The 115,000-nt window shown below is 40.0% G+C and overlaps 2 protein-coding genes and 1 long non-coding RNA gene across 3 annotated transcripts in view; 1 reads left to right on the top strand and 2 right to left on the bottom strand.

Moving 5' to 3' along the window:
* Positions 1-13,981: 13,981 nt before the first annotated feature.
* LOC148352437 (uncharacterized) lies at positions 13,982-23,284 on the top strand. The gene is made up of 3 exons (XR_015852652.1): positions 13,982-14,028; positions 18,090-18,232; positions 22,534-23,284. It is a non-coding gene; the product is annotated as an uncharacterized LOC148352437 (long non-coding RNA).
* A 141-nt stretch (positions 23,285-23,425) lies between these two features.
* Positions 23,426-70,185, bottom strand: wnt10a (wingless-type MMTV integration site family, member 10a). The gene is made up of 4 exons (XM_088353489.1): positions 70,124-70,185; positions 66,702-66,967; positions 57,970-58,343; positions 23,426-24,021 (listed from the first exon to the last, which is right to left on the bottom strand). Exons 1-4 carry the CDS (start codon positions 70,183-70,185, stop codon positions 23,473-23,475), a joined length of 1,251 nt encoding a protein of 416 aa, XP_088209615.1. The 3' UTR covers positions 23,426-23,472.
* A 39,926-nt stretch (positions 70,186-110,111) lies between these two features.
* wnt6b (wingless-type MMTV integration site family, member 6b) overlaps positions 110,112-115,000 on the bottom strand; it is a 64,328-nt gene continuing 59,439 nt past the window's right edge. Inside the window, exon 4 of the mRNA XM_088352831.1 lies at positions 110,112-112,284. Within this exon, the coding sequence (XP_088208957.1) occupies positions 111,823-112,284 (462 nt within the window). The 3' untranslated portion in view covers positions 110,112-111,822. The remainder of the gene's footprint in view (positions 112,285-115,000) is intronic.

Here is a 115,000-nt window from a genome sequence, read left to right as displayed (position 1 = left end):
ATTTAGAGTGCAGTTGCAGCTGTCTACTTGACCATTTGTCTCAGTTTGTGAGTGGTGGATTTCTTTAGTTTACTCCGCAGTGTTAAACACTCTTTTATAAGGGATCTGTAACTCCTGCCAGAGGGCAGCCAGTCAAAGTGGAGTCCAGCAATGTCCTCCAAACCAGCCGATGATTTCCTGGGCTGTGTTGATGACTCTCACACATCGACGCCAGCAGCTACTGTTCCAGTTGAATCTCCCTTTGAAACAGCGCCCATAACCTCTTTAAAGTTGCAATTATTTGGAACAATTCCCGCTCCAAAAGTCAAGTTAAATCAAGTCAAACGAGTGTCGCATATCATAAAACAAAATCTTTTCAGGGCACGCAGCAGCATAACAAGTCCGGGCTTTACCTTCATGTAACAATTTCCCCCCCGAGAGAACGTTTTTTTTTTTTTTCGACATGTTTGGAAACATTAGCAGGAACGCAAAGTGGGCGGTTGTTTGTCTCAGCCGGTGCAAATAAGAGTAAGGTGAAAATTATCATGGTGTCGAACCGTAACGGCAATAATTATCATGATGGAAAATAATGACGGCAATTGAGGGTGTCGGAGTGGGGGGGGGGCTTGCAGGGATCTTCTGAGAGAAAAATAACAATGGCCGATCGTCTCCATGTAAGCTGGGTAGAGTAGTCAAAAATGTAACTCAAAAGTACTGTTACTTTAGAATAATTGTCAAGTCAAGTCATGTTTATTTGTGACACCCTTAATCACAAAGAGTCTCAAAGGGCTGCTCAGATCAAAGACTATTGCAAACTACAGACTATTATGACACCATTCCCTGATCTGAAACCTACATGAGGGTAAGGAAAACTCAAAGACCTTAAGTCAAGTCATTTTTATTTGTTTGGCCCTTAATCACAAAGAGTCTCAAAGGGCTCCACGGATCAAAGACTATTGCAAACTACAGACTATTATGACTGCATCCCCTGATCTAAAACCTAGATGAGGGCAAGGGAAAACTCAAAAACCTCAGACCAAGTCATGTTTATTTATTTGGCCCTTAATCACAAAGAGTCTCAAAGGGCTGCACAGACCACAGACTATCATGGCACCATCCCCTGATCTAAAACCTACATGAGGGTAAGGGAAAACTCAAAAACCTCAAACCAAGTCATGTTTATTTGTTTGTCCCTTAATCACAAAGAGTCTCAAAGGGCTGCACAGACCACAGACTATTGTAAACTACAGACTATTATGACACCATCCCCTGATCTAAAACCTACATGAGGGCAAGGAAAACTTAAAAACCTCAAGTCAAGTCAAGTCATGTTTGTTTGTATGGGGGTTAATCACAAGGAGTCTCAAAGGGCTGCACAGACCGCAGATTATTGCGAACTACAGGCTATTATGACACCATCCCCTGATCTAAAACCTACATGAGGGCAAGGAAAAACTCAAAAACCTCAAGTCAAGTCATGTTTATTTGTTTGGCCCTTAATCACAAAGAGTCTCAAAGGGCTGCACAGACCACAGACTATTGCAAACTACAGACTATTATGACACCATCCCCTGATCTAAAACCTACATGAGGGCAAGGAAAACTCAAAAACCTCAAGTCAAGTCATGTTTATCTGTTCGGCCCTTTATCACAAAGAGTCTCAAAGGGCTGCACAGACCACAGACTATTGCAAACTACAGACTAATATGACACCATCCCCTGATCTGAAACCTACATGAGGGCAAGGGAAAACTTAAAAACCTCAAGTCAAGTCAAGTCATGTTTGTTTGTATGGGGGTTAATCACAAGGAGTCTCAAAGGGCTGCACAGACCGCAGATTATTGCGAACTACAGGCTATTATGACACCATCCCCTGATCTAAAACCTACATGAGGGCAAGGAAAAACTCAAAAACCTCAAGTCAAGTCATGTTTATTTGTTTGGCCCTTAATCACAAAGAGTCTCAAAGGGCTGCACAGACCACAGACTATTGCAAACTACAGACTATTATGACACCATCCCCTGATCTAAAACCTACATGAGGGCAAGGAAAACTCAAAAACCTCGAGTCAAGTATATTTGTTTGGCCCTTAATCACAAAGAGTCTCAAAGGGCTGCACAGACCAAAGATTATTGCAAACCACAGACTATGATGACACCATCACCTGATCTAAAACCTACATGAGGGCAAATGATACACAGATATTGACAACATAAAATATAGGTTATTCATAAGCTATAGAGTGTGTTTCAAGCCTAGATTTAAACAGTTCCACTGAGTTTGCAGATGGAATCTCAGGGGGAAGAGCATTCCACACCACCCAGGCAGGAATGGGGAATGCTCTCGGACCTGCGGATTTCTTCTCGGCTCTTGGGATCACTAGTTGACCGGAAGTGGATCTTCCATAGCGAGCAATGGCGGTGTCATTAGGTCGATAGCCGGGACAGGAGAGCAAAAACGTTTTTGGGGTCAGAAACCGGTCGTAAGTCGAGACAGGGGAGCAGATGTGGTCAGGATCAAAAACGGGTCGTAGCCAGAGACAGATGGTTGCAAAAACAGAACGGGTGGGAGTCATGGTCGAAAAAGGCTTGCATAGTATTCACTGAGGTTCGCAGGCGGACTGACAACAGGGGACAGACAGGACTGAGTTTAAATAGGGACAGGGAGCCAATCAGATTCCGAGGCGGTTGGCTCCAAAGGACTGGGCACAGGTGCTTCACATCAGTAATCATGACACCGTTAAAACATTTTCAGGCCCCTTGTTACACCATTGACCTCACGCGAAGACTTCAACTAAAAATATATCGCATGCCCTAAAACGTTCATTTCGAGCTTATCGGTGTTAGCGCATATGATTGTACTAGTTACGTCTAAGATCCTCGTTTGCTATTGGTTGACATCATATAAGATGCTAGTCTACTATTGGTCTGTGTCACGGTATCATAAAGACGCCAATATGCTCCGGGCTGAACTCATTCCCACTGACAACAGGGGACAGACAGGACTGAGTTTAAAAAGGACAGGGAGAAAATCAGACAAACAGCGGGCACAGGTGATTCACATTGGTAATCATGACACAGACAGATTTAGGTAACGGCTTCAATGTAGCCTAATGTAGTGGAACAAGAGTACAGCTTCTTCTCCACAAATCTACTCAAGTAAAAGTAAAAAGTGTAGTGATTTAAAAATACTCGTACGTGGAACGGAGTAAATGTAACCGATTACTTGGTCTTTATGATGCTGTGATGGAAAGGTAATGAACGGTCTGACAAATGTGGTTTTCTGACTGAGTGATTCCGATGACAGAAATGAGAAGAACCTCACCACAATGTGAATGCGTGCGGTCGACGCACATACCAGAGAATATATTGCATGCTCGTACGATGCATTTTTCTGGGATGGCGTCAACATATTTTTCTCTTTGTTTTTTCATTTAAATGTCATTTACATTTTCGATTTTATTTTTGTTTATTTCTTGTTTTTTTCTCTCTATTTTTTCCAATTTAGTTTTTAAAATACATTTATCTTATTTTTTTCTTTTTCTTTTTTAATATATTTTGTTAGTTTTTTATGTATGTTAGATATGTTCGGATGTCATTGTTTAAAAATGATGTATTCACCTGTTTGTTTGTCAATATATTTTTGTTTGTTTTTTATTTGAAATATATATTTTTTTACCTATTATTTTAAGACATTTTTATTTACTTATCTATTTTTGTTTTGAATTTTCTTTATTTGAATATGTTTATATTCGTATTTTATTTTTCTAAATATATCTGTATTTATATGTTCTTTTATTTAGTTTAAATATATTTAAATGTAATTGATTTTCTTTTTTCATATATTCTTATTTTTTTGATATTTCATGGATTTAGTTTTCAGTTCTATTTGTTTATTATATTCTAACATACATTTGCAAATATTCTCTTGATATATTTGTTTTCATTCATTTTTATAAAATATATAATTACTTATTTGTTTTTGTTTTTAATTTTTTTTTTCCTTTGTCTGATTCAAATGTATTTTCATTTCTTTGTATTTAGCAAAAAACAAGAAGGAAACATAAACAAAAAAATGTGTGATTTAAATCAGTAAGTTGAGAGTTTTATTTGTATATTTATTGTTCAGTAAATATCTCTCTCTGTCTCTCTCTCTCTCTCTCTCTCTATATATATATATATAGAGAGAGAGAGAGAGAGAGAGAGAGAGGGAGAGAGAGAGAGAAAATGTATGTATATATGTATTTATATAAATGTATTTATTTATATATATTTATAAATATATATATATATATATATATATATATATATATATATATATATATATATATATATATATATATATAAACCTCATCTCATCTCATCTCATCAGCTGCACCGCTTATCCTCAGTAGGGTCGCGGGGATGCTGGAGCCCATCCCAGCAATCATCGGGCAGCGGGCAGGGGGCACCCTGGACTGGTTGTCAGCCAATCGCAGGGCATACAGGGACAGACAACTCACTCGCTCAGTCACACTTAGGGACAATTTGGACCGGCCAATTCACCTGAAATGAATGTTTTTGGAATGTGGGAGGAAACCGGAGTGCCCGGAGGAAACCCACGCAAGCACGTGGAGAACATACAAACTCCACACAGCAAGGCCGGTAGCTGGATTTGAACCCACTCAGGAGGTTCCCACGACCTCAGAACTGTGCCGCACACGCGCTAACCACTGCGCCGCCGTGCTGCCCATATATAAACCTATATATATATATATATATATATATATATATATATATATATATATATATATATATATATATATATATATATATATATATATATATATATATATATATATATATATATATATATATATATATATATATATATATATATATATATATATATATATATATATATATATATATGTATGTGTATGTATGTATGTATGCATATAATCTTATGTATAAAATCATATGTGATTCTCCAGAAGACTTACACTATATACAGACGGGTACAACGGTGGCATTTTTGCTTAGGGTGCAGGTAATAAAATGTATCGCGTGATTGCGTGTATCATTCATCAATGTACAACAAATGCCAGAGTACTTTGTGACATAAATAATCCTGGATGGGCAAAACGGCAATAATTGCCCAAAAATATGCTATAGTATATATATTTTCTTCATACTTTGCAGAAATGTATCGAAATTGGGTCTTTTTGGAACGGATTCCCAGTGAATATCGAGGGAATACTCCATTAGAAGTCCTTCTTGGAAAGAGCTCAGCGCCCCGATTCCATTTATAGCTTTGACCTACGCCGATCAATATTTCACAGGAGCGTTTTCTGCACGCCTGCCCAGCCGGGAAAAAAGTCGGAACGAGCGGAGCAAATGTCGTCTTAGGCCAAGCAGAACATGTCGCAAATGGTGTTAAAAGCATGTACTTGTTGGCCTCTCTCCTCCATTATTCATCGGAGGAGTCGCAGAAAAAACCGATTCCTCTTCGATCCTTCCCTGGCGGGAGGGCCCATGAATTAGTAAGACGGATCAAACTGTAGCTTTAGCGCGGATCAAGTATTTGTAAAGAAGCTGAAAGCACTCGGCCGAGGGGCCCTATGAGATAATGCCGACCCGCTTTGCATGTTCCGGCTGCCCCGCTGCATTGAATTTTAATAGGACGGTCCGGCAACTGGCCACAAGGTATAACGCTGATGAATTAGTCATCCAGGCATCAGGACTATCTTTAGAAGGAGAGTCTTAGCGGCGAGTTTCAACCGTGTTTCTCTCCCACGTGAAAGAGATGATACGCGGTGATTTCTTTTTTACTTTGGTTAATAGGTGGACTCGCTATCTACGTGGACATGAGGCGGTGTAACCCTGGGCACAAAGATTTCCATCTGCTGCAGGGACGTCGAACTTTTGGACTAGCGTGTGACGTCATCCACTCCGCTGTTGCTAAACTACAACATCCTGTTAATCTGTTAGTAAACAGCAAAAAGATACTGATGGAAGTGTGAATTTCCCTACGGGGATGAATAAAGTATCTATCTATCTATCTATCTATCTATCTATCTATCTATCTATCTATCTATCTATCTATCTATCTATCTATCTATCTATCTATCTATCTATCTATCTATCTATCTATCTATCTAGACATCTATCTAGACATCTATCTATCTATCTAGACATCTATCTATCTATCTATCTAGACATCTATCTAGACATCTATCTAGACATCTATCTATCTATCTTGACATTTATCTATCTATGTATCTTGACATCTATCTATCTTGACATTTATCTATCTATGTATCTTGACATCTATCTATCTAGACATCTATCTATCTATCTATCTATCTAGACATCTATCTAGACATCTATCTATCTATCTAGACATCTATCTATCCATCTATCTATCCATCTAGACATCTATCTTTTTATCTATCTGGACATCTATCTATCTAGACATCTATCTAGACATCTATCCATCTAGACATCTATCTATCCATCTATCTTGACATTTATCTAGCTATCTATCTTGACATCTATCTCTATCTATCCATCTATCTATCTATCTATCCATCTAGACATCTATCTTTCTATCTATCTAGACATCTATTTAGACATCTATCTATCTAGACATCTATCTAGACATCTATCTAGACATCTATCTCTCTATCTTTCTATCTATCTATCTATCTATCTATCTATCTATCTATCTATCTATCTATCTATCTATCTATCTAGACATCTATCTAGACATCTATCTAGACATCTATCTAGACATCTATCTATCTATCTATCTATCTATCTATCTATCTAGACATCTATCTAGACATCTATCTAGACATCTATCTATCTAGACATCTATCTATCCATCTATCTAGACATCTAGACATATATCTATCTAGACATCTATCCATCCATCTATCTAGACATCTATCTATCTAGACATCTATCTATCCATCTATCTAGACATCTATCTATCTAGACATCTATCTAGACATCTATCTATCTATCTAATAGGGACCAAAACCCCCACGATGTGCAAAATTCCGCAACGTGGCCCTTCCCACTTTTTTAACATGACGTATAAATGTAGGATTCTACCCTGCAAGAAATACAATTGGCCCCGCCCGTGTGGCACCAGCTGAGGCTTGTAGAAAGATTGGCTTCCTGTCAGTATTTAAACTCTGTCCTGTCAGTCCCTTTTGGTCGGTCCGTCTGTGAATCTGAATGTTTTTACAGGGCAAGCCCTTTTTCACCTGCCCTGTTTTTTGCTCCGGTTTGTCTCCCGTTACGATCAGTTTTGATCTCGACCACATCTGCTCTCCCGTCCCGAATTACGAGCTGTTTTGATCTCGACCACATCTGCTCTCCTGTCCCGAATAACGATCCGTTTTTGATCCCGACCACGTCTACTCTTTTCTCCTGGCTTTCGACTTGTTTCCGATCCCGACCACGTTTTTGCTCTTCTATCCCGGCTACTGACCTGTTTTTTCCGTTCCCGACATCGCCATCGCTCGCCACGGAAGTGCCACTTTCGCGTTCAGAGCGACCCTCTCCCCGCGACCAGTAATCAACGGATCGTGTGTGCAATCCTTTCTTCCCAATAAATGTCGTGATTACTGATGCGGGGCGCCTGAGGCTGCCCCGTTGGTGCCAACAGCCACGGACCCTTATTGGCTGTTGAACTCCTTCCTAAACACACTCTTCTGATCGTCTGCGAACCTATGCTCCCAGCTAGGCAAGCCCTTTTGTGACTCTCCGACTCCATCCTGCCCTGTTTCCTGCCTGTTGCCGACCTCTTTTCTGGACCCGTTTCTGTTTTTGCTCCTCTGCCCTGGCCATCGACCCGTTTTTCTGGCTGTCTACGACGACCCTCGCTCGACATTAAAGTGCCACTTCCACGTTCCTGCTATCTGCCACCCGTGACCGATAATCATCGGATCGTGGATGCAAGTGCTGTTCTCCTTCTAAATAAAACTGGGTAAAACGAATGCAATTGGGTCCTGTCTCCGTTCCTTGTCTCTGACAATAAAACTTGTGAGAAACGCTACGCGAGTGGGTTCTGTTTCCGTTCTGGTCTTGACAGTTAGGGACTTATTGATATAAGAAAATAACAGCATAGCCATAACAATTGAGATAGCAATTATGAATATACTTTGACATAATATAGCATAAGGCAGCGCGTTTGCGGCGCAGTTCTGAGATTATGGGTTCAAATCCAGCTACTGAACTTCCTGTGCGGAGTTTGTATGTTCTCCCCGTGCTTGCGTGGGTTTCCTCCGGGCACTCCAGGTTCCTCCCGCATTCCAAAAACATGCATTTCGGGTGAATTGGCCGGTCCAAATTGTCCCTAGGTCTGAATGAGCGAGCGAGTTGTCTGTCCCTGTGTGCCCTGCGATTGGCTGGCAACCAGTTCAGGGTGTCCCCTGCCCGAAGATAGCTGGGATGGGCTCCCGCACCCCCGCGACCCTACTGAGGATAAACGGTGCAGATAATGGATGGATGGATAATATAGTATAATGAGTTGAAATCCGTTTTTTTTGTTTTCATTTTATATAATATGTTACGATATAATATACTTCCTAAGTACATAATCTTACTTTTCCTGTATAGTGCGGAGCGAGAACATTTCCAAAAGTTTTCCAGATGATGCAGATTTGCGGCTTCATGCCAAGGGATTATAAAACGCGAAAAGGGGAAAAAAAAAAGAAAGTAATTCGCCGGCATAATGTTGTTACAGCTTAAGTGAGTGGTCTCTTTGGGAGTCGCTGCTGAAATAAATTCGACACGCAAGCCCGGGCCTGGTTCTCTCCCAGTCACGGGCAAGAAGCCATTCTCGTGAGGACGAACAATTACTTTTGGAAAAAGAAAACTACAGCCGCTCCCCATGCAAACGGGATCATCAGACGACCGGGACATTTTATTTGACAGTTTGTGGGATGTATTTGAAACTACAGATTCAAATTCAGATAAACTTTATTGTCATTCTTGTACACGTGTATACCAAACGAAATGTCGATACATCTCACCCGCACAGTTTCCTTGAATGTACAGATATCAATAAAATGTGTTGCGTTGGAGTATTGAAGTACTAATAAAATACTAAATAGTTATAGCTATGTATAGTATTATACAGTAGTGCAAAGAGTGCAAGAGGAGCAGCTAACCAGATGTGCAAATGGGCAGTCAGGTAAACAAGTCACTGTACAATAACAATAACACTGGAGTACGGTAGTGCAGAGGAGAACAGATGTGCAAAGGAGTGGCTAGGTATAAGAGAACTGCCAGTAGTGCAAAAAACAAAACAAAACAAACAGATTTACAAATTAGCAGCTGTGTATGCTTACTATGAGTGTGATTGAACATTTAACTGTCTAATGGCCAGGGGGACTACGCTGTTGCAGAACCTGGTGGTCCTGACCGCACACTACAGTACCTCTTCCCAGAGGCTAGCAGAGTGAACAGTCCATGATTGGGGTTGTTCCATCCATCCATCCATCCATTATCTGCACCGCTTATCCTCAGTAGGGTCGCGGGGGTGCTGGAGCCCATCCCAGCTAACTTCGGCAGTGGGCAGTGGTTTTCTGATGGATTGTTAAAAGTTGGCAAACGTCATTGGATCAGTTTTCAAACGAGAAGAAAAAATAAAATATATTCATTATTTTCTTTATTCTTTTATTTACATTACAAATCTCTCATTTTATGTTTATTGTGCTGTGACTATTTTTAACATGTATTTTCTTTCATGTTCTGATGCCTTTTTTATGATTTATTTAAGAATATATATCGTACTGTTCTTCACGGGCCTTGGAACGGATTAGATAGATAGATGTCTAGATGTCTAGATAGATAGATGTCAAGATAGATAGATATACAGATAGATGTCAAGATAGATAGATGGATAGATGTCTAGATGGATAGATAGATAGATTTCTAGATGGATAGATGTCTAGATGGATAGATGTCTAGATAGATGTCTAGATAGATAGATGTTTAGATAGATAGATGTCTAGATAGATGGAAAGATAGATGTCTAAATAGATAGAAAGATAGATGTCTAGATAGATGTCTAGATGGATGTCTAGATAGATAGATGTCTAGATAGATAGATGTCTAGATGGATAGATAGAAGTCTAGATGGATAGATAGAAGTCTAGATGGATAGATGTCTAGATGGATGTCTAGATAGATAGATGTCTAGATAGATGGAAAGATAGATGTCTAAATAGATAGAAAGATAGATGTCTAGATAGATGTCTAGATGGATGTCTAGATAGATAGATGTCTAGATAGATAGATGTCTATATGGATAGATAGAAGTCTAGATGGATAGATAGAAGTCTAGATGGATAGATGTCTAGATGGATGTCTAGATAGATAGATGTCTAGATAGATAGAAAGATAGATTTCTAGATGGATAGATTTCTAGATGGATAGATGTCTAGATAGATAGATGTCAAGATAGATAGATAGATAGATAGATAGATAGATAGATAGATAGATAGATAGATAGATAGATAGATAGATAGATAGATAGATAGATAGATAGATAGATAGATAGATAGATAGATAGATAGATAGATAGATAGATAGATAGATAGATAGGTGTCTAGATAGATAGATGTCTAGATAGATGTCTAGATGGATAGATGTCTAGATAGATGTCTAGATGGATGTCTGGATAGATAAATGTCTAGATAGATAGATGTCAAGATAGATAGATAGATAGATAGATAGATAGATAGATAGATAGATAGATAGATAGATAGATAGATAGATAGATAGATAGATAGATAGATAGATAGATAGATAGATAGATAGATAGATAGATAGATAGATAGATAGATAGATAGATAGATAGATAGATAGATAGATAGATAGATAGATAGATAGATAGATAGATAGATAGATAGATAGATAGATAGATGGATAGATGTCTAGGTGGATAGATGTCTAGATAGATGGATGTCTAGATAGATAGAAAGATAGATGTCTAGATAGATAGATAGATGTCTAGATAGATAGATGTCTAGATAGATAGATAGATGTCTAGATAGATGTCTAGATAGATAGATGTCTAGATAGATAAATAGATGTCTAGATGTCTAGATGTCTAGATAGATGTCTAGATGTCTAGATAGATGTCTAGATAGATGTCTAGATATATGTCTAGATAGATAGATAGATAGATAGATAGATAGATAGATAGATAGATAGATAGATAGATAGATAGATAGATAGATAGATAGATAGATAGATAGATAGATAGATAGATAGATAGATAGATAGATAGATAGATAGATAGATAGATAGATAGATAGATAGATAGATAGATAGATAGATAGATAGATAGATAGATAGATAGATAGATAGATAGATAGATAGATAGATAGATAGATAGATAGATAGATAGATAGATAGATAGATAGATAGATAGATAGATAGATGGATAGATGTCTAGGTGGATAGATGTCTAGATAGATGGATGTCTAGATAGATAGAAAGATAGATGTCTAGATAGATAGATAGATGTCTAGATAGATAGATGTCTAGATAGATAGATAGATGTCTAGATAGATGTCTAGATAGATAGATGTCTAGATAGATAAATAGATGTCTAGATGTCTAGATGTCTAGATAGATGTCTAGATGTCTAGATAGATGTCTAGATAGATGTCTAGATATATGTCTAGATAGATAGATAGATAGATAGATAGATAGATAGATAGATAGATAGATAGATAGATAGATAGATAGATAGATAGATAGATAGATAGATAGATAGATAGATAGATAGATAGATAGATAGATAGATAGATAGATAGATAGATAGATAGATAGATAGATAGATACTTTATTCATCCCGGTAGTATCCCTGTCTTGAAAAATGAAATAATAAAATAAAAGATATATAAGACAAAAATAGAATAGAATTAGAATTTACTTTTATTGTCATTCTTTGCAACAATGCACACAGAACAAAATGTCAATACACCTGACCCGTACAGTTAAACTGTAGCGAGCCGCTGCAGCCGCAGCCATTTTAGTCTTTAGGTGACCAAAACCCCCCAATTCCAACCCTTAATGCTGAGCGCCGAGCAGCGAGGCAAAATACACAATATAACGTATTGATACAGAGTATTTAAATAGTGCTACGGAAAATACACACTGTCATAAAAATAGGGTGATATGCCAATGTAGGGGTGGGGTTCAATGTGGGCTTTTACTACCCCGGGTGGAGTTAAAGAGTCTCATGGCATGAGGAAGAAATGATCTCCTGAGTCTTAGTCTCAGTCAAGATTAGCGGATTTATATACAAAATGGGTCTCTACTTACAAAGATTTCAGGGTACAAAGCGACACCTAGGACAAAATCTACGGCTGTAACTGCCATGCGTGTACTCTACTTGAGTTTTTCGACTCCTAATGCGTTTAAAATCACGTTCCCGTAAGGAAACACAAATTCTTGTACAAACAATCACGCACTGGGTTGTCAGCACACCTCCATCCTCAAATAAACTATTCAGCGGGACGAGATGAGGAGCGTCTTGGCTTCTATCAAACTTTCATGGCACTGAAAGATGCACGACGCATGCTACACTCGATGTACAGATGCTCCTGCAGAAGAAGTTTTTTCCACGTTTTTTTTTCCCCGTCCTCGCTCTCCGACAGCACGTTCGGACCAGAATAGAATCGCCTGACTAGAAAGTACCTTTTTTTTTTTTTTCTTTTTAAAACCTGTTTGCTTTGAAAGGGTGTCTGGAGAGTACACTTGATTCAGTGACTTGCCAGCTTCCCTGGAGGCACACCAGTATAAATGCAAGAGGAAAGGAGTACATGCACGCAAGAGGAAAGTAGTACACGGGAGGTGATATTTGAGCAAATTGTCATGCCATCGATGTCCTTAAAGAAAAGTCAGGCCGGTTAAAAGAGTTGCTGACGGATTTTGGTCTTTTACTTTGCCTTTGAATGAATGAAGGACGTTAAGAAAAAAACAGCATCAACTGCTCATTAACAAAAGGGAACAACAACAATTTTTACACACAAAAAAAAATAGAAAACAACTGATCAATAAAAAACAATCACTTTGTACTGTCTGAGCTCTGTTTTGTGCTGTTAACAGTTAATTGGTAGAACATGGTCACATGACACGATCGATGAGTAAGTGCTCAAAAGAAAACTAAAGATGACTAGTATCTTGTCAGTGTTCAAGGCCTGGAAATGGCTTTGGTTGTAAGTTTACAGTTTTATTTGGTGTTTAGGACCTGTACCATTTTTATTGTGTTGTTTTCTAATGATTTAAAGTCCTTAATGAAAATCGAACGTCTGTTGCCAACAGTCTATTGGTTCAGCTTGGTCACATGGCATTGGATATGAGGAAGTACTAGTTAAAAGATTAAACAGGCTGGTATCTTGTCATCGTTGAAGCCCTGGAAACGGCTTTGGTTGTAAGTTTACAGTTTTATTTGCTGTTTAGGAGCTGTACAATTTTTATTTGGTTGTTTTCTAATGATTTAATGTCCTTAATGAAAATATTTTTTTCCCCCAACAGTCTATTGGTTCAGCTTGGTCACATGGCACTGGATATGAGGAAGTACTAGCAAGAATGCTAAAAGGGGCTGGTACTTTGTCATCGTTGAAGCCCTGGAAAAGGCTTCGGTTGTAAGTTTACGGTTATATTTGGCGTTTAAGAGCTATACAATCTTGATTTGGTCATATTTCTAATGATTTGATATCCAGAAAAACGAACTTTTAAAAGATATCTGTTTTCTGTTGCTAATCGTTCTCAGTCACGTGACAAGGGCAATGAGGAAGTGCTAGCATGAAAACGAAAGCTAACTGCTGTTTTCTCACTGTTCTAGCCCTGGGAACGGCATTTGTTGTACGTTTACAATACTATTTTGTATTTAAAAGCTACACAATTTGTATTTGGTCATATTTCTAATGATTTAATGTCCAGAAGAACAAACTTTTAAAAGATATGTTTTCTGTTGCTAATCGTTCTCAGTCACGTGACAAGGGCAATGAGGAAGTGCTAGCATGAAAACTAAAGGTAACTGAAATGAAGGTAACTGCTGTTTTCTCACTGGGTTCAAGACTTTTACAATATTATTTTGTGTTTAAGAGCTGTACAATGGTTATTATGTCATCTTTTGAATTAATTGGTGTCCTAAATAACGAACTTTTCAGAGATACTTGGTTTGTGTTAGCTCGCGTGCTAATGTAGCCAAAAACCGACCCAATTTCCTTAATTTTTTAATTTTACAAAGGCGAATGGCGATTTCTTCTCATTATCACAAATTTCCTATCTATTTTTTTAGAGTTGTGCGGGCTTTGAGAAAAGAGGGAAGTCAGAGTATTCCAAAGGAAATCTTTACGGTAACATGCTTTTAAATACGTGTTTGTGAATTGGAAGTAAAAATTAACTTAGTTGGCATCCTGCATTAATCAGCAAAACAAGGAGAATCAGCCATCTTTGTAGTCCATCTTTCTTATAATGCTCTAAAATCGGATCTGGGACAAATAGAAGTGGAATGATACTGAATTCCCACTGTCCTTAAATGCAACAGGTCCAAAATCCTGCTTAACTTTTCTAACCTTGTTGTTCCTCCCAATACTCCTCAGATCCTATCTTGGCCAAATCTTTCATATCCTAGCAATGCCTAATACAGAACTAAAACAATAAAATAATTAAGTTATACATTTCTTCCGGCTTACAACCAAACTCACCTCTAAATCGCGCAAATCGAACCTGGACCATCCTTAATTAGATTTTGTCGTTTTGCTTTTAGAAGCTAAGAATCATGGGATGTGCAGTCCGTGTGGTCGCCACTCGCTGTTCAGCTAGCTAACCTTTGAGTAGTTTAGCGCTCGTGAACTGATAGTTTAGTATTTGCCATTAGCACATATCTGTCAGGACCAGAATGGAAACAGGACCCAATCGCTTAACGTTTCTCACAAGTTTATTGAGATAGAGGGAGGGCAGCGCCCACGATTCGGTGCACGGTAGATTTGGGAAGAAAGTCCCTCTCTCAATCGGATTGTGATCTGAATACGGAAGTGGATCTTCGGTCGCGGTGGGTGTCAGGGGCGGAAAAACAGGTCGATAGCCGGGACAGGAGAGCAAAAATGTGGTCGGGATCGGAAACGAGTCGTAAGCCAGGACTGGAGGATAGACGTCGTCGGGATCAAAAATGCGTCGTAAGCTGGGACAGGAGAGCAGGCGAGGTCGGGATCATAACAGGTCGTAGCCGGAGACAAACAGGAGCAAAAAACGGGACAGGTAGGAGTCAGGGTCGAAAAAGGCTAGCCCTGTATACACAGAGGTTCGCAGACGGACTGACAACAGGGGACAGACAGGACTGGGTTAAATAGTGACAGGGAGCCAATCAGAACCTGCGGCGGTTGGCCCAAATGAGCGTCAAAAGCTGATTCCAATCGGTAATCATGACAATATCAACCAAATTGGTGTGCTCTGGAGAGTTGTGGTGGCAAATCCTTTGACAGGATTTCCATTCCTACGAGTAAATAGTAAAGTTAGGTCTTATTTATTTGTAAAGCCCTTTATCACTAAAAGTCTCAAAGGGCTGTACAGAGCACAGAAACAAGAACAAAAAAACTAGTAAAATATAACATCAGCCATTTTAATTTTTTGGGGAACGGGAATATTTTAGGCTAAATATGGAACATAGTATTGAAATGCCAAATATGTTAATCAATATTGCTTATAATCAATAATCTGGATATCCATTGGATTAGAAAACGTTTAATAGCTCAGAACGTTATACTTTTGATGTGTGAACATACTTAAAGTACAGTAGCATTTGTCTACTTGAGCAGTTGTATTTAAAAAAAAAAAAAACAACAGACAAAGGTTACGTTCTGTTTGGTCAGCAAGAAATGCTTCCGTACTTCTCGGAAGTCATCATAGCACAAATAACAATTCTCGTCTTCATGTTTAACAGCAGATTTGACATTTATTAACTCAGCTTTCAGAGAGGCACAATATACATCATTACATACAGTATGTTGCCATTATCTGGGGCCTAACGAACATGATAAAGGTGTGTCCAGAAAAAAAAAAAATGTTTTCACCATTTCAAATTTCTATCTACATACTGAAATTCAAAAGTAGGAAAATAAAAATATCTTAAATACTTCATAGACAAAAATATACACAGCATACACAGAAAGCCCGCGGACATTTTTCAACAAAGCCATTTTGTCACAGTAGGAAAAATAGTGGCATACTTACAATGGATTATGGCTGGATTGATCTTTTTGGTGTAAAGTGAGGGAAAACTCTTCCATAAAATGTGCACACCCTATATTTCTGAAAATGCTATCTTGTTCAATTATGATGTGAAAGTAGGGCTGGGCAATCAATTTGATTATTTAAAGAAAATATCAAAAAGTTTCACAAGTGCTTGTTGACTTAGGTTTACTTGTTCTTTCTAAAACGGGTAAAACTCAAGATATGAATTTCTGGCCATATCACCCAGCCCTTTAAGAAAATAATCAAAAATCTGACTTAGCTCTCTACAGGCAGCAGCTAACTTGCGACAAAAAGAACCATTTTATTTTTTTCTTGTCGTTCAATAGTGACCTGACAATCTTTATTGTTTAACAAAAATATTTAAGTTATCCACAAAAATAAAATAACTTAAGTAACACACAAACTGTACATTTATGACAAAATACATTTTACTCCCAGAGTTGCAGTCGTGCTTGTGCAAAAGGACCTCAAATCAATAAAGCACAGGATTCCTGATTTTTCTTTTTGTTCTTGGCTTTCGACGCAGGCACAAAAGCATAACTTTATTTATATCAGGAGCCGGTCAATACGTACACATTTTCTCAAAAATCCGCTTGAAACCACGTCCGTGTCAACGTAGCTGCATGGAACTTAAATTGGGAACATCCATTTTGACGACGCTTACAATGTGAGTGTGTCAACAACCAAAACGTTTTACAAAAAACAAAAAACGCTCCATGTTATTTTTTAACACGTGATACCGAAGTGTGTTAGTGTGGTGATTATACTTGCACAGCATAAGAACCGTCTGGAACAGGGGTCAGGAACATTTTGGACCCAAAGAGCCATAAAAGAAAAACATTGATAGAGCCACATCATATATCTTCAGACAAAATTAAAAAAACTGCCAAACACGCTCTCTAGACAAAAGCTAATTCTTCAGCACATTTGATTTCACGGTGTGTCATTTGATGATTTCATCAACTGTATGAAATGATAATAATGCCAAATCCTGTGTCCCAAATCAATGTAAATATACAATTTGTCTTCCACCTTCAGTTAAGAGTGTTGAGGCCATTTTTTTCCATGAAATTTGTCCTTAATAACGGTTTCAAAACAATGTGCATGCAAAGTTCTTTTGTAAAAATGTCACAGATTACTGCAAACGATAAGCATAGAGAGAGAGAAGGAAGTGCCTTGCGCTGTGTGCAGGGATCCGCCCACCTGTACTGCTCACCCAATCAAAGTCCTTTGCCAGCGTTTTTATTTATCAGTTTAAATGGTTTCTTATGGAACTTCTGCTTTAAGTTGCTTCGGCTTTATATGGACCAAAATCGGGATGAAATCACTTGACTTTGGAACGCCACAAAGAGATGTGCAATAGTTACATTTTATTTCGGAGCCATATGTACTCATGAAAGGAGCCATATATGGCTCCCGAGCCATAGGTTCCCTACCCCTGGTCTGGAAGAATCAAACCCACAAGCATGACTATGCAAAGTTTCTAAAGCTGCGGTTGATTAGTCCAAATTTGATGTCGGCATCATCCATCAAAAGAGAAGGAAATGATTCTTGTGGCTGGAGCGATCCCAAGAAGCAGCAGCGGCAGTCAGATGATCAGATCAGGCACTCTTAAAGACCCTAAATTTAGGGATTTGTGATCAAATACGTTGTTAATGTAAAAAAAAAAAAGAAACGTGTAGCGTATAATATACCATGCAGTTTATCGGGTCATTATTATCAGACCACTTCGGGGACCGTTGCGGGAAATAAAAGCAATTGCTTTCATTCTTAGATATTTGGGAATTTGACAGATATCGGTATCAGCTTTTTTTTAATTCGATGGGCCGATTTTACAGGCTCAGAGCAGCGCAGCCAATGCATGGCTACGACTCCTTCCCTCCCCTCGTCCTCTCTGCCTGCTACCCGCCCTTCTGTTTGGATAAGTGACTGTCCGCTGTCACAAACTGCAGACCGGAACGAGAGTACAGACGTGGCAAAGGTAAACACGGCAAACTCCCCCGAAAATGTCATAAACATTCCAGTGCTCGACATCTCAGGGCTATTACTAACTTCACCATGAGCAGTAGAATAACGTTAGAGTGGATTAAACGGCGGCAGTTATGCTAACTACTGCGTCCGAATATGCCTGTGAATCAAGCTGCTGAAATTATTGATAGTTTAAAAGTCAGTGCCGTGGTAGAAAAGTGTGTGTGCGTTAATCAGTAGTTAACTTGTTTAAGAGAAGCAGGTTCAGATGGAGACGGGTATATTAGCAGTTATCGTAATATTTGTTTGTTCGTCAAACATGTGTGTTTGTGATTGAGAGAGAGTACAAAAAGTACGCTAAGGTGCAAGGCTGAGTGATTAGCTGTTACCGTAACATTAGTTTGTCAATCCGGCTCTAAAACAGCAGTGCCCAGCCTTTTCATTTTGCTAGTTCCGTCGAAATTGTTTGAAGTTAAGTCATGTTTGTTTTATAGACATTTTTATTTATTTATAGTAAAAAAAAAAAGCAATTTAAGTTTTAATATACCTTCTTATGAGTTGCTGCCAAGCCTAATTGTATTTCTGCACTGATAGTTTTTGGTTTAAGTTAAAGATTATCGTAATTTCCGGAAAAAACGCGACTTTCAACCCTGCGGCTTATGCAATAAGTCCAATTCATCCAATTTTTTTAATGCCCGCCAATGTTTAAGCTTTTACAGCAAATTAATATCGGCTGCAAATAATGGTTATCGGCCTCTTGATACTAATGATTGGTATCGGTCCTAAAAAACCCATATTGGTCTATCCCTACTCACAATAAACTTGCTGGTCCTATCTAGAAATAGTCTCATCCGTACAAGAAATGTCTTCATCTTGAAGAGCAATTTTTGCATTCTTACAAGAATCACTCTCGACCTAAGGAGAACATTTCTTGTCCTGAATAGCAATTTATTAATTTTTAACAAGAAATGTGTTCCTTCTAACGAGAAACCCTTTGGTCCCCCCCAAAAACGTTCCCGTCCTGTGTAGCAATTTTTTTATGAAGTACTTACGTGTCTGTCATTTGAAAAAAAATAATCTCCATTGTCTTATAATTGTGTGGTTTTTGCATTTATGGAATGTTTACAACGTAGATAGGGGAGCGGGGTCGCTTTAGAGTGCCTCGTTGTCACTTGCATAGACAAATACAGATACTGTATAGATACTGTCTGGGGAATATAACAATTCAATTGAATTTCCTTTTAATATTCAGCGATTTCTGACGTCTACTCTGATGGTATTTCTAAGAGCAGACACATTTTTGTTGAATAAATGGAAGTACCTTGTTGGTGATAGGAATGAGTAGAGAGGTGTTGTGAAAGGATAGTAGGATGTTTGGACGCATTCTAAGGGATGGGCAGGGCACCCGTATGATGCGGTAGGGGTAAACCAGCAAAAGCTGCTGTTGAACAGAAGAGTGTGTTGTGTCACCCTGACCTGAGTGACATGGGCGCTTTCTTGTGTCTTGTGTCTTTCTTGTGGAGGGACGAAAGCTTGACCAACTTGGGTGCCGAGATGCTTCACTTGTTTGGGTGTTTGGGCATTTGGGTTGGCCATAGTCCCCAAAATTTTTGTGAGTGTTTTTTTGCTACTTTTTCCCTTTTTTATTTTCTTTGTTTTTGTGTATGTGTTTGTCTTGCTGTCGGTCACCCCTCTCCAGGGATATGACCAGGGTAGATAGATAGATACTTACGGGGTAAATGGGAAATGGGGTGGGCGTCAAACTCCGAAGCTAGTGTATTGTGCATTGTTGTCACACCAGCTGTAGTTTCATTTCTCGAACGTGTCAATCGTTTAAAGGCATATTCAACTAGCGATTGAATTGACATTTCACACTTTTGAGAGTCTTGTTTACCATTTTTAGAAATCCTCATTATATGTACCGTATTTTCCGCACCATAAGGCGCACCTAAAAGCCTTTATTTTTTTCAAAAGCTGACCATGCGCCTTATAATACAGTGCGCCTTATTTATGGATCAATATTAAGTCACAAAGTCTTGCAACTAACTTGCAGCCGCCGACTCGATTTTCCCCCGAACGCCAAGTAGTCCGCGGTGTATGCTGGGATTTATTTACCGGCGTTTCATTGGCTAACCAATGTGTCAATCATCATTTAAATCGATCACTATTGGCTAAAGTTATTCGGTGGTAAAGGGGGCGGATCCTTTTTATCATTTACAGGCTGGCATAGGCTAAAGCGGCAAAACAGAGCCTGCAATTGGCCGAAAAAGATGAATGTGAATAGCATGTTGGGTTGACGGCATGGAGAAAGCATGTTTTACTATTCTGTATTTGTAAATATTTTATTCTCCCTGATTTACTACACTCACGGATATAAGAGGACCATGGTTGCACATTATTATTGAACACAACGACTTCGGTGAGCTACTCTGGCTATATATTTTCCCTGTATCTTGTTTCAGACTGAACTCTATGTTTCTGTGATAAGCGGTGCAGATAATGGATGGAATGGAGTGTCTATTTTTAAATTCAACTCAATTCCAAGTGTTTATTGTCATATGCACAGTAAAGTTGCGAGCGAAAAAGAAAATAGAAACTAAGGAATGGTTGGCATTTCTTGAATCCCAAGACTTTGACCTTCCGAATGATATTTGGAACGATGCATTTGAGTGACATCGTACGGACACCGCATCCGCACGTGTTCTCGACACGTTTTTGCTTCTTTGCAAGCTTTGGGAATGTTAATAAGTTGGACTGAACCATCTGACTGTTTTGTCCACGTTCCCATTGTAGCGCCTTATAATCCGGTGCGTCTTATGTATGTCAAATATAGGACCAAAAACCATTTTTTTCGGGGTGCGCCCTATAACCCGGTGCGCCTTATAGTGCGGAAAATACGGTACTTGCTTATATGTTTTTACTATTCAAATTTGTCATCAGGATAAATATTATTACATCACGTTTCGCGGAGCTTCAAATGTCGACCGTCTAATCTTGTATTATTAAGACTCTTCTTAACTGTTCTCAAAGTTCTCAAACAGTGAGCTTAGGTAGCTACTATCGCTCAAAGGACCAAATCCCGTCTAATCCACAAACACACTTAAAGGTGACATTGATGTCTGAAGTGCCCTCAAACTCGCCCGGCATCTTCGTGCCTCGGCTCCGACATGCTCCGACAAATTCCTGTCCCTGCATGTGCGGTATGGAAATAGCAGAAATATTATGTAACATAGTGCCTAGGTTGCGAATAGAGGGGCAATGGATCGTCACTGATCTTTGATGTGTCTATGTGTGTCTGCACAGAAAAGGTATATTACGGTGACAAATCAGACCCATTATCACCCGGTGTTGAAACTGTGCTCGCGGCACACTAGTGTGCCGTGAGAAATGATCCAATGTCACTTTTTGAAATGTAGAATTTTATAAAACATTTATGAATCATTTTCTGCAAATATGTGTCTGTGCTGTAAAAACAGGGGGGTATTATAAATTATATTGTAATTAAACATACTGTTCAGTGTCATTTTATAACATTTTTGGTTAGTGGTGTGCCGCGAAATTTTTCAAATGTGAAAAAAACGTGCCCTGGCTTAAAAAAGGTTGGAAAAACACTGCTTTAACTGATCAGAACTACCGTAAATTCCGGACTATAAGCCGCTCCTTTTTTCCCAAACGTTCAACCCTGCGGCTTATTCAGTGATGCGGCCAATTTATGTCATTTTTCTAACAGCCTCCAGCGGCGCTCGAGTACAAAAGGTAAGATTTAGACCGGTGGAATATATGCGCCGAGGAAGACTGCAACTTCTTAACTTGTGCACAAATTAAATTAGCGTAGACATATCTTCATCATGCATATTGCGAAAAGAAAGGCACATGACGCAGATTTCAAGCTAAACGCAATCGAGCAGTCCGATAAAGAAGGAAACAGAGCTACAGCACGTAAACTTTACTTTGCGAGCGTGTTGCTAGCGCGTTTTTGGATAAGGGAGCGTGGGACGACGTCTATATGACAGTCTCTTTCCCATACTGAAGGAAGACAACTTTGATGACGTCAGTTATAAGGAGGAAGATGAGGACAGTTTACCGTGATTTCTACATGTACGGTATGTTTTTTATTAACAGACCCGTTTACTGTGTTGCAAGCGTGTTGCTAGTAGCGTTTTGCTACCCTTCACAGGCACGGTTTGGGATGAAAATTATAATATTATTAAAGCTTTGAAAACTCTCTCGGTGTACCGTCTTTTTTTGTAAATATGTGTGACCATGTATAATATGTATTTGCAACTGTATATTTTTGTAATTTATTTATTTTAGGTGACTTATTCTGATGTTTTCCACGGGCGAATCAAAAAGAAGGGGCGAAAACAACAGGGGCTGACGGGAAGTGGAGTAAAGGTGAGACGTGTTTGTGGACGCAGCGGACAATAGTGGATATATATTTTTCCCACCCTTACCTTTGAAAATATAAAAACATTTTCTTGGATTATTTTCAACGGGACCCGGACTCTGCAGGTCTGCATCAAACCTTAAGTTCGGTATCATTTTCCGTTCATTTTGTCGGCTGTGGTTTTTGGTCTGTGAACTTTATATTCAGTTACAATCGCGGGTCGGGCTTGGGTTAATTTTGTGATTGTGGTATATGTTTTAATGTGGGCTCATGCGGCTTATGTACAGGTGCGGCTTGTGTAAGTACAAATGCGGTTATCCTCTTAAAATGTGGTGGGTGCGGCTTATAATCAGGTGTGCTCTATAGTCCGGAATTTACGGTACTAGTTTTCACCCAAAAATGTAATTAAAAAGTGTTTAACACCACGAACTATTTTTTTTTTGTAGACCTGAAAAATGATCTGATCGCTGATTCCGATTTGTCAAACCACATGTTTTTAGCGTTGTTGCACCCCAACATAATGTAGTTTTACGGCTAGCTTGGTGATTTTTTTTCCCCGCTTTGCATTGATTGGCTTCAGATTGGGTCGTAACTGAAAAAAAAATGCAAAAACCGACACTCTGGTGCGTTGTGTTGTGACAGCTTTGTAGTAGTGCGCGTTCTGGTTCCATGCCGACATGCGACCCGAGTGTTCATCTCTCGGCGCTCCTCGCTCGTTTCTGCTCCCGGGACAAAGCCCGACAGAAAACGGCGGTGAAAGGGAAGAGGGGTTGTGTAAAATCAGGTCCCGGCCCCGCTCTGGTTCCCGATCGGCTTCCTCGAACCGTTTTTTTTTTTTTTTTTCTATCGGTCCGGGCTGCGCTTCTTCATTTGCACACGCTGACCCACTCGGTAATCCGGCACTCTTCGCAGACCACGTAGCAGCACCAGTGGAACTTGCAGTTGCAGCGTTCGCTCCGCGTCTGCTGCAGGATGTTGTGGCCGCGGCCGCAGCAGAGACTCTCGCAACTGTCCATGCCCGGGCTGGTCTTGTTGCAGATGCGGCCCTGCGTCCCCGCCGAGTCCGACCTCAAGTCCCGCTCGCAGAAATCGGGCGACTTTTCGAAGTAGACCAGGTCGTTGACGCCCGGCCTTCGGCGGTGGGCGTGGTGGTGGTGGTGATGATGGTGATGATGGTGGTGGTGATAGTGGTGGTTGTTGTGATGGTTGTGATGGTGGTTGTTGTTGTGCTGCGAGTGATCCAACTGGCCGGTGTTGCGGTTGTGGGCCTTGATGAGGGTGGCGACGTGGAAGCGCTCTTTCAGGATGGAGCCCACTACTCGGAATTCGGGGGTGACCTGCCAACAGGTTTTGAGCTGGCAGCTCCCGGAGGTGCCGTGGCACTTGCATTTTCGTCTCATGTGGTCCAGCACCACCTAGGCGGAAAGAAATACAAATTCGTCATGAATGCAAACCACTTCATATTCTCCTGAGTAGCCTGTTCTGGAAATAGCTCACCAGTGATGGTTTATTGTGATTTTCCGGGAAGTTTTATTTGTAACTGGCATGAGAAATCATTGGCATTATTGGAGTCTTTAAATCACAGTTGTCAAACAGGCGGCCCGCGAGCCAGGTCAGGCCCGCTAAGGGATTAAATCCGGCCGGCGAGACCACACTCAGAGAAGCGCAAGAGAAAAACAAGCTGCAGGTTGAAATATGTCCACTTGATGTTGCCAAAGCCAGGTGCCTCTCACAAACACACTGTACTTGTATTTATTTCTCTCTTTCTTTTCCACCCCTTTTCTCCCACTCTCTGTCTCTGTCTCTTTCACTCTCTGTCTCTCTTTTTCTCTTCCTTTGTTGCTCTTTGTCTCTTTCTCTCTCTGTGTCTTTTAACCTCTTTTGCTCTAACTTCCTTTTTTCCTTTTCTCTCTTCATACCCTTCGCGCTTTTTTTTTCTCTTTTCTCTTCTTCTGTCTTTCTATTTCTCTTTGGATTTCTTTCTTCCTTTCCCTTTCTTTTCCCCCTCTCTCACGACTTTTTATCTTTTGTTTCTCACGCCCTGTCCCTCTCTCTCTTTTTCTTTCTTTGTCCCGCCCTCTCCCCTTTTCCCTCCCTCTTTCTCTTATTTTTGTATCTCTCTTTTTCTTTCTCTTGAATCTACTAGTCCGGCCCCCGACAGAATGTTTGTTCTATCGTGTGGTCCCCTAGTTAAAATGAGTTTGATACCCTTGCTTTAAATACACGTTCAATTCTTCCGAAACAAAACTATTTTTAGCTAACCTGCATTGGCCCCCTGTTAGCTTAAGATGCGTACCGTACTCCATTGTTATTGTTATTGCACTTGTTTACCTGACTGCCCATTTTGCACATCTGTTCAGCTGCTCCCCTTGCAATCTTTGCACTACTGTATAGTACTCATAGCTATAATGATTTAGTATATTATTTAGTATTTCAATACTCCAACTCAATACTACATATTTATATCTGTACATTCAAGGAAACTGTGCGGGTCAGATGTATCGACATTTCGTTCTGTATACATGTGTACAATAATGACAATAAAGTATATCTGATTCTGATTTTAAGATTCTGTTGGTAGTATACAAACTCATGCATGGACTTGCTCCCTCAGATCTTTCAGATTTAATTTCGCCCTACGTTCCGGTCCCGAGCCTTCGCTCTGAAAGCGCTGGTCTACTCGTGATCCCAAGAGCCAAGAAGAAATCAGTAGATTCGAGAGCGTTCTCCATTCGGGCCCTGGTTCTGTGGAATTCTCTTCCCCCTGAGGTTCGATCTGCAACCTGGGTGGAAATGTTTAAATCTAAGCTTAAAACACATATCTATTCTATAGCATATGAATAACCTGTATTTTATGTTGACAATATCTGTTTATCTGTGTATTGTTTTTTTTCCTTTTCTTCTCCCCAATAAATTGTGAGTAACGTTACGCTTGTGGGTTCTGCTTCCTGCCCTGGTACCTGGCACCCACGTCTTTCTGTCACCTGTTTTTAGTCCGTCTGCGAACCCCAGTGTACTCTAGGCAAGCTTTTTTGACCCTGACTCCCGTCTGTTCCCCGGCTTCGACCCGTTTTTTAATCATGACCACGTCTACTCTCCTCTCCTGGCTTTCGACCCGTTTTTTGCTCTTCTGTCCCAGCTACTGACCCGTTTTTCTCCGTTCCCGACACCGCTCGCCACGGAAGCCACTTCCGCGTTCAGAGCGACCTGCTTCCCGTGACCTGCAACCCTTTCCTTTTCTTCCAATAAAACTGAGAGAAACGTAACGCAAGTGGGTTCTGTCTCCGTTCTGGTCCTGACAGCTAGTATTGTGGATACGGCTGTTGTCTTCTGTTTAGAGTGTCTTTTTTTCTGTTGAAGCATTTCTTTTTTATTAAAATTTTTTAATTAGAATAGAATAGAATAGAATAGAATATACCTTTATTGTCATTGTTAAAACATGGGATATATTGTGACAACGAAATTAACACTGAGTAGATTCATTTCTTGAATCAAATATTTTTCTTCTTAGACATGAAAGGAAGGCGTCAGAAATGCGCTAACTAGTCACAATCTTCCTAAAGAATCGTGATAGAATAGAAAAGATCCATATCTCCAGCCCCAGTGTAGTACACTTTCAGATTGTTCCCACTGTGTTCCACAACTGAAGAAAAATGAGCCTAGCATTTGATTTTATTATGTCCAAACATGCAGTGGTTAGCGCATGTGCGGCACAGTTCTGAGGTCATGAGATCGAACCTCCTGTCTGGAGTTTGCATGTTCTCCCCATGCTTTTGTGGGTTTTCTCCGGGCACTCCGGTTTCCTCCCACATTCCAAAAACATGCATGTCGGGTCCAAATTGTCCCTAGTTTTGCATGAACGAGTGAATTGTCTGTCTCTGTGTGCCCTGCGACTGGCTGGCACCCGGCTTAGGTGTCCCCTGCCCACTGTCCGAAGATAGCTGGGATGGGCTCCAGCACACCCAGGACCCTACTGAGGATAAAGCGGTGCAGATAATGGATGGATGGATGGGTTCAAATCAAGCTACCAGACTCCCTGAGCCGAGTTTGCATGTTCTCCCCGTTAATTTGCCAGTCCAAATTGTCCTTAGGTGTGAATGAGCGAGTGAGTTGTCTGTCTCCGTGTGCCCTGCTACTGGCTGGCAACCCGTTGAGGGTGTCCCCTGCCCACTGCCGGAAGATAGCTGGGATGTGCTCCAGCACCCCCGCGGCCCTACTGAGGATAAAGTGGTGCAGATAATGCATGGATGGATGGGTTCAAATCAAGCTACCAGACTCCCTGAGCCGAGTTTGCATGTTCTCCCCGGTAATTGGCCGGTCTAAATTGTCCCGAGGTGGGAATGAGCGAGTGAGTTGTCTGTCTCTGTGTGCCATGCTACTGGCAGGCAACCATTTGAGGGTGTCCCCTGCCCACTGCCCGAAGATAGCTGGGATGGGCTCCAGCACCCCCGCGACCCTACTGTGGATAAGCGGTGCAGATGATGTACGTATGGATGTTTTCAGAAACAGGGGAAAAAAAATGAAGCCCGGCTTCGGGTTCTATTTTTGCCGCTATCACTCATCAAAGTGGTGGAAAACACGACACTCGAGACAAAACCACTCACAAAGAACCTTCTAGTTATAACCGCAAAATGTAAATCCCATCAAATGTTTGTCGCGACGTGACCACGGCGGCCTTTTCCAATAAACATCCTTCAGCGCAAGTGTTGAAAAGACATTGTGATCGTCCGCCTGGTAACGACTTTAGCAGTAGCGCCGTCTGCTTCAAATTGCTGTATTTACTCTACTTTTTCGGTCGGTAGATTCAAACCCAGAATCACAAACACGCTGGATTTAAACACACGGCAAAGTCTGTAATCATAAAAAAAAAAATAAAAAAAAATAAAAAAAAATCGGCAGCCCGCTTCGACTTAAAAGAGTGACCTGACGTCGCACTGGTAATTGCATGCACATTTTTCATGGCGGGCTGGTAGCGCCCATCCAGCCTGTAAAAGAAAAGAACGCGGAAGCGTTGTTGTTTTTCGGGGGGGTTTACGCAAACAAGACCGGATTAGAAATGGTGGCGAGCAGTAAAGATCAATGACATCTCTCTTAAACAGAAGTTGAGTTGAGTTGAGCTGTTTATCACGTAACAGATTGACAGCATACACTCAATTAGAATGAAAGGAAATTTCATTCCAGTTCAAGAACCTACAGCCGGAGAAAAGACGGCACCTGTGTGGCCGGAGAAGCCAAATCAGGCCCGCTAAGGGATTGATTCCGGCCCGCAAGACAACACTCAGAGAAGCGCAAGATAAAAACAAGCAGCAGGTTGAAATATGTCCACATGATGTTGCCAAAGCCAGGTGCCTCAAACAAAGACACTGTACTTGTATTTATTTCTCTCTCTCTCTCTTTTCTCCCACTCTCTGTCTCTGTCTCTTTCACTCTCTGTGTCTCTCTTTTTCTCTTCCTTTGTTACTCTTTGTCTCTTTCTCTCTCTGTCTATTTAACTTTTTTTGCTCTAACTTCCTTTTTTCCTTTTCTCTCTTTTCTGTTTCTCTCTTCCTACCCTTCGCGCTTTCTTTTCTCTTTTCTCTCCTTCTGTCTTTCTGTTTCTCTTTTTGATTTCTTTCTTTTCCCTCTCTCTCACAACTTTTTATCATTCGTTTCACACGCTCTCTCTCTCTCTCTTTTTCTTTTTTGTCCCGCCCTCTCTCCTTTTCCCTCCCTCTTTCTCTTATTTCTTTATCCCTCTTTTTCTTTCTCTTTAATCCACTAGTCCGGCCCCGGACAAAATGTTTGTTCTATCGTGTGGCCCCCGAGTTAAAATGAGTTTGACACCCCTGCTCTACAGCGATGTTGTGTATCTTTCTGATATTTTCTTCTCGGGTTTCCTCTGTCAGGACCAGAACAGAGACAGGGACCCACTTGCGTTACGTTTGTCTCAGTTTTATTGGAAGAAAGGAAAGGATTGCACGCACGATCCGGTGGTCGCGGGAAGGAGGTCACTCTGAACGCAAATGTGGGACTTCCATGGCGAGCGATGGAACGGAAAAAACGAGTCAGTAGCCGGGACAGGAGAGCAAAAACGTGGTCGGGATCGGGAACGAGTCGAAAGCCAGGAGAGGAGAGTAGACGTCAAAGATGGGAAACAGACGGGAGCAAAAACAGGTGGGAGTCGGGGTCGAAAAAGTTTGTCTGGAGATATGGATCATATCAAAATGATCTTTTCTATTCAATCTATTCAATCACAATTCTAAGATTGTGACTAGTTAGCACATTTCTGACGCCTTCCTTTCATGTCTAAGAATAAATCTGATTCAAGAAATGAATCTACTCAGTGTTTTAATTTATTTTTTGAATAAAAAAGAAATGCTTTAACATAAAGACACTCTAAATAGAAGACAATGGCTGTATCCACAATACTAGCTGTCAGGACCTGAACGATGACAGAACCCGTGTTTCTCTCAGTCTTATTGAAAGGAAAGGAAAGGGTTGCACCCACGATCCGGTGATCGCTGGACGCGGGAAGCAGGTCGCTCTGAACGCAAATTTGGGACTTCCGTGGCGTGCGATGGCGGTGTCGGGAACGGAAAAAACGGGTCAGTACCCGGGAAAGGAGAACAAAAAACGTGGTCAGGATCGGAAACGAGTCGAAAGCCAGGAGAGGAAAGTAGACATGGTCAGGATCAAAAACAGGTCAAAGCTGGGGGACAGACTTTTTCGGATTGTTTAACAATGAATTTTAATTTTGTCAAAATAATTGATATTTTTCTCCTATTTTTCACGTGATTTAAGTTGAACACGGTTCTGTGGATTTTTTAAAATATAAAAATAGCTTTTTTCTCTATTTACTTCATGGGAACATCAGTGAACTCAAATAATAATCTGCGAGAGTGAATACATATAGAATGAACACCAGGGAATAGCGGAGGAAGGATTTTTGATAAGTTACTTTGTATTAGCAGAAAAAAAATCCAGAAATCCATTCTGAAAGGACTTTTACCCAAAATTACACTTCTTGCATGATGGTAAAGACGTCTTTATGAATTGTTTGAATGTGTCAAAATTCTCACAAGTAGGTCCCATCTCAAAAATATCACTATTTTTTCTATATATGGTATGAAAACAATTTTCTTCTTATTCTGCGATTGCAACTCTCTTACTCAACAATTTTGATTGTCGGTCTTAAAAGGGGGCGTGGCTAGAAATAGAAGAAGACAAGCTAATTTTAGGGTTCCAGTCTTTCCCATGGAATTTTGCAAGACACTGGTGGGAGGACAGTATAGGGGAGTAGAACCCATTTACATTTTATATTTAAACACATTGATCTGGTGCATTTCTAGAGCAAAATCAAGAAGGTAGATCTATGATTAATGTGTGCTCATGTAAACTATTAAATCATATATACACCAGTTATGAGAGGCAATGACACAGTAAACGGGCACAGAAGTCAGAAGTTTCATGCAAAAAATATGCTCGTCATCTAACGAGTCTAAAAATAACTAGTGGTTTGCCGATGATGTACTATTTTAATGTCACGGTTGCCATGGCGCCCAAATGGCCCCGCCCGTGTGGCTGCAGATTGCCTCCCTGTCAGTATTTAAACTCGGTCCTGTCAGTCCCCTTTTGTCGGTCCGTATGCGAATCTCTGTTTTTACACCGCAAACCCTTTTTCGCCTGTCCCGTTTTTGCTCCTGTTTTGATCTTGACCACGCCTGCTCTCTCGTCCCGAATGACGACCTGTTTTAATCTCGACCGCGTCTGTTCTCCCGCCCCGAATAATGATCCGTTTTTTATCTCGACCACGTCTTCTCTCCTCCCGTGGCTTTCGACTTGTTTCCGATCCTTACCACGTTTTTGCTCTTCTATCTGACCCGTTTTTTTTCCTTTCCCGACACCGCCATCGCTCGCCACGGAAGTGCCACTTCCGCGTTCGGAGCGACCTGCTTCCTGCGTCCAGCAATCCCCAGATCGTGGGCGCAACCCTTTCCCTTTCTTCTAACAAAACTGGTAAGAAACGTCCTGTCTCTGTTCTGGTCCTAACATTTAAGATATCGTACCGGCGAGTTGACCGACCAAATCACCGATATGAGTTTTAAATATAGTTAAATGTAATACTCATATCGGTGATTTATTAAATTACAATAGAATAGAATAGAATAGAATATACCTTTATTGTCATTGTTACAAAATGGGTTGAACATATTGTGACAACGAAATTGGGCGTGGCACTCCAGGTTCACATTTAACAGTGAGGATAAAAGAAAACAAAGAAGATAAAGGAACAAAGAAGATAAGGTTATAATTTACACAATAATAATGTGATGGCTGCTATCACAAGATGCTGGTTCTTCTTCAATGGTTTCAGGAGGTTATTGTATTCTGGCAATTTATAAATTCACACGTTTGGAATCATTTATATGATGAAACATTTACAAGTCATTTTAATTAGCTCTGCACTCATATATATTTAAATGTATGAATTTTTTTTTTTACTAATATAAGTGTTTGAGCCAATCTTTTCCGAATGGTTTCTCATAGCTAGCCGGAGACAAACATCTGGCACGTTTTAATTGGCCGTCGGAGTGAGACGGAGGCGTCTATAAAATAACCCCAAACGGAGATCAAACGCGACATGCTGGCAACAGATTCCCACTTCAGGATGCGGGATGCGTCGGGCCGGCCCCCGGCTGCCGGCGTCGGGGGCCCCGCTACCGATAAAGTTAGCAAAATAGCGTCCGGTTAGTCTGATGAGCTGGAAACGTTTCCTGTTATCGTCTTATTGCCATTTTTGGGGGGTTTTATGATGTAGACAAACACCACTTGCTACTTTTTTTGTTTGGTAACACATTTGAAAAGAATTTATCAGTGTTGCGCGTCAATAACATATGGGTTGCGTAGGGTTACTTTAGTTTGATTACTTTCAATGACTTTTGGATGACACAAATAGCAAATATGCTAATAAAAGACAAAAGAAACTAAATAGGAATACAATGACTACATTTTGTGCAGGCTTAGGGAGTAACGGAATACATGGAACGGCAAAAATGATGTTGGCAAGCTGTTTGGTTCTATTTTCATTTTGTTTCTGTTGCATTTTATGTTCGTTTTGCCGGAGATCAAAGAGATCAAAACCAGGAGAGAAAGCTTACCACGTGTTGTGAGTCATCATTGTATTCCTATTTAGTTTCTTTTGTCTTTTATTAGCGTATTTGGTATTGGAGTAATCCAAAAGTCATTGAAAGTAATCCAGTTAAAGTAACCCTACCCAACCCTGGCTTTGCCGGAGATCAAAGAGATCAAAGCCAGGAGAGAAAGCTTACCACGTGTTGTGAGTCAACATTTTATTCATATTTAGTTTCTTTTGTCTTTTATTAGCATATCTGGTATTGGAGTAATCCAAAAGTCATTGAAAGTAATCCAGTTAAAGTAACCCTACCCAACACTGATTTTGCCAGAGATCAAAGCCAGGAGAGAAAGCTTACCACGTGTTGTGAGTCAACTTTTTATTCATATTTAGTTTCTTTTGTCTTTTATTAGCATATCTGGTATTGGAGTAATCCAAAAGTCATTGAAAGTAATCAAGTTAAAGTAACCCTACCCAACACTGATTTTGCCAGAGATCAAAGCCAGGAGAGAAAGCTGACCACGTGTTGCGAGTCATCATTTTATTCATATTTAGTTTCTTTTGTCTTTTATTAGCGTATTTGGTATTGGAGTCATCAAAAAGTCATTGAAAGTAATCCAGTTAAAGTAACCCTACCCAACCCTGAATAACTTACGCCCGTTAGCAGCGTTGAGTAATTGCCGTGATTATTCGCCTCACCGGCAAACGAAATGAGGCGATTTTCAGCATGTGGGTGCCTGTCAGCAGCCTTCGCCATATCGGCATATTTCCGCCCGGAGCCCGCCGCGCCTTCAATTTGATCTTCTCCAAATAGCTACAAGCAGAGATTAAACTTTGATTGAGGGTATGAAAACGTTTTAGAGCAAATTATGCTGACAAACATGATGGCTTTATCAGTAGGATGATACAATTGCTAAAGTCATTTTATATAAACCTTCATTGATGAAGAAAGTGGCGTGAAGATGGGTTGTTCGGGTACTAAAATCCGTACGCTTAACAGTCATTTTACGTGCTAAACTGTCGTCTGAGCCCTGAATTGGGAAAAAGTCCTGGATTATCCAGTGTTCTGGTTTGCCCGCGCATTATTTTTGCTGTGGACGCATCGTGTCACATCAATGTGCGTCCCCGGGACGCAACTTTTTGGACACGAAATTGCCATTGTCATTTTTTAACAAAGATTTACCGCACTCCAAACTTTTCGTCAGGCAGATCCGCCATTGTTGTTTTGGTCTCGCGGTTCCAGTTTTCGTCTGCACGCCGATCTCCAGTTCGAGTTGTGTTGTAAAAGTTCGTCTCTTTTTAGAGAACCGGCTTTTTCGGCTCAACTCGTTAAAGAGCCGGCTCTCCAACGGCTCACTTGCTTTGATGCATTATATTACGAATGATGATGTTGTATAAAGAAGTGAAGAAAAAAAGGAAGTATAAAAGGAGAACATGAAAAAAGACAGGTTTGTGGTGATCCCTTTCAATCAGTATATTACCAACAATATTTGAATGCAGAAAACACTAAATTTTGGGGAGCCATAGATCTGTTGGGACCCATAGATTTTTGAGCATGCGAGTCCCAATGAGTCAAATGAACACTGATTATCGGCTAATGCAGATTCTGAAACTCATTAAAAAAGTTAGCGGACACCAGGGCAGCCCAGCCATAAAGTTGAAACACAATAAGACAACTCATCGCAAAAAAAGCCATTATTGTAAAGTATTAAGGATTCATAATCAGAATATATAACAGAACAACACTTTAAAAATTACGTCAGAACCAGAACAGATACAGGACCCAATCGCATGACGTTCTCACACTATCCCTTATTTTACGGGAAATTGGGAGTCATGCACGTTAGGTAGCCTGTCTGGCGTGGAAAGATCGGAAGCCAGAGACCGACGAGACCGATTCCAGTGGCCCGAGTTGATATCGGACAGATGGGGTCGATAACGGACAGGAAGTGACAGACAGGATAGATAACGGATCAGGATATCGTAAATTAACAGGAGAGACTAGACGGGAACGAAAACTGGAGAAAATAATAAACAGGACAAAAACAGACGGAAACTAAACTGGAACCTGAAATTAAACAGGACAACAATAAACGGGAACAATACCAGACTGGAGATATCACAGGACCGAGTCATAACCCAAGCAAAAGTTCGTTTGACAGGCTGACGGCAAAGCAAGAGAGCTCTGAGTTTTATACAAACAGAAAGTCAATCTCTCAACCAGCCGCAGCTGGCACTACACACACACGGGGTGGGCCAATTGGGCACCACGGCAACAGTGACAAATTAAGTTTGTTCTATATCTACTTATAGCATTCATTGCATGTATACGACATCGCTGTTTTCCATCTGCCATCAGTATGTCCCTGTATTGACTCATCTTCATTCATGCAATGTTTGCGTTGCGTCGTCCGCTACAAGCCACGTGAACTCCTCTTTCAACCATGCTCTTAATGTAGGTTTACGTTTTGTAGCTTCATCCATTTTGTTCGCTTCTTTTGAATATTCCTCACCACTTATCCATTATTCTTGTGTTCTCAGTGCGTCTACTTTGGAAAAATGCAAACGCATGACCTTATAATGCTCGGGAAAGTCCGGAAGCACGGAGTTATTCGATGCGGGCTTCTGATTGGCTGCCGAGAATGCAAATTGCCAAACGAAACCAAATTCCTGAATTTCCAAACCGAACGAAGATTTCTAAATCGTAATAAAGCAAACGTTAGATTTGAAAAAGAATCTTTCTTTTTTTTTTCTCTTTTTTTCTTGAAAAAGTCGTCGGCCACCTGGGCGGAGACGTTTTGTAGGTTGGACGCCCGATGTTGGACGAGACGTCGTTTGATCTATCTTTCAATTTATTCGGCTCCGATTTTGGAACTAGTCGTATCACAAGGTCCGGCTCATCTGTTAAGAGCGGGATTGAAGCTTTACACCAGGGGTCGGTAACCTACGGCCCGCAAGCCATATATGGCTCTTTTCATGAGTGCATATGGACCTGAGTTACAATAGAACTTTTGCAATTATTAGATTTCCTGTTATATACACAGCCTATTGTCGCCTGTGCAAAGCCAAGTTAATTCTGAGGGTTTTAGATAGATAGATCTTCAGTTAGTTCTAGATCTAGATAGGTAGATATTTAGTTAGATCTAGATAGATAGATAGACCTTTAGTTAGATCTAGATTGTAGATAGATAGATAGATAGATCTTCAATTAGATCTAGATCTAGATAGATACATATTTAGTTAGATCTAGGTAGATAGATAGATAGACCTTTAGTTAGATCTAGATGGATAGACCTTTAGTTAGATCTAGATAGTAGATAGATAGATACTTTTCCATCCCCGTAGGGAAATTCACACTTTCAGCAGTATCCTTGTGTTAAAAGATAAAATAATAAAATAAAAGATATAGAATACAAACATACCCAATGTAACATGATGATATAGAGTATTTAAATAGTGCTACGGAAAATACACACTGTCATAGAAATAGGGTATTATGCAAATGTGGGGGTGGGGTTTAATTTTATATTCTTTTAATACAGACAGAGTCTCTTGGTAAATTAAGCAGACGCAGTTGTTTCCGATTTTGGTTAAAAAAAATGTGTCGGAAGCGGCGGCCCTCGCAGTCAATTTTCCTTTTTTCAATCATAGTCATCAAATCTGAAACAGGGTGGTCTAATATTCTCAGCGCTTTTTTGTCATGATTACAGATTTGAATCAGCTGTGCCCGCTCCTTTGGCGCAAACCGCCGCGGGTTATGATTGGCTCCTTGTCACTATTTGAACCCAGTCCTGTCCGTCCCCTGTTGTCAGTCCGTCTGCGAACCTTTGTGTATACAAGGCTAGCCTTTTTCGACCCTGACTTATACCTGTCCTGTTTTTGCTCCGGTTTTGTTTCTGGCTACAACCTGTTTTGCTCCCGACCACGCCTGCTATCCCGTCCCGGCTTACGACCCATTTTTGATCCCGACTACGTCTATTCTCCCGTCCCGGCTCACGACTCGTTTCCGATCCCGACCACCTTTTTGCTCTCGTGTCCCGACTATTGACCTGTTTTTCCGTCCCCGACACCGCCATCGCCCGCTACGGAAGATCCAATTTCTTCCCGAGCCCAGCGAGCACCGGATCGTGGGCGCGGCCCTTTCTCTTCCTTCCGATAAAAACTTGTGAGAAACGTTACGCAATTGGGTCCTGTTTCCGCTCCGGTGCTGACATTTTTGGGGTACAAATATATTTTACTGGCAGGCCAGTAAAAAACCGATCGAGTTTAATATCTCCACTCGGTATTGCTATTTGAGTTTCATGCATAGTAGCGTGTTCAGAAAGCGATCGCAAGTGAATCCCCGTGTCGTCGTGACAAAGTAGTCGAGGGAAAACTCTTACACAAAGGATCGAGCGCACGAAGACAAACGGGGGGACAAAAAATAGCAAGCGACACAGACGGGAGCGAGCGTGCTCCTGCAAGCATACGTAGCCCGAGCAGTCACGCGATTGGCCTGCGCGTCTTTGAGTGCAGCGAGTTCGCCTGCGCTGTCTGTCTTCACGTGTCGTATTTGCCCACTCGGTGTCCACCGCCGCTCTCGTTTAGAGAGCGTCGTAAAATGCGATTACCCGCCTAAGCGCTTCCACCTGTGGAGAGTTTACCATGAAGAGCTCGCGACGACGCAGCAGCGTGAGTAAGAAGTCCCGAAGGTGGAGCGTGCGCGCTGAGTCACGTCCGACGCTCCGCCGATAAAGAAAAGAAACTCCGGCACGCACTGATTTCTTTTTAATAGCTTTTGGGGTTGGCGGCTGACTCACTTTGGGAGTCCATTAACAATGCTTCCAAGCAGCTACTGTAGCTGCCATTGCTTTAAGATTTGTTCCCGCTTCGTCTTTCTGAGAACGGGCAAGTCATGGTTTGCATATGTCATGATTACTGATGCCAGGCACCTGAGCAATGTTCCCGGTCATTTTCCTTACGGGTCTGAGCGTTCACACAAAGTCGGTGAGCAACGCTTGAAACGACAGTGAGCAACGGCAATCCCAAGTGTGGCAACTAAGTCATTATCAAACATGTCCAAAACTTGACATCAACTTACATTTTGCTGAGTTTCCGGCAATGCGATATTATTTTTCACTTTTGAATGAATTGACTCATGTACGATTGTAAAGGTTGCAGGGCCTACAAACGTCAATTGTTTTTACAACATTTCTTTCACAAGATATCCATTTCTTTTTATTTCCTGACATAATATTAACATTTTTGGGGGCTTATTGAGTCGGTTGCACGATTCAGAACTGTACTTAATCACATTTTTTAGTGGAAGTAAGATGTTTGCAACAAGATTCACTTGATATGATTGGAAATTATTTAAATGCAACACAAACTTTTTCTTCTTTTTCCCTGTGTTTTTCTACTTTTTTTAAATTCCTTTCAAAAAAATCTCATTGTGTTTATTTTTTTCCGAGCTGTTACTTTTTTCTTTTTGTTCTCTATTTACTTTTTTCCTACATTTCTTTCTTTTCTTTTTTTCTGGCCTTTTTTCTAAATTGTTCCTTCTTTTTTTCTCATGCTTATGTTTCTTTTTTTCTTTCATTTTGGTATTTTTTTCTTTTTTGTTCTATTCCCCCCTTCCTTTAAGTCATTTTGTGCATAATTTTACTTAATATTTGGTCATGTTGGAATTAAAGAAGCAAAAACAACCCAATAAGCCGTTTAGGACCCGAAACTTTTAGCGAGCCGAGCCGAAGAAGCCGGTTCTCTACTAACTTTACTCAACTTCTTTCTACTTCGACTCGACATCGCATTTTCGCATTTAGGACACAATGTCAGGGGAACCCGTGTATTTTGACCTTCATGCACTGCAACTTTGACTTAAGTCGCTTCTTAATTAGTAATTTTGAGCCCTGATTTTTGTGCGCTGGCTAGATTTTCTTGTGCGCTGAGAATGTGAGAGCAGTGCGCAATTGCTTATGCGCGCAGCTTAGAGGGAACACTGCACCTGAGTCTGCTCCTTTGGCGCAAACTGCCTCGGACGCTGATTGGCTGCTCGTCTCTTTTTAAACCCCCGTCTTCCTGTCACCCGTTGTTAGTCTGTCTGCGAACCTCAGCTCACGCTAGGCAAGCCTTTCAACCCTGACACTCTCCTGTCCTGATTCCTGTTTGATTCTCGGCTCCGACCCCGTTTCTGAACCTGACTACGTTTTTGCTCCCCCGTCCTGGCCATCGATCTGTTTTTCCCCGCTCTCGACCACGCTATCGCTCGCCATGAAAATACCACTTCCGCGTCTGAGTAACTTGCTCCCCACGATCAACGATCTACGGATCGTGCATACTACTCTTTCCCTTCTTCCTAATAAAAGGGAAACACACGCAAGTGGGTCCTGTCTTTGTTCTGGTCCTGACAGGCCTGCTGTTAAGGGGTTCATCACACACTTTGCTTTTCTAACACCGACTTTCAAAACTCAATATTTTTAGCAATCTCGATTTACTGGCATGTCAGAACTTAGGTGTTAGCAGAGCTGCTCTAACATTTGGTAAATGGTCTGCATTACTATAGCACTTTTCAAGTCAATGAAGACCTCCCTAAGCGCTTTACAATGTGCTTCACACTTACCCATTCACACACACACACTCACACACCGATAGGGAGTCAGCCTCCAAACGTTTTGAGGAAAATCAAAATGCTAAATGGTAAATGGTCTGCATTTTTATAGCGCTTTTCAAGTCAATGAAGAGCTCCCAAAGCGCTTTACAATGTGCTTCACACTTACCCCTTCACACACACACTCACACACCGATAGGGAGTCAGCCTCCAAACGTTTGAGGATAATCAAGATGCTAAATGGTCTGCATTTCTACAGCGCTTTTCAAGCCAATGAGGAGCTCCCAAAGCGCTTTACAATGTGCTTCACACTTACCCATTCACACACACACTCACACACCAATAGGGAGTCAGCCTCCAAACGTTTTGAGGATCATCAAGATCGTAATTGGTCTGCATTTCTATTGCGCTTTTCAAGTCAATGAAGACCTCCCAAAGCGCTTTACAATGTGCTTCACACTTACCCATTCACACACACACTCACACACTGATAGCAGCGTCAGCCATGCAAGGCAACTACCTGCTATCGGGGGCATTAGGGATTCAGTGTCACAGGACACTTCGACATATAACATGGAGGAGCCGGGAATCGAACCTGCGACTTCTTGACCCCAAGACGAGCGTTTTACCTCCTAACATTATTCCTCCTGCCACTATTCCTCGCTTATCCAATCGGAAGACACGGGGCCAGTAGCGTCCGTGGCAGAGGGAGAAAAGAGAAGGAGAGAGAGGCTCTGCTGCATCTGAGCCAAAATAATAGGCCTGTCGAGTAATTAAAAATGCAGATAGTCAAGTCAAGTCATATTTATTTGTATAGCCCTTTATCACAAAAAGTCTCAAAGGGTTGCACAGCTTTAACAGTTTGAAATCACTTTTCATTTGAATCTACCGTCTCCTCCCCCTCCTGCATCCCTCCGCTACTCCGCCGTACCAGATAAATCAATTAAAAAAAGAAAATCTCTAAAATAGTCGGAATTTCGATCCCTTCAAATGAACACCGGTCAAAGACATCACCACGGTATTTCGTATTCCCGCAGGAAAATTCTAATTCTTTGACATACTTTTTAAAGTGAGGGAAAAATTAACTTTCCCCGGTAACTATTTTCTTTCACTTTGGAGTAATTCACTTACTTTTTGCAAGAAGTATTGAGTAACTATAACCAACTATTTTATTAAAGAAACGTGCCCAAAAGTGGTCAGATATCCTTCAAATTCCCAAATATGGGTGCCCATAATCTGTCTATCACTAATCAGGATTAACCGTTTGACGGACAAACGCGTCCCCATACCTGTCGCGCTCCATGCCCTTAAAAAATGTCGTATTTTCCCTTACAAAATACAAAATTATCTTTTTATTTATTGTTTTTTTTTCCAAATGTGTTTATTTATGTAATTTAACATGTTATATTGTACATGTGTTTCCTTATATCATATATATTGTTCATTAACATTTTGTTGTGAGATACTGAGTTGCTCGACATGAATGAGGTTTATTATCAAAAATCTTCAAAAATGAAGTAGCTTGGACGTTCACTGTAGAAGGAAAAAATACATGCAAATAGAATTAGGTAGAATAAGCCAACATCCATCCATTATCTGCACTGCTTATCCTCAGTAGGGTCGCGGGGGTGCTGGAGCCTATCCCAGCCATCTCCGGGCAGTGGGCAGGGGACACCCTGAACTGGTTGCCAGCCAATCGCAGGGCACACGGGGACAGACAATTCGCTGCCTCATTCACACCTAGGGACAAATTTGACCGGCCAATTCACCTGAAATGCATGTTTTTGGAACGTGGGAGGAAACCGGAGTGCCCGGAGGAAACCCATGCAAGCACGGGGAGAACATGCAAACTCCACACAGGAAGGTTGGTAGCTGGATTTGAACCCATGACCTCAGAACTGTGCGGCACACGCGCTAACCACCGCGCTGCCGTGCCGCCCTAAGTAGAATTATACATTTTCTTCTTCAAAATATGAATTCATTTTCTGCATTCAATTATTGTTGGTAATATACTGATTCAAGGGCTAACCCCAAATCTGTCTTTTTTCATTTTCCCCTTTTATACTTCCTTTTTTTCTTAACTTTTTTATACAACATCATCATTCGTCATATAATGCATCAAAACAAGTGAGCCGTTTGAGCGCCGGCTCTCTCGAATGAGTTGAGCCGAAAAAGCCGGTTCTCTAAAAAGAGACGGACTTCCGTTCACTACACAACTACCACATGAAATCCGATGTTGAATGATGCATGATGGGAAATCCCCAGGCGGCAGACGCATGCGCACAGTAGCATCAAAGCGCTCGCTTCGTTTGCAACGGAAAAAAACGATACCGAGATAGAGGCTACCGCGGCGAACTGACTTGATTGATTTGCCGTTTCGTGATCGTCGGTGTGTACCGGATGGTACCCATCCTTGACAAATTTGCGTTGTTCCGTACAGATTTTCTCGTACGTGGTACACGTCTTAAAACGCATCATAAGCGTACTTTGTACGGCAAAAACCTACAGGTTGACAGGTATGCGTCCCATTGACCTTTTCCGCACACGTGTCGCGAAACGCGAAGGCGTTGCATAAGTCAAGTCAAGTCATTTTTATTTGTCTAGCCGTACTTGCGAATAATATCACCTAATGGAAGCATGTAAATGCTGAAAAGAAGGGGGCCAAGCACTGAACCCTGCGGAACACCGCAGGTAACATTAAAGGGCTCAGATGTCATTTCGCCATATTTAACACAGTGCGTCCTATCTGAGAGGTAGTATCTGAACCACGAGAGGACGGTTCCTGAGAGACCAATCCATTTTTCCAACCGTTCTAGTAGGAAATTGTGGTGCACTGTGTCAAAAGCAGCACTAAGATCCAGCAGCAGCAAAAGTGATGAAGCGCCAGAATCCATTGCCAGTAGGAGATCATTTGTTACCTTGATCAGAGCTGTCTCAGTAGAGTGGTTAGCCCTGAATCCCGATTGCATGGATTCAAAAAGGTTATTCTCGGATATGAAATCAGCTGCTGTGCCGCTACTTTTTCAAGTACTAAGAAAGCCGGGTGGCTTCCTGCGAACCATCTCTTTGCTCTTCGCCTGCAGTCAAGCGCCGATGATGAAGGGTAATTAGCGCTTGCCGGTAACAAAGCGCGCCCTTCCACTGTCACCACCTGCTTAATGAGCAGACAGGACTCGACAAAACACTGGCCACGCATCAAATAGTTAGCTTAGCCAGCGTTTTTACTCGGGAGGCGTGTTAAGGTGGGCCTGTGACATAAGAAATATTTGGCTGGGATGCAGTTTATGGATTTGCATCCGCATCCAGTTGAAAAAAAGTCCGAGGTATTGTTTGTTTGGCATGGATACGAATTCAAGGTAAGGTGCAGTGCTGCCTGAGGCCAGGAGTGGCATCAGTGAGTTTGGAACCAGTTCGAGATGGAATGTTACATACTTGTCAAGCTGTACGTTTTTGCCGTACAAAGTACGTTTATTATGCGTTTTAAGAAAATATGTACGGAAAAAGGCAAATTTGTCAACGATGGGTACCATCCGGTATACAGCGACGATCACCAAACGGCAAATCAATCGAGTCAAATGAGTTCGCCGCGGTAGCCTCTATCTCGGTATCGTTTTTTTCGTTGCAAACAAAGCGAGCATATCCTGAATTAAAACGCCGTAAGTCATTCTGATCTAAAAACAACAGGCGGGGTTTGAAATACATGAGGTCTTGAAAAACATCGGATTTCATGTGGTAGTCGTGTAGTGAAAGGAAGTCCGTCTCTTTTTAGGCTTTTTCGGCTCAACTCATTCAAGAGAGCCGGCTCTCCAACGGCTCACTTGCTTTGATGCATTCTATTACGAATAATGATGTTGTATAAAGAAGTTAAGAAAAAAAGGAAGTATAAAAGGAGAAAATGAAAAAAGACAGGTTTGTGGTGATCCCTTTAATCTGTGTATTACCAACAATTCTTTTATGCAGAAAATAAGAAAATGTATTATTCTACTTCATTCTATTTGCATGTATTTTTTCCTTCTACAGTGAACGTCCAAGCGACTTCATTTTTGAACTTTTTTCAATAATAACAAAATAATACTATATAACTGTTTCAAATAATGATGGATTATTGAGTTATCTTTTTTTTTACATTTTAACTGCCTGGAATCCAGCTTCTGGAGTCAAATTTATTTTGAACCCCCTCCAAAAATACGTTTTAATATATACACACACACACACACACACATTATATATATATATATATATATATATATATATATATATATATATATATATATATATACACACACACGTGTCACGGTTGCCATGGCGCCCCAATTTGCCCCGCCCGTGTGGCGCTTGCTGCGGCTCTTTGACAGATTGGCTTTCCGTCTATTTAAGCTCAGTGATCTCACTCCTCCTTTTTTAGTCCGTCAACGAACCACTGCCCCGCAAGACGTGGGTTTTGACTCGGTCCTGTTTCCTGTTGGTAGTTCCTGTCCGGTTTTGTTCCCGTCTATTTTGTCGTGTTTAATATCGATATCCTGTTTTGATATCAATCCTGTCCGTCCCGTTGTTTAATATCGGTTTCCAGTTTCGTTCCCATCTAGTTTGTCCTGCTTATTTTCGATATCCTGTTTTGATGTCAATCCTGTCTGTCCCGTCCTGTCCGGTATCGACCCCATCTGTCCGATATTTGCTCGGACAATATGTATCGATCTTGTCAGCCTCTGGCTTCCTATTGTTCCACGCCAGACTGCTGCCTCACGTGCATGACTCCCCATTTCCCGTAAAATAAAAGGCTTGTGTGAAAAACGTCACGCGTTTGGGTCCTGATCCTCTTCCGGTACATGACAACACATACATATATATATTCTTTTATACATATATAATTCTTTTTTTTTTTTGAAACTCTTCTTTGTCTGTGCACGACTTCCGGTTCTCGGCTTATTCAGCACGATAAATTACTTACCACAAACATACATTTTTATTCGTTGTGTTCATTTATTTTATTTTTATAGTGTTTGTAGTCTTTTTTGGGCACACCTGTTGTGAATTTCACCAATCGTAAATACATTTACACCTGTAATTTCAAAGACTTCAAACATAAAGGGCGATATTTCTGCTTATAAAGGCAGAATTGTGCATCCAGCTGGTCCATATTAGATGGCGCAGGTGTACCTTATATTGAGGCCAGTCTCTCGCGATTATTTTAGCAATAAAGTTACAATAATGAGATTCCGACATCCTGTTTTGGTAAAGTCATCTGGATTATTTTGTCGAACATATGCGATTCATATGAGTAGCGCCAAACGGGAGCCCTGGCCGAGAGAGCTTTAGACTTAGGGCGGACCGATCCAAATATCGATATCGTCGATACTAAACGATACTATTGTCTTAAGGTCGATACCGTTTTCCCCCTTTAATTCACTATAATAATGTTGTTGCTTTGTCGTAAGATTTTACATACATTGTAACTTTCAAATTGGATCCAATTGTGTTGATACTTCAAATTTTATTGTGCATTGAAAGGAAGCATATTTTCCATACTATAAGGCGCACCTGATTATAAGACACAATTTTAAAAATACCCCTTTTTCTCATTATAAGCACATTTCACAATTAAAATACATCTTCTAAAATTCTGTATGTACTGTAGAAGCATTTTGCTGTAATTATGCACTTCCCAATTTATTTACCGTATTTCTGTCGATAGAAGAAGGTGAACCCAAATTTGAGGGGTTTTGGGTGCGCCTTATTGTGTGTGAAATACGGTATTTTTTGGAAGATTGCTATACAGTATTTTTATTATGATATTGCTGCTTTTTTGGTTTAATTCTCTTGACTTTAGCTCTGAAACTGTCAGAACCAGAACAGATGGTAGACCCAAACGCGTAACGTTTCACCAAAAACTTTAAGTCAGGTACGGGAAAACAAGCGCCGCAATCCGGAGATCTGGGTAGGTGGAGCAGGGAGCCCACGGGATCAAAGCGTGGTCGGAAGGCGGAAATGAGTTGGGTAGCCGGGACAGACAATTGGAGCGCGGTCAGTGTGCAAAAACAGGTCAAGTAGCCGGAGAAGGAGAACGGATTGTGGTCGGTGGGCAGAAACAAGTTAAGTAGTCGGGACAAGAGATAATAGTGTGGTCGGTGGGCAGAAACGAGTTGAATCGCCGGGACAGGGGTTCAGAGTGTGGTCTGTGGGCAGAAACGAGTTGAGTAGCCGGGACAAGAGAAAAGAGCGTATTCAGTGGGCAAAAACAGGTCAAGTAGCTGTGGCGGGAGATCGGAGCGTGGTCAAAGGAAGGCAAAAGTCAGGGAGCCGGAGACGATCGGGATGCCAGCGTCAGACGAGCAGGATACAGGTGGGGACGGGACAGACGGGAGCCAGAGTCAAATAGTGCTTGCCTCGCATATGCGGAGTTTAGCTGACAGACTGAGAAGGAGTGAATGGAGTACTGAGTTTAAATAGAAGGGGAACCAATCAGGCAATGAGCAGCAGTTGACAGAAACAGCTGTAGTATTGAATTGAACTATCTTCATTGTCATTGATAAAAATGTAGTAAATTTTGTATGCAAAGATATTAGACATGGCACTCCGATCGCATGCTCAAAAATCTATGGGTCCCAACAGAGATCTATGGCTCCCCAAAATTAAGTCTTATCGCGGTTGAAATTGGAAATCGGCGACAAATATATAATATAAATCTATATATTCATTCAGTTTTAATCATCACAGTTTATTGGTAATACAAAGGAGTTATTACTTCAGATTTTTCAGTTCACAATATTGTACACTATACAAAATAACATTGCTGAAATATTTATATATTCATGCAGTTTTAATCATCACAGTTAATTGGTAATACAAAGCAGTTATCTCTTCAGATTTTTCGGTTCATATATTCTTTGTGGTTTGCTGTCCCGCCACAGTTTTGTAATGCCTTCTCAAGGTCCAATCCATTATCATCCTCCTCATAGTGTAACCAGGAATATAATTTAGTCAATTTTGGCAGAAAAGTCCTTTTCTTGCTAGTATTCTTTTGTTTATTTTCTTTCGTCGAATCGTTTGCTTCAACACACGTGTTTTCCTTGCCTTCGCGGTCTTCCGAAGAATTTCTCCGCCGCTTTTTCGTGCCGGAATGATTGCCGTTGTTACCACTTTCTGTGTTATGTTTCGACTGATTACCGACACTGAAGAAATGACCAACTTTTTGTTGATTTGCAACTAATACCAACTGTTTTTTCGGAGGCATACTTCTCTTTCACTCCACAACCGCCAAAACAATGACGTCATCTCGGAGCAACGAGATCTCCTTTGCCGAGATCGGCGCGAGACCAAAACAACAATGGCGGATCTGCCTGACGAAAAGTTTGGAGTGCGGTAAATATTTGTTTAAAAAAAAAAAAAAAAAAGTAATCGGGTAATAATGACAATTTGGTGTCAAAAACGACGCACGTTGATTTGACCCAATGCGTCCCCAGCAAAAATGATGCGTCTAGGACGCAGGGACACGGGCAAACCAGAACACTGGTATACAACCGGTATCGATCGATACTACCCAGTATTAACTCCGATCGGATCAATGCTCTAAATCCCAGTGTCCCCCACCCTTACTTTGGACTTCCGGCGTTGGAAGCCCAACCTTTTTTCCTTTTTCTCTAAACATCTGTCTCCGAAGCGCTAACAGGCACTAATTAGGACTAAAAACAGGACGGGACGGCGTGAGAACCCCGGGGTGGGCGTGAGGCGCACCCCCCACAGAGGACAACCCGGAGCATTCCATCGCAGGCGAGGAGGGGGGGCGGTCAAGGTGGTAGTCACGGGGTCAAGGAGGGGGGAAGACATACCAAGGGCATTATTTGTATTGACTCACCTGGTAGTGTTTTTCTCAAAATCGAAACGCCGAGCGCGCCTGTTTATGGTCGGGGTCTGGGGGGGATTCCGTCCCGACTTTCCCGACCAAAGCAAATATTCGAGTGGAACATCCCACGTCCGGAAAGTCAATATTCCACGTTGCTTTTAAAGCCGTTCGGAACCTCAGAGGTTAACTCGTCCTATATCAACAAAACGGCTTATGTAATAGATCGGGGGTGATGGTAGGTACGGTACGGCAGTGGGAATTTCAACTTTTTACTTGGTGTTATAATCGTTCACATTGGCCGGCCTCGTAGTCTCTAACATTATTGTTTGGCAGCGTGATGGAAAAGAAAGGAAAGGATTTTGCATTTTAAGTGTGAGTTCTAACAAAGACCTAGCATGCTAGATTCATTTAGTAACTACAGAAAGAGAAAAACATAAAAGTCACAGTGTGTCGATGTTTCCTCATGTGGAGGTTTTTGAGTGTTCCCTTGCCCTCATGTAGGTTTTAGATCAGGGGATGGTGTCATAGGAGTCTGCGGTCTTTGAGACAGGACTTGACTTGAGGTTTTTGAGTTTTTCCTTGCCCTCATGTAGGTTTTAGATCAGGGGATGGTGTCATAGTAGCTTCGGTCTTTGAGACAGGACTTGACTTGAGGTTTTTGAGTGTTCCCTTGCCCTCATGTAGGTTTTAGATCAGGGGATGGTGTCATAATAGTCTGTAGTTTGCAATAATTTGTGGTCTGTGCAGCCTTTTGGGACTCCTGTGATTAAGGACCAAACAAATAAACATGGCTAGACTTGAGGTTTTTGAGTTTTCCCTTGCCCTCATGTAGGTTTTAGATCAGGGGATGGTGTCATAGTAGCTTCGGTCTTTGAGACAGGACTTGACTTGAGGTTTTTGAGTGTTCCCTTGCCCTCATGTAGGTTTTAGATCAGGGGATGGTGTCATAATAGTCTGTAGTTTGCAATAATTTGTGGTCTGTGCAGCCTTTTGGGACTCCTGTGATTAAGGACCAAACAAATAAACATGGCTAGACTTGAGGTTTTTGAGTTTTCCCTTGCCCTCATGTAGGTTTTAGATCAGGGCATGGTGTCATAATAGTCTGCAGTGTGCAGTGGTCTGTGCATCCCTTCTAGACTGTCCCTTCTCCAGGTTTCTTTATTTTCATCATGCTAAGGTTTTGAGTTTTTCCTTTCCCTCATGTAGGTTTTAGATCAGGGGATGGTGTCATAGTAGTCTGCGGTCTTTGAGACTCCTGATTAAGGGTGTCACAAATTAACAGGACTTGACTTGAGGTTTTTGAGTTTTCCCTTGCCCTCATGCAGGTTTTAGATCAGTGGATGCTGTCATAATAGTCTGTAGTTTGCAATAATATGTGGTCTATGCATCCCTTTGAGACTCTTTGTGATTAAAGGCTATACTAATAAACATGACTTGACTTGAGGTTTTTGAGTTTTCCCTTGCCCTCGTGTAGGTTTTAGATCAGGGCATGGTATCATAATAGTCTGTAGTGTGCAATAGTCTGTGGTCTGTGCAGCCCTTTGAAACTGTCCCTTCTCCAGGTTTCTTTATTTTCATCATGCTAAGGTTTTGAGTTTTTCCTTTACCTCATGTAGGTTTCAGATCAGGGGATGCTGTCATAATGGTTTGCAATAGTCTGTGGTCTGTGCAGCTCTTTGATACTCTTTGTGATTAAGGGCTATACTAATAAACATGACTTGACTTGAGGTTTTTGAGTTTTTCCTTGCCCTCATGTAGGTTTTAGATCAGGGGATGGTGTCATAATAGTCTGTAGTGTGCAATAGTCTGTGGTCTGTGCTGCCCTAAAGAGACTGTCCCTTCTCAAGGTTTCTTTATTTTGAGGTTTGAGGTTTTGAGTTTTTTCCTTGCCCTCATGTAGGATTTAGATCAAGGGATGGTGTAATAATCTGTGGTCTGTGCAGCCCTTTGAGACTCCTTGTGATTAAGGGCCAAACAAATAAACATGTTTTGACTTGACTCGATGTCCCTAGGAAAGAAGCTATCTCTGAGCCTGTTAGTCCTAGTTTTGAGCAAACTATAGCGCCTACCAGAGGGAGACAGCTCATAGAGGTGGTGGGGATTTTCTTTTATCATGTTTTTGGCTCTGCAACGGTACCGCAAGCTGGTTATGTCTTCTAGACTGGGCAGAGAGCAGCCGCTGATGTTTTGGGCCGTGTTGATTGCTCTCTGTATGTTTTACCTGCCGTCCGCCAGAATGCTTTCCACTGTGGCTCTGTAGAAATAAGCTAAGCAACAAAAGGATTGGCTTGATCTGATTTGATGACATTTGAAGTTATAACTGACTGCTTTACGACTTCATTTATAGCTTTTTTGCTCCTTATCTATGGGAGTGAATCAATTCAGCAGCCTCCTGGAATGGATTCATTCCCATTTCATGCAAAGTCAAAACATTTGCTTACTTTGGAACCGTTTATAATTCCGCACTCAAATCAAATTAAGCCGAAACGAACACACCAAGGACCCAAACGCGCAGAGCCCATTAGCCTTTGGCGGCCCGGCTAACCGGAGCTCCGGTGACCCGAGTGTTTCAAAACACGACACGAGCCCGCGAGACAAACCATTCCCCGTTTTCGGCTCGCCAGATTGACGTGGAAACCCGATTCCTCTTTGAGGAAAGGAGCCGGCGCTGTTTCTCCTGTTACAGCTGCCGCGGATGTTGTTCCTCCCCTTATAATGTTTTGTCTTTATAATCAACGGGTCCAGAAACGGACTGATTGAACTATTCGTGTCGAAGCCGTTCGGGAGGAAGTCGGAAACAATGCGGCATAAACAGGCGCTCCTTTTCTCTTAATCGCCGTCAAGGCACCAAACGGATTCGTACCCTAGTTTGAGTTGTACTTCAATTACACTTAGAATAAGGGTGTCAAACTCGTTTTAACTCGGGGGCCACACGATAGAACAAGCATTCTGTCGGGGGCCGGACTAGTTGATTAAGAGGGAGGGAAAAGGAGAGAGGGCGGGACAAAGAAAGAAAAAGAGAGAGAGGGAGAGCGTGTGAGAAACAAAAGATAAAAAGTCGTGAGAGAGGAGGAAAAGAAAGGGAGAGGAAGAAAGAAATCCAAAGAGAAATAGAAAGACAGAAGGAGAGAAAAGAGAAAAGAAAGCGCAAAGGGTAGTAAGAGAGAAAGAGAAAAGAGACAAAAGGAAAAAAGAAGTCAGAGCAAAACAGGTTAAAAGACACAGAGAGAGAAAGAGACAAAGAGCAACCAAGGAAGAGAAATAGAAAGACACAGAGAGTGAAAGAGACAGTGTGGGACAAAAGGGGTTGAAAATAGAGAGAGAGAGAGAGAGAGAGAGAGAGAGAGAGAGAAAGAGAGAGAGAGAGAGAGAGAGAGAGAGAGAGAGAGAGAGAGAGAGAGAGAGAGAGAGAGAGAGAGAGAGAGAGAGAGAGAGAGAGAGAGAGAGAGAGAGAGAGAGAGAGAGAGAGAGAGAGAGAGAGAGAGAGAGAGAGAGAGAGAGAGAGAGAGAGAGCAAGTACAGCATTTGTTCGAGGCACCTGGCTTTGGCAACATCAAGTTGACATATTTCAACCTGCAGCTTGTTTTCCTCTTGCGCTTCTCTGAGTGTTGTCTCGCGGGCCGGATTCAATCCCTTAGCGGGCCTGATCTGGCCCGCGGGCCGCCTGTTTAACACCTGTGACTCGGACGATATTTGAGCTGGACAGTGTCGGTTACTCTAAGTATTTGCTTTATTTTGGTGGAATTCCAAGGAATATGTAATACACTGGAGACCAAATGTAAGCGCAGGGCCAGAATGTGGCCCACTATGCTTTTTCAGTGGCTCGGAACAAATCCTTTACCGTATTTTACGGACTATAAGGTGCACCGGATAAGAAACGCACCCTCAAAAACCAATTTTGGGTGAAATACTTTTCCAACTATGTCACACCGGACTATGGAATCCTCTTTTCTCTCCCCCTTTTCTTGCTCTCTTTCTCTCCCTTCTTCTCTCTTTCTTTGTCTTTTCATACTTTCTTTCTCTCTCCTTCTTTCTTTCTCTCTCATTCCCCCTTTCTCTCTTTAACTCTTTCATTCCATACTTTTTTTCTTTCCTGCTCTCTTTCTTTTCTACTTTTCTCCCTCTTTTTTTGTCTCTTTCTTTTTGTCTTTTGTTCTCTCATTTCTTCCTCTTTTTCTCTCCCTCTGTTGCTGTCTCCCTCCATCTCTTTATTTCTCTCCTTTTATCTCTCTTTCTATCTCTTTTTCTCTCCCTACCTCTATCTTCAACTCTTTCTCTTTCTTCCTCCCTTTCTCTCTCTGTCTTGTTGTCTCGCTTGTTGTTTCTCTTGTATCTCTCCTTTCCTCTTTTCTTCTCTATTTACTCTTCCTTGTCTTGCTCTCTTTATCTCCCTCCCTCCTTCTTTCTCTTTCTTTTCCTGCTCTCTTTTTCTCTCTTTCTCTCTCTCTTGCTCCCTCTCTCTCTCTTTCTTTCTCTCTTCGTCTCTTCATCTCGCGCTTTCTCTTTTCTTTCGCTTTCTCTTTTACACACTCTCGTTTTCTTTTTTGTCTCGTTCTATCTCTCTTTCTCTCCGCACTCTTTTCTCTCCCTTTTGTTGCTCTTTATCTCCCTCCTTCCCCCTTTCTCTTTTTTTTCTTGCTCTTTTTCACCGTCTCTCTTTCTCTTCCACTCATTCTCCCTTTTCTCCCTTTTTCTCCCTTTCATTCTGTCTTCTTTCTTTCCCTCTCTCTATCTCTCATTCCTTTTTTTCCCTCTTTCTTTCTTCCTTTCTCTTTTTCTTTCTCTTACAGGCCCCAGGACCCTAAAAAATATCCACCCTAGGGATTCATCGCTGAACCACGGGGGAACAGTCAACATGCGAAGTCCAAATCATCAAATAAAAACCACAAGAAGGAGCCTCGTATCAAAGCTCTGGTAAAGCATCTGAAGGGAAGCTGTTGAAGGGCTTCCTGCGGGTCCCCCCTCCTCCACCACAGGGGGGGCCCCTTCGCCATCGCGCAAGACTCCCATTTATCGTCGCGCCGAACGGGGCGTGCCACTTTGCGTGTGACGGTTTATTGCCCGGGTTTATGTCGGTGCGCTCGGGCGTCGCGCGCCTTCACCTTTACGAGGCGAACCTCTCGACCGGCGCCTTCGATCGCTGCGCAGCAATCCGAGACATGTTTGTGCGGAGCCTAGAAAATATTCGTCATCTGCCGAGGGTATAAAACGTCTACGCGCGCTCCTTAACTTTTCCAAGTGTTTTTCGAGATTCCCTTAGCGTCCGTAGAAACCCAGATTGAACGTTCCCGTTCGAGTTCTGGAATTGAAACTACGCGACAAGATTGGACACGGCACTCCAGGGTTAACGTGTCACAAGGACTCTAAGAGAAAAATAAGATGAAACTGTAATAGTGCAATGAAAAATAGCGCAAAGATTTTTACAAGCAACAAAATCCTTAAAGGTCGCAAGATATACATTTTCCTAGTTTTGCGCGCTCGTTTAGGGTGGTGATGGCCAATGTTCCCAGTAATTTTCCTTACGGGTCTGAGCGTTCACACAAAGTCGGTGAGCAACGCTTGAAACAACAGTGAGCAACCATAATCCCAAGTGTGGCAACTAAGTCATTAGCAAATATGTCAAGAACTTGACATTTTGCTGAGTTTTCCGGCAATGCAAAATTATTTTTCACTTTTGAATGAATTGACTCATGTACGATTGCCTACAAACGTCATGTTTTTACAATTCTTTCACAAGATTTCCATTTCTTTTTTTTCCTGGTGTCTTTTGGGGCGGCAGTGGCTCAGGAGGTAGAGCGCTCGTTTTGGGATTAAGGGATCCCAGTTCGAATCCCGGCTTGTCCGTGTTACATGTCGAAGTGTCCTTGGGTAAGACACTGAACCCCTAATACCCCCAATAAGCAGGTTAGCGCCTTACATGGCTGCAAGGCCGCTATTGGGAAATGTGGAGCACATTGTAAAGCGCTTTGGGAAGTCTTGACTTGAAAAGCGCTATAGAAATGCAGATCATTTCATTTCATTTCTTTTGTGGCATAATACTAACATTTTTGGGGGTTTATTGAGTCGGTTTTACGATACAGAACTGTACTTAATTACATTTTGTAGTGGAATTACAATGTTGGCTACACGATTCACTTGATATCATTGGAAATGATTTGAATGCAACACAAACTTTTTCCGTGTTTTTTTCTATTTTTCTTAATTCCTTTAAAAAAATCTCATTGTGTTTATTTTTCCTAGCTGTTACTTTTTTCTTTTTGTTCTCCATTTCCTTTTTTTTAACTTTTTTTCTTTCTTTTCTTTTTTTTCTGGCTTTTTTTCTGAAATGTTCCTTCTTTTTTTTCTTCCTTTTGTTTCTTTTTTTTCTCAGCTTTTCACTACTTTTTCATTTTCCACCCTGGGAGTAAAAGCCCACATGAAACCCCACCCCCACATTTGCATATTACCATATTCTTATTACATTATAATGGGTATTTTTGTATTCTATATCTTTTATTTTCTTATTTTATTTTTCAACACAAGGATACTGCTGGAAGTGTGAATTTCCCTACTGGGATGGATAAAGTATCTCTATCTATCTCTCTATCTAGACATCTATCTAGACATCTATCTGGACATCTATCTATCTATCTAGACATCTAGACATCGATCTATCTATCTATTTATCTAGACATCTAGACATCTATCTCTCTATCTCTTTCTCTCTATCTATCTATCTAGACATCTATCTAGACATCTACCTATCTATCTAGACATCTAGACATCTATCTATCTAGACATCTATCTATCTATCTAACTATTTATCTAGACATCTAGACATCTATCTCTCTCTCTATCTCTATCTCTCTCTCTCTATCTCTCTCTCTCTATCTATCTATCTATCTATCTGAATTTGGGTGTGTGCACTTTTCTCTATCAACTGATCCTCACCCTGGTTAGCAGACAACAATTTTCCAGTCATGTTGCTTCGGTATTTGTCTGGTTTCAAAATCCATGTAAGGAGAAGTGAGTTGCCGGCCTGACAGGTGAAGCCCGGGGCAGCGCATTTCGAGCGGAATGAATGACAAGATGAATCGCGGAGAATTCCCTCTCGGTTACAGTATATGGCTTTTGTGTAGGCACGTATGAGGAATTAAATCCGTTTACGCTTCGTGTGCACTTGCACGGCTTAAATAAACTCCTTTTTAGTAGTACTTGATACAGTAATTGTTATACGTTTGTGCTGTCACACTAGATCTTCTGTTACGCCTAAAAGGAGACTCTGGTAAAAACAGGGGGACTATGCGCCGCAATAACAGCAGCATCATTGACACAGACTGCTCACCCGATATAGAGTTTCTAGCAGTATCGGGTGGACCCTTCTATCTACCGAGAGAGCTAACTGGTCATTGCGATTGCTGTTTACGTTCCACCGAATGCTATTGTTAGCATAGCGCTAAATCTCCTGCTTGCTGCTATTAATGAACAGCAGCTTGCACACCCCGACGGAGCTTTTATCGTCGCCGGCGACTTTAATCGGGCATGCTTAAGGACTGTTCTTCCCAAAATCATTCAATACGTGGACTGTGCAACCAGGGTACGGAGATTCCCCCCTCCCCCACCTAGCTGGATCTGACCATCTCTGTCTGTCCCTCACCCCCCCATACACCCCCCTCCGGAGGAAAACAAACCCTATGTAACAAGGACAATACAAAAACCTTCTTTGTTCCTTTATCTTCTTTGTTCTCTTCTATCCTCACTGTAAAATGTGAAACTGGAGTGCCCCGTCCAATTTCGTTGTCACAATATGTTTAACCCGTTTTGTATCAATGACATTAAAGGTATATTCTATTCTTTTCTATTCTAACAAGCTTTTTCTGTCAGGACCAGAACGGAGACAGTACCCACTTGCGTGCGTTTCTCTTAGTTTTATTGGGAAGACGGGAAAGGATAGTAAGCACGATCCGTACATTGCTGGTTGCCGGGAGTAGGTTGCTCAGATGTGGAAGTGGTGTGTCCGTGTGGCGGGAAAGAACGGGAAAAAACAGATCGGTAGCCGGGAAGGGGGAGCAAAATCGTAGTCAAGATCAGAAAAGGGGTCTGAGCCGGGAAACAGACAGGAATCATAACAGGAGAGAGTCAGGGTCGAAGAGCTTGCCAAGCGTAGGCTGATGTTCGCTGACGGACTGACAACCGGTGACAGAAAGACGGGGTATAAAAAGTGACAGGGAGCCAATCAGCGTCCGGGACAGTTGCCCCTCACCAGTAATCATAACATTTTCTTCACTAAAAATTATTTTTAGCTTTTATTTCCGCAAATTGGTTGTGTCATGTTCTGTAGCATTGTCAGTAACCTTGTCCGGTTTTATACCATAAATTGAAAATATATTTTTGTCCTTGATGCTAGAAACGATTTGTTTCTTCACCGGAAACCGTCCGGACCAGAACGGAGACAAGACCCACTTGCGTAACGTTTCTCTCAGTTTTATAGGAAGAAAGATAAGGGTTGCACCCATGATCTGGTGGTCACGAGAAGCAGGTCGCTCTGAACACGGAAGCGGGACATCCGTGGCGAGTGATGGCAGTGTCGGGAACGGAAAAAACGGGTCAGTAGCCGGGACAGGAGAGCAAAAACGTGGTCGGAAATGAGTCGTAAAGCCAGGAGAGGAGAGTAGACGTAGTCAGGATCAAAAAACGGGTCGAAGCCGGGGAACAGACGGGAGCAAATACAAGTGGGAGTCAGGGTCGAGAAAGCTTGCCTAGAGTAAACTGAGAATCACAGACGGACTGACAGGTGACAGAAAGGTGTGGGTTTAAATAGGGACAGGGAGCCAATCAGAGTCCGAGGCAGTTGGCGCCAAAGGAGCTGGCGAGGTGAGTCAAATCAGTGTCATGACAGAAACTAGAGTGGTTGTCTTTGCTGAAACACGCAAACTAAATATGAATAAAATGATGACTCACAACACGCGGTAAGCCTTCTCTCCTGGCTTTGATCTCTTTGATCTCGGCAAAACTAACATCCAATGCCACGGAAACAAAATGAAAATAAATCCAATAAGTCATTTTATTCATATTTAGTTTCTTTTGTCTTTTATTAGCATATTTGCTATTGGAGTAATCCCAAAGTCATTGAAAGTAATCCAGTTAAAGTAACCCTACCCAACCCTGATCAGATAGTTATCACGCATTCGCTTATTATTAACATTCGTATAACATGTTGGATGTTTTGTAAATAGTCTTCTCATGTTCGCAAGAGATAAGACAAGTTTGTCGTGTTTTCAAGTTGCGGTTGGTATCCTCCCCTCCTTATCTAGGAGACACAGATGGAGCTAGGACCTTCCAAGTTAAATCAAGCAGGAAGCTGATGAGCTAGCTCCCAGGTTTAGTTGTTCCTCAGCTTTTTCTCATCTGGGATATAATCAAGCGCATGGACTTCTTGATTTTGAGATAAAAATGTCTCAATGAACCCAACAATCACAGTTTAAATTAGCTTCTGTGACGCTATAAAAGGATTGTTGTCTTCTTCTGCGTATGCCCAAAACTTGCTTCTTCTAGGATTCTTCTTTTCTTTGCTAAAACAAGAGTCTGCTTCTTCTCATAGTTTTCTACGTTTGCTACACCTATTCCAAAAACTAGCATTGTCTTTTTTTGTGTGAAACCTTAGCATTGTCTAGACTTGCTCCATCCATCCATCCATCCATTATCTGCACCGCTTATCCTCAGTAGGGTCGCGGGGGTGCAGGAGCCCCTCCCAGCTATCTTCGGGCAGTGGGTAGGGGACACCCTGAACTGGTTGCAAGCCAGAGACAGACAATTCACTCACTCTTTCACACTTATGGACAATTTGGACCGGCCAATTAACCTGACATGCATGTTTTTGGAATGTGGGAGGAAACCGGAGTGCCCGGAGGAAACCCATGCGAGCACAGGGAGAACATGCAAACTCCACACAGGGGGTTCGATCTCACACGCTAACCACTGCGCCGCCGTGCTGCCCTTAGACTTGTTCCTTTTAGGCTAAAAACTCACAAAGTCTTCTTTGTTGCTGTCATGGTTGCCATGGCGCCCAATTGGCCGCGCTCTTGTGTGTCACGGTTGCCATGGCGGCCAATTGGCCCCGCCCGTGTGGCGCCAGCTGCAGCTTGTTAACCAATTGGCTCCCTGTCAGTATTTAAACTCTGTCCTGTCAGTCCCCTTTTGTCGGTGCAGTACTTTCTATGCTATGCTTATGGGTTTTAACGCACAAAAATGCGTTTATTCGAGGAATCAACTCCTTGCCCGGAACAATTCTCGTGCCGGCGTGATGAGGGGGCCCTATCGTGGCTGCAGAGCCGGAGCTAAGGCTAAGCGGCTAGCACCGTTTTAAGTCTTTGGTTCTGTCCGTAATCATGGTAAATGTGAACTCTCTACCAAATAAGACCGATGAACTGGCTGTGCTGGTGAAAAACATCAAAGCATACAGGGAATGCAGTTTGCTGTCTTTTATGGAAACGTGGCTCACGTCTAGCATCCCAAACGCTAACGTAGAGCTACCTGGCTTCAGCGCTGCTAGGCCAGACAGAGACACAAAAGCCTGCTGGAAGCGGAGAGGAGGCGAACTCGCTATCTACGTGAACACGAGGTGGTGTAACCCTGAGCACAAAGATTTCCATCTGCTGCAGGGACGTCGAAATTTTGGACTAGCCTGTGACGTCATCCACTCCGCTGTTGCTAAACTACAACACAGCACCCCGAGGCCATTCTGTTAATCTCTTAATAAACAACAAAAGGATACTGCTGGAAGTGTAAATTTCCCTACGGGGATAAATATCTATCCATCTATCTATCTTTCTGTCTATCTATCCATCTATCTATCTTTCTGTCTATCGATCTATCTATCTATCTAGACATCTAGACATCTATCTATCTAGACATCTATCTAGACATCTATCTAGACATCTATCTACACATCTATCTACACATCTATCTACACATCTATCGATCGATCTAGACATCTATCTAGACATCTAGACATCTAGACATCTATCTACACATCTGTCTATCTATCTGGACATCTATCTATCTATCTAGACATCTATCTACCTAGACATCTATCTATCGAGACATCTATCTATCTATTGATTGATCTAGACATCTATCTAGACATCTATCTATCTATCTAGACATCATCTACCTAGACATCTATCTATCGAGACATCTATCTATCTATCGATCGATCTAGACATCTATCTAGACATCTATCTATCTATCTAGACATCTATCTATCTATCTAGACATCCATCTACCTAGACATCTATCTATCTATCGATCCATCTAGACATCTATCTAGACATCTATCTATCTATCTATCTAGACATCTATCTATCGATCGATCGATCTAGACATCTATCTACACATCTATCTACACATCTATCTATCTATCTAGACATCTATCTATCTATCTAGACATCTATCTATCTATCGAGACATCTATCTATCTATCGATCGATCTAGACATCTATCGATCGATCTAGACATCTATCTATCTAGACATCTATTTATCTAGACATCTATCTAGACATCTATCTATCTAGACATCTATCTATCGATCGATCGAACTATATCTCTAATCTGTGGTCTGTGCAGCCCTTTAAGACTCTTTGTGAATAAAGGCTAAACAAATAAACATGACTGGACTTTAATGTTTGCCCTACTGTGGACTTGTACTCCGGAGCGATGAACAACTGTTGATGTTGTCATTTGAGAAAAATGCCATTATTATTTCATCCTATGCAGTTTTTTGGGTTAAACCCGATTCTGAAGGGCGACTTATATTCCAGAGCGATTTATAACCGCCTCTCACTGACCTGTCTCCCGACCCGGTTGTTGTGAAGCCGCATCCGAGCGTGGATGTCCCGGTAGGTCTCCCGGGCGTCCAGGAAGTCCCTGGAGAACTTCTCCCCGAATTCCACGTCGGGGCTGCAGCCCCCCCACTCCCAGGAGTCCTGCGGCCCGGGCAACTCGGCGGGGAAGTGCTCCATGACCCCGTGGACCATTCCCTTCCCCCGATTGATGGCCTCCAGTTGCAGGCGGTGCAGCTTGATGCGGAAGGCCTCCTCGTCCCCGCGGCGCTTCTGGTCGCAGCTGCAGGCCTTCAGCTTGCCCATGGAACAGGCGTTGGCCACCGCGTGCACCACCCCCGCCGCCGCGATGGCGTAGGCGAAGGCGCTCTCTCGGAAACCTGAGGGGGGAGATGCCGATTTTGGTCAGACCGTCCGGTGTTGCGTAATCCGAGTGCGACCGTTCCATGACAAGATATTCTTGACAGGATTTTCGTGTCGGGAACGAAAAAAACAGGTCAGTAGCCGGGATAGAAGAGCAAAAACGTGGTCGGGATCGGCAGCGAGTCGAAAGCCAGGAGAGGAGAGTAGCTGTGGTTAATCGGAGCGGTAGAACAGACGTGGTCGAGATCAAAACAGGTCGTCATTCGGGACGGGAGAGCAGACGTGGTCTAGCTCGAAACAGATCGTAACGGGAGACAAAGAAGCGCAAAAACAGGACAGGTGAAAAAGGACTTGCCGTGTAAAAACAGAGATTCGCAGACGGACCGACAAAAAGGGACTGACAGGACAGAGTTTAAATACTAACAGGGAGCCAATCTGTCAACTAGCTGCAATTTGAGGGAATATAAATTGAACCATATCTTGGGCAAAATGATCAGTCAATGAAATAAAAAAGGCAGTAACAAAGTGTGTGAACTAACTTAAGGTTTGTGGTACACAGGGTTGGGTAGGGTTACTTTAACTGGATTACTTTCAATGACTTTTGGATTACTCCAATACCAAATATGCAAATACAAGACAAAAGAAACTAAATAGGAATAAAATGACTCCATTTTGTGCAGGCTTGGGGAGTAACGGAATACATGGAACGGCAAAAATGATGTTTGGATTTATTTTCATCTTGTTTCTGTCGCATTTGATGTTAGTTTTGCCGGAGATCAAAGAGATCAAAGCCAGGAGAGAAAGCTTACCACGTGTTGTGAGTCATTTTATTCACATTTAGTTTATTTTGTCTTATATTAGCATATTTGGTATTGGAGTATTCCAAAAGTCATTGAAAGTAATCCAGTTAAAGTAACCCTACCCAATCCTGTTTAAACCCACGTCTGTCTGTCACCTGTGGTCAGTCCGTTTTCGAACCTCAGTTTACTCTAGGCAAGCTTTTCGACCCGCTTTTCAAATGTACCTCATTCCTATGTGTGTATTTAAACAACAAATATCGTCATTTGTACTTAGATAAAGAGTGTGTTCTTTTATCCATGTGTTGAGAGTTGAGAAAGTAGTCATGGATGCGTGTGCACTTTGAGTTACTTTAGTAATGTAATCCAGTAACCCTACCCAACCCCGGTGGTACAGTATGTGAGAAAATCAGTGATTCCCACTGTACAGCCACACACGCAAGCTCATGAGATTGGGATAGCACTTAGCCTCCTCCCTCATACATAGAAACCCGGTTTTCGGTCTTTCCGATGCAAGGCGGGCGGCCCCCAGACCAGGAACAAATCAATCTAACAAATAATTCACCGGCTGCGGCATGCCCGGCTGAACTGATGGCAGAGGAAGTGGCAAAAGGAATGAAAGATTTAAGGGAAACTGTCACTTCGGCTTACGGAAACCACGCCGCTGCTTTCCTGCCGAGACTCGGGAAAGTGCTGGGAGGAGAAAGCATTCCCAAAAGACGGGAAAAGTAACAGAGGAGAGGTATCCCCCGATTTCCCTTCTTCCATCTTACCGGCAATCTCCACCAATCCGGTGCCCGGATTGTCAATCTTCCCGTACGCTAGCAAACTAGTAGCATCTGCACGCCATGCCGGTTTCTGTCACAGGCCAGAAACGGAGACAGGACCCAATAGCGGAAGTGGCACGGGTAGCTAATGGCAGGGAAGCTGGTCGAGAGCCGGGACGGGGGAGCAAGGGCGGTAACGAGTCCAGACAAAAGGTCGGCAGCAAGTATCGGGCAGGCTTTAGCTTTTTCAAATGTTGTGGCATATTACTACACAAAGCGTGTAACGGTCACTGTGTTCTTACATTCAGGCATCTATCGTTTGTTTTTGTCTGTTTCCTTCTCCAGTCACCCTTCCAGCCACTTGACTGCAGGCTTTAGCTTTTTCAAATGCAAACAATTCAACTCCATTCTAAGCTACAACCTGTTGTGGCATATTATTACACACAACGTGTAACGGTCACTGTGTTCTTTCATTCAGGCATCTATCATTTGTTTTTGTCTGTTTCCTTCTCCAGTCACCCTATCGGCCACGTGGCTGCAGGCTTTGGCTTTTTCAAATGCATACAGTTCAACTCCATTCTAAGCTAAAACCTTTTGTGGCATATCATTACATACAGCATGTAATGGTCTCTGTGTTCTTACATTTAGGTATCATTTGTTTTTGTCTGTTTCCTTCTCCAGTCACCCTATCAGCCACTTGGCTGCAGGCTTTAGCTTTTACAAATGCAAACAGTTCAACTCCATTCTAAGCTACAACCTGTTGTGGCATATTATTACACATAGCGTGTAACGGTCACTGTGTTCTTACATTCAGGCATCTATCGTTTGTTTTTATCTGTTTCCTTCTCCAGTCACCCTATCAGCCACTTGGCTGAGTTTAGTGATTCAGGGTCCTGACGCTGGACAAATTGAATCTTTTACCAGATTTCAAGTAGATTTTCCTACGACGCCCCTAGAGTCAGCTACTTACTCCAACTCTGACTGTTTACAGCGTTCAAAAGCATTTTAATCTTGAAGCATTGTAGTAAAGGAGTGTGTGAAAACAAACAATTATCATTCCCTATCATCACGTGTTTTATTGTGACAAAATGACTTTCACAATTACCTCCCTTTTATTTTGGTCAAAACCTGTTCAACAGGAAGTGACTGGAATGTAATTCATTTTGTGTTTATTGATTTCCTACGACATCAGTCTGACGTTCGGAATGACCGTGTGTAATATTCACCAGTAGATGTAGTAGCTTAGAATGGAGTTGAAGGGTGTGCATTCCAAAAAAGGCATAACTGGCAGCCAAGTGGCTAATATGAATGGCTAGAGAAGAAAACTGTGAAAAACGATGGAAGGAGACCATCTCAGGCAGGGCTCACCTGTTTGCAGTAAGTGGCTGAGAGCACCACCGGTTGTCAGGAACCAGAACAGGATCAGGACCCAAAAGCGTGACGTTCTCACACAAGCCTTTTATTTTACGGGAAATGGGGAGTCATGCACGTTAGGCAGCGGTCTGGCGTGGAAGGACAGGAAGCCAGAGGCCGACGAGATCGATTCCAATTGCCCGAGTTGATATCGGACAGGACGGGACCGACAGACAGGATGGATAATGAAACAGGATATCGAAAATAAACAGGACAAACAAGACGGGAACGAAAACTGGAGAGAATAATAAACAGGACAAAAATAGACAGGAACGAAACTGGAAACCAGTATTAACCAGGACAAAAATAAACGGGAACAATACCGTACAGGAAATACCAACAGGAAACAGGACCGAGTCAGAACCCAAGTTTTATCTACCTAGACATGTATCTATCTAGACATCTATCTAGACATCGAGACATTTATCTAGACATCCATCTATCTAGACATCTATCTATCTATCTTAAATTGGCTGAATAAATAAATACAATAAAATTTGATTTGATATGTCATAGTGCCTGTAGAAAGAAATATTTCACTTGCAGGTAGTTTTTATCAACAGAATTACTTTTATTTGATTTTTTTTCTTGCATTTTTATTTGATTTTTTCTTAGTAAACTCTATCCATCTAGACATCTATCTAGACATCTATCTAGACATGTATCCATCCAGATATATATCTATCGATCTATCTAGACATCTATCTATCTATTTAGACATCTATCCATCTATCTAGACGTCTATCTAGACGTCTATCTAGACATCTATCCATCTATCTAGACATCTATCTACCTATCTAGACATCTATCTAGACATCTATCTATCTAGACATGCATCTATCCAGACATATATCTATCTATCTCTATCTATCTATCTAGACATCTATCCAGACATCTATTTAGACATCTATCCATCTATTTAGACGTCTACCTAGACATCCATCTATCTATCTAGACACCTATCTAGACATCTATCTAGACATCTATCTATTTCTTGCAATTTAGTGTGAAAGAAACATCTCATCTCATTAGCTACACCGCTTATCCTCAGTAGGGTCGCGGGGGTGCTGGAGCCCACCCCAGCAATCATCGGGCAGTGGGCAGGGGACACCCTGAACTGGTTGCCAGCCAATCGCAGGAAGGAAAGAAAGAAACATGTGAAATGATATACGCAGTAATACTGTGTCATCATTTCACAAGTCTCAACGGAGTATAAGTCGCACCCAAGACCAAACCATGACAGAAAAACTACGACTTATAGCCTAGAAAATAGGGTATTTTTTCCGCTCTGTACAACACACCGGGGCTATAAGTGACCTCAAATCCCCAAAAATACACAAAAGGTCCCCGCTCATCCATCCCGGCGCCCCAAAGAACCGGATTCTCTTTCCAGTCCGGAAGATCCCCTTTCATCCTTTGTAGCCAACTCGCAAAGCTTGAAACACTTCAAACGGCGCCGGAGGAAAACCGATCTGCACCAAGTTTGGTAATCTGCAGATGACCAGTTTTTGAACTCTTTTGTCCGAGCGTCCAAAGTTGAAAGGAATCGACGCGAGGGGAGCACGCGCAAACTCCTTCTGCTTACACGGGTGTTCAAGCAGCCGTGTCCTTGCGTCTCACCGCCGTCTCGATGACAAGTTGGGCGTGAAATGAAACCGCTTTGAACATCCGATTTGGAATCGACGCCTTCGTACTTGTCGTGAAGCGCAACGAGTCGCTTCACGACAACAACAAAAAGACGCAAGTGTGACTAGACAAATGCATTAAACAGGGTTCGTACGGGTGCTTGAAATCCTTGAAAATGCTTGATTTGTCACAAGCCAGAAACGGAGACAGGACCCAATAGCGTTCGTTTACTCAGTTTTATTGATAAACAGGGTTGGGTAGGGTTACTTTATCTGGATTACTTTCAATGACTCTTGGATTACTCCAATACCAAATATGCTAATAAAAGACAAAAGAAACTCAATAGGAATAAAATGATGACTCACAACACGTGGTAAGCTTTCTCTCCTGGCTTTGATCTCTTTGATCTCCGACAAAACTAACATAAAATGCGACAGAAACAAAATGAAAAGAAATCCAAACAGCTTGCCAACATCATTTTTGCCGTCCCATGTATTCCGTTACTCCCCAAGCCTGCACAAAATGTAGTCATTTTATTCCTATTTAGTTTCTTTTGTCTTTTATTAGCATATTTGAGATTGGAGTAATCCAAAAGTAATTGAAAGTAGTCAAGTTAAAGTAACACTACCCAACCCTGTTGATAAACATAGCAGTGCTTGCTTCCACGATCCGATGATCAACAGACACAGGTAGCAGGTGGCAGGAACGCGGAAGTGGCACTTCTGTGTTGAGCGAGGATAGTCGTAGGCAGCAGGAAAGATGGTCGATAACCGGGACAGGAGAGCAAGGGCGGTAACGAGTCCAGAAAAGAGGTCGGCAACAGGTATCAGGCAGGAAACAGGGCAAAACAGGTCGATGGTCAGGACGAAAGAGCCGGGCAGAAACGGGTCCAGAACGGGTCGGCAACAGGTATCAGGCAGGAAACAGGGCAAAACAAGTCGATGGTAGGATGAAAGAGCCGGGCAGAAACGGGTCGGCAACAGGTATCAGGCAGTAGAAAACAAGGCAGGAAAATGTCAGAAGGTACGGAGCTTGCCTAGCTGGGAGCATAGGTTCGCAGACGGTCTGACAGCTTCCTCTTGGAAGCCGAGTGTTTAAAAAGAGTCAGGGACTCAATCAGCGACCAGGCCTGTTGCAGCAGTCGCTGGTGCTCCGAATCAGCAATCATGACAGTCGCGAAACATTGGGTGCACCGGGAATCGAACTTGGATCACGGCGCTGTAATTATCATATCCTAAGCACTGTGATATAGGTGACTTACAAAAAGGCCTTCGATTTCATCTCATGATCACACTATTTTTAGCCACGTACCAGAGATGAATGTTAGAGAATGGCAAAAAAAAAGTCGTCAATACATTTAATAACTTATTTTGTTGGATGGAACGGTTTAAGAGTGTTCTGCAAAAAAAGCATGTATCGAAAAAAGTACACACTTGCACATCATTCTACTAATATTATTATTGCCGATGTGAATCACCTGTGCCCGCTCCTTTGGCTTCGACCCGTTTTTGACCCCGACCACGTCTGCTTTTCTGTCCCGGTTTACAACCCGTTTCTGACCCCGACCACGTTTTTGCTCCCCTGTCCCGGCTATCGACCTGTTTTTCCGTCTTTGACACCGCCATTGCTCGTTACGTAAGATCCAATTCCGTGTTTGGATCACAGTCCGAATACGAGAGTGACTTGCTTGATTGCTTAAAATGATTACTGATGTGACTCAGCTGTGCCCGCTCATTTGGAGCGGGCTCTGATTGGCTCCCTGTCAGTATTTAAACCCAGTCCTGTCAATCCCCTGTTGTTAGTCCGTCTGTGAATCTCTGTGTATACTAGGCAAGCCTTTTTTGACCCCGACTCACGCCTGTCCTGTTTTTCGATCCTGTTTGTCTTCCGCTACGACCTGTTTTGATCCCGAACACGTCTCCTGTCCCGACTTACGACCTCTTTTTGTCCCCCGACTATGTCTTCTCTCCCGTTCTGGCTTACGACTCGTTTCCGGTACTGACCACGTTTAGGATTCCTTGTCCTGGCTATCGACCTGTTTTTCCGTCCTTGACGCAATTGGGTCCTAAGTCCTTTCTGGTCCTGACATCTACAGGTATTGTTTATTGTTTTTTTTACTCAAAAAAATGACGTAAAATAATTTTGGGTCATTAAAAGTAAAAATAGTCTCATCAAAAATGATGAATCCAAATGAATAACCCGTATTACCCGCTGAGCCGGTGAGCACAAATGATCCCGAAACCTTTCCACTGTCATTTCAGGCAACACGATAATTTGAGTTTAAAAAAAGAAAAAAATGTCATTTGTGCAGGGAATCCATTTTTAAACATTTCTATGGAGGGCGTACCTGATACTTAAAAGAAGTGCGCCTTAATTACCAAAACACTGCATTAAAGGGCTATTCTACTCTAGTCTTGTTATTTACATATTCTTTCTTTTTAAACTATTCTATATAATTACTTTGTATTATACAATACAATATCTTTATTACTCTATTCTTTTTCATCTATTATATTATCATTATTGAGAGTTCGCGTGTCAAATGTTTTCTTGTATATATCATGTTTATGGTTTAAATTGGCTGAATAAATAAATACAATAAAATTTGATTTGATATGTCATAGTGCCTGTAGAAAGAAATATTTCACTTGCAGGTAGTTTTTATCAACAGAATTACTTTTATTTGATTTTTTTTCTTGCATTTTTATTTGATTTTTTTCTTAGTAAACTCTATCCATCTATCTATCTAGACATCTAGACATCTATTCATCTATCTATCTATCTAGACATCTATCTAGACATCTATCTATCCTATCCATCTATCTTTCTAGCCATCTATCTATCCATCTAGATCTAGATCTAACTAAAGACCTATCTATCTAGAACTAGATCTAACTAAAGATCTATCTATCTAGAACTAGATCTAACTAAAGATCTATCTATCCATCTGGACATCTCAACATCTATCAATCTATCTATCTAGACATCTATCTCTCCTATCCATCTATCTTTCTAGAAATCTATCTATCCATCTAGATCTAACTAAAGATCTATCTATCTAGACTAGAGCTAACTAAAGGTCTATCTATCCATCTAGACATCTCAACATCTATCTATCTATCTAGACATCTATCTATCTATCTATCTAGATCTAACTAAAGATTTATCTATCTATCGAGAACTAGATCTAACTAAAGATCTATCTAGAAATCCATCTATCTATCTAGACATCTATCTATCTAGACATCTTTCTAGGACAGACTAAAGATCTAACTATCTAGATCTAACTAAAGATCTATCCATCTAGATTTCAATCTAACTAAAGATCTATCCATCTAGATCTAGATCTAACTTAAGATCTATCAATCTATCTAGAACTAAATCTAACTAAAGATCTAGCTATTGATTGATCGATCTATCTAATGAAGATGATAAACAAAACCAAATCAAATGAAATTGGCAAGTTTACTAGTTTTATTCTTAAATTGAATAAATGATTTCAAAAAATGTATTTAAAAAAACTAATAAAACGACTAGATTTCCTTATAAAAATAATTCACGAATTAAATAAATATAAATGTTATTTGAAAAAATGTAAAATCAGCAACATGAGTCAAGGTTATACTATAAATAATTATGAAATCAAATAATTGATTACATGATAAAATAATAAACTACGTTTAAAAAATAGACTAAAAAACGGCAACATTTGATTGGACGAATAATACGTTTTTGTTTCTATTCACCCCCCAAAAAAATCAGTTTTGTTAACCTCTCTTGAAGACGACGCTGTCGTAGGGGATCTTATTCCTGGTCTCCAAGCTGGAACAGTTCCAGCGGTGTCCCCGAAACTGGTGCTGGCACTCGTGGATGGCGATCTGGATCCCTTGGATGGCCGAGGCTGTCACGTCCGGGGAGCGCATGCAAACCTCCAGCTGGCGGCGCGTCAGGCCCGGCAGCGTCAAGCACACCGTGTTGGCGTTGAGGATGGGGTCCATGTTGGGAAGTTTCAGGCCCAGGATCTCGTTGGAGTCTACCCTGCGAGGGAAAACCGGGTCATGAGGAGACGTAGTTCACCCCCGAAACGGGTGCTGGCAAAAACCTGATAATAGAGGTCGACTGATTATCCGGCAGGACGATTATCGGCACCGATATTTGGGAATTGAAGGATATCGGCAGTGTTCCCTCTAAGCTGGCTAGATTTTCTTGTTCTTAGCGCACAAGAAAATCTAGCCAGCTCACAAAAATCAGGGCTCAAAATTGCTAATTAAGAAGCCAATTAAGTCAAAATTACAGTTCATGAAGGTCAAAATACACGGGTTCCCCCGGCTTTGTGTCCTAAATGCGGTATTTTGAAGTCGAGTCGAAGTAGAACGAAGTTGAGTAAAGTTAGTAGAGTTTGTCGAGAACCGGCTTCTTTGGCTCGGCTCACTAAAAGGAACCGGCTCTTTTGGGTCCTAAACGGCTCTTCGGGTTGTTTTTGCTTCTTTCATCCCAACATGACCAAATATTATGTAAAACAATGCACAAAATGACTTAAAGGAAGGGGGGAATAGAACAAAAAAGAAAAAAATACCAAAATGAAAAAGTAGTTAAAAGCTGAGAGAAAAACAAAACAAAATGAAGAAAAAAAAAGTTAAAAAGCCAGAAAAAAAGAAAAGAAAGAAATGTAGGAAAAAAATAAATAGAGAACAAAAAGAAAAAAGTAACAGCTCGGAAAAAATAAACACAATGAGATTTTTTTTAAAGGAATTAAAAAAAAGTAGAAAAAAAACACGGAAAAAAGAAGAAAAAGTTTGTGTTGCATTCAAATCATTTCCAATGATATCAAGTGAATCTTGTTGCCAACATTGTACTTTCACTCAAAAATGTGATTAAGTACAGTTCTGTATTGTGCAACCAACTAAATCATCCCCCAAAAATGTTAGTATTATGCGACAAAATATACCAGGAAAAAAAAGAAATAAAAATCTTGTGAAAGAATTGTTGTAAAAACAAATGACATTTGTAAGCAATCGTACATGAGTCAATTCATTCAAAAGTGAAAAATAATTTTGCATTGCCGGAAACTCAGCAAAATGTAACTTGATGTCAAGTTTTGGACATGTTTGATAATGAATTATCTTGCCACACTTGGGATTACCGTTGCTCACTGTTGTTTTAAGCGTCGCTCACCGACTTTGTGTGAACGCTCAGACCCGTAAGGAAAATGACAGGGAACATTGGATATCGGTATCGGCATTTTTATTAATTCAACAGGCCTCTTAAATACATTTATAACTGGATTACTTAGGCTTAGGTAAGACTGAGCCTCTCTCTCACTCTAACCACCCCATACCCTCTGATTGGTAAAGCGACCCGGGGAAGAGCCAATAAAGCACGAAGAATACCGTTAGGGTAAAGTAAATACTGGCAGCTCTGCTAACTCCTAAGATCCCGACACGCCTGAGAATCGAAATTGCTGATAATATTGAGATTTTAAAAAGTCCATGTGTGATTAAGAGTAAAAAATGTAGTTCTTTTAAGGAAGCATGTTCAGATGGAGACTGATACATGAGCTCTTATCATAACATGAGTTGGCCAATCAAGCGTGTGTATTTGTGATTAAGAGAGAGCATAAAAATCGGAGTGATTAGCTGTTACCATAACACGAGTTGGTCAATCTGTCTCTAAAACAGGAGTGGTAAAGGCTGGTGCGGCGGGATGTCTTTTTTTTGTAGCCATTCCGTTCTTGGGAATATTATTCGGCTCGCCGGCGAGTTACCCGTTCCGGACGGGAGATTCTTGTCGGGAATACCGGCTCTTTCCCAGGAAGCAGCACTATCGACTCGGCTCACTCACGACCCCGAGAACCTCGCTCAAGGAGAATGCCCAGCATTTACGGGCATTCTGCTTGTTTCGAATTTTTTTAATAAAAAGCTGCCTTGAAAATGTTCAATTAATACCTCGCTTAAAATAGGTCAAGTCAAATCAAGTCTATTTCCCCTGATCTAAAACCTATGAGGGCAAGGGAAAACTCAAAAACCTTAAGTCAAGTCTATATGTATAGCCCTTAATCACAAAGAGTCTCAAAGGGCTGCACAGTTCGAAGACTATTGCAAACTAAAGACTATTATGACAGCATCCCCTGATCTAAAACCTACATGAGGGCAAGGAAAAACTCAAAAACCTCAACATGAGGATAATGAAGTCAGGTCAAGTCATGTTTATTTGTATAGCCCTTAATGACAAAGAGTCTCAAAGGGCTGCAAAGACCACAGATTATTGCAAACCACAGACTATTATTTCACCATCCCCTGATCTAAAACCTACATGGGGGCAAAGGAAAACTCAAAAACCCTCAAGTCAAGTCAAGTCTATTTGTGACGCCCTGAATCACAAAGAGTCTCAAAGGGCTGCACAGATCAAATACTACTGCAAACTACAGACTAATATGACACCATCCCCTGATCTAAAACCTACATGAGGGCAAGGGAAAACTCAAAAACCCTCAAAAACCTCAAAATGAGGATAATGAAGTCAAGTCAAGTCATGTTTATTTGTATAGCCCTTAATGACAAAGAGTCTCAAAGGGTTGCACAGACCACAGATTATTTCGGACTATTATGACACCATCCCCTGATCCAAAGACTACATGAGGGCAAAGGAAAACTCAAAGACCTTAAGTCAAGTCAAGTCTGTTTGTATAGCCCATAATCACAAAGAGTCTCAAAGGGCTGCACAAATCAAAGACTATTGCAAACTTCAGACTATTATGACACCATCCCCTGATCTAAAACCTACGTGAGGGCAAGGGAAAACTCAAAGACCTTAAGTCAAGTCAAGTCAAGTCTATTTGTATAGCCCTTAATAGCAAAGAGTCTCAAAGGGCTGCACAAATCAAAGACTATTGCAAACTACAGACTAATATGACACATCCCCTGATCTAAAACCTATATAAGGGCAAGGCAAAACTCAAAAACCTCAAGTCATGTTATTTGTTTGGCCCTTAATCACAAAGAGTCTCAAAGGGCTGCATAGACCAAAGACTATTGCAAACTACAGACTATTACGACACCATCACCTGATACTGTCAACATCAAATATCGTTTTTTCATATGCTATAGAATAGAAATGTGATTTAAGCTCTGTAGTTCATCCATTCATTGGTTTGTCTGAAAAACAATGGCGAGGGAATTATTTTGAGAAGCCGACATCAACGAGAGCTCGAACGCATCGCGTCGGGAACTGGCAAATCCAGATTTCCGTGCCTCCATTGCGGCTCTTGAGGTATTTCTTTTCAAGTGTTTGCCAGGCCGCCCTTGTGGCCTCTTAGAAGAGCAGACCACAATCTCGGTGACGGGAAGTCAAGGAGAATTTGGACCGGCTGGAATGTCTGCCTTTGATGGATGCGCTTTTGGCGCTCGTGCCATCCATTCTCACCTTGTTTGCGGTAATTTACGAGCGCGGATGAAGAAATATTCTTGTTCTCTCTTATTATTTCCCCTTTTCCTTCTTTTTTCTTTCTTGAACTTTTTCGTTTCCTTTGTCTTTCTCCTCCTTTGGATTCTTCCCTTCCTTCTTTCTTCTTTCCTTCTTTCTTCTTCTCTTTTGTCTTCTGATGCTTTATCCTCATTTTTCTCCTTCTACCTATTATCTTTCTTTCATTTTTCTTTTCTCAATATTGTCCTTTTCCTTCTTTTCATCCTTCGTTTTCAGTTTCTCACCCTTCACTCTCTCTTGTCCTTTTTTGTTTCCTATGTCTTTCTCCTCCTTTACATTCTTCCCTTCCTTCTTCTCCTCTTCTTTCTTCTTCTCTTTTGTCTTCTGATGCTTTATCCTCATTTTCTTGTCTTTGATCTTTTCCTTCTTATCTTTCACCTGTTTTTCCGGTACCCCTTCTTTTCTCACCCCTTACCTTCTCTTTTCCTTTTTCTTGTTTTTCTCCGTGATTTTCTATGGCATCTTCTTCTCCTCCTACCTCATCTTTTCCTTCTAATGCTCCTTCTCCTCCTCCTCTACAATATTCTCTTTTATTTTCTCCTCATTTTTCTTTTCTCAATATTGTCCTTTTCCTTCTTTTCATCCTTCGTTTTCAGTCTCTCACCCTTCACTCTCTCTTGTCCTTTTTCGTTTCCTTTGCCTTTCTCCTCCTTTATTCTTTCCTTCTTTCTTCTCCTTCTCCCTTTTTTGTCTTCTGATGCTTTATCCTCATTTTTGTCATTCTACCTCTTATTTTTCTTTCCTTCTCAACGTCCACTTTCTTCTCCCCTTACTTCTTTTCCCTCTCTACCTTCTTCTTCACCTTCTCTTTTTTTGTATACTTCTCCTTGATTTTCTTTTTCTACTCTATCTCTTTTTCATTTTTCTCCTTCTTCTCTTTCACCTGCTTCTCATTATGCTTTCCCTCCTTATAGTCCTTGAACTCTGTATTGTTCTCTTCCTTTACTCTCCCCTTTTCTTTCTTCGCCTGCCTTCTCCTTCACCCTCTTCTCCTTCTCCTCACCTAATTTTTCTTCTCTTTATCTTATTCCTCCATCCTCTCCTCCTTTTCCTCTTTTTTCACCTTTTTATTTTTTGTCATTGATCTTTTCCTTCTTATCTTTCACCTGTTTTTCCTGTACCCCTTCTTTTCTCACCCTTTTTTTTCTTTTTCTTCTCTTTCTCCGTGATTTTCTATGACTCCTTCTCCTTCTTCTTCTCCTCCTACTTCATCTTTTCCTTCTTATGCTCCTTCACCTCCTCTTCTACAATATTCTCTTTTATTTTCTCCTAATTTTTCCTTTTCATGATTGTCCTTTTTCTGCCTGTTCTTCTCTTTCCCCATCTTTACCTTCATAACCTTCTCCTTTATTTGTTCCTTTGCCCCTTTTAATTCTACTTCTCTTTCTTCTACTTCTTTTTCTTCTTCTTCTCCTTCAAAGGAGAACCTTTACCTTCTTCTCTTTCCGTTTATTTTCCGTCTTTTTCGTTTCTCGTTCTTTTTGACCTTTTCCTTCTCCTTTTCCATTTTCTCCTTCTTTTCCTCCTTTTATTTATCCCTCTCCTCATTTTTTATTGTTTAGCTTTTAAATCATCCAGTTTAGCAATAACACACCTATGGCCTTTGAGGAATCAAGTGTCTCTTAAATTCCTACTTTGGAGATCCGTTATCTCCCTTGACAAATAATAACATCTGCCAGTTTCTAATCAACAAACGTCTTCAGTCTCGATCTGTTTTTGCCAATTGAAGACATTCGGAGTAACTCAGGGGCCATATTTAGACAGATTGAGGGAAACCTCCTCGATCGGTAGTGAGATCCAACCTTCCTGTGCAGAGTTTGCATGTTCTCCCCGTGCTTGCGTGGGTTTCCTCCCACATTCCCCAAAACATGCATGTCAGGTTAATTGGCCGGTCCAAAATCTCGTCCCTTCTTGTGAGTTGTCTGTCTCTGTATGCCCTGGCAACCAGTTCAGGGTGTCCCCTGCCCACTGCCTGAAGATAGCTGGAATGGGCTCCAGCACCCCCCCGACCCTACTGAGGATAATGGATAGATGAAAACAATTTTAGCTTTATTTTAGCTTGGGATTTTTTTTTTTTTAGCCATTGTGAAAGAGTTGTAAATGTTTGACTTCTATCACTGGGCGTGAATGGCATCATTCATGTCAGTTTACAGCAGCCCATTGGCGCAAAAAGATCGTAGATCATTGATAGGAACAGCTCAAAATAGCAGCAAGATGGCGACTTAATTTCAGTCATCAAAGCCAACAAAAAAGAAACTTTCTTTTGATAGGCACAGGATTGCTTCCTTTGGAATTAGTGGAAAATGTAAAAATTGGCCTTGAAAGTACTTGAATTGGGCCCTACTGAGGATAAGCGCTGGAGATAATGGATAGATGGATCTTTACTCCCACAGTGGCACAAAACAAACAATATTTGTGACCTGATCTACCGAAATGAGTTACAGTGATATATCAAATATCAAATTTAGGTTTTTGGTATCGTTGAAAAATATAAGAAATGAGCTTTAAAAGGATATGATAGTCAATGCTATTAGATCACAGGTGTTGAACAAATGGCCCGCGGGCCAGGTCAGGCCCGCTAAGGGATCGAATCCGGCCTGTGAGACAACACTCAGAGAAGCGCAAGAGAAAAACAAGCTGCAGGTTGAAATATCTCCACTTGGTGTTGCCAAAGCCAGGTGCCTCGAACAAAGACGCTGTACTTGTATTTATTTATTTCTCTCTCTCTCTCTCTCTCTCTCTCTCTCTCTCTCTCTCTCTCTCTCTTTTTCACCCCTTTTCTCCCACTCTCTGTCTCTTTCACTCTCTGTGTCTCTCTTTTTCTCTTCCTTTGTTGCCCTTTGTCTCTTTCTCTCTCTGTGTCTTTTTAACTTTTTTTGCTCTAACTTCCTTTTTTCCTTTTCTCTCTTTTCTCTTTCTCGCTTCATACTCTTCGCCCTTTCTTTTCTCTTTTCTCTCCTTCTGTCTTTCTATTTCTCTTTGGATTTCTTTCTTCCTCTCTCTTTCTTTTCCCCCATCATGACTTTTTATCTCTTTTGTTTCTCACGCTCTCTCCCTCTCTCTCTTTCTTTGTCCCACCCTCTCTCCTTTTCCCTCCCTCTTTCTCTTATTTTTTTATCTCTCTTTTTCTCTTCCTTTGTAGGCATTTGTCTCTTTCTATCTCTGTGTCTTTTTAACTTATTTTGCTCTAACTTCCTTTTTTCCTTTTTTCTCTTTTCTCTTTCTCTCTTCCTACCCTTTGCGCTTTCTTTTCTCTTTTCTCTCCTTCTGTCTTTCTATTTCTCTTTGGATTTCTCTCTTCCTCTCCCTTTTTTTCCCCCTCTCTCAGGACTTTTTATCTCTTTTGTTTCTCACTCTCTCTCCCTCTCTCTCTTTCTTTGTCCTGCTCTCCCTCTTCTTTTCCCTCCCTCTTTCTCTTATTTCTTTATCTCTCTTTTTCACTTCTTTTGTTGCTCTTTGTCTCTTTCTATCTTTGTGTCTTTTTAACTTATTTTGCTCTGACTTCTCTTTCTGATTGGCTCCCTGTCAGTATTTGAACCCAGTCCTGTCTGTCCCCTTTTGTCATTCCGTCTGCAAACCTCAGTGAATACTAGGCAAGCCTTTTTCGACCCTGACTCCCACCTGTCCCATTTTTGCTCCCGTCTGTCTCCGGCTTTGTTTTGATCCTGCCCACGTCTGCTCTCCCGTCCTGGCTTATGACCTCTTTTTGTCCCAGACTAAGTCTACTCTCCCGTTCTGGCCTACGACTCGCTTACAACCCCGACCGTGCCTTGCTTTCCCAGTCCCGGCTACTAACCCGTTTTTTTTTGTCCCTGACTCCGCCATCGCTCTCCACGGAAGTTCGAAGCACCATTCGAGTACAAGAGCGACTTGCTTCCCGCGAACACCGGATCGTGGGCGCAGCCCTTTCTCTTTCCTCCAATAAAACTTGTGAGAAACGTTACACAATTGGGTCCTGTTTCCGTTCTGGTCCTGACATTTACAGTTAAATGTATAATCTCATTTAAAGAAAGGCATTTGTACACATACCTAAAAAACAATGAGACCAAAATAAAATCCATTTTTAGCACATATTGAGTTGAAGAACTTTCATTTTGTTTTCTCAAATCGCATTTATTAAATTCTAATTGTCACGAATGCCATGGTGCCCAATTGGCCCCGCCTGCGTGGCGCCAGAACCAGCTCGTTCACAGGTTGGCTTTCCGTCTATTTAAGCTCAGTGCTCTCACTCTTCCTTTGTCAGTCCGTCAACGAACCACTGCCCCGCAAGATTTGTGTTTTGACTCGGTCCTGTTTCCTGTCGGTATTTCCTGTCCGGTATTGTTCCCGTTTATTTTGTTTTGTTTAATGTCGGTTTCCAGTTTTGTTCCCGTCTAGTTTGTCCTGTTTAATTTCGATATCCTGTTTTGATATCAATCCTGTGTGTCCTGTTGTTTAATATTGGTTTCCAGTTTCGTTCCTGTCTAGTTTGTCCTGCTTAATTTCGGTATCCTGTTTTTGTTCCCGTTTATTTTGTTCTCTATAATATCGGTTTCCAGTTTCATTCCCGTCTAGTTTCTCCTGTCTATATCCGATATCCTGTTTTGATATTAATCCTGTCTGTCCCGTCCTGTCCATTATCGACTGCATATGTGCGATATCTGCTCGGGCAATTGGTATCGATCTCGTCGGCCTCTGTGCTCTCACTTACCCTTTATCAGACCGTCAACAAACCTCTGCCCCGCAAGATGTGTGTTTTGACTCGGTCCTGTTTCCTGTTGGTATTTCCTGTCTGGTATTGTTCCCGTTTATTTTGTCCTGTTTAATGTCTGTTTCCAGTTTCATTCCCGTCTAGTTTGTCCTGCTTAATTTGATATCCTGTTTCTGTTCCCGGTTATTTTGTTCTGTTTAATATCGGTTTCCAGTTTCGTTCCCGTCTAGTTTGTCCTGTTTAATTTCGATATCCTGTTTTGATATCAATCCTGTCTGTCCCATCCTGTCCATTATCGGCCGCATCTGTGCGATATCTGCTCGGGCAATTGGTATCAATCTCGCTGGCCTCTGTGCTCTCACTTACCCTTTATCAGACCGTCAACAAACCTCTGCCCCGCAAGACATGTGTTTTGACTCGGTCCTCTTTTCTGTTGGTATTTCCTGTCCGGTATTGTTCCCGTTTATTTTGTTTTGTTTAATATCGTTTTCCAGTTTTGTTCCCGTCTAGTTTGTCCTGTTTAATCTCGATATCCTGTTTTGATATCAATCCTGTCTGTCCCGTCCTGTCCGGTATCGACCCCATCCGTCCGATATCTGCTCGTGCAATTGGTATCGATCTCGTCGGCCTCTGGCTTCCTATTATTTCACGCCAGACTGCATGACCTCCCATTTCCCGCAAAATAAAAGGCTTGTGTGAGAACATCACGCGTTTGGGTCCTGATCCTGTTCCGGTTTAAAACACTAAACCCAGTTTTTTGTGACTTTCCCTATTTATGTGGATTATGAATCCCGGGACGAGTGTTTTCGAATGTCATATTTGCGGAATGTTTATAAGCAGGTCAATTTTTACCTCCACCTGCGCTGAAAATACCGAAACAAAGCGGAACTCGCCCCCGGTCGGGGACGGCATTCGCAACTGTTGAAGATCAATCGTGCAAAAAGCAGCGTCATCGAGCTGACAGCAGCTAAAGAGAGAGCGCTTTTTCCGGATGGCAGACAAAGCGGAACAAGGAAAAAGACAGGCCGCCCTGATGAGAGAGCGCCGGGCTTTTTCTTTCTTTCTTCTCTTTTTTTTTTTGGGGTGTGTATCGCTCGAACGGGAGCGTGGCAGGAGGGCTCACATCTGCACGACTGCGACAAGCAGCTGGATTTTTTGCACACCAAAAAAGCGGCCATGTCACTCGGGTCAGGGTGACACAACAGCAGGGCCCGACAGTTTTGGCTGGTTTACCCCTGCGGCATCATACAGGTGCCCTGCCCATCCCTTAAAACGCGTCCGAACATCCCACTATCCTTTCATAATCATTCCTATTAGCAACAAGAGCTCTAGCTTCCACTATATTAAGACCTCTTTCCTGCAGTCCACTCATAACACCATCCATCCTTCCTCTTGGTCTCCCTCCATTTACTCCTGCTCTGTAGATCCTCTTCAACATTGGCTCCTCATCCATCTTCTCCACGTATACAAACCAACCGAGTACTCTCTTATCCACACGCTTGATCAGATCCACTACTACTCCAATTCAGTCTCTCACAATTTCATTTCTCAATCTATCCAATCTTGTCACTCCTGACATACTCCTTAAACACTTTATCTCAAAAACATTTACCGTATTTTCCGCACTATAAGGCACAGCTAAAAGCCTTTACTTTTTTCAAAAGCTGACCATGCGCCTTATAATACAGTGCGCCTTATTTTTGGAACAAAATTAATTCGCAAAGTCTTCCAACTAACTTGCAGCCGCCGAATCGATTTTCCCCCGAACGCCGAGTAGTCCGCGGTGTATGCTGGGATTTATTTACCGTCGTTTCATTGGCTAACCAATGTGTCAATCATCATTTAAATGGATCACTATTGGCTAAAGTTATTCGGAGGTCAAGGGGCGGATCCTTGTTATCATTTACAGGCTTGTATAGGCTAAAGGGGCAAATCAAAGCCTGCAATTGGCCGAAAAAAATAAATGCGTATAGCACGTGGCTGATGGCATACAGAAAGCATTTTTTTACTATTTTGTATTTGTAAATATTTTATTCTCCTGGATTTACTGCACTCACGGATATAAGAGGACCACGGCTGCACATTATTATGAACACAACGACTTCGGTGAGCTACTCCGGCTATATATTTTCCCTTTATCTTGTTTCAGACTGAACGCGATGTTTCTGTGATAAGCGGTGCAGATCATGGATGGAATGGAGTGTCCATTTTTAAATTCAACTCAATTCCAAGTGTTTATTGTCATATATACAGTATAGTTGCGAGCGAAAAAGAAAATAAATACTAAGGAATGGTTGGCATTTCTTGAATCCCAAGACTTGAACCTTCCGAATGATGGAACGATGCATTTGAGTGACATCGTACATCCGCACGTGTTCCCGACACGTATTTGCGTCTTTGCAAGCTTTGGGAATGTTAAGGGGGTAATCAGTTGGACTGAACCATCCGACTGTTTTGTCGACGTTCCCATTGAAGCGCCTTATAATCCGGTGCGTCTTATGTATGTCAAAAATAGGACCAAAAACGATTTTTTCAGGGTGCGCCCTATAACCCGGTGCGCCTTATAGTGCGGAAAATACGGTAATTTCCTTCTCAAATCTGCGTTCAGGCTCCAAGTCGACACAGTCGGCACCATCACACTCTCATACAGTCCCCTCTTAACGTCCATACTCTTCCAGAGCACCCAAAACTATGCTTCCTTGCACTCCATTCCACCAACTGCAGCCACATCACAACCCAAGTCCCTAAAACTTTCAACTTCTTCCAGCATCCGTCCATGCAACCATTTGCTTGTGTGAGAAACGTCACGCAACTGGGTTCTCCTTCCGTCCCGGTTCATGACATTTTGAGGCTTTTGGGTACCCGTAGTAGCAAGATGGCCGACAATGATGTAAATTAAATCAAATTTTGCGACCTATGAGTATTTTTAAATATGTGTGTGTGTGTATCCCTTAACCACTAGGGGAACCGTTTTCGTTTTTTGCATATCATTCAAATCAATATTGTTTATTTTATTTTTTTATAATTTTTTCGTCGATTCTCAATCAGTATGTTTTTATTTATCATTACATAATAAAAGTATTGAATTGTTAAAAATTCATTTGAAATATTGTAAAAATGAAATAAAGTGAAAAATAAAGTCCATTGGAAAAAAATCCATGAAAAATAAAAACATTCAATAGAAGGAAAAAATAAATAAACGGATGAAAAAATAAATAGAAATTGAAAGTATTCACATAAAATGAAATATATACATCAAAAATAACAATACACAGTATTTATTTTCGGTTCTTGTATTTTTTCTGTATGATCTTTTTTAAGCAGCCAATAAGACCAACGATGACTTAAGGGACAGTGTGTTTTATTTGACCTCTAGATGTCGCTGTATTTTGTAAGTGCAACCAAAAAAGAGTGCTATAAATCACCTGGAAGAATACAAATTACAGACACTCAAAGAGTCTCTTCTTTTGCCCAGCCTTATTGAGGTTTTCGGGTACCCGTAGCAGCAAGATTGTCACAGTTGCCGTGGCGCCCAATCGGCCCCGCCCATGTAGCGCCAGCTGCGGCTCATTGATGGATTGGCCTTCCGTCTATTGAAGCTCAGTGATCTCATTTTTCCTTTGTCAGTCCGTCAACGAACTTCTGCCCCGCAAGACGTGGGTTTCGACTCCTGTTCCTGTATTTCCTGTCCGGTATTGTTCCCATTTATTTTTCCTGTTTAAATTCTGTTTCCAGTTTTGTTTCTGTCTATTTTTGTCCTGATTATTATTCGCTCCAGTTTTCGCTCCCATCTAGTTTGTCCTGTTTATTTTCGATATCCTGTTTCATTATCAATCCTGTACGTCCCATTGTTTAATATCGGTCTCCAGTTTCCTGCAAGACGTGGTTTTCGACTCGGTCCTGTTCCTGTATTTCCTGTCCGGTATTGTTCCCGTTTATTTTTTCCTGTTTAATTTCGGTTTCCAGTTTTGTTTCCGTCTGTTTTTGTCCTGTATATTATTCTCTCCAGTTTTCGTTCCTGTCTAGTTTATCCTGTTTATTTTCAATATGCTGTTTCATTATCAATCCTGTGTGTCCCATTGTTAAATATCGGTCTCCAGTTTCCTGCAAGACGTGGTTTTCGACTCGGTCCTGGTTCTGTATTTCCTGTCCGGTATTGTTCCCGTTTATTTTGTCCTGTTTAATTTCGGTTTCCAGTTTTTTTTCTGTCTATTTTTGTCCTGATTACTATTCTCTCCAGTTTTCGCTCCCGTTTAGTTTTTCCTGTTTATTTTCGATATCCTATTTCATTATCAATCCTGTACATCCCATTGTTTAATATCGGTCTCCAGTTTCCTGCAAGACGTGGTTTTCGACTCGGTCCTGTTCCTGTATTTCCTGTCCGGTATTGTTCCCGTTTATTTTTTCCTGTTTAATTCGGTTTCCAGTTTGGTTTCCGTCTATTTTTGTCCTGATTATTATTCTCTCCAGTTTTGGTTCCTGTCTAGTTTATCCTGTTTATTTTCGATATCCTGTTTCATTATCTATCCTGTCTGTCCCATTATTTAATATCAGTCTCCAGTTTCGTTCCGGTCTAGTTTGTCCTGTCTATTTTCGATATCCTGTTTTGATATCAATCCTGTCCGTCACGTCCTGTCCGGTATCGACCCCATCTGTCCGATATCAACTCGGGCAATTGGTATCGATCTCGCCGGCCTCTGGCTTCCTATCATTCCATGCCAGACTGCTGCCTAACATGCATGATTTATCGTAAAATAAGGCTTGTGTGAGTAACGTCGCGCGTTTGGGTCCTGATCCTGTTCTGGTTCATGAAAAAGATGGTAGAAATTCATGTGAGCTCCCTCGGGATAAACCGCATGTTATGTAAAATAAAGACATATTTCTTGAACTACGAGTATTTAAAGAAAAAAAATCATCATTAATATTGTTTTTTAACCAGTGGGAGGAGCTAAATAACGCACCGTCCCTTTAAAAAAAAAACGAGGAAGATTGGAAATCACTCGAAGCACGCCAGATGCGAATTTCCATTCGTCTACCTGTCGCGTTTCCTGCCTGTTCCGACAACGTCCAATTAAGTGTGTTTGGGGGCGGGGCCGACCGCGTGATTGGCCCAAGATCACACTGCGGTGGAAACAGACCTAATGGTTCTTTCCTTCTCCAGCTATTCTACTTTTCCGACATCAGTCACAAAGTTTGGATTCTTTTCCAGCCAGACGGGATGATTAAGATCTTAGAAGTCGGCGTAATTACCTTTGATGAAAAGGTTTTTTTCAACGCTAATGACATCCGTCAACAAAAATGACTGAGGTGTTCGTACGGGTGCTTGAAATCCTTGAAAATGCTTGAGATTTGATGTGGTGTTCTCAAGGTCAGGAAATGTTGTTATGTTCCTTGGCAGTCTATAGAACACACAATAAATGAATACCGTATTTTCCGCACTATAAGGCGCACCTAAAAGCCTTTCTTTTTTTCAAAAGCTGACCATGCGCCTTATAATACAGTGCGCCTTATTTATGGATCAATTTTAAAATCGCTAAGTTTTCCAACTAACTTGCAGCCGCCGACTAGATTTTCCCCCGAACGCCAAGTCGTACGCGGTGTATGCTGGGATTTATTTACCGGCGTTTCATTGGCTAACCAATGTGTCAATCATCATTTGAATCGATCACTATTGGCTAAAGTTATTCGGAGGTCAAGGGGCGGATCCTTTTTATCATTTACAGGCTGGCATAGGCTAAAGCGGCAAAACAGAGCCTGCAATTGGCCGAAAAAAATGAATGCGTATAGCACGTGGCTGACGGCACACAGAAAGCATTTTTTTACTATTTTGTATTAGTAAATATTTTATTCTCCTGAATTTACTAAACTCACGGATATAAGAGGACCACGGCTGCACATTATTATTGAACACAACGATTTCGGTGAGCTACTCTGGGTTTTATATTGTCCCTGTATCTTGTTTCAGACTGAACTCGATGTTTCTGTGATAAGATAATGGATGGAATGGAGTGTCTATTTTTAAATTCAACTCAATTCCAAGTGTTTATTGTCATATATACAGTAAAGTTGCGAGCGAAAAAGAAAATAGAAACTAAGGAATGGTTGGCATTTCTTGAATCCCAAGACTTGAACCTTCCGAATGATGGAACGATGCATTTGAGTGACATCGTACGGACACCGCATCCGCACGTGTCTAAGACACGAATTTGCTTCTTTGCAAGCTTTGGGAATGTTAAGGGGGTAAGAAGTTGGACTGAACCATCTGACTGTTTTGTCCACGTTCCCATTGTAGCGCCTTATAATCCGGTGCGCCTTATGTATGTCAAAATAGGACCAAAAACTATTTTTTCGGGGTGTGCCCTATAACCCGGTGCGCCTTATAGTGCAGAAAATACGGTACATTTTTTTTTAAAGTGCGTGAAAATGACGCCAACACGACTGCTCTGGTGGCTTGTCATGAAGGCGTTGTCATGTGCAGCGTCACCGCTTCCTACTGGTCGCACCCAAAAGGACAGCTCTTTTTAGAAAACCAGCTCTTTTGTTTCCCCCCACCGAGAAGAGCCGGCACTTCTTCTCTTATTCATGTCCTGATTACAGATTTGAATCAGCTGTGCCCACTCATTTGGTTCTGATTGGCTCCCTGTCCCTTTTTGAACCCGGTCTTGTCAATCCCCTGTTGTCAGTCCGTCTGCGAACCTCAGTGTACACTAGGCAAGCCTTTTTCGACCCTGAATGTTTGTTCTATCGTGTGACCCCCGAGTTAAAATGAGTTTGACACCCCTGGTCTAAACTCACGTCTTGCGGGTGCAGAGGTTCGTTGACAGACTGACAAAGGGTGAGTGAGAGCACTGAGCTTAGACAGAAGGGAAGCCAATCTGTTAACGAGCCGCAGCTGGCGCCACACGGGCGGGGCCAATTGGGCACCATGGCAACCGTGACAATTTTTTTTATTTCAGTCATTCTGTTCCAGAATACATTTATCAACTTTGCAGATTTTCAAAATGATTTCTAAATTGATGAATCAATGTATTAGTCACTCAATGTTATCATGTATTCATTTTGGTTAATGTGTTCTAAAATATACCGTTGTAGAAAACAGAGATTGATTCTGATTTCGAAAATAGGCGGCATTAATCGAGACGGAGACTCCGGTAAAAACAGGGGTGGGGGACTATGCGCTGCAATAACAGCAGATTCATTGACACACACTGCTCACCCGATATAGAGTTTCTAGCAGTATCGGGTAGACCCTTCTATCTACCGAGAGAGCTAACTGTGGTCATTGTGATTGCCGTTTACGTTCCACCGGATGCTAACGTTAGCATAGCGCTAAATCTCCTGCCCGCTGCTATCAATAAATAGCAGCTTGCACACCCCGACGGAGCTTTTAACTTTAATAAGGGCATGTTTAAGGACTGTACTTCCCAAATCCATTCAACACGTGCACTGAGCAATTAGGGAAAAAAAATGGACTGTGTGTACATTAAGATCAAACATCTAGTCGGATCCGGCCATCTCTGTCTGTCCCTTACCCCCTCATACACCCCCCCTCCGGAGGAAAACAGCCTATACAACAAAGACCGTTAAAAAATCTTCTTTGTTCCTTTATCTCTTTGTTTTCCTTATCCTCACTGTAAAATGTGGACCTGGAGTGCCACGTCCAATTTCGTTGTCACAATATATTCAACGCATGTTGTAACAACGACAATAAAGGTAGATTCTATTCTTCTATTCTCTAAAAAATATAAATTTATCATGATTTTAAAAGATACCGACAGCAATAAGGAAGTCACTTTTCGAAATTGATAAAAAAAAACATCGTAAAGGATAACAAAAACAGTTTACGAAAAATTTAGTCATTTAAGATGACAATTTGTTGCTTTTACTTCTTTCTGCCACTGTGTGGTGCTGTGAGAGGTCCCCCATCATCCACCCTGATGTCATGGCGCCCAATTGGCCCCGCCCGTGTGGCACCAGCTTTGGATCATTGACAGATTGGCTTTCCTTCTATTTAAGCTCAGTGCTCTTAATTTTCCTGTATCAGTCCGTCAACGAACCTCTGCCCCGCAAGACGTGGGTTTTGACTCGGTCCTGTTCCTGTTGGTATCTCCTGCCCAGTATTGTTCCTGTTTATTTTGTCCTGATTAATTTCAGTTTCCAGTTTTGTTTCTGTCTATTTTTCTCCTGTTTATTATTTTCTCCAGTTTTCGTTCCCGTCTAGTTTCTCACGTTTATTTTTGATATCCCGATTCATTATCTATCCTGTCTGTCCCCCTCTGCACACGCAAGACGTGGGTTTAGACTTGTTGTCCTGTTTAATATTGATCTCCAGTTTTATTACCATCTAGTTTTTGCCCTGATTAATTTCGATATCCAGTTTTGATATCAATCCCGTCCGTCCCGTCCTGTCCGGTATCGACCCCATCTGTCCGATATCAACTCAGGCAATTGGTTTCGATCTCGTTGGCCTCTGGCTTCCCGTCATTTCACGCCAGACTGTTCCTAACGTGCATGACTCCCCATTTCCCGTAAAATAAAAGGCTTGTGTGAGAACAACACGCGTTTGGGTCCTGATCCTGTTCTGGTTCATGACACCTGAAGAAGAAATCCGCTTCCTCTTCCTAGTCTTTGTAAGCATTCTATACTGTATCTCCAGCGCGCTAAGAACTTTGACATTTTTATTATTTAATATCTCGTGCATCCGTTCAATATGGTTGGTGTAAAGTGAAAAGAAGAGGCGAGTCGTTTGTTTTGAATAGAAAGTGGAATAAGACAGCTTGATGCGGTCGAGAAAATGGTTGAATCGCTTTTTTCCGGCCACTTTCTACCATGGAAGAGGAGGTCGCCTAACTCTTGAAGCCCATCTTCCAAAAGTAAGTTCAACTCAACTTTATAGAGCAGATTATTTGATGAAATGTTTATTTTTGAGTACAAAACAATACACCGAATCAACTTACAAACAAATTCAACTTACAAACGATCGTTAGGAACCTTTGTAAGTTGGGCAGCGTCTGTATTCTTTTTCAAAAACTTGAAAAACGATTCATGTGTTGCAGAAATAGTTGACCCCTTAAGTAATGGCTTTTTTTTACAAATAGTTGGCAATCATCATTTTAGATCGTTTCATTCAAATCCAAATTTATTTATGTAGTACTCTTCAGATATCGAAAGGAAACTCGAAGTTCTAAACAAAAATATTCAATGTACAAAAACACAAGTACAAAAAGTTCAAACTGCAATAATACTACAACAGTATGACTACAGAAATACTACAAACATACTACAAAAATACAACTAGAGTGATACGACTGATATACTTCCAAAATTCTACCGGAGAAAATTCTAAAAAAATACTACTGCATGAATACTACAAAAACACTACAAATATCAAACCGCGATAATACTACAGCAAAACAACAGCAGTATGACTACAGAAATACTCCAAACATACTACAAAAATATGACTACAGTCATACTACTGATATATTTCAAAAATTCTACCAGAGAAAATACTAAAGAAATACTACTGCATGAATACTACAAAAACACTACAGAAATCAAACTGCAATAATACTACAGCAGTATGACTACAGAAAAACGACAAACATAATACAAAAATAAAACTACAGTGATACTACTGATATACTACAAAAATTCTACCAGGGAAAATCCTAAAAAAAATACTACTGCATGAATACTACAAAAACACTACAAAAATCAAACTGCAACAATACTACAGCAGTCTAACTATGGTCATACTAATGATATACTTGAAAAATTATACTGAGGAAATACTACAAAAATACTACTGTTTAAATACCACAAAATATAAGTACAGTAATATTACAAGATTACTAAGAAATACTACGAAAATCTGAAATACCACAAATATACAACTCAAGTAATACTACAAAAATCAAACTGCAATAATACTACAGCAATGCTACAGCAGTATGACTACAGAAATACTCCAAACATACTACAAAAATACAACTACCCTGATACAACTGATATACCACAAAATTTCTACCAGATAAAATCCTAAAAAAATACTACTACATGAATACTACCAAGTATTTTAAGGCAGTAGAGTATTTCTTTAGCTTTTCTTTTCTTCTTCCTTTTTCTCTTTTTGCTAGCGTTCTTCGTCCTATTTTAGCCATTTTAGTTTTAAAAATGCTATTCATCTTGGGGGGGCTTGAGCACCCCCCAAAACGGCCTGGTTACGCCCATGCTCACATCTACGGACCATCAAGGCACTCGTAAGTCGAGGTTTTAGGGGATAATAGACACAAATTGAGCTTGTATTTAACTTCTGATCATCTTCGATTGTTACATATACTTTAAAGTTAGTCATCCAAGAAGTTTGCTGGTGTCGACTTTTCTACGATAAACTTTCCAAACCCTTTCAAAATAAAAGAAGAGAACTCACCTTTTATGAAGCAGGCAGAAAAGCAAAAAGACGCACGTTACTCTCATGATCGAAGACTCCATTTTTCTGCGTTTTGTGACTAAAGAAGAAGAAAAAAATAAGGGGAGAAAGAAGTATTCCAATACTCCGAGTGCGCACTTTACGCGCGCGTCAAAGGCGCTCCACGCGTGGCGAGCATCGGCGCCGGAGTCCTCTCATATTTTTAGGAGAAAATATTTAAAAAAAGGAAAAAGATGAATAAAAGTGGCGGATTTTCACACAAAAAGTCGGAAAAAATGGTGAGCCACGCAGGCACCCAAACGCAACGCGAGACAACAAGTAGGATGAGCGCCACTCTGGACGTTTTTCCTCCAAAGTCTTGCAAACACACGCACTTCCCCTTTTTCCTTAAATTCTCTTTTTCTTTTCTCATTTGAAGCCACGCCGGTGCGCCGATACCTAGAGATCCGCAAGAGATCGAGACGATCGCAACAATGTCCAAGTTAGCCTGCAGCGCACCCTGCGTGATTTTCTATTGGGGGGGAGCGAGGGGGGTGGCAGAGTAGGGGGGGCAGATTCAGTAGGAGGCTGCTGCAAAACTCCATGGACACATTGCGCACTTTTTCCTTTTTTTTCTTTTTTTTTTTTAAATTGTCATTCATGACAGCGGTTAACGCGTTGTGAAACTTGAGAGCATTTTCGAGGTTGAATGACGTGAATGATGTTTGTATTATGATGTGTGTGTAGATGGTTAGATAGATAGATAGATAGATAGATAGATAGATAGATAGATAGATAGATAGATAGATAGATAGATAGCAAGATAGATAGATGGATGGAGGGATATATAGATGGATAGAAAGATAGATAGATAGATAGCGAGATAGATAGATGGATGGAGGGATATATAGATGAATAGAAAGAGAGAAAGATAGATAGATAGATAGATAGCGAGATAGATGGATGGAGGGATATATAGATAGATTGATAGATAGATCTAGATAGATAGATGTCTAGATAGATGTCTAGATATATAGATAGCGAGATAGATAGATGGATGGAGGGATATATAGATGGATAGAAAGATAGATAGATAGATAGCGAGATAGATAGATGGATGGAGGGATATATAGATGGATAGAAAGAGAGAAAGATAGATAGATAGATAGATAGCGAGATAGATGGATGGAGGGATATATAGATAGATTGATAGATAGATCTAGATAGATAGATGTCTAGATAGATGTCTAGATATATAGATAGCGAGATAGATAGATGGATGGAGGGATATGTAGATGGATAGAAAGAGAGAAAGAAAGAAAGATAGATCTAGATAGATAGATAGATCTAGATAGGTAGATACATAGATAGAGAGTAAGATAGATAGATAGATGGATAGATCTAGATAGATCTAGATAGATGTCTAGATAGATGTCTAGATAGATGTCTAGATATATAGATAGCGAGATAGATAGATGGATGGAGGGATATATAGATGGATAGAAAGAGAGAAAGAAAGATAGATAGATAGATAGATAGATAGATAGATAGATAGATAGATAGATAGATAGATAGATAGATAGATAGATAGATAGATAGATAGATCTAGATAGATAGATCTAGATAGTTAGATAGATAGATCTAGATAGATAGATCTAGATAGATGGATGTATCTAGATAGGTAGATACATAGATAGATAGTTAGATAGATAGATATAGATAGATATAGATAGATCTAGATAGATATAGATAGATGTCGAGATAGATATATAGATAAATAGATAGATTTCTAGATAAATAGATATATCGATCTAGATAGATGTCTAGATAGATATGTAACGGGTGTATTAATAACTTTTATTTTATTGAAATTCCTGCTAAAATATGTGTATAGTTTTTGGTAAATGTCCTGCAATGCTGAGTCCAACAGTGCCATCTGCTGGTATGGGGTGGGGTTTGGTTTTGGCTTCTAACATGTGACCAGGAGGCGGGGTTTTGTCAGTTTAACCAGAGTACTACAAAGGTAAGACATATCTTTTGGTGCTCCACAAAATAAGTTAATTTTAAACATTATAACCCCAGCTGACAAATCTCTCACCATGCATAGTAATGTGATTGATATTGTCAAGCTGTTTAGGTTTATTCTCGTGTTGTTTCTGTTTTACTAAATATTAATTCCCCTTGTAGAGATCAAAGAGATCAGACCCAGCAGAAAAAGCTAATGTTGTGACTCATCCATTTGCAGGTAAATTGTACCAATTTTTATACTCATTATTGTTTTTATTCCTATTTTCTCATGTACATAAAAAAAGGATGATGTTGGTTAAAATTCAGAGCAAAGAAAAACATGTTGAATTCATTGTAAACGTTAAAAATCCACTATACGATCTCTTGTTAAAAGTGTCTTGCTAAAATGTAAAGATTTAAAAATGTATTTTCTGTAAAGTGAAAAGAAAGCTCTTTGATATGCTTTGTTGTCAGTTTAACCAGAGTACTACAAAGAGATCAAAGAGATCAGACCCAGCAGAAAAAGCTAATGTTGTGACTCATCCATTTGCAGAAACTGTAATAATAAAAACCTCATCATCCAGTCCAGCGTGAATGTGGATCTTTGGTGGGACACGTACACCGCGGTTACAGATAGATAGATGTCTAGATAGATATATAGATAGATAAATAGAATACTAGATAGATAGATGTCTAGATAGATAGATGTCTAGATAGATGTCTAGATAGATGTCTAGATAGATAGATAGATAGATAGATAGATCTAGATAAATCTAGATCGGTGTCGCGATAGATAGATGTCTAGATAGATATATAGATAGATAAATAGAATACTAGATAGATAGATGGATAGATGTCTAGATAGATAGATAGATAGATAGATAGATAGATAGATAGATAGATAGATAGATAGATAGATAGATAGATGGATAGAGAGGTAGAAAGATAGATGGATAGATAGGTAGAAAGATAGATGGATAGATAGATAGATGGATCTTTAGTTAGTTCTTTAGTTAGATCTAGATAGATCTTTATTCAGATCTTTAGTCAGATATAGATAAAGAGAAACTAAGGTACATAAAGAGAATGGTGGAGAGAGAAAAGGGAAGAGGGATACTGAAGGAGCAAAAAGAAGAGAGAGAGAAAGGAGAAGGGAGAGGGAGAGAAAGAAGAAGGACAAAGGAAGATAGATAGAGGGCGAGTGAAAGGAAGAGAGATAGAAAGAGAAATAGAGAGCGAGGCTAAGCAAGAGAGAGGGAGAAAGAGAGGAAGAAAAAAGAAAGGGGAACAGCGAGAGATGACGGAAAAGCAAGATAGGAAAGAGAAGAGAGGGTGAAAGGAGGAGTGAAAGATGAATAGAGAGGCAGGTTAAGGAAGTAAGAGGGGAAAAGGGAAGAAGACAGAGAAATAAAAGCAAGGGATAAAGGAAAAAAGATGGAGAAAGGAAAAGAGAGAGGGATAAAAGAGAAGAGAGGGAGTCTGAAAGAGAGAAAAAGAAAGAAAGAGAGAGACTTTGTGTGCGAGAGAGAGAGGGAGAGACCGAGAGAATATGAACATCAAGCGGACATATTTCCAGCTGCAGCTGATTTTTCTCTTCTACTTCTCTTGGCGGCGTGTCAAATTAATGCATGACACATGTTAGATGCCTGTGCTCCATGCTGAGGATAAAGAATATATAAAGAAAGAGATGAAAAGGGAGGGGAAATAAGAGGGAGAGATTAAGAGTAATAGTAATAAAGGCAGAAGGGGAATGGAGAAGAGATTAAGAAAGAAAAAGAGGGAAGAGGGGAAGAAAGAAAAGAGAGGAAAGAGAGAAACAGTGGAAGAGACGAGGAAAAATGAGGGATAAAGGAAGAGAGGAAGAAGGAAAGAGAACGAAACAGAAAGTAGAGAGAGGAAGGAAGAAAGGAAGAAAAAGAGGAATAGAAAAATAGATAGCATTAGAGATAGTGAGCTCAAGAGAAAGGAATATAGAGTGGGCATATACACCTTCACGTGGCATCGTTTTTTTGTCATTTGTCATTTCTGACAGCGATTAAAGCTTTGTGTTTTCTTATGCCCGAGTCGCTTTGTGTCGCTCGTCTCTTTGATTTTTATATCCTAGAAGCGGCTTCTACTCCGCTTAACGTCGTTTGTCTTCCATCAAAGTCCATCTCGCGTGAAAACTCTTTGTTTGTCTTTGATGTTTTTGGAATCGGCTCTCTCGTTGTCGAAGACCACATCCCGTATCTCGGAAGATGAAGATGCGGGAAGCGCAAATGAAAAGACTGGAAAACCACATCGCAGTCGGAGGCGACGGCCACCAGAGAGAAGAAGGAAACCAAGAAAGAAAAAATAAAGAGGAGAAAACAAAGAAGGAACAGCGAAGAAAGGATTAGAGCAAAAAGGATGAGGACAAAAAAGTCAAGAAAGAGATGAGAAAAAGGGAAAGGGAAGGTGAAGAAAGAGAAAGAAAAGAAGAAAGAAAGAATATAGAGGAGAAAACAACGAAGGAACACCAAAAGAAAGATGAGGTCAAAAAGGATTGGGACAAAAAAAGTCAAGAAAAAGGGGAAGGGAAGGTGATGAAAGAGAAGGAAAAGAAGAAAGAAAAGAATATAAAGGAGAAAACAAAGAAGGAACACCAAAAGAAGGATGAGGTCAAAAAAGGATGAGGACAAAAAAGTCAAGAAAGAGATAAGAAAAAGGGGAAGGGAAGGTGAAGAAAGAGAAGGAAAAGAAGAAAGAAAGAATATAGAGGAGAAAACAAAAAAGGAACAGAAAAGATTAGAGCACAAAGGATTAGGACAAAAAAAGTCAAGAAATAGATGAGAAAAAGGGGAAGGGAAGGTGAAGAAAGAGAAGGAAAGAAAGAAAGAATATAGAGGAGAAAACAAAGAAGGAACACCAAAAGAAGGATGAGGTCAAAAAAGAATGAGGACAAAAAAGTCAGGAAAGAGATGAGAAATGGGGGAGAGGGAGGTGAAGAAAGAGAAGGAAAAGAAGAAAGAAAAAAATATAGAGGAGAAAACAAAAAAGGAACACCAAAAGAAGGATGAGGTCAAAAAAGGATGAGGACAAAAAAGTCAAGAAAGAGATGAGAAAAAGGGTAAGGGAAGGTTAGAAAGAGAAGGAAAAGAAGAAAGAAAAAAATATAGAGGAGAAAACGAAGAAGGAACACCAAAAGAAGGATGAGGTCAAAAAAGGATGAGGACAAAAAAAGTCAAGAAAGAGATGAGAAAAAGGGGAAGGGGAGGTAAAGAAAGAGAAGGAAAAGAAGAAAGAAAATAATATAAAGGAGAAAACAAAGAAGGAACAGCGAAGAAAGGAATAGAGCAAAAAGGATGGGGACAAAAAAAGTCAAGAAAGAGATGAGAAAAAGGGGAAGGGAAAGTAAAGAAAGAGAAGGAAAAGAAGAAAGAAAAAAATATAGAGGAGAAAACAAAAAAGGAACACCAAAAGAAGGATGAGGTCAAAAAAGGATGAGGACAAAAAAGTCAAGAAAAAGGGGAAGGGAAGGTGAAGAAAGAGAAGGAAACAAAGAAAGTAAGAATAAAGAGGCGAAAACAAAAAATGAACACCAAAAGAAGGATGAGGTCAGAAAAGGATGAGGACCAAAAAGTCAAGAAAGAGATGAGAAAAAGGGGAAGGGGAGGTAAAGAAAGAGAAGGAAAAGAAGAAAGAAAAGAATATAAAGGAGAAAACAAAGAAGGAACAGCGAAGAAAGGAATAGAGCAAAAAGGATGGGGACAAAAAAAGTCAAGAAAAAGGGGAAGGGAAAGTAAAGAAAGAGAAGGAAACAAAGAAAGTAAGAATAAAGAGGAGAAAACAACGAAGGAACACCAAAAGAAGGATGAGGTCAAAAAGGATTGGGACAAAAAAGTCAAGAAAGAGATTAGAAAAAGGGGAAGGGGAGGTGAAGAAAGAGAAGGAAAAGAAGAAAGAAAGAATATATAGGAGAAAACAAAGAAGGAAAACCAGGAGAAGGATGAGGTCAAAATGATTGGAAAAAAAGTCAAGAAAGAGATGAGATAAGGGGAAGGGAAGATAAAGAAAGAAGGAAAAGAAGAAAGAAAATAAGGAGAAATACAAGAACAAAAAAGTTGACAAAGAGAAGGGAAAGAAGGAGGAAAGAAGGTAAATAAGGAGAAAAAGAAGGGGAGGGGAAAAGATGTTGAAGAAAGAAAGAGAAGGATGAGGGGAAGGGAAACAAAAGGACCATAAAGAGAAGGAACATAAGAAAGTAAATGAAAGCAAAGGAAGTCATCAGCTACGAAAGAGTGGCTAGAGGTGGAAAAAGTGGAAGATACCTGAATGTCGAGACTCAGCAAAGGATAAAAAGAAGATAAAGAACAACACATATGGGACAAAAAAAGTGAAGAAAGCGAATGAAACAAAGATGGTAAATAGGGAAGGGAAGACGGACAAGGACATGAATGTTTTATTTCGATATCCTGTCTGTCCCCTCCTGTTCGGTATCGACCCCATGTGATATCAACTTGGGCAATTGGTATCGATCTCGTCGGTCTCTGGCTTCCTGTCTTTCCACGCCAGAGCTCCTGATTGACTCCCCATTTCCCGTCAAATAAAAGGCTTGTGTGAGAACGTCACGCGTTTGGGTCCTGATCCTGTTCTGGTTCATGACACCTGAAGAAGAAATCGGCTTCCTCTTCCTAGTTCGTGTCCAAACATTCTATACTGTATCTTGCCGGATTGGCTTTCCGTTTATTTGAGCTCAGTGCTCTCACTCTTCCTTTGTCAGTCCGTCAACGAACCTCTGCCCCACAAGACATGGGTTTTGACTCAGTCCTGTTTCCTGTTGGTATATCCTGTCTGGTATTGTTCCCGATTTTTTTTTTTTTTCCAGATTTTGTTCCCGTCTAATTAGTCTTGTTTAATTTCGATATCCTGTTTTGATATCAATCCTGTCTGTCCCGTTAGAAATATCAGTTTCCAGTTTCGTTACAGTCTAGTTTTTCCTGTTTATTGTTCCTGTTTATTTTGTCCTGTTTATATATCAGGTTCCAGTTTTTGTTTCTGTCTAGTTTGTCCTGTTTAATTTCGATATCCTGTTTTGATATCAATCCTGTGCGTCCCGTTGTTTAATATTGGCTTCCAGTCTCGTTCCTGTCTAATCTTTCCTGTTTAATTTCGATATCCTGTCTTGATATCAATCCTGAGTGTCCCGTTGTTTAATATCAGTTTCTAGTCTCTTTCCCGTCTAGTGTGTCCTGTTTAATTTCAATATCCTGTTTTGATATCAATCCTGTGTGTCCCGTTAGTTATATCGGTTTCCAGTTTTGTTCCAGTCTTGTTTGTCCTGTTTATTGTTCCTGTTTATTTTGTCCTATTTACATATCGGTTTCAAATCTCGTTCCTGTCTAGTTTGTCCTTTTTATTTTCGATATCCTGTTTTGATATCAATCCTATGTGTCCCGTTGGTAATATCGGTTTCCAGTTTTTGTTCCCGTCTAGTTTGTCCTGTCTAATTTCGATATCCTGTTTTGATATCGATCCTATCCGCCCGGATGATTAATATCGGTTTCCAGTCTTGTTCCAGTCTAATTTTTCCTGTTTAATTTCGATATCCTGTCTTGATATCAAGCCTGAGTGTCCCGTTGTTTAATATCAGTTTCTAGTCTCGTTCCGGTCGAGTTTTTATTTGTTTAATTTCAATATCCTGTTTTGATATCAATACTGTCTGTCCCGTTAGTAATATCGGTTTCCAGTTTTTTTTCCCGTCTAGTTTGTCCAGTCTAATTTCGATATCCTGTTTTGATATCGATCCTAACCGTCCGGATGATTAATATCGGTTTCCAGTTTCGTTCCGGTCTAGTTTGTCCTGTTTAATTTCGATATCCTGTTTTGATATCAATCCTGTCTGTCCTGTTAGTAATATTGGTTTCCAGTTTTTGTTCCTGTCTAGTTTGCCCTGTTTAATTTCGATATCCTGTTTTGATATCAATCCTGTCTGTCCCGTTGTTTAATATCGGTTTCCAGTTTCGTTCCAGTCTAGTTTGTCCTGTTTTATTTCGATATCCTGTTTTGATATCAACCCTGTTTGACCCGTTAATAATATCGCTTTCCAGTTTTTGTTCCCCCCTAGTTTGTCCTGTTTAATTTCGATATCCTGTTTTGATATCAATCCTGTGTGTCTTGTTAGTGATATCGGTTTCCAGTTTTGTTGCAGTCTAGTTTGTCCCGTTTATTGTTCCTGTTTATTTTGTCCTGTTTATATATATCGGTTTCCAGTTTTTGTTCCCGCCTAGTTTGTCCTGTTTTATTTCAATATCCTGTTTTGATATCAATCCTGTGTGTCCCGTTGTTTAATATCGGTTTCCAGTTTCGTTCCAGTCTAGTTTGTCCTGTTTTATTTCGATGTCCTGTTTCATTATCTATCTTGTCTGTCCCATCCTGTCCGGTATCGACCCCATCTGTCCGATATCAACTCGGGCAATTGGTATCGATCTCGTTGGCCTCTGGCTTCCTATCATTTCACACCTAACGTGCACGACTCCCCATTTCCCGTCAAATAAAAGGCTTGTGTGAGAAACGTCACGCGTTTGGGTCCTGATCCTGTCCTGTTTTTTCCAAAAAACTACAAATCCCATCTGTAATCTCAGGTCAAAAGTTCTTCGCTGGAGTCTTAACTTCCCACCACGGAAAGCAATATTTTCTTTTCCCGACGTCAAATCAAACTCACTTCGTCAAGCTAACTTTTCCCGACGGCGTCGCTTCCAATCTCCAAGACTCGCTTATCTTTTTGACAGATTGGACGGACGCGTTAGCATAAAACATCTGGACCTCCGCTTTTTTTGCCAAGATCCCGTTTTTTTCCCCCGATTCTTCTTTCGATCCGCGCGGCTAAATTCTGTCCCGTCGCTCCACCGGACCCCGACGTCGCTCGGCATCCCAGCTCGATTTTTAGAAACGGGGTCTCGAACGTCCCCCGGGACGTGAAACCGGAATCTCATCGAGTCATAAAGAAAAAGGCTTTTCCCCGGTGTCCATTTTTTTTTGTAGAATCGACCAATTTGCTATACAACGGGAACGGAATCGTCCTGCAGGGATTTCCCAGAATGCCGTGCAAACAGTTGAGCTCATACGCTATTGGGGATATGTTGCTTTATACTCTTTTGGGAACGTTTTTTTGTTTTTTTTTCTATGCGAGATTTTGAAACATTGATCGTAAATAAATGATAAGAATAAAGAATTTATTACAAATGAAAAAAAAAGAATAAATATTTTTGACTTTGGAAATATATATTTATTTAATTCGGCCATAAAAAGAAGTTGAAAACGGAAAAATAATTCTCATAAATAATAATTGATGATAATAACCAAATATAATACAATTACAAGAATAAAGGAATTACAAAAATGAAAGAATCATAAAAAAATGTATGGAAAAATTGTTTTAAAGGATAAGTATAAAAAATAAAGTACAAAAAAATAAAATAAATTCAATTCAAATCGAATTAAAAACAACATTTAAAAAAATAAAGAAAATTGAATTAAGAAAAAAAAACCGAGAAAAATTGAAAAAAACTATGAAAAACGTTTCAAATTAAAAAAAATGAAAATAAAGTAAAGAAAAAAAGAGAAATACAATAAAATTAAAGTCAAAATAAAATGAATAAAAACCAAATAAAAATAACTATAAATTAACAATCAAATAAAGGAAAACTACTACAATAACTACGAAATTAACAATAAAATGACATACAAAATAAGACGAAAATTTAAATGATAATAAATGAATTAAAATTGAATTATAAATGAATTGAAATAGAATAAAAAAAGAATAAGATTAAATTCCTTTTTTTTTAATGTAAAATTCAGTTAAAAAAAAATAAACAAATGAGTATATAAAATGATAATAATATGAATAAATTGAAAAATAAATAAAATAAAAATAAATAACAGTAATAATACTTAACAATAGATAAATAAATAAAAAAAATAAGTATATTTAGAAAAATAAATTTAAATGAAGAAATGATATACTAATAAATAATAACAAAATTAATATCACGACTCAAAGTTCCAAACCCCTTAAAGGGACTGGAGGGACATTCAAACATCGTCATCTGATACTGAGAGTATCAGATACCAATAGGTAATCTCTGGCCCCTCACCTTTTTCCATTAATTCTCTGTGTTAATAAATTGTGTGTCCTATTTCGGCTTGGTTCATTAAATCCATTTTATTGGGATTATTCATTCATATCAGAACTTAAAGAACTCAAAGTAATAACGTAATCTAATTTTTATCAGTGTAGGAAATCCTAGCATCCTTCAGAGAAAAAAAAGATTTATGGTGGAGCTCAACAGACACTTAGAGGCGGAATAATTTGTTTCAATTTCAATTGATTTTCAAGATTATAATCCCTACACTATAAATATATAATATATTCATAAATATAGGATTTATGATGAATACATGTTCATAAATAAATGTAAATAAAGAAAAGTAGTAATAATAATCAAATTGTCAGTCCTAAAATGCAACAAGTAAGTTGACGGTTTCAGATTTAACTCCATGTTTGCTGGTTCTTGGGAATGAGCGGTTTTTTTTTTTCTGTAAAAGGGAATCTCCCCAAATCGACTAGCTTTTTTTTTTGTGCTAGTAACTTCCAGACTTTTAGCGGTCGAAAACCCTCATAACTCCCGTCCCCTTTTTTTTCCTATCGTTAATTCTCTGTGTTAATAAATTGTGTGTCCTATTTCAATCGGCCTGGGTCATTGAATCCATTTTATTGGGATTAGTAATTCATATCAGAACTCAAAGAACTCAAAGTAATAATGGAAAAAATAAAACGGGCTGGAAACAGTTTAGAATTCTATTTGGCGTTTAGGAGCTGCGCGATAATGATTTGGTCATATTTCTAATGATTTCATATCCAGAAAAACGAACTTTTAAAAGATATCCGTTTTGTGTTGCTAATAGTTCTCAGTCACGTGACAAGGGCAATGAGGAAGTGCTAGCATGAAAACTATGTTCGGTTTCAATCGGCCTGGTTCACTGAATCCATTTTATTAGGATTAGTAATTCATATCAGAACTCAAAGAACTCAAAGTAATTTAATTTTGTATCAGTGTAGGGAATTCTAGCATCCTTCAATACAAAGTTTATGGTAGAGCTCAACCAACACTCAGTAAAATAAAATAATTTGTTTTAATCCTAACAATTTTCAAAATTAAAGCTAGAAAAATAAATAAATAATATAATAAATACATGCGAATAAAAAAAATGGTCAGTCCTAAAATGCCAAAACAAAATCCAGGTCCAGTCATCTCGCACAAATAAACGTCTAGAGACGTCGTTAAAAACACTTTTAGGGGAATATCGGATGACGCAAACGCGGTCACGAACTTTTCGGGATCGGCGACGTCCGCATACTGGGTTCAATTCCCGTTCATTTTTCGGCGGCAAGGTAAAAGTCCCTCCAGTTGTCGACAAGTTCTTACTTTACAGGCACCGTCTCCGTTTCGGACGTCTCGATTACGTCCCCGAGTCGTCGGCTTATTCCATATGCATGTTTTCGAGGCAGTCCTTGTTTTTTTTTCTCGTTTTGAAATGTTTTCTTATGAAATCTTGGAATAAGTCTGTCCGTCCGACTGAAATCAGTGGAAACGTCTTAACTGGGAACGAAAGTCGTTGGAGTAATGAGAGCTGACTTTTTGTTTTCGTTGAGAGGGAATTCCCTTCCAGTTTTTTCTCATTTCAGTTTTCTAATGCCGACTTATTACTCAGGGTTCGTACACCCTTTTTCAAGCACTTATTAAGCACTTTCAAGACCAATTCTTTCATGTTTTCCAGTGCCTTAAAGGAAGAAATCCAACGCCTATCAAAATGTTTTGTTGATGTTGTTGTTGATGACTGAAACCAAGTCGCTATCTTGCTGCTAGTACTAACTTGTTGCTAGTACAACACAAGGATACTGCTGGAAGTGTATCTATCTATCTATCTATCTATCTATCTATCTATCTATCTATCTATCTATCTATCTATCTATCTATCTATCTATCTATCTATCTATCTATCTATCTATCTATCTATCTATCTATCTATCTATCTATCTATCTATCTATATATATGTCTATCCATCTATCTCTCTATCTATCTATCCATCTATCTAGACATCTATCTATCTATCTATCTATCTTTCTAACTAAAGGTATATCTATCTAACTCCCTTCACTGTTCCCTTCCATCCTTCTTCAATTCCTTCCCTTCTGACTACATCTTTGCTTACTTCCTTCTTTCTTTCCTTTCTTATCTCCTTCCTTTTTTTCCTTCCTTCTTTTATTCCTTCTTTACTTCTTTCTATCCTTCCTCTTTTCCTTCTTTCCTTCCTTCCTACCTCCCTTACTGCCTTACTTCCTGCCATCGTTCCTCCCTTGCCTTTCTACTTTCTCCCATCTCAACTCCCTTCACTGTTCCCTTCCTTCCTTCCTTCTTCAATTCCTTCGCTTCTAACCACATCCCTTCTTACCTCCTTCTTTCTTTCCTTCCTTCTTTCTTTCCTTCCTCCTTTCCTTCCTTCCTTCCTTCCTACCTCCCTTACTGCCTTACTTCCTGCTGTCATTCCTCCCTTTCCTTTCTACTTCCTCCCTTCTCAACTCCCTTCACTGTTCCCTTCCTTCCTTCTTCAATTCCTTCCCTTCTGACCACATCCCTTCTACCTCCTTCTTCCTTTCTTTCCTTTTCTCATTCCTTTTTTCCTTCCTTCTTTTCTTCCTTCTTTACTTCTTTCTTTCCTTCCTCCTTTCCTTCCTTCCTTCCTTCCTACCTCCCTTACTGCCTTACTTCCTGCTGTCATTCCTCCCTTTCCTTTCTACTTCCTCCCTTCTCAACTCCCTTCACTGTTCCCTTCCTTCCTTCTTCAATTCCTTCCCTTCTGACCACATCCCTTCTACCTCCTTCTTCCTTTCTTTCCTTTTCTCCTTCCTTTTTTTCTTCCTTCTTTACTTCTTTCTTTCCTTCCTCCTTTCCTTCCTTCCTTCCTACCTCCTCTACTGCCTTACTTCCTGCCGTCGTTCCTCCCTTCCCTTTCTACTTCCTCCCTTCTCAACCCCCTTCACTGTTCCCTTCCTTCCTTCTTTCTTCAATTCCTTCCCTTCTGACCACATCCCTTCCTACCTCCTTCTTCCTTTCCTTCCTTTTTTACTCCTTTTTTCCTTCCTCCTTTTCTTCCTTCTTTACTTCTTTCTTTCCTTCTTCCTTTCCTCCCTTCCTCCCTTACTGCCTTACTTCCTGCCGTCCTTCCTCCCTTCCCTTCCTACTTCCTTTTTTCCTTCCTCCCTTCCCTTCTTACTTCCTCACCTCTTCAATTCCTTCCTTTCTGACCACATCCCTTCTTCCTTCCTTCCTTTTTCAATTCCTTCCCTTTTTACTGCATCCCTTCTTACCTCCTCTTCTTTCTTCCTTCCCTTATACATTTATTCCCTTGTTCTTTCCTTCCCCCTTTTCTTTGCATCCTTTACCAGAATGATGTGTCATTCATTTGTCTGTTCACTCATTCATTCATTTATTTATAAATGTATTTGTTCATTCATTCACTTATTCATTCATTTATCCATTCACTCATTCCAGAAACACCTGCCAACCAAACAAAATGACATTTGGACAGCAACTTCGATATCTTTTAATTTCAACGTTATCCATATCCATATTTTTCTAAACTAGTTTTTGAGGATGTACTTTTTATCGGTGGAACATGAAAACTACATATTTTATTGATACTAGAACAGATCACATTGCAAGACAATTAAATAGTATAGAAAATGGAATGAAATGTGACGTCATGTGTGACGTCATTGTACACGTTTCTTGTGCAATGTAGTTCTTCCTCCTCTTGTTGTTCGAGGCTTTAATTTTTACTTTGCTGAGGCCGCCCCCTGGCGTTCGCCCTGCAGAACAACCACCATTCAGCAGCTGCAGCTCAGCAAGATTTAACATGCTCTTTACCGTCATTAACATGAAATGTATATAGAAAATGTTAAGAAATAATATAGTAAAATAAAAAAATAAAAAATAAATTAACCTGACATAGAAACACATATATAAATAAAACATAATATTACAATTAATATTATCATTAAAATATTAAAATTCATAATTCATAAATTCATATTAAAAATGTAAATTTAGAAAGAAATTCACAAGAAAAAAACATTTGATATTCAATGAAAATTACATTTAAAAAATAGATCTGCCAAATAAAAATATTTTTATTATACTTAAAATGTAAAATGAAATTAGATTCTCAAATCAAATTCTATATTAAAAATATTTAAAAATAAAATTGAAAAATAGGTGCATAAATTTAAAAAAAAATCAACCATCTTTGCATGATCAAAGACACAGGTGTCAAAGAAATTGCATATAGATAGGAATTTCAGTGGCTATCCCACAGGTCGAACAGGCGGCCCGCGGGCCATATCAGGCCCGCTAAGGGATTGAATACGGCCCGCGAAAACACTCGGAGAAGCGCAAGAGAAAAACAAGCTGCAGGTTGAAATATGTCCACTTGATGTTGCCAAAGAAAGGTGCCTCTCACAAAGACACTCTACTTGTATTTATTCATTTATTTCTCTCTCTCTCTCTCTCTCTCTCTCCCCCACCCCTTTTCTCCTACTCTGTCTCTTTCTCTCTCTGTGTCTTTTAACCTCTTTTGCTTTAACTTCCTTTTTTTCTTCTTCTCTCTTTTCTTTTTCTCTCTTCATACCCTTCGCGCTTTGTTTTCTCTTTTCTCTCCTTCTGTCTTTCTATTTCTCTTTGAATTTCTTTCTCTCTCTCTCTCTCTCTCTCTCTCTCTCTCTCCCACACACCTATTCTCCCACTCTGTCTCTGTCTCTTTCACTCTCCGTGTCTCTCTTTTTCTCATCCTTTGTTGCCCTCTGTCTCCATCTCTCTCTGTGTCTTTTAACCTCTTTTGCTCTAACTTCCTTTTTTCCTTTTCTCTCTTTCTCTCTTAATACCCTTCGCGCTTTCTTTTCTCTTTTCTCTCCTTCTGTCTATCTATTTCTCTTTGGATTTCTTTCTTCTGCTCCCTTTTTTTCCCCCTCTCTCACGACTTTTTATCTTTTGTTTCTCACGCTCTCTCTCCCTCTCTTTTTCTTTCTTTGTCCCGCCCTCTCTCCTTTTCCCTCCCTCTTTCTCTTATTTCTTGATCTCTCTTTTTCTTTCTCTTTAATCTACTTGTCCGACCCCTGACAAAAAAATCGGGTCAGGCAATTGCACTCAAGGGGGCGATGGTGTCCTTGTGCTGCTGATACATCTCTATGATCTGCACTGTTTCTCTACACTAGGGTCACGGGCGTGCTGGAGCCCTGCTGGGCAAGGGACACCCTGAACTGGTTGCCCGGTTTTGGAATGTGGGGGGAAACCGGAGTGCCCAGGGGAAACCCACGCAAGCACGGTGAGAACATGCAAACTCAACATAAGTTTTCGTATTATTTGAATAAAAAACAATATTCCAACTAGTAATGACAATTTCATCTTCAATCGGATGTACGGAATTACTAAAATACCATCATGAATTCCAGAAAGTTATACAATTCATGGATAGATACAATTAAGCATATTTTCGATGTTATTTATTTACATTTTTTATTGTTTTTCTTCAGTTATTTATGATCTAATTAATTGCATCCATGAAACTGCTTTTCCATTTTTTCTAGAATTAATGATAATATTTTTGAGGTGGATTTTTTTTTTTATTACTTTTCAGGGTTTTTTTTAATTTCTTATTTTATCAGTCTCCTCATTTTATTATTTTACTGCATTTTTTTCAGTTTTAAGTTGATTTTATAAAGTGGATTTTTTTTCCCAGTCTGACGTTGGAATTTTTTTCATTAACGACATATTTTGAATTAATTTTCTTATTTCACTATACTTTTCAAATGAATTTTCTCATTTTACTGTTATTTTTTTTCTCAAATTTTAATTGATTTTGTGATGAGGCATTTTTCCCAGTTTTAAACTTTTTTGGACTTTATATCTTTAAAACTACTTTTCTTATGTTGCTATATTTTTCCTCCATGTACTGAATATATTCGTTTCTCTATTTTTATTCATATTTCATTAATATTTTTACATTTTAGTAGGAATGTTGTTTTACAGAATACTTTCAAATATTTTTTTTTTATTTTTACTTTTTTAATATAAATCATACATGTACTTTTTTTCACTGTATTTCTGTCCTTATTTATAATGTGATTTTTATGATTTGGATTTCTTTTTTTCAGTCTTCCCATACGAATGGGGATTTTCCTTTTTCATTACATATTTTTAGATTTTCTTATTTGTCTATATTCATGTTTTTTATTCCATTGCCATACATATTTTACTCTCAATTTTTATTTAGATTTTTGGGGAATGCGTCATTTACTTTTTCTGTCTTTTTCCATTTTAATTGATTTTTTTCCTATCGAATTTGGTAATTTTATAATTTGTTTTCTTAGTTTTGTTTCTCTAGAATAATTTTCCTACTTAAAATGTATTTTCTTTCACGGTTTTAAAAATTGTGTTTTTATGACATGGAATTTATTAATTTGTTATTACTAATTTATTAATGTATTATTATTTATTATTTTTATTATTTATTTATCATCTATCATTTGTTATTTATTTATTATTTATTGTTATTCATTATTTTTATTATTTATTCATCATTTATTTATTATTTATTATTATTTTTAATATATTTTTTATGTATTTATTGTTATTTATTTATTTGTAATTTATTATTTATTTATTTATTCATTATTATTAATTTATTTATGTATTAATAGTTATTATTTTCATTATCTATTTATCATTTGAAATAGAATTGAAAATATTGTTTTTTGCATGTTGTCATTTATTTTTAGCACTAAAGAGTTTATACTTTTAATTTTTAGTGTAATGTTTTGTATTTTATTGTTGTTTGACTCTAAATTTGTATAGAGTGTAAAAAGCTAAAATTGTCCCTTCTCTTCCTACTTCCTCCCTTCTTAACTTCCTTCACTGTTCCCTTCCTACCTTCTTCAATTCCTTCCCTTTTGACTACATCCCTTCTTACCTCCTTCTTTCTTTCCTTCCTTTTTTCCTTCTTTTTTCTTTTCTCCTTTCCTTCCTTCTTTCCTTCCTGCCTCCCCTACTGCCTTCCTCCCTGCTGTCTTTCCTCCCTTTCCTTCCCTTTTCCTCCCTTCTTAACTCCCTTCACTGTTCCCTTCCTTCCTTCTTCAATTCCTTCCCTTTTGACTACATCCCTTCTTACCTCCTTCTATATTTCCTTCCTTTCCACCTTCCATTTTTCCTTCCTCTTTTTCTTCCTTCTTTCCTTCCTGCCTCCCCTACTGCCTTCCTTCCTGACCTCTTTCCTCCCTTCCTTCTCCCTCCCTTCTTAACTTATTTACTTACTATTTTCATTATCTATTTATCATTTCTCATTTGTTATTTATGTATTATTTATTATTATTATTTTTATTTTTTATTTATTATTTATTATTATTTATTATTATTATTATATATTTACTATGTATTTATTGTTATTTATTTATCAGTAATTTATCATTCATTATGTATTTATTATTATTCATTTATTTATTTATTTATTATTATTTCTTATTTGTATTATTTATCTATCATTTATCATTTGTTATTTATTTATTATTTATTATTATTTATAATTTTTATCATTTATTCATCATTTGTTATTTATTTATTATTTATTATCATCTATTATTGTTATTATTTATTCATTATTTATTTATTATTTATTATTATTTATTATTATTATTATATATTTACTGTGTATTTATTGTTATTTATTTATCAGTAATTTATCATTCATTATGTATTTATTATTATTCATTTATTTATTTATTTATTATTATTTCTTATTTGTATTATTTATCTATCATTTATCATTTGTTATTTATTTATTATTTATTATTATTTATTATTTGTATTATTTATTCATCCTTTGCTATTGATTTATTATTTATCATAATCTATTATTGTTGTTATTTATTCATCATTTGTGATTTATTTATTATTTCTTGTTATCTATTATTGTTATAATTTATTTATCATTAATTATTTATTTTATATTTATTATTTATTTATTGTTATTTATTTATCAGTCATTTATCATTTATTATTTATGTATTTATTTATTATTATTTATTCATGCCGTTTTTTCCAGTCCTATAAGAATTCATTTTTCAGCAGGTTCAGTGGAAATATACAGTAGTGAAATTCTTGAAAACGCCACTCGAGCAATGATTTATTGTACCGCTAGAGGGAGCTCGCGTCGAAGACTCCCCTCCATACTAATGAGTGTCTCTTTTGACCCTTTTCGCACTTCGCGGCCACTTTTCAGACTCAAGACGATTCCGGAACATTTTCTTGGACCTGCCAGACATTTTCCTGTCAAGTGTCCTCCTTTCGTCTTTCTGACTCGTCTTATCGTTGCGTTTTTTTTCCCCTCCGTTTATTTTGTCCCACCCTCCCTCGCTGATCTTTTAGCCTCACATTTCTCACTCTTATATCTTCCAAACGTCTTTTCGTCTTTTTTATGGTCGGGGGACCGCCTACAAACACAAATCCGCTTTCTGCGCAGGGTTAGGTTTCTTTTTAATCCCAATTTGCTTCAATGCTAGGCATGGATGCTAAGACACTAGCTTTACCGCTTATTTTTTTCAGTGTGAACGGACGAAGGCGACGGGGTACTTTGAATAAAGTGAGACGGGGACAGGTGTTTAACTGGCTTTAAGTAGGGCAGGGGTGTCAAACTCATTTGAACTCGGGGGCCACACGATAGAACAAACATTCTGTCAGGGGCCGGACTAGTAGATTCAGAGAAAGAAAAAGAGAGAAAGAAATAAGAGAAAGAGGGAGGGAAAAGGAGAGAGGGTGGGACTAAGAAAGAAAAAGAGAGAGAGGGAGAGACTGTGAAAAACAAAAGAGATAAAAAGTCGTGAGAGAAGGGGAAAAGAAAGGGAGAGGAAGAAAGAAATCCAAAGAGAAATAGAAAGACAGAAGGAGAGCAAAGAGAAAAGAGAGAAAAGTGAAAAAAAAGAAGTTAGAGCAAAAGAAGATAAAAAGACACAGAGAGAAAGAGACAAAGAATAACAAAGGAAGAGAAAAAGAGAGACACGGAGAGTGAAAGAGACAGAGACAGGGTGAGAGAAAAGGGGGGAAAAGAAAGAGAGAGAGAGAGAGAGAGAGAGAGAGAGACTGTGAGAAACAAAAGAGATAGAAAGTCGTGAGAGAGGGGGAAAAGAAAGGGAGAGGAAGAAAGAAATCCAAAGAGAAATAGAAAGACAGAAGGAGAGAAAAGAGAAAAAAGGGAAAAAAAGAAGTTAGAGCAAAAGAAGATAAAAAGACAGAGATAGATAGAGACAAAGAGCGACAAAGGAAGAGAAAAAGAGAGAAACGGAGAGTGAAAGAGACAGAGACAGGGTGAGAGAAAAGGGGGGAAAAGAAGAGAGAGAGAGAGAGAGAGAGAGAGAGAGAGAGAGAGAGAGAGAGAGAGAGAGAGAGAGAGAGAGAGAGAAATAAATACAAGTACAGTGTCTTTGTTCGAGGCACCTGGCTTTGGCAACATCAAGTGGACATATTTCAGCCTGCAGCTTGATTTTCTCTTGTGCTTCTCTGAGTGTTGTCTGGCGGGCCGGATTCAATCCCTTAGCGGGCCTGACCTGGCCCGCGGACCGCCTGTTTGACCTGTGGAATAGCCAATGAAATTCCTATCTATATGCCATTTTACACAGAAACGTTACGCAATTGGGTCCTGATTCCGTTCCGGTCGTGACAGAAAAACGCTTGATTCTGGCTATGAACCCTGAAAAATTCATGATACGAAAAAAAGGACAGCGTTTGACCTGTCGAGATAATTAAAAGGAAAAATGAGGAGGAGAGCCCCTCGGCCCCCTCGGCCCCCTCGGCCCCCTCGGCCCCTCGGCCGCCCACCCCCCATTTGCTTGAAACAAAGCTTCCCCGATGGCGCGCGTCACCTCGCCACAAATTCCTGAAAAAGAACTACTTGCGTCAACTTGTTGACTGCAAACCGATTCCGGTCTGCTTTCCCTTCTGCTCCCTCGTCTTTCCTTTCAAACGCACGTTTTATAAACATAACCCGTCTTGTCTACTTTCATGTTTTGTTCTGTTAGAGCAGTCGGTTGTGAGAACATTATGTAGTTGTTGTCTCTCTATTGTATGTCCACTTCCTTATTATTGTTTAGTTAGATCTACTTAGTATAACAACATTTATGACCTTACTTTCATGTTTTGTTTATTTACAGCATGTTAGTGTGCCTGAATTCAGAATTCATAGTCTCATCTGCATGGCAATCCCGTTGTTGTTCTGTCCACGTGTGTACTTACGTCATCCTATTATCATGTTTTGTTCTGTTAACTGTATTCCAAATTATTCCTGCATTGGCATCCTTTCATGTTTTGTTCTGTTAGAGCAGTCAGTTGTGGGAACGTTATGTAGTTGTTGTCTCCCTGTTGTATGTCCCCTGTGTCCACTTCCTTCTTATTGTTTAGTTAGAACTACTTAGTATACCGACATATCCCGCCTGGCCTTACTTTTGTGTTTTGTTTAGTTACATCTAGTTCTTGTGCCTGAATTCTGAACTTATACTGTAGTCTCATCGGCATGGCACTCCCGTTGATGTTCTGTCCACGTGTGTTCTTGCTTCATGCTATTGATGTTTTGTTCTGTTCACTGTATTCCAAGTTATTCCTGCATTGGCATCCTTTCATGTTTTGTTCCTTTAGAGCAGTCGGTTGTAAGAACATTATGTAGTTGTTGTCTCCCTGTTGTATGTCCCCTGTGTCCTCTTCCTCCTTATTGTTTAGTTAGAACTACTGAGTATACCGACATTTCACGCCTGACCTTACTTTCGTGTTTTGTTTAGTTACAGCTAGTTCGTGTGCCTGAATTCAGCATTCATAGTCTCATTCCTGCATTGGCCTTCTTTCATGTTTTGTTATGTTAATATTATGCAGTTGTTGTCTCCCTGTCCTCATTTTTTCCTTTTATGTTTTATTTTTTTTCTTATTTTGTTCTCTTTTTTTCTAGCTTTTTCTTTTTTCTTCCTTTTCCTCTTTTTTATTTGTACCTCCTTTTTTCTTCTTCCTCTTTTTTTCTTTCAGTCTTTTGTTTATTTTTTCCTTGCTTTTTTCTCGCTTTATTATTTTTTCTCTTTTTTTCCTTTTATGTTTTATTTTTTTCTTATTTTGTCCTCTTTTTTCTAGCTTTTTCTTTTTTCTTCCTTTTTCATCTTTCTTTATTTGTACCTGTTTTTTTCTTCTTCCTCTTTTTTTCTTTCATTCTTTTTTTTACTTTTCCCCTTGCTTTTTTCTTGCTTTATTATTTTTCCTTTTATGTTTTATTTTCTTATTTTGTCCTCTTTTTTCGAGCTTTTTCTTTTTTCTTCCTTTTTTCTCTTTTTTATTTGTACCTGCTTTTTTCTTCTTCCTCTTTTTTTCTTTCATTCTTTTGTTTATTTTTCCCTTGCTTTTTTTTGCTATATTATTTTTTCTCCCTTTTTCCTTTTATGTTTTATGTTTTCTTATTTTGTTTCTTTTGTTCTAACTTTTTCCTTCTTCCCTTTTCTTTCTTTTTTTTCTTTTTTGACCTGCTTTTTCTTCTTCCTCTTTTTTTCTTTCATTCATTTGTTTATTTTTCCTTTGCTTTTTTCTTGCTTTATTATTTATCTCTTCTTTTTTTCCCCTTTTCCTTTTGCCCCCCTTTCTTTTATTTGCTTTCCTTTTAATTTTTATCAGACTTCTCTTACCACGACATCCAGTTTTCTTTGGGTGGGCGATGTGGGTCTGCCCCTCCGGTAACGCCCCTGCAAATAAATTCCTTTCTTCTTTTTCCGACACACCTCGAAGACATCGTTCGGCCGAACACACACGTGCACACAAACGCTACGAACAATTTTATTTCAAAAGCTAACTTCCAAAAAGTGCATGAAAAAATGAGTGTCGATATCATGAGAAAGCTTTTCAAAGTGCTTCCAATGGCGAAAGTGATGGAAGCGAGAGTCGTCTTGATATAAATAACAAGTCCGCAGCTGCACCGGCATACCAGCTCGAGGAGAGATAAGCAAAAATGTTTCCTTTTTTTTTTTGCTTGACAACTTAATGAAACCACAGTACTCGGGGACGGATAACCGCCGCCATTTTGTTTCCCCCCCTCGGGTGCCATTGACGGGTATAGACGTCAGAGGTGGATTCGGATTCCGGTGCCATTGAAGACGTAGATGGCAAAATTTTGGATTTCAAATGGAACCGGGGCAGCAGGTTAGCGGGTGTGCGGTACAGTTCTGAGGTCATGAAATTTGCATGTTCTCCCCGTGCTTGCGTGGGTTTCTATGTCAGGTTAATTGGCCGGTCCAAATTGTCCCTAGGTGTGAATGAGCGGTTGTCTGTCCCTGTGAGCCATTCGACTGGGTGGCAACCCGTTGAGGGTGTCCCCTGCCCACTGCCTGAAGATAACTGGGATGGGCTCCAGCAACCCCTCGACCCTACTGAGGATAATGGATTGATGAAAACATTCTTAGCTTTATTTAAGATTGGGATTTTTTTTCAGACATTGTGAAAGAGTTGTAAATGTTTGACTTCCATCCAATTTTCCCTGTCATTTTCCAGAGGTCTGAGCGTTCACACAAAGTCGGTGAGCAACGCTTGAAACAACAGTGAGCAACGGCAATCCCAAGCGTGGCAACTAAGTCATTATCAAACATGTCCAAAACTTGACATCACGTTACATTTTGCTGAGTTTACGGCAATGCAAAAAAAATTTCATTTCTTTTTTTTCCTGGTATCTTTTGTCACTTAATACTAACATTTTTGGGGGTTTATTGAGTCGGTTGCACGATACACAACTGTATTTTATTACATTTTTGAGTGGAAGTACAACGTTGGCAACAAGATTGACTTGGTATAATTGGAAATGATTTGAATGCAACACAAACTTTTTCTTCTTTTTCCCTGTTTTTTTTCTACTCTTTTAAATTCCTTTAAAAAAATCTCTGTGTTTATTTTTTTTTTGTTACTTTTTTCTTTTTGTTCTCTATTTACTTTTTTTCCTTTCTTTTCTTTTTTCTGGCTTTTTTCTGAATGTTTCCTTCTTTTTTCTCTTCCTTTTGTTTCTTTTTTTCTCAGCTTCTCACTACTTTTTCATTTTGGTATTTTTTTTCTTTTTTGTTCTATTTCCCCCCCTTCCTTTAAGTCATTTGTGCACAATTTTACATAATATTTGGTCGTGTAGGGATGAAAGAAGCAAAAACAACCCGAAGAGCTGTTTAGGACCCGAAAGAGCCGGTTCCTTGTAGTGAGCCGAGCCGAAGAAGCCGGTTCTCGAAAAACTCTACTGACTTTACTCGACTTCGTTCTACTTCGACCTTGACTTCCAAATACCGCATTTAGGACACTACGTCAGGGGAACCCGTGTATTTTGACCTTCATGCACTGTAACTTTGACTTAATTGGCAATTTGGAGCCCTGATTTTTGTGAGCTGGCTAGATTTTCTACACGCAGCTTAGAGGGAACATTGCTTCCATCACAGATAATGCAGATAATGGATGGATGGATGGAACCGGAATTTTTGGTTTCTTTTTTCCTATTTTTTTCAAACAAAACATTCCAGAAAGAGGGTCGATGTAAAAAAGGCAACTATTGGTTTCATTCATGAAAAAAATCATCAAATATTTCAAAGTAAATGCATTTTTAAGGAACGGTGTAAGCAGGAGGCAAAGAGAACATCGTCACACTGCAAAAAAAAAAAGAAATGATTTTTACCCCATCGGCGTTCCTTAAATTTTAAGATGTTCGTTTTAGTTTTTTCAATTTAAAAAAAGAAAAAAAAATGTCTAGTTGTAGCTCACTTTGCTCATTTAAAATAAAATACATACAATTGTAGGAGTGGGGGTGGTGTAAATATAAATATATCTAATTAATTAGCCTGTCATTGTTGCCATGGCGCCCAATTGGCCCCGCCCAAGCTCCGTCTTCTCACTCTTCCTTTGTCAGTCCGTCAACAAACCTTTGCCCCGCAAGACGTGGGTTTTAACTCTGTCCGGTATCGCTCCTGTTTATTTTTGTCCTGTTTAATATTGATCTTCAGTTTCCTTCTTGTCTATTTTTGTCCTGTTTGTTATTTTCTCCAGTTTTTGTTCCCGTCTAGTTTCTCCTGTTAATTTTCGATATCAATCCTGGCGCCAACTGCGGCTCATTGATAAAATACATACAATTGTGGGAGTGGCGGTGGTGGGAATATATATATATATATATATATATATATATATATAAATGATCGACTTAATTAACAATCTGTTACGGTTGCCATGGCGCCCAATTGGCCCCGCCCATGTGGCACCAGCTGCAGCTCATTAACAGATTGGCTTTCCATCTATTTGAGCTCAGTGCTCTCGTTTTTTCCCTTGTCAGTCCGTCAACAAACTTCTGCCCCGCGAGACGTGGGTTTTGACACGGTCCTGTTCCTGTTGGTATTTCCTGTCCGGTATTGTTCCCTTTTATTTTCATATTGTTTAAGATTGATCTTCAGTTTCGTTCTTGTCTATTTTTGTCCTGTTTATTATTTTCTCCAGTTTTTGTTCCCGTCTAGTTTCTCCTATTAATTTTCGATATCCTGATTCCTTATCAATCCTCATTGACAGATTGGCTTTCCGTCTCTTTAAGTTCAGTGCTCTCGTTTTTCCTTTGTCAGTCCGTCAACAGACTTCTTCCCCGCAAGACATGGATTTCGACACGGTCCTGTTCCTGTTGGTATTTCCTGTCCGGTATTGTTCCCATTTATTTTTGTCCTGCTTAATATTGATCTTCAGTTTCGTTCTTGTCTATAATTGTCCTGTTTATTATTTTCTCCAGTGTTTGTTCCCGTCTAGTTTCTCCTATTAATTTTCGATATCCTGATTCCTTATCAATCCTGGCGCCAACTGCGGCTCATTGACAGATTGGCTTTCCGTCTCTTTAAGCTCAGTGCTCTCGTTTTTCCCTTGTCAGTCCGTCAACAAACTTCTTCCCCGCAAGACATGGGTTTTGACACGGTCCTGTTCCTGTGGGTATTTCCTGTCCGGTAATTGGTCCTGTTTATTTTGTCCTGTTTAATCTTGGTTTACAGTTTTGCTCCCTTCTAGTTTGTCCTGTTTCATTTCAATATCGTGTTTTGATATCAATCCTGTCTGCCCTGTTTTTTAATATCTGTTTCCAGTTTCGTACCCGTCTAGTTTGTCCTGTTTATTTTCGATATCCTGTTTTGCTATCAATCTTGTCTGTCTTTTCCTGTCTGGTATCAGTTTCCAGTTTTATTTCTGTCAATTTTTTGTCCTGTTTATTATTTTCTGCAGTTTCTGTTCCCGTCTAGTTTGTCCTGTTTAATTTTGATATCCTGTTTCAATATCAATCCTGTCTGTCTCGTCCTGTCCGGTATCAGTTTCCAGTTTTATTTCCGTCTATTTTTTGTCCTGTTTATTATTTTCTGCAGTTTTTGTTCCTGTCTGGTTTGTCCTGTTTAATTTCAATATCCTGTTTCAATATCATTCCTGTCTGTCTCATCCTGTCCGGTATCAGTTTCCAGTTTTATTTCCGTCTTTTTTTTGACTTGTTTATTATTTTCTGCAGTTTTCGTTCCCGTCTAGTTTGTCCTGTTTATTTTCGATATCCTGTTTCGATATCAATCCTGTCTGTCTCGTCCTGTTTGGTATCAGTTTCCAGTTTTATTTCCGTCTATTATTGTCCTGTTTATTATTTTCTGCAGTTTTCGTTCCCGTCTAGTTTCTCCTGTTAATTTTAGATACTCTGATTCGTTATCTATCCTGTCTGTCTCGTCCTGTTTGGTATCAGTTTCCAGTTTTATTTCTGTCTATTTTTCGTCCTGTTTATTATTTTCTACAGTTTTCGTTCCTGTCTAGTTTCTCCTGTTAATTTTCGAAACTCCGATTTGTTATCTATCCTGTCTGTCCCTTCCTGTCCGGTATCGACCCCATCTGTCCGATATCGGCTCGGGCTATTGGAATTGCTCTCGTCGGTCACTGGCTTCCTGTGTTTCCACACCAGACTGCTGCCTGACGTGCATGACTCCCCACTTCCCGTAAAATAAAAGCCTTGTGTGAGAACGTCACGCGTTTGGGTCCTGATCCGGTTCTGGTTCCTGACAATATGTACTCTAGCTATAGCTAGGTTTCCAACCCCTACTGCCAATCGGGTAAAAAATATTGATTTTGTTGCAGTGCGCCATCTTACTTTACAACGAAATTAAAATTGAGAACAAGGAAAGACGATCCGGCGGATCAGTGACAGAGACTCAGGTCCCGCTGTACGGAGCACTTTTTGCACTGGACCACGCAGCACCAGTGGAAGCGGCACAGGCAGTTCTCCTCGCTCCGAAGGGTTTCCTGTCGGAACCCGCGTTGGCAGCAAAGCAAATCGCAGCCTCCGATATCCATGGCCGTCCCGTTGCAGGTCCGTCCCCTGGTCCCCGGCGATCCCGTCTTGCGATTGGCCAGGCAGAAATCGGGCGACTCGTCGGAATAGATGAGGTCCTGGCGGTCCGGGGGTTTGATGTCCGGCCCCACCGGGATCAGGGTCTTGCCGTCGTTGCCGCCCATCACCTTGGAGGCGCCGTTGAAACGCTGCAGGAGACGCTCGCCCACTTCGCGGAAACGCGGCATCTTCTTCCAGCAGGTACGTAGCGTGCAGGAGCTGGACAGTCCGTGGCACTTGCACTCCGTCCGCATGTGCAGCTTCACCGCCTGGGGACACATTTTTCATATACTGTTCAAAAAAAACTGGAAAGATATGGCATCAGGGGCGTGGCTTGTCATCTGGATACTTGGGCGGCATCTGTTGTGGAGTACCACAGGGCTCTATCCTGGGTCCAATGTTATTTCATTCATAGATTAACAATATTTTTCTTTTCTTTTTTCTCCTTCTAAAAAGAGCTGACTCTTTCAACTCTAAAACAGCTCTTCAGATTTTTTTTTTTTGTTGTTTCATTAATCGTTTGTTATCTCCTGATTAATGCAACAAAAAAAACAATGCATAAAATGACTTTAGGGGGACATATAAAACAAAAAGAATAAAAGACAACAATTAAAAAAAACTACAGAAGAAAAAAAGAAAGAAATGGCAAAAAGAGGGAAAAAAAGGACCCAAAAAAATGAATAAAAATGAGGTAAGAGGCTAGAAAAAAAAAGAAACAAAAGAATAGAATAAAAAAGGAAAAGAAGAGAAAAGGAAAAAGGTAGGGAAAAAAAAACAAAACAAGAAAAAAGAAAAGAAAAAAGGAGTAAAAGTCAGAAAAAAAATGAGAAAAATAAGTAAAAAACTGGGGGAATCAAAAATAATGAAAAAAGAAGAAATAAAAAGGAAAAATCTGGAAAAATAGAAATAAAAAGCTAGGAAAAAAGAAACAAAACAAGAAAAATATAAAGAAAAAAGGCAACAGAAATGAAAAAGAGGTAAAAGGCTGAAAAAAAAGAAACAAAAGAATAGAATAAAAAAAGAAAAGAAGAGAAAAGGAAAAAGCAGGAAAAAATTTGAAAAATAGGTAAAAAAAACTGGAAAGATATGACATCAGGGGCATGGCTTGTCATCTGGATACTTGGGCATCTGTTGTGGAGTACCACAGGGCTCTATCCTGGGTCCAATGTTATTTCATTTATAGATTAACAATATTTTTCTTTTTTTTTCTCCTTCTAAAAGGAGCTGACTCTTTCAACTCTAAAACAGCTCTTCAGATTGTTTTTTTTTTTGTTGCATTAATCGTTTGTTATCTACTGATTAATGCAACAAAAAAACAATGCATAAAATGACTTTAGGGGGACATATAAAACAAAAAGAAAGAAATGGCAAAAAGAGGGAAAAAAAGGACCAAAAAAAATGAATAAAAATGAAGTAAGAGGCTAGAAAAAAAAGAAACAAAAGAATAGGATAAAAAAGGAAAAGAAGAGAAAAGGAAAAAGGTAGGGAAAAAAAGAAACAAAACGAGAAAAAAGAAAAGAAAAAAGGAGTAAAAGTCAGAAAAAAATAAGAAAAATAAGTAAAAAACTGGGGGAATCAAAAATAATGAAAAAAAGAAGAAATAAAAAGGAAAAATCTGGAAAAATAGAAATAAAAAGCTAGGAAAAAAGAAACAAAACAAGAAAAATGTAAAGAAAAAAGGCAACAGAAATGAAAAAGAGGTAAAAGGCTGAAAAAAAAGAAACAAAAGAATAGAATAAAAAAAGAAAAGAAAAGAAAAGAAAAGGAAAAAGCAGGAAAAAATTTGAAAAATTGGTAAAAAAAAAATGGAAAGATATGACATCAGGGGCGTGGCTTGTCATCTGGATACTTGGGCATCTGTTGTGGAGTACCACAGGGCTCTATCCTGGGTCCAATGTTATTTCATTTATAGATTAACAATACATATGTTTTTCTTTTCTTCTTCTCAAAAGAGATGGCTCTTTCAACTGCAAAACAGCTCTTCAGATTGTTTTTTGTTGCTTTAATCAGTAGATTATTATGAAGCATAATGCATCAAATGACTTCAGGGGGACATATAAAACAAAAATTTAAAAAAAATCTACAGAAGAAAAAAGAAAGTAATAGCAAAAAGAGGAAAAAAAGAAGACGAAAAAATAATGAAGAAAATGAGGTCAAAAGCTAGAAAAAAAGAAACAAAAGACTAGAATAAAAAAGGAAAAGGAGAGAAAAGGAAAAAGCAGGAAAAAATGAGAAACATAGGTAAAATACTGGGAGAATAAAAAATAAGAAAAAAAGGAAAAATCTGGAAAAATAGAAGTAAAAAGCTAGGAAAAAAAGAAACAAAACAAGAAAAAATGAAAAGAAAATAATGGCAAAAAGAGGAAAAAAGAAGACAAAAAAATAATGAAGAAAATGAGGTCAAAAGCTAGAAAAAAAGAAACAAAAGACTAGAATAAAAAAGGAAAAGGAGAGAAAAGGAAAAAGCAGGAAAAAAATAAGAAAAATAGGTAAAATACTGGGGGAATAAAAAAGAATTTAAAAAAAAGGACAAATCTGGAAAAATAAAAGTAAAAAGCTAGGAAAAAAAAAAAGAAAAAAGAAAAATGTAAAGAAAAAAGGCAACAGAAATGAAAAAGAGGTAAAAGGCTAAAAAAAGAAACAAAAGACTAGAATAAAAAAGGAAAAGAAGAGAAAAGGAAAAAGCAGGAAAAAATGAGAAAAATAGGTAAAAAACTGGAAAGATATGACATCTGGGGCGTGGCTTGTCATCTGGATACTTGGGCATCTGTTGTGGAGTACCACAGGGCTCTATCCTGGGTCCAAAGTTATTTCATTTATACATTAACGATATTTTTTTTTCTTTTCTTTTTTTCTTCTAAAAAGAGCCGGCTCTTTCAACTCCGGAACCGCTCTTCAGATTGGTTTTTTTTCTTGCTTTAATCAGTATATAGCCAATTATTATAAAACATAATGACTTAAGGGGGCATATAAAACAAAAAAAAG

Source organism: Urocampus carinirostris, chromosome 14, assembly GCF_059441175.1.
Source record: "Urocampus carinirostris isolate Australia breed hairy pipefish chromosome 14, RoL_Ucar_1.0, whole genome shotgun sequence".
NCBI lineage: Eukaryota > Metazoa > Chordata > Actinopteri > Syngnathiformes > Syngnathidae > Urocampus > Urocampus carinirostris.
This window is presented reverse-complemented; position numbering and strand designations above follow the sequence as displayed.

Bases quoted from the DNA above. Each gene is read 5' to 3' on its own strand.
- wnt10a (XM_088353489.1), bottom strand. From the start codon at position 70,185: ATGGAGGCACGGAAATCTGGATTTGCCAGTTCCCGACGCGATGCGTTC. The intron at 66,968-70,123 runs GTCGGCTTCTCA...TTTCCCTCGCAG, and splicing joins GCGTTCGAGCTCTCGTTGAT to GGTAGACTCCAACGAGATCC. The intron at 58,344-66,701 runs GTTAACAAAACT...CTCCCCCCTCAG, and splicing joins CAGCGTCGTCTTCAAGAGAG to GTTTCCGAGAGAGCGCCTTC.